Consider the following 144,179-nt stretch of genomic DNA (forward strand, 5'->3'; position numbering starts at 1 on the left):
GTCGCCTCTTTTGCCAATGATCTTGAAAGGACCCACGTATCTAGGGGCAAGCTTCCCTTTGATACTGAAGTGACGAGTGTCTTTCATTGGAGAGACGCGGAGGTAGACATGGTCTCCGATCTCGAAAGCCACATCACGGTGCTTACTATCATAGTAACTCTTCTGGCGCGATTGCGCGGCTTTGAGATTTTCACGGATGACTTTACACATTTCTTCAGCCTCTGTGATTAAGTCATTGCCAAGAAGTTGGCGTTCACCAGTCTCTGACCAATTGAGAGTAGTACGGCACTTTCTGCCATATAGAATCTCGAATGGGGCCTTGCCCGAACTCGCTTGGAAGCTGTTGTTGTAGGAGAATTCGGCATATGGAAGACAATCTTCCCATTACATGCCAAAGGAAATGACACAAGCCCTGAGCATATCTTCAAGGATTTTATTGACTCGCTCGACTTGGCCACTAGTTTGAGGATGGAAAGCTGTGCTGAAGCGAATGTTGGTGCCCGTGGCCTTCTGGAAGGAGTCCCAGAACTTAGAAGTGAAGATGCTTCCACGATCTGAAGAAATCAATTGTGGAATGCCATGCAAGGAGACAATCCTGGAGGTGTACAGCTCTGCCAACTGAGCTGCTGTCATAGATTCTTTGATTGGAAGGAAATGAGCCACTTTTGTAAGCTTGTCAATGACAATGAAGATAGCATCATTTCCGCGCTTGGACTTGGGAAATCCAGTCACGAAGTCCATTTCGATATGATCAAACTTCCATTCTGGTATAGCAAGAGGTTGGAGGAGACCAGCTGGTCGTTGATGTTCTGCTTTCACTCTTCGACAGACATCACATTCATTCACAAATTGAGCGATTTCTCGCTTCATTCGAGTCCACCAATACGACTGCTTGAGGTCATGGTACATTTTCGTACTTCCAGGATGAATGGAAAGAAGAGAATTGTGTGCCTCGTTCATAATGACTTTCCTTAGATCACCTTTAGGAACCACAATCCGGTCCTCAAAGAATAAAGTGTCTCTGTCATCAATGCGATAGCACTTATATTTGGAAAGACCCTTGTCGATACCACGTTTCACCTTCTTCACCATGGTATCCAGGAGTTGTGCCTCACGAATTTGATCTTCCAAAGTAGGAGAGACTATGAGGTTGGCAAGAAGGCCTTGAGAAACAACTTGGAGATTCAGCTTGCGGAAAGCTTCACAAAGATCCGGTTGGAATGGCTTGAGAATTAAGCTGTTGCAATAAGCCTTCCCGCTCAAAGCATCTGCAATGACATTGGCCTTGCCTGGAGTATATTCAATACTCGGATTGTACTCTTGAATCATTTCGACCCATCGAGTTTGCCTGAGGTTGAGGTTGGGCTGAGTGAAGATGTACTTGAGACTCTTGTGATCGGTGAAAATGTCCACTTTTCTTCCCAACAAGAGATGTCTCCATGTTATTAATGCATGGACAACTGCCACCAACTCAAGATCGTGAGTGGGGTAGTTCTTTTCGTTGGGCTTCAATTGACGAGAGGTATAGGCCACACCTTTCTTCTCTTGCATTAACACAGCACCGAGACCTTGAAGAGAAGCATCACAGAAAACTTCGAATGGCTTGGATTCGTCAGGTGGAGTTAAGACAGGAGTTGTGACGAGTTTCTCTTTGAGAGTGTTGAAAGCAACGTCACACTCAGGCGTCCAGACATACTTCACATGCTTCTGGAGGAGGTTGGAAAGAGGCTTTGCAATCTTAGAGAAATTCTCAATGAATCTTCGGCAATAGCTTGCAGGACCAAGAAAACTACGGAGCTGCTTGACATTCTAAGGAGGTTCCCAATTCACAATTGCAGACACCTTCTCGGGGTTAACCGCGATGCCCTTGGCAGAGATGATATGACCAAGGTAAAGAACTTCATCGAGCCAAAACTCACATTTGGAGAACTTCGCATAGAATTGATACTCTCTGAGCTTGTCGAGCACCAATCGCAAATGTTTGGCATGATCCTTCTTATTCTTGGAGAAGACCAAGATATCATTGAGATACACCAGGACGAATTCATTGGTATAAGGGTTGAAGATGAAATTCATCATCCGAGAGAATGTTGGAGGAGCATTGACAAGGCCGAAAGACATGAAAGTATATTCATAAGAACCAAAGCTTGTTCTGAATGCTGTCTTGGGAATATCTTCTTCACGAATGCGAATATGATGATAACCCATACAAAGGTAAAGCTTGGAGAATACTTTAGCACCTTTGAGTTGCTCGAATAGCTCATTGATGTTGGGAAGTGGATACTTGTTCTTGATTGTCTTCTTGTTCAATGGACGGTAGTCGACACAAAGTCGGTCCGTGCCATCCTTCTTCTGGACAAAAAGAACACCACAACCCCACGGAGATGAACTCGGTCTGATCAAACCCAGACGCTCTTGTTCATCAAGCTGTTTCTTCAATTCTTTCAGCTCCTTGGGTCCAAGCTTTTATGGATGCTTGCAAACGGGTTCAGTGCCAGGCTCAAGATCGATAACGAACTCAACTGGCCGGTGAGGAGGCATACCCGGAAGCTCTTCTGGAAAGACATCTTGGTACTCACAAACGACTGGAATTTGAGAAATAGCATCCAATTCGCCCTTCTCATTGAGAGAAAATAACCGAATGGTTTCATCACGAGCGGCATAGATGATAACATCCTCAGAAGAATGTGTCAATTGAATTTCCCTGGCAGCACAATTGAGTTGAGCCTTGTGCTTAGAAAGCCAGTCCATCCCGAGAATAAGATCAATATCCGAGTCAACAAGAACAATTGGTTTAGACAGAAATTTATAGTTTCCCATCTTGATGGAAACATCTGGGACACAATTATTAGATGACATTTGCTTACCCGGGGACACGATCTTCAACGGGATAGGAATCTTTTCCATCACAAACTCATGCTTGGCAACAAAAGGTCTTGAAATGAAAGAAAGAGATGCACCAGTATCAAATAAGACTTTTGCAGGAATATCATTAACTGAGAGATTACCCATTATCACATCAGTAGATTCCTCCGCTTGAGCTGCATTCATCATGTTCACCTTTGCAGACTTGGGATTATGCTTGACCACTGCATTGCTGGAAGATCTCACAGGAGGAGGAGGCGGAAGGCGCCTTTGGTTGAAGCACTTGTTAGCATAGTGACCTTTCTGCTGACACTTGTTGCAAGTCACCTCTGAGAGTGGACGATGATAAGGAGCATTCGACTTTGGAGCTTGATTCTGAGACTTGCTCTGATAGCCAGGGTTGGGTGGGTGGGAAGATCCATGGCCACCTTTGTTCTTCTGCTGGTAAGGCTGACAAAACGGAGGAGGAGGAGGCAACCAGAACTTCTGTTGCTTAGCAGCCACTAGTGAGGAAGAAGAAGACTGAACTGCGTCCCTGACTCTCTTCTTAGAAGCCTCACACTTGAGCTGAGCAGCCTCTTGTTTCAGTGCCATGTTGTAGAAATCATCATATTTGGTCGGCTCAAAACGCACGAGAGGTGATTGCAGATCTTCTCTGAGGCCACCTCTGAATTGATAGATCATGCTCTTTTCATCAGGAATGTCTTGCTTAGCGAAGTGAGCGAGTTTCTAAAACTGAGTATTGTATTGATACACGGACATGCTGCCTTGCTTGAGATTGCGGAACTCCTCACGCTTGCTCTCAACAACACTTTGTGGAATGTGGTGAGCTTTGAAGTCTCGACGGAAATCATCCCAGGTAATCACACGACCTCCTCTGGAATCTTTGTATTGCTGATACCACTCGGCAGCTTGATCCTTGAGTTGAGAAGAAGCGAACTTGACAAAGTCCTCAGGCCTGACATTGCTACATTCAAAATGCTTGTTGATGTCCACGAGCCAATCATCGGCATATGTTGCCTCGGCACAGCAGCTGATAGACTTGGGCTGATTTGCGAGGAACTGGTTGAGGGTAGCGAAGTGAGGCTGATTGTTGCCTTGGCCTTGATTTCCTTGATTGCCTTGCCCTTGGGTGCATTCTTGCAAGAGTTGCAAAATCATCTGAGCATTGGCGTTGGTGGCTGCCATGCTAGCTTGCCATGCCTCCGGAGGTGGAGGTGGTGGCGGAGGGTTCGCCTGACTCCCTTCATTGCGTTCCGGATTCTGACGCGTTGGCGGAGCCATCCTGAAGAGGGTGACATCCGTTAGCATCTTGATAGATAAATAGACAAGTTGAATCAACGGATAGAAATTGCAACATATAGTCTTCACAATAAACATTCGAACGAGGATGAACGAATGAATTCCATAGTAAATCATCACACTTCCATTAAGGTGAGAAGCCACTTGATAAGAGATTGATGAATAAAATAAAAGGTACGGGTGGAACAAATAAGTGGTAAGGATTACCCAATCACAAACCAAATATCTGCGGGAAGAAATGCTAAGAGCTACTTGAATCCCACCTATAAACTCCCGAAACTTTCTGGTTATGCAATCTAGTGTTGGGGATACAAGGGACACAAAATATATCACCCAAACTAGCAATCCCTAGATCCAGCTGTATCCATCCGTCAACACATAACCAAGAAACCTTCGGAAATCGTGTACCTCAACCTTCGAAAAGCATCCGTTATACGAGTTATGGCAATACTCCCGAACTCCCGCCCCAGTACTGCGTGGCGTCGAGGTGATCTCACCAACAACTGCATAAAAGAGATTTTCGATGTCGGCGAAACTCAGGTATTCCAGAATTACAACGATAAAATTGTGACGACAACCTTGGAGCTCAACTCCCTGGGACACTGCCACAACGCCTAAATGTCAGGAGGCACCAAGAACAATGTTCTCGTCACAAAACCATCGGAACGATTCCAAGATACCCGCGTGATAAAAAAAATTTAGTGAAATTTGAGGAGAGAAGAGTCAAAACTTCTACGTCAGGAGGCCTCACCAGAGCGACGAAGGGACTAAGGAGTAAAAACAATCCTACTCTCCGATATATATAATCCTAAGACTCAAAACATTTTTGTTCTAGACTCAACAACGCCAGTGATTTGATCAAGCAGGGGGCTCCTAAGTCGGGGATGGCTCTGATGACCAACTTGTAACGCCCACGATGCGGCTATATCTCCCACGTGTCGAGGCACGACTTAGAGGCATAACCGCATTGTGGTTTTGTCGCAAGAAGGGTCATCTTCACACAATCCCATGTAATGAACAAGAATGGGAGAACGATAGTTGGCTTACAATCGCCACTTCACACAATACATAAATTAATTCATACATCATCCAAAATCCACACATAGACCGACTACGGTCAAATCCAAATGAAAATAAGATAACCCCAAATGCTAGATCCCCGATCGTCCCAACTGGGCTCCACTACTGATCATCAGGAAAAGAAACATAGTAACGACCACATTCCTCGTCGAACTCCCACTTGACCTCGGTTGCGTCATCTGCACTGGTATCGTCGGCACCTGCAATTGTTTTGGTAGAATCTGCGAGTCACGAGGACTCAGCAATCTCACACCCGCGAGATCAAGACTATTTAAGCTTATAGGAAAGGATGGTGTAATGAGGTGGAGCTGCAGCAAGCACTAAGCATATATGATGGCTAACATACGCAAATGAGAGCGAGAAGAGAAGCAGCACAACGGTCGCGAAGCTAGAAATGATCAAGAAGTGATCCTGAAACTACTTACGTTCATGCGTAACTCAAACCGTGTTCACTTCCCGGACTCCGCCGAGAAGAGACCATCACGGCTACACACACGGTTGATGTATTTTAATTAAGTCAAGTGACAAGTTCTCTACAACCAGACATTAACAAATTCCCATCTGCCTCATAACCGCGGGCACGGCTTTCGAAAGATAATACCCTACAGGGGTGTCCCAACTTCGCCCATTATAAGCTCTCACGGTCAACGAAGGATAAACCTTCTCCCGGGAAGACCCGATCAGTCTCGGAATCCCGGTTTATGAGACATTTCAACAATGGTAAAGCAAGACCAGCAAAGCCGCCCGATGTGCCAACAAATCCCGATAGGAGCTGCACATATCTCGTTCTCAGGGCACACCGGATGAACACGACGTACAACTAGAACCAGCCCTCGAGTTTCCCCAAGGTGGCGCTGCAAGTGGCTCTAGTTTAGACCAGCACTCAGAGGAACACTGGCTCGGGGGTTTAAATAAAGATGACCCTCGGGCTCTCGAAAACCCAAGGGAAAAGGCTTAGGTGGCAAATGGTAAAACCAAGGTTGGGCCTTGCTGGAGGAGTTTTATTCAAGGCGAACTGTCAAGGGGGTCCCATAAATCACCCAACCGCGTAAGGAACGCAAACTCAAGGAACATAATACCGGTATTGTTGAGGATATAACCATTAGAGTCACCCGCCCAAGAGGGGCCGGGTTACTCAAGATGGTACGTGAAGCCCAGTACCTAACTTGAAGACGGCGGGTCAATAGTGGGCTTAAGACCCGGAGATGGCTTGAGGCCCATAGTGTTAACCGCCGTAAGGGTGAAACTTGTAGTGTAAGGCAGGAATAGTTAAGAGTCCGAGCCGGACACTGTTATGAGCCGGCCGGGGCTCTGAGGGCCGCTGGGCGTCAACCTCTCTATATAAAGGGACGACCCGGCGGCGGTTTAAGGACGAGTAAGACAACCTCGATAACCAGGCAGGACGGCTTAGCTCCTGGTGGTCGAAACCCTAATCAATACAACCTCAACTAGACGTAGGCTTTCACCTTCACCGTAAGGGGCCGAACCAGTATAACCCTCGTGTTCCTTGTCCCGTTTAACCCCTTTAAGCTTCCTAGCTGCGATGGCTCCATGACTAAGTCCTTGCACGAGGACATCTGCCGTGACAATTCCTCGACACTTGGCGCCCACCGTGGGGCTAGCGCACGGTGGATTTGAGTTCTTGAAGGGCAGCTTCGAAGGGCTCAAGGGATACGCTGTGGGCCGGATGACCAAGAGTCGTCGCGGCAAGCTCTACATTGACGATGCAAACTGGGGCCCCGACGCCGGCTCAATCGAGTACGGGTACCGGGTCCCCTTCGGCGGAATTCATGTCTTCATTGGCAAGATTGGTGAGCCGGGCCCTGAGCCGGATCTTTGCGCCGATCTCATTGAGACGGCCCAGCGTGCACCACCTGCCCGAGCTCTACCTGCCTTGAAGCATGCTTTCGTGGGATGTGTCCATGGAGGACTCTCTGAAGGATCTGGATCTGGTGATGAGGCGGCCGCCGGTTCTGACGACGAGTCGTCTACGGATGAATCAAACTCGTTGTATCAACTTCAAGATGGCAGGCTCAGGGGCTGTTCCGATGGCGACAGTATTCCGGACCCCTTTGAGCCGCCAAGCCGGGTTGGAATCTTTATGGCCGGCGCACAACCTGTTCAAAGCCCCGCCGCCGGGTCAGGAAGCCCTGTGCCCTCGCCGGCTCAGGTGATGATGGATCTCACAGACAAGATGACGGCTTTGCTAACCGCTACGGTTGCCCCGGCGGATCAAGCTCAGCATGACACGGAGGTGGCGCAGTTAAAGTTGGATCTAGCAAAGGCCAAGGAGGATCTGGCGGCGGAAGGGATCAGGATGGCTGCGGAGAGGGCGGCTCTCGACGCCCAGACTCAGCTGATTCAGGCACAGTCTTTCTGGCTCACGATGGACCAAAACGCGTCCAATGAGGTCATGAGAACGAGGCATCAAAATGCTCAGTCTCGACTCCCTCCGGTTTATGTTCCACGAAACCTCTTCAACACGCCGGGTGCAGGTTCTAGTAACCCGCCAGAGATCATAGTGCCCGGGGCTGGGTCGCCAATTCAGCCCCAAGTGATGGGACCTCCCCGGGTGAACCCTGCCCCGCCTCGGTACGTGCCAATACCACCGGGTCATTATGCTAACCCGTTGGAAAACATGGTCGCCGCGGCGGCGCGGCTGGCGGCTCTCCCAATTGATGGTGACTCTCCAATGGCGGTTGAAACCCGCCGGGTCAGAGAACTCCTTCAGATGGCCCTGCCGCAGCAAGAGGCATATTCATATAGCCGGGACAGGATTCATTCAACCCCTCGCCCAGGCCGGAGCCCGAGTTATAGCAGACACATGGTCTCAGCGACCGGCTCAAGTAATGCCCGACGCCATGACTTGCCTCCTGGCCACGGCCCGGCTCATAACGGGGCCTTTCACGTGGTAGACCAAGACAGAGCACGGCAAGAGGCGGAGCAGGTGCCTCAGTTGACGGCTTACCAGCCACCCCCGGCTTATCCGACGGCTTCCATCGATGCGGGTATACCTACGAGGACTGGGGGCGTCCCTTGTCTGGTGCCGGCTCTCCGCAATGAACGTCTGTCCAAGGATTTCAAAGGGCCTAGGAAGGTGCCTAATTACACGGCTGACTTACAACCCGGAGCCTGGATCGAGAGTTACGAGATGGCCATGGAGTTGCTCGAGGTCAGCGAAGCAGCAATGGCCAAGTACTTCACCATGATGTTAGATGGGACTGCCCGCACATGGTTGAAAGGGCTGCCACCGAATTCTATCGGGTCTTAGGCTGAGCTGAAAGCCCGGTTCATCCAAAACTTCAAGGATACCTGTAGGCAGTCTACGTCAATTATGGATTTGACTAACTGTAAACAGCAGGAGGGTGAGTCCACAACCCATTGGGTTCGCCGTGTCAAAGAGATAATACATTCATCTGATCAGATGGATGCCGGCTCTGCAGTCCTAATGTTGGAGCTGAATTGTCGTTTCCTGCCCCTGAAGATGAAACTCGGGCGGCTCAAGCGCGATTGCAATGATATGGGTACACTGATGGCGGCTCTCGTCAAATACGCCGACTCTGATAGTACCAAGGACCCCGCGTCAGATGATGAAAGGACAGGAAAGGGAAAGAAGAACGGCAATGGCAAGGGTCCTCAGCATAACCCGGCGAACCAAGGAGGTAGCAAGCGTAAGGCTGATGGCAGCATAGAGTTTGTGGCCAATGCCAGCTCACAGGGTAACAACCAGCAACGTAAGGGGAGGCCACCTCCCCGAGCCGGCGGTTCAGGCCCAACGCTTGAGCAGTTGTTGAATGAGCCTTGTCCAAGGCATGGCTCTAGGGAGAAGCCAGCTACTCATCTATGGAAAGATTGCGCGATCATGAAGGCCTTTAAGACTTCCAATGCCTTTAATGGCAAAAACGGCTCGGGCGGCGGCTCAGGCGCTGGCGGCTTTCATGGCCCGGGCGGCGGCTCAAATCCTAATCCTCAGAATGTTCAAGGGGGCTTTAATTAGCAGTCCAGCCAGGTTCATCAACAGCAGCAGGGGGGATACCAGACCAATCCAAAGCAGCTCAATGGTGGATAGTATCATGTGTTTACCACCAGTCTGTGTAAGCGAGATCAGAAGCTTCATAAGAGGGCTGTGAATGCTGTTGAGCCGGCGGTTCCACGCTACTTAAGATGGTCTGAGCAGCCTATTGTGTGGAGTAGGGAGGATCACCGTCCTTGGGTTGATAATCCAGGTCACCTGGCCCTAGTAGTGGCTCCTCAGGTGGGAGGATATAAGTTCACTAAGGTGCTCATGGATGGAGGCAGCAGCATCAACATCCTTTGTTATGAGACCTTCCGTCGTATGGGGTTGATTGATAAGAACCTCAGCCAGTCCAATACTGTTTTCCATGGTGTGGTGCCTGGTAAGTTGGCTTATCCAGTTGGTAAGATCGAACTGGAAGTGGCCTTTGGAGAGGAGTACAACTACAGGGCGGAAAATTGACCTTTGAGGTGGTCAAGATAAGAAGTCCGTATCATGCCATATTTGGGCGGCCGGCTTACGCCAAGTTCATGGCACGGCCGTGTTAGGTATATTTACAGCTCAAGATGCCGGGTCATAATGGGACCATTACGGTTCATGGCAGCCGAAAGATAGCCTTGGAGTGTGAGGAAGGTGACGCGGCTTATGCAGAATCTGTTTGTGCAACAGAGGAGTTGAAGTTTTACAAGGACAATGTTGACCCGACAGATATGACATCTCTGAAAAATCCGACCATGGAGCATGAGCCAGCAATGAAATTTAAGTCCGTTGATGAGACTAAACTTGTTGATTTCGTTCCAGGTGACTTATCTCAGCAGTTTAGCATCAGTGCCAATCTGGATCCAAAATAGGAAAGCGCGCTCATCGAGTTTATCCGTGAGAATAGGGACACTTTTGCATGGAAACCTTCTGACATGCCAGGTGTACCTAGAGAACTCGCTGAGCACACTCTCAATATTGATCCGAAATTTAAGCCGGTCAGGCAATTCCTTCGGCGGTTTAATGAGGAGAGGCGGAAATCCATTGGTGAGGAGGTGGCCCGGCTCTTGGCGGCCGGGTTTATTGTCGAAGTCTTTCATACAGAATGGTTAGCTAACCCGGTGCTCGTGCTCAAGAAGAATGGCACCTGGCGGATGTGTGTGGACTACACGGACTTAAACAAGGCGTGTCCGGCTGATCCTTTTGCTCTCCCCCGTATTGATCAAATCATTGATGCTACGGCGGGTTGTGAACGCTTAAGTTTCTTGGATGCTTATTCTGGATACCATCAGATTAAAATGGCAGTTAAGGACCAGGAGAAGACGGTGTTCATCACTCCCTTTGGAGCCTTCTGTTATGTGTCTATGCCTTTTGGACTCAAGAGTGCACAAGCGACTTATCAGCGTTGTGTGCAGAATTGTCTTCATAACCAGAATGGGCGCAATGTGCATGCCTACGTGGATGATATCGTGGTCAAGTCCAGGGAGAAGGAGACCCTGGTAGATGACCTTAGAGAAACCTTTGATAATCTCTGGGTTTACAAGATGATGCTTAACCCGGCCAAGTGTGTTTTTGGTGTTCGTGCAGGCAAGCTCTTGGGTTTCCTGGTTTCTAACAGAGGCATTGAAGCTAACCCAGAAAAGATAAAGGCAATCACCTCTCTGGCTAAGCCGGCGTGCATCAAGGACGTCCAGCGTCTAGCAGGCCGCATCGCTGCTTTGAGCCGGTTTATAAGCCGTTTGGGTGAAAAGGCCATGCCACTGTACCAGTTGATGAAGAAAACTGATGATTTTGTCTGGAATGATGCTGCTAATACTGCTTTTGAGGATTTTAAGAGACAGCGGGCTAAGCCCCCAGTCCTTGCTACTCCGGTTGACAAGGAGCCCTTATTACTGTATGTAGCTGCTAACACACGAGCCGTCAGTGTGGCTGTGGTGGTGGAGCGCAAGGAAGATGGTAAGGAGTACCCGGTTCAGCGGCCGATTTACTACGTCAGTGAAGTGCTCATCGAGTCTAAACAGCGGTATCCCCATTGGCAGAAGCTTGTTTACGGTGTGTTCATGGCAAGCCGGAAGCTTAAGCATTATTTCCAGGGTCACCCCATCACTGTGGTTAGTTCTGCTCCCCTTGGAGATATCATCCAAAACAGAGAAGCCACGGGAAGAGTGGCTAAGTGGGCTATAGAGCTTGGGCCTCATGGTCTGAAATACGTACCACACACTGCTTTTAAATCTCAAGCTTTGGTGGATTTCATCAACGATTGGACAGAGCTACAGGTGCCTGAAGAAAAGCCGGATAATACCTATTGGACTATTCACTTTGATGGGTCTAGGCAATTGGAGGGCTCGGGGGCTGGAGTTGTGTTGACTTCCCCTAAAGGTGACAAGTTCCGTTATGTGCTACGGTTGATGTTTCCATGCACTAACAATGCGGCTGAGTACGAGGCTTTGCTCCATGGTCTTCGGATGGCTAAGGAGATGAGCTTGAGCAGAGTAAGGTGCTTTGGCGACTCAGATCTAGTGGCTCAACAAGTATCAGGCAAGTGGGATTCCAAGGACCCTCTCATGGCGGCTTATCACCGTGAAGTTGATGCCATTGCTGGACACTTTCAGAGTTACCAAGTAGAGCACATCGATCGTAGGAAGAACGAGGCGGCTGATGCACTAAGCCGGCTGGGCTCTCAGCGAAAGCCGGTGCCGCCTAATACTTTCTTGGACATCTTGCATAACCCTTCTGTTAAGTTACCTACAGAGGAAGACTTGGCTGTCCCTGACCCGGAAGCACAGTTGGTGGCGGCTCTTCACATCACCCCAGACTGGACAATACCATATTTGGCTTACATGACCCGGGGTGAGTTGCCTGAGGATGAAACTTTGGCCAGACAAATAACCCGGCGGTCTAAGTCAATGATAATTATCAATGGTGAGCTACATCGCCGCAGTGTCACTGGAACTTTCCAGCGTTGTGTTTCCCCTGAGGAAGGCCAAGATATTTTGCGTGAGATTCACGAGGGGGATTGTGGCCATCATGCCGGCTCAAAATCCCTTGTGGCCAAGGCTTTTCTTCATGGTTTTTATTGGCTGACGGCTCATGCTGATGCGGAAGACTTGGTCAGTAAATGTGATGGTTGCCAGAGGTTCTCGCGACGGGCTCATGTGCCGGCTCAGGAGCTGAGGATAATTCCAATTACTTGGCCATTTGCGGTCTGGGGGCTTGATATGGTTGGGCCTTTTAAAAGGTCCAAGGATAAGAAGACCCACCTCTTGGTGGCAATTGACAAGTTCACAAAGTGGGTTGAGGCGGAGCCAGTTAGCAAGTGTGACGCGGCCACTGCAGTTCAGTTCATGAAAAGGGTGATATTTCGCTTTGGTTTTCCACACAGCATTATAACTGACAATGGTACCAATCTGTCTAAGAGCGCCATGGAGGAGTTTTGTCAACGAGAGCATATTCGACTTGATGTTTCATCAGTCGCTCACCCTCAATCCAATGGTTAAGCTGAGAGAGCTAATCAGGAGATCTTGAAGGGCATCAAGCCCCGGCTTTTGGTCCCTTTGCAACGGACGCCGGGTTGTTGGGTGGAGGAGCTACCCTCCGTGTTATGGAGCATCAATACTACTCCTAACAGGTCTACGGGTTACACGCCTTTCCTCATGGTTTATGGAGCGGATGCAGTCCTCCCCAGTGACATCCGTCATGACTCGCCTCGAGTGGCGGCTTATGTGACGCGGATAATGAGTGGGCGCGCCAAGATGCTCTTGACTTGTTAGACGAACAGCGTGATCTGGCAGCAGCTCGCTCGGCGATTTACCAACAAGACCTGCGCCGTTATCACAGCCGCCGGGTTAAGTCCCGGGTCTTCCAGGAAGGTGATCTGGTGCTCCGCCTCATCCAAGACCAGGCAGATGCACATAAGTTATCCCCGCCATGGGAAGGGCCCTTTGTGGTCAGCAAGAACTTGCACAACGGGTCATACTACCTTATCGACGTTCGGGAGCACAAGGATTCACGTAAGTCGGAGGAAGAGACCCGTCGGCCGTGGAACATAGCTCAGCTTCGGCCTTATTACACTTGAGCCACCGGCTCTCATAATGTACATATTTCCATAGCCATGTATATATTATGATAAATAATAAAGCAGGACCTCTGTCCTTTTCTCCTCCAAAGGTAAAACGTGTTATTTCCATTACAACATCACATGGTCACGTGGAGGTGGATCCGGCTTATGATCGTATTCGAATCTAGCCGTAAACAATATGATCACTTAGGGGCTTCCTGTTCAAACTTAGGTCGTATTCGAACCAAAGAGAACATAGCTGTCGATACCCTTTTGATCGGCACACTGCCGAGCTCATTGGGGAGTTTTCTTTGATAATATTTGAATCATAGCTTAACCCCTTTGGGAACCGACGTGGATCGTATTCGAATCAGCGTCGTTAAACAACTCTTAAGGTCATTTGGGGGCTTCCTGTTCAAACATGGGTCATATTCAAACCAAAGAGAACATAGCTGTCGGTACCCTCTTGATTGGCAACGCCACACCCACTGGGGGCTATATGATCGCATTCGAATCTTAGCTTAACCCCTTTGGGACGGTTCTCTGGTCGTATTCGAATCAGAAAGCCCTTAAGTTTGGATTTTTTGGTTTCCAACAAGTTATTTTGATCATGTCAACCACGGGCAAGGGCGGTTTTGGCTCCGCCGGCTTAATTTTGGTAACACGCAATAAGCCTTACCGATACTGGTGAACCGGAGTTGAGATCTTAACCTCATTATTCGGGTTACAGGAACCGGAAGTATACTTGAAGGCTTGTAAGTATGCTATTATGGTTACATCAAAGATATAATTGAGGGCCAGTCTTTGGTGACTTTTGTTCATATTCCGGGTTATATATATAAGGTTTATGATTCTCAGTGCGGTAAGCCGCCTAGAGACTTGTGACTTGTTTTCTATGCAGGATGGTTCAATACAGCTATTCGAGCTTAAGGAAACTAACTGATCAATTATAACCGGGAGGAATAAGAAGAAGCAGTTTCAATGGAGTTAAGCATTCAACACGTGCACGATGGCACGACAAAATTAAGTATTTTTCCTACTCTTTTACGAGATTCCCCGATTCCAAAAGGTGAGGCATTGTTTTAAGGTGTGGCCATGAGCCCGCCTAAAGGTCAAGATGCTTGTTGAGTTGAAGCCTCCCGCTCATCCCTCTCCGCTCCTCCGGCTGATTCCATGACCTGGAAGGTTGATGATTTCCAATCAATGCCGCTCAAAGCCTCAAATTGAGCCTCGTCATCAATTAAACCGGCCGGGTCAATTTCTGGGTCAAAGGTGTGCTTACGAGTCGGTGGGATCAAGCTGAGGGCTTCACAATGTGGAGTGGGGATCCTCTGATTTTCCGCGTCGTAGCCCGGCTGGTACTTGGTCAGGTCGGTGTCATTTCCAATCAAGGTGGCCACCGGGCATACGCTCTTCACACAGGCAGCAAAGTCTTTTTGGTCGAAGGGGGTGCCGTCTTCCTTCAAGCTGGGGTATCCAAGAGCGATGTCGGCTGGGTCTAGCTCCGGAAGAAAAGCCTTGGCCCGGCTCAAAGCAGCTATCGCTCCGGCTCTTGCAGAGGCCTGTCTTAGCTTTTGGAAGCGCTGAGGAAGAACGGCAAGCCGCCTGAGTACATCCGCCAGGTGAGTCGGAACCTCGTTGGACAGGGCCACAACGGCTAACGCACGCTGTGACCCGGTATAGAGTTGCTCCACCAAGGTGTACACGGCCTTCAGCTTAGTCAGAACATTCTGGTTAAGGTTGGAGCTTCTGGGACCTGTTTAAACAAAGTCAGGTAAGCCGGAGACAGTAGGGGGACTTATGAGATATAAAGAATGAAAACTTGGTAAAAGCTTGCAGAATGACTTACCGAAGATTGCGGAGACCATCTGTGACACATGGCGCTTTAAGCCGAAGAGTTCAGCGGTTCTCTCAGTTAGAGCAGCCTCTGCTTTTTCGGCCCGGCTCAGCAAGGCGGCTCTCTCTTCAGCCCAAGTCTTCCTCTCTGTCTCAAATTTCTTCTTCAGCTTTTCTTGTGTAGCAACACTGAACTCAAATTTGGCGTTGGCCTTCCGGGTCTCAGTTTCCTGAGTCTTCAGGCGGTTCTTCAGCTCAGAGATTTCAGCTTCAAATTTTTTGCAGACAACCTATACAAATTCCGGGTTACAGTTTGAGTAATTATTATGAAACATTAAAGTCCCAAGCACCTTGCAAGCAAAGACACTTGGCACTTGGGGGCTAATGTATGCTGAAAGATTCTGTTTCTAATTGCTGGTTAATGAAGGTAAGCCGGAAGTTAAGTCTACAACATATTCTATCATAAGTAATAGACTTGGGGGCTAGCATGGTAAGGATGGCTATGGAGTAAGCAAGAAAGTTGTCCCTCAGATTTTTGCTGTATCTGCTTTACCATGTCATTCTCCAGGTCCCGGCTGTTGTGCACCTGATTAACATAGCCGGAGACGATATCTCCAATACTCAAGTTAGCATAGTTGGTGATATCCAGCTTGGCCCTGTGGCGCTCTAGCAACTATTCCTTGGAAGAGCATTTAGCCAGCACAGTGGGTCTCCCCGGCTCGACGAATTCCGTCCGGGTGATTACAACGTCCGGGTCATCGGCCGGCTGAGCTGGGCTGGGGATCTCCGGGTTAGTTGAAGTCTCTATGACTGGCTCGTCAGTTGGAGCGGTGGCTTCAGGAGCTGAGGCAGATGGCGGCTCTTGAGCAGAAGCCTCCGGTTCAGTCAGGACCGTCTCTTCGACCGATTTGTTCTTCTTCGCCCTCTTGCTGAGCTTTGCTTGAGCACTGAAAGGACAAAAGGTTAGTACAAAAGCATGAGTAAAGATAAGCACAGCATAAGATGATCATCACTACCCGGGGGCGGTCTTGAAAGCCGGCAGGTTGGATTGCATAGAGTCACCAGAGGAAGGTGAAGTTTCCTGATAATTTGAATCAGACAAATTGAGCGGTTGACGGGTAACGCCCGCTAAAGGATGGAAAGGGTATAAGTTGGAGATAACCTCGGTCCGGCGTTTCCTCGATGCTTCAGGTAAGCCGGAGGAGAGGTCTGCATCTTTGTTGGCCCGGGTTTGTCTCCGGCTCTCATGAATCTGTTGCTTCAAAAGAAATTGAGGATCTTGATAAGCTAAAGGATGTGAAAATCTTACTTTCCGGGTTACTCTTCGGACTTTCGGCCTTGGCAAGGGCTCCGAGTCGGAGGGAAGTATAGTTACCTCTTCAGTCACCGGGTTACTCGCTCCGGTATCATCCTGCGGATAATCAAGTCAGTGAGATAGTTAAAAAAACAGACGAAAAGCAGAATAAGAGCCTGACGAAACAAGGGTTACCTCTGACTCGGAGCTGTCACTTAGCTGAAGCAGCTCTGAGGCAGTAGGCCTGCTTCCCTTCTTGCGGGGAGCGGTTCTCCTAGCGGCTTCCTTAGCCTTCCTGGCTTTTTTAGCCGCCTCATGGTCATATTTGACCTTCCAGAACTTGTCATTAGCCTGAAAAGTACAACAAAGATTTCTTAAAGTTCAGATGAAAACTATTAAAAGGAAAACCAAGGTGTTCAGGTAAGTGGCTTACCGCCGGAGCCAGGTTAGCTTGGCAGAAGGGGTTTAAGCCAGTCCTCCCACAATCGGCTAAGCTCTCATTCAGGAGAGACTTGGTCATGTCGTCCACGATGTCCTCAAGAAGATCGTTGGGGCTGTGCCGCAGAGGGTCATCCTTCCGGCCCGTGTAATCACACATTAAGCCGGGGCGGCGGCTCAAGGGGATCACCCGCCAAGAGATCCAGACTCGGACCAGATCAATGCCGTTGAGGCCATTTCCCAGGAGAGCCTTGATCTTATTGATGGTGGGGATCAGAGTTTGACGCTCAGCTTGAGATAGTTTGTCTGGCAGGGGGTGATTTGGCTCCAGACGCAGGGCACGAAAGCTGGGCAGAGGGCTCTCGTCAGCCGGAGAAGTATCCTGGCAGTAGAACCATGTCTGGTTCCAGTCCTTTGGATGGCTTGGGGGCTCAGCATAAGGAAAGAGGCAATCTCTCCGTCGTTGAATGGAGATTCCACCAAGTTCCAAGCTCGGCCCGTTGGCACACTCGTTCTGGCGGTTCAGATAAAACAGCTCCCTAAAGAGTAGTAGGCTGGGCTCTTCTCCAAGATAGACTTCGCAGAATACTTGAAAATTGCAAATATTCGACACGGAATTGGGTCCTATGTCTTGCGGCCACAGATCGAAGAAGTTCAGAACATCTCTAAAGAATTTTGAGCCGGGCGGTGCGAAGCCGCGGCTCATGTGATCAGCAAATATCACCACCTCGCCATCTCTAGATTGAGGTCTTTACTCTAACGGGTTAGGGGCACGGTAAGACATGACCTCCTTCTTGGGCAGGTAACCCGTCTTCACGAAATCAGCTAAAGTGTCATCAGTAACATTGGATCTCATCTAGTTGCACGTGATGGGTGCCTTGGGAGCCTTAGGTGGCATTGTGACAAACGAAAGCCTATGACAAAAGGAAATGTCCGGTTCAATTATAAGCCGGAGGAGGTTTACAGTTCAGTATTCAAGATGGCGGCTTATGAAGGGGCCTAATGATATATGGCAAATTCTTTCGGGTTATCTAAACCGCTGTGGGCATCGTGAGTAATTCAAGTTGTCTAAAGCTTTATCATAAATGAGCCGGAAATTTTACAGCGCGTGGCCTCTTTTAAGCCAGAAATGTGAGCCGCCATAGCTAAACAGAAGCAATTTTTGACTAAGTGTGGCGCAAACAAGTTTCACAGATCACAGAAATTATTTTGGATCAAACGGTCGGCTAAAAAGAAAAATTTCTAGACCTAGAACTGACACAGAGGAAGTTCATAGGCTCAAACGGGGCTTCTGTGCAGTAGAAAGGATCTATTTGCATTTGGGACGGGTGCGAAACAGCTACCGCAGCAGTTCTATATTGTCTAAAGATCAAGAAGGGGTGTTAACAGTGGAATCTATCAAGTATTCGTGACGAACGGCGACGAACAACGATGAACTCGAAGGTTACTAATGCGGATCTGAGGAACGGGGAGGAGAAAGCTTACAGATGCGGAGTTACTGCGGAGGTTCGTCGCGTTTTTCTGGTCACATCTGGTTGATGCAGTGGCCTGAGTTGGTGAAGACGAGGAGACCCGCGGCGGCGGCGGCGGAGCTCGAGCGGCAGCACAGTAGCGAGAGGAGGAAGAAGATGGAGGCGACAAGTGACGGAAGACTCATGGGCCGGGCTTATTTATAAGGTGCGGCTCATAAGTGGGCGCGAGAAATGAGGAGGCCACGGCGTGATTATCTCGCCACAGAAGCGCCTCGATTTTCGGGATGGCCATTAAAGATAAGATCCATTGGGGTATGACAGAATAAAAAAATGAACTTAATGGAAGATGACGTCATGGCGGGTTATCAGGAATCCAGAAGATGATGTCACGGCGGGTTAAAGCCTTCGCACAGATATAAGCCGGAAGATTTTCTCTCAAGGGGATTGAAGATTGACATGAACCGGTTCAAATCAATCTGGGGCCTAATGTTGAGGATATAACCATTAGAGTCACCCGCCCAGGAGGGGCCGGGTTACTCAAGATGGTCATCACGTGAAGCCCAGTACCAAACTTGAAGACGGCGGTTCAATAGTGGGCTTAAGACCCGGAGATGGCTTAAGGCCCATAGTGTTAACCGCCGTAAGGGTGAAACTTGTAGTGTAAGCCAAGAATAGTTAAGAGTCCGAGCCGGACACTGTTATGAGCCGGCCGGGGCTCTGAGGGCCGCTGGGCGTCAACCTCTATATATAAAGGGACGACCCGGCGGCGGTTTAGGGACAAGAAAGACAACTCGATAACCAGGCAGGACGGTTTAGCTCCTGGTCGATCGAAACCCTAATCAATACCACCTCAACTGGACGTAGGCTTTTACCTTCACCGTAAGGGGCCGAACCAGTATAACCCTCGTGTTCCTTGTCCTGTTTAACCCCTTTAAGCTTCCTAGCTGCGATGGCTCCACGACTAAGTCCTTGCACGAGGACATCTGCCGTGACAATTCCTCGACAAGTATGACGGAAACTGGGGCGGCAAGAGTGGAACAAAACACCAGGCATAAGGCCGAGCCTTCCACCCTTTACCAAATATATAGATGCATTAATTAAATAAGAGATATTGTAATATTCCAAAAATATCCATGTTCCAACATGGAACCAACTTCATCTTCACCTGCAACTAGCAACGCTATAAGAAGGGCTGAGCAAAAGCGGTAACTTAGCCAAACAACGGTTTGCTAGGAAAGGATGGTTAGAGGCTTGACATGGCAATGTGGGAGGCATGATATAGCAAGTGATAGGTAGGGCAGCATAGCAATAGAACGAACAACTAGCAAAGCAAAGATAGAAGTGATTTCGAGGGTATGGTCATCTTGCCTGCAAGGTTCTCAGGGTTGTCGAAAGCTTGATCCTCGTAAGCGTACTCAACAGGTTCCTCGTTCACGAACTCGTCTCCCGGCTCTACCCACAACATGAACACAAGCAACGGAACCACAATCAATCACGGGAAATGCACAAGCAACATGATGCAAAAACATGCATGATATGCGAGATATGATATGCTATGCGTATGCGTGCTCCAGAAGAAAAAAGGATGAACAAGCCAGTAACTTGGCAAACCAAGTATGCCACTGGAAATATGAGATGATTTTCGTCGAAATCGATATAAAGATCACCGGAAACGGATGCACGGTTTGCAAATGGCAAGCAAAACAAGAATGCCACGATTCTGCGATTAACAGCATGATAGCACTTAGAATACAACAAGTAACTATGCTACAGCACCCCAACATAGCAATGTTCAGAGCAAGAAAAACACATGCTACAGGAACCTAACATAGCAAAACAAGGCATGGCATGAATATACTAAATGCATAGAACAAAAGTCCCTTACTGACCATGAGCCAAAAAAAGGACCAGAAGATATGATGGCAACCATGTAAACATAGCAAGTTTCGTTACCAGGTTTCAGACTTAGCAGAAAACAGAGCATGGCAGAAATAGTATTATGAAGGCATCTTTGTGAGCTTGATTCACTCATCACAAAGCAATGCATGACAAAACAAGCATACCTACAGCAATATGGCATGTTTATGAAACTAACCATGGAAAGATCAAGTTCATAGCATGTATGGATCAACTACAACAACCTTGGCAAAATTGAATATCATGTTAACATTCTGCCAGGAACATTTTATAGCAAAAGTAGAGCAAGACTAAGACATGCTATGGCACTCCATAATTGCAAACGGGGATATGGAGGGATAGAGCACAACTATATCTACAAAATATCCTTACTGAACTTCATCAAAAGGAGCATGGATCTCTATGTAGCCACATGGATACATGGCAACAAAATAACAGCAGTCACAGACTTTGCAAAATTCAAAGTCCCTGAAAACAGAAACATCACGAAGCCTAGTTTGCATGCTTGTATTAGTCACCACATAGATCACAAAAATACATGACTTACACCTCTGTAAAGATGGCATGGCCTAGATCAAAACACATGTAGAGCTCCTTCTCATAAGATACACACATTAAATGCAACAAAAATAACAAAACACTAAGTTCTGATAAGTAACAGCAGAAAACATCATATAGCATTCTTGCACCAGAGATTTGGGCGTCAAGATGGACTCAAATGAGCATGTCACAATGGAACAAAATGAAGAGCATCTTGTAATGAACATTTCGATATATCAAGCATGCAAAACGGAGCAGTATGCACGGAGTTATGATGCAATAAAGTGAGCAACAGAGTGCAAAATTATCGGGACTTAGAGAATTTCGGAGGGAGGAGAAAGTCAACCTTCTCAGATCTGGATCGGGCCGGCTCGCCGGAGATCGGGGCTGGCCGGAGCTGGAGCTGCTCGAGGGAGGTCGGAGAGGGAGAGGCTCGGGGGAGGCGCGGAGCTCGCCGGAGGGAGGAGCTCGGGGCCGCGGTGGAGGAGCACGGGGCCCTGCGGTCGCCGGTGGAGGCGGACGACGGCGACGAGGCGGGCAGCGCCGGCGAGATCAGCGGCGGGCGGACGCGACGTCGGGGCACCGGCAGAGGGAGACGGCGCGGGGCGCGGGGCTCGGGCGCCCGAGAGGCGGCGGCGGCGTCCCGTGCCGCAGTGGCCGGCCCCGGGCCTGGCGGGCTTCGGCGGCGGACGGCGGCGGCTTGCCTCGTGTCAGCGCGGGAGAGGCCGGGCGGCGGCGGGATGTGTCCGGTGGCGGCGGAGGGCGAAGGGTTAGGGTTTGATCTGCGAAAATTTCGCACGGGGAGGTGTTTTTATAGGTAGAGAGAGCCAGGAGACTCCAAATGGAGTGCGGTTTTCGCCCACACGATCGTGATCGAACGACCGAGAGCATGGAGGTGACTTAGATGGGTTATTGGGCTGTTAGGAGGGGGGTTTTACTGCAACACACAAAAGGACTTTGCGGTTACCCGGTTAACCGTTGAAGCATCAAACGACCTCCAAATGGAACGAAACTTACAGGTGGTCTACCGGTGGTGTACCAAGGCCACTTGACAAACATCGGTCCATTCCGAGAATGTTTAACACCCGCTCACGAAAAGAAACAAGAGGGGTGCGCCGGTGCACGTGGGAGTGTCGGATTGCAAAACGGACAACGGGGAAAATGCTCGGACGCATGAGACGAACACGTATGCAAATGAGATGCACATGATGACATGATATGAGATGCATGACATGAACAAAATGCAAAACGAAAGACAAAACCCAACCACGGGGGGAATATCATAACACATAGCCGAAAATGGCAAGAGTTGGAGTTACAAAATATGGAAAGTTACATCCGGGGTGTTACAATGCAGAGGCTGCGGCTCTGGTCGGCCAAGGCCAAGGCAAAGGCTCGCAGATGCAGAAGAAGGATTGGAAAGGGAAGAAGCAAGTCACGCGGAAGAGTGACATCCTCGATCAGCCCTGCCAAATCCACACGAAGAAAGACGAGGAGGGCAATTTGATTTTGCCCAAGCATACCACTCGGGAGTGCCGGCTCCTAAAGCAAGAGATGCGGCAAGATCCCTATGGGGACGAGGACGAGGACGATCACGACAATGGAGGCAAGGGTACTTTCGGGTATCCCAATGTCGAAAAAGTCATGATGATCTTCACCAACATCGAAAGCTAAAGCCGCCTCCAGGTTATAAACCAAGAGGTCAACATGGCAGCTCCGATTGTCACAAAATACCTCGACTGGGCCAAGACGCCCATGACCTTTGGTCATTCGGACCACCTAGCCCACATACCGACCCCTGGGCTGCATGCTTGGTGGTTGCTCCGGCTGTTGGAGGGGTCCTACTACGCAAAGTCCTCATGGACGGCGACAGCGGGCTCAACATCATCTACGCCGACACTTTGGAGGTGATGGGCATTCCGATGTCCCAAATCAGCAAGAGCAACATCTAGTTCCACGGGGTAATCCTCGGGAAGAAGGCCAAGTCACTCAGGCAAATTACCCTCGACGTCGTATTCGGCGAAGAGAGAAACTTCAGGAAAGAACGACTGACTTTCGAGGTGGTAGACTTCCGGAGTGCTTACCCTGCCATCCTGGGTAGGCCAGCCTATGCAGGTTTCTTGGCCCGCCCATGTTACATGTATCTTAAACTTAAGATGCTAGGGCTGAATGGTGTGATCACCATCACATGCAATCGGAAGTTAGCCAAGTAGTGTTTCCATAAGGGCTCCCAAATCGTTGATAAACAGATGGCGATGGCCGAGTTAGATGAGTACAAAAAAGCGGAGGATTCGAGTGATCTGCTGAAGTCCAAGAAGCCGACTGTGGAATATGCTTTCGAATCGGCCTGAGAGACGAAGCCAGTGAATCTTCACCCATAGGATCTGAATGCTGCTCCAACCAACAACTCCATCATCCTTGACAACAAATAGGAAGGTGAGCTCATCCACTTCCTCCGTGAGAACTGGGACATCTTCGCATGGAAGCCTTCTGACATGCCGGGTGTGCCCAGGGGACTGGCTGAGCATAGACTCCATGTCGACCCGAAGAGGAAGCCTGTCAAACAGCACCTTCGATGATCTTCCACCGAGAAGCACAAGGCGATCGGCGAGGAAATTGAGCGGCTCTTAGCCGCCGAGTTCATCCGAGTGGTGTACCACTCTGAGTGGCTCACCAACGTGGTTGTGGTGCCGAAGAAGAATAACTTTATCTAGATGTGCATCGACTTAAAGCACATCAATCGGGCCTGCCCGATGGATCATTTCCCTCTCCCTCGCATAGATTAGATAGTAGATTCTGTTGGGTAATGTTGCATGGAAAACAAAAAATTTCTAGCCACACGCAATGATCTATCCATGGAGATGCATAGCAACGAGGGGGAGAGTGTGTCTACGTACCTTTGTAGACCGGAAGCGGAAGCGTTTCACAACGCGGTTGATGTAGTCGAACTTCTTCGCGCTTCAACCGATCAAGTACCGAATACACGACACCTCCACGTTCTGCACACGTTCAGCTCGGTGACGTCCCTCGCCTTCTTGATCCAGCAAGACATCGAGGTAGTAGATGAGTTCCATCAGCAAGACGGCGTGGTGATAGTGATGGTGAAGTGATCTCCGCAGGGCTTCGCCTAAGCACTACGAAAATATGACCAGGGTTATAAACGGGGGAGGGGGCGCCGCACACGGCTAGGAAATTGTTTGTGGTGTGCTAGGCGCCCCCTCCCATATATATATATAGGTGGGAGGGAGGGAGGAGTAGCCAAAGGAGGCGCCCAAGTAGGAGGAATCCTACTTGGAGTCCCTCCTAAGCCGCGCCCCTCCCTGCCTTATATAGGTGCGGGGGAAAGGCAGGGGAGGGTGGCGCCCCCCCTTTTCCTTTCTCCCATGAGAGGGAATGGCAGGAGGGGCTAGCCCTCCCCCTTTTCCTTCCCTTAGGGCCTGCTGTCCAAAGAAGGGGCACACCAGGGGCTTGTATGTTCTCCCTTTGGCCCATTAGGCCCATATCTTTGCCGGGGGTGCCCGAAACTCTTTTCGGTGACCCAATAAGTACCCGGTACCCTCCGAAACACTTCCGGTGTCCGAATACCATCATCCTATATATCAATCTTTACCTCTCAACCATTTCGAGACTCCTTGTCTTGTCCGTGATCTCATCCGGGACTCCGACAACATTCGGCACCAAATCCCATAACTCATATAATAGTATATCGTCATGAACGTTAAGCGTGCGGACCCTACGGGTTCGAGAACTATGTAGACATGACAGAGACACCTCTCCGGTCAATAACCAATAGCGGAACCTAGATGCCCATATTGGATCCTACATATTGTACGAAGATCTTTATCGGTCGAACCGTTATGACAACATACATAATTCCCTTTGTCAATTGGTATGTTACTTGCCCGAGATTCGATCGTCGGTATCTTCATACCTAGTTCAATCTTGTTACCGGCAAGTCTCTTTACTCGTTCTGTAATACATCACCTCGCGACTAACTCCTTAGTCATTTGCTTGCGAGCTTATGATGTGTATTACCAAGAGGGCCCAGAGATACCTCTCCGATACTCGGAGTGACAAATCCTAATCTCGATCTATGCCAACTCAACAAATACCTTTGGAGATACCTGTAGAGAACCTTTATGATCAACCAGTTATGTTGTGACGTTTGATAGCACACAAGGTATTCCTCCAGTATCCGGGAGTTGCATAATCTCATAGTCGAAGGAATAAGTATTTGACATGAAGAAAGCAATAGCAATAAACTGAACAGTCATTATGCTAAGCTAACAGGTGGGTCTTGTCCATCACATCATTCTCCTAATGATGTGATCCTGTTATCAAATGACAACACATGTCCATGGTTAGGAAACCTTAACCATCTTTGATCAACAAGCTAGTCTAGTAGAGGCTTACTAGGGACACGGTATTTGTTTATGTATTCACACATGTATTTAAGTTTCCGATCAATACAATTCGAGCATGAATAATAAACCTTTATCATTAATAACGAAATATAAAATAACAACTTTATTATTGCCTCTAGGGCATATTTCCTTCAGTCTCCCACTTGCACTAGAGTCAATAATCTAGTTCACATCGCCAAGTGATTTAACACCAATAGTTCACATCGTCATGTGATTAACACCCATATAGTTCACATCGCCATTTCACCAACACCCAAAGGGTTTAATAGAGTCAATAATCTAGTTCACATCGCCATGTGATTAACACCCAAAGAGTACTATGGTGTGATAATGTTTTGCTTGTGAGAGAAGTTTAGTCAACGGGTCTGTCATATTCAGATCCGTATATTTGCAAATTTCTATGTCAACAATGCTCTGCATGGTGCTACTCTAGATAATTGCTCCCACTATCAATATGTATTCAGATTGAGACTTTGAGTCATCCGAATTGGTGTCAAAGCTTGCATCGGCGTAACCCTTTACAACGAACTCTTTATCACCTCCAGAACTGAGAAATATTTCCTTAGTCCTCTTAGGTAACTATGGATAAATTTTGACCGCTGTCCAGTGATCTACTCCTGGATCACTATTGTACCCCCTTGCCAAACTCATGGCAAGGTACACAATAGGTCTGGTACACAACATGGCATACTTTATAGATCCTATGGTTGAGGCATAGGGAATGACTTTCATTCTCTCTCTATCTTCTGCTGTGGTCGGGCTTTGAGTCTTACTCAACTTCCACCTTTCAACACAGGCAAGAACTCTTTCTTTGACTGATCTATTTTGAACTTCTTCAAAACTTTGCCAAACTATGTACTTTTTGAAAGTCCTATTAAGTGTCTTGATCTATCCCTATAGATCTTGATGCCTCATATGTAAGCAGCTTCACCGAGGTCTTTCATTGAAAAATTCTTATTCAAGTATCCTTTTTATGCTATCGAAAAATTCTATATCATTTCCAATCAACAATATGTCATCCACATATATATCGGAAATGCTACAGAGCTCCCACTCACTTTCTTGTAAATAAAGGCTTCACTGTAAGTCTGTATAAAACCATATACTTTGATCACCTCATCAAAGTGCATATTCCAACGCCGAGATGCTTGCACCAGTCCATAGATGGGCTGGAGCTTGCACACTTTGTTAGAAACTTTAGGATCGACAAAAACTTCTGGTTGCATCATATACAACTGTTCTTTAACAAATCCATGAAGGAATGCAATTTTGACGTCCATTTGCCAGATTTCATAATTATAAATGTGGCAATTGCTAACATGATTTGGACGGACTTAAGCATCGCTACGGGTGAGAAAGTTTCACCGTAGTCAACTACTTGAACTTGTCGAAAACCTTTTGCGACAAATCGAGCTTTGTAGACAGGAACATTACCATCAGCGTCAGTCTTCTTCTTGAAGATCCATTTATTCTCTATGGCTTGCCAATCATCGGGCAAGTCCACCAAAGTCCACACTCTGTTCTTGTACACGGATCCTATCTCAGATTTCATGGCCTCAAGCCATCTGTGGGAGTCTGGGCTCATCATAGCTTCTTCATAGTTCGTAGGTTCGCCATGGTCTAGTAACATGACTACCAAGATAGGATTTCTGTACCACTCTAGTGTGGATCGTGCTCTGGTCGACCAACGAAGTTCAGTAGCAACTTGATCTGAAGTTTCATGATCATTATCATTAGCTTCCTCTCTAGTTGGTGTAGGCATCACGGGAACGATTTTCTCTGATGTGCTACTTTCCAATTCTAGAGGAGGTACAATTATCTCATCAAGTTCTACTTTCCTCCAACTAACTTCTTTCGAGAGAAACTCCTTCTCTAGAAAGGATCCATTCTTAGCAACAAAGATCTTCCCTTCGGATCTGTGGTAGAAGGTGTACCCAAATGTTTCTTTAGGGTATCCTATGAAGACACACTTCTCTACTTTGGGTTTGAGCTTATCAGACTGAAGCCTTTTGACATAAGTGTCGCATCCCCAAACTTTTAAGAAACAACAACTTAGGTTTCTTTCCAAACCATAGTTCATACGGTGTCATCTCAACAGATTTAAACGGTGCCCTATTTAACGTGAATGCGTCTGTCTCTGATGCATAACCCCAAAACGATAGTGCTAAATCGGTAAGAGACATCATAGAATGCACCATGTCCAATAAAGTATGGTTACGACGTCCGGACACCATTACGCTGTAGTGTTCCAGGTGGCGTGAGTTGTGAAACAATTCCACATTATTTTAAATGAAGGCCAAACTCGTAACTCAAATATTTGCCTCCGTGATGAGATCGTAGAAACTTTATTTTCTTGTTATGATGATTCTCCACTTCACTCTGAAATTCTTTGAACTTTTCAAATGTTTCGGACTTGTGTTTCATCAAGTAGATACATCCATACCTACTCAAATCATCTGTGAAGGTCAGAAAATAATGATACCCACCGCGTGCCTCAACACCCATCGGACCGCATACATCGGTATGTATTATTTCCAATAAGTCATTAGCTCGCTCCATTGTTCCGGAGAACGGAGTTTTAGTCATCTTGTGCATGACGCATGGTTCTCAAGTATCAAATGATTCATAATCAAGTGATTCCAAAATCCCATCTGCATGGAGTTTCTTCATGCGCTTTACACCAATATGACCTAAATAGCAGTGCCACAAGTATGTTGCACTATCATTATCAACTTTGCATCTATTGGCATCAATATTATGAATATGTGTAACACTACGATCGAGATTCAATAAACCATCCACATTGGGTGTATGGCCATTGAAGGTTTTATTCATGTAAATAGAACAACAATTATTCTTTGACTTAAATGAATAACCGTATTGCATTAAACATGATCAAATCATATTCATGCTCAACGCAAACACCAAATAACGTTTATTTAGGTTCAACACTAATCCTGAAGGTAGAGGGACTGTGTGATGGTGATCGTATCAACCTTGGGAATCGCTTCCAACACACATCGTCACCTCGCCCTTAACTAGTCTCTATTTATTCTACAACTCCTGTTTCGAGTTACAAATATTAGCAACTGAACCGGTATCAAATACCCAGGGGGCTACTATTAATACTAGTAAGGTACACATCAATAACATGTATATCAAATATACCTTTGTTCACTTTGCCATCCTTCTTATCCGCCAAGTATTTGGGCAGTTCTGTTTCCAGTGACCATTTCCTTTGCCGTAGAGGCACTCAGTTTCAGGCTTGGGTCCAGCTTTGGGCTTCTACATGGGAGCGACTACTTGCTTGCCTTGCTTCTTGAAGTTCCCTCGCTTTCCCTTGCCCTTTTCTTGAAACTAGTGGACCTGTTAACCATCAACACTTGATGCTCTTTCTTGATTTCTACCTTCGCCGATTTCAGCATCGCGAAGAGCTCGGGAATCATTTTCGTCATCCATTGCATATTATAGTTCATCACGAAGTTCTAGTAGCTTCTTGATAGTGACTAGAGAACTTTGTCAATCACTATCTTATCTGGAAGATTAACTCCCACTTGATTCAAGCGATTGTAGTACCCAGACATTCTGAGCACATGCTCACTGGTTGAGCTATTCTCCACCATCTTGTAGGCAAAGTACTTGTCAGAGGTCTCATGCCTCTCGACACGGGCATGAGTCTGAAATACCAATTTCAGCTCTTGGAACATCTCCATGCTCCGTGGCGTTCAAAACGTTTTTGAAGTCCCGGTTCTAAGCTGTAAAGCATGGCGCACTAAACTATTAAGTAGTCATCATATCGAGCTTGCCAAATGTTCATAACGTCTGCATCTGCTCCTGCAATTAGTCTGTCACGGACCCAGTCCGTATTATTGCTACTATCATCTTTCAACTTATTTTTCTCTAGGAACATATCAAAAATAGGGGAGCTATATTGCGAGATATTAATCTACAACATAGATATGCAAAAACTATTAAGACTAAGTTCATGATAAATTTAAGTTCAATTAATCAAATTACTAATGAACTCCCACTTAAATTAACATCCCTCAAGTTATTTAAGTGATACATGATCCAAATCAACTAACCCATGTACGATCATCACGTGAGATTGGGTATTCATCAATGGTGAACATATCTATGTTGATCATATCTACTATATGACTCATGTTCGACCTTTCGGTCTCCAGTGTTCCGAGACCATGTCTGTACATGCTAGGCTCGTCAAGTTTAACCCAAGTATTCTGCATGTGTAAAACTGTCTTACACCCATTGTATGTGAACGTAGAGTCTATCACACCCGATCATCACGTGGTGTCTCGAAACGACGAACTGTAGCAACGGTGCATACTCAGGGAGAACACTTTTATCTTGAAATTAAGTGAAGTGATCATCTTACAATGCTACCGACATTCTAAGCAAAATAAGATGTATAAAGGATAAACATCACATGCAATGAAAATATGTGACATGATATGGCCATCATCATCTCGTGCTTTTGATCTGCATCTCCAAAGCATCGTCATGATCTCCATCGTCACCAGCTCGACACCTTGATCTCCATTGTTGTGTCGTGGTCATCTCGCCCACTATTGCTTCTACAACTATCGCTAGCGCATGGTGATAAAGTAAAGTAATTACATGGCGTTTACATTTCATACAATAAAGGAACAACCATAAGGCTGCTGCCGGTTGCCGACAAATTTACAAAACATGATTATCTCATACAACAACGTATATCACATCATGTCTTGACCATATCCCATCACAACATGCCCTGCAAAACAAGTTAGATGTCCACTACTTTGTTGTTGCAAGTTTTACGTGGCTGCTACGAGCTTCTAGCAAGAACCGTTCTTACCTACGGCAAAAACCACAACAATGATTCGTCAAGTTTGATGTTTTAACCTTCTTCAAGGATCGGTCGTAGTCAAATTTGATTCAACTAAAGTAGGAGAAACAGACACCCGCTAGCCACCTTTATGCAAAAGTAGTTGCATGTCTGTCGGTGGAACCGGTCTCATGTGCGCGGACATGTAAGGTTGGTCCGGGCCGCTTCATCCCGCAATACCGCCGAATCAAAATAAGACATTGGTGGTAAGCAGTATGACTATCACCGCCCAGAACTCTTTGTGTTCTACTCGTGCATATCATCTACGCATAGAGATAGCTCATGACGCCACTGTTGGGTAACATTGCATGGAAAACAAAAAACATTCTACGCACACGCAATGATCTATCCATGGAGATGCATAGCAATGAGGGGGAGAGTGTGTCTACGTACCCTTGTACACCATAAGCGGAAGCGTTTCACAATGCGGTTGATGTAGTCGAACTTCTTCGCACTTCAACCGATCAAGTACCAAACGCACGGCACCTCCGCGTTGTGCACACGTTCAGCTCGGTGACGTCCCTCGCCTTCTTGATGCAGCAATATGTCAAGGTAATACATGAGTTCCGTCAGCACGATGGCATGGTGACGGTGCTGGTGAAGTGATCTCCGCAGGGCTTCGCCTAAGCACTACGAAAATATGACCGGGGTGTAAACGGTGGAGGGGGGCACTGCACACGGCTAGGCAATTTTCTGTGGTGTGCTAGGCGCCCCCTCCCATATATATATAGGTGGGAGGGAGGGAGGAGTAGCCAAAGGGGGCGCCCAAGTAGGAGGAATCCTACTTGGAGTCCCTCCCAAGCCGTGCCCCTCTGTGCCTTATATAGGTGCGTGGGAAAGGTAGGGGAGGGTGGCGCCCCCCCTTTTCCTTTCTCCCATGAGAGTGAAAGGCAGGAGGGGCTAGCCCTCCCCCTTTTCCTTCCCTTAGGGCCTGCTGTCCAAAGAAAGGGGCGCACCAGGGGCTGGTCTGTTCCCCCTTTGGCCCATTAGGCCCATATCTTTTTCGGGGGTGCCTGAAACTCCTTTCCGGTGACCCGATCAGTACCCGGTACGCTCCAAAACACTTCCAGTGTCCGAATACCATTGTCCTATATATCAATATTTACCTCTCAACCATTTCGAGACTCCTCGTCATGTCAGTGATCTCATCCGGGACTTCGAACAACATTCGGCACCAAATCACGTAACTCATACAATACTATATCGTCATCGAACGTTAAGCGTGCGGACCCTACAGGTTCGAGAACTATGTATACATGACCGAGACGCCTCTTCGGTCAATAACCAATAGCGGAACCTAGATGCCCATATTGGCTCCTACATATCTTACGAAGATCTTTATCGGTCGAAACGTTATGACAACATATGTAGTTCCCTTTGTCTATCGGTATGTTACCTGGCCGAGATTCGATCGTCGGTATCTTCATACCTAGTTCAATCTTTTTACCGGCAAGTCTCTTTACTCGTTCCATAATACATCACCTTGCGAATAACTCCTTAGTCATTTGCTTGCAAGCTTATGATGTGTATTACCGAGAGGGCCCAGAGATACCTCTCCGAGACTCGGAGTGGCAAATCCTAATTTTGATCTATGCCAACTCAACAAACTCCTTCGGAGATACCTGTAGAGCATCTTTATGATCACCCACTTACATTGTGACGTTTGATAGCACACAAGGTATTCCTCCGGTATCTGGGAGTTGCATAATCTCATAGTTGAAGGAATAAGTATTTGACATGAAGAAAGCAATAGCAATAAACTGAACGATCATTATGCTAAGCTACTAGGTGGGCTTGTCCATCACATCATTCTCCTAATGATGTGATCCCGTTATAAAATGACAACACATGTCCATGGTTAGGAAACCTTAACCATCTTTGATCAACGAGCTAGTCTAGTAGAGGCTTACTAGGGACATAGTATTTGTTTATGTATTCACACATGTATTTTAGTTTCCAATCAATACAATTCTAGCATGAATAATAAACCTTTATCATGAATAAGGAAATATAAATTAACAACTTTATTATTGCCTCTAGGGCATATTTCCTTCAGATTCTACATTCGGGTGTGAGCGGCTATCATTTCTGGATGCGTACTGCGCGTACCACTAGATCCGAATGTATGGTCCTGATGAAACTGAAACAACATTCATCACCCCATTCGGGTGTTTTTGCTATATCACTATGCCATTCAGATTAAAAAATGTTGGGCCTACATTCCAGCGAATGATTCGGAAATGCTTGCAAAAGCAAATCAGTCGGAATGTGGAGGCCTACATGGATGACATCGTGGTCAAGTCTAGGAAAGGTTTCAGCCTCCTGGTTGACCTCGCCGAGACCTTTGCAATCCTGCGCCTTTTCGGCATAAAACTCAATCCGGCTAAGTGTACCTTTGGGGTTCCTTCCAGCAAGTTACTCGGTTTCCTCGTTTGTGAACAGGGGATCGACACGAACCCTGAGAAGATCGAAGCGATTGTCTGAATGAAGCAACCAGAGCGTCTCCATGATGTGCAACGCCTCACGGGTTGTCTGGCAGCTCTGAGTAGGTTCATCTCGCGATTCCGTGAAAAAGCCCTACCGCTTTTACGGACTGATGAAGAAATCTGATAGGTTCGAGTGGACTCCCGAAGCGTAGGCCATGTTTCAGGAACTCAAGGCCTTGATCTCCACCCAGCCGGTGTTAGCTGCCCCGAGCAGCAAAGAGCCATTACTCTTATACATCGCAACCATGAGCCAAGTTGTTAGCTCTGTGCTGACTGTGGAGCATGAGGAACAAGGCAAAGCCTTCAAGCTCCAATGACCCGTCTACTACATCTCAGAAGTTCTGACTCCCTCCAAACAAAGGTACCCGCATTACCAAAAGTTGGTGTATGGGATTTACCAGACTGCAAAGAAGGTGGCCCATTACTTCCAAGAGCATTCATCGATGGTGATAAGTGATGCTCCTTTGTCCGAGATCACGAACAATAGAGATGCCACTGGCCGAGTGGCCAAGTGGGCCATTGAGCATCTTCCTGTGCATATCAAGTTTGAGGCCAAGAAATCAACCCCTAGTGGATTTTCCCTCCGAGTGGGTGGAGCAGGAGCAGCCTGTCCCAAGTCTCCCGGAGCATTGCACAATGTTCTTCGATGGATCCAAGATGCTCCATGGCTCTGGAGCTGGGGTAGTCTTGGTATCCCCCAAAGGCGACCGACTTAGTTATGTGATTCACATACACTTTGACTCCTCCAATAATGAGGCCGACTATGAAGCTCTCCTATACGGGTTGCGTATGGCAATCTCACTCGGGATTCGCCGACTGATGGTTTATGGTGACCCAGATCTCGTAGTTAATCAAGTCATGAAGGAGTTGGATATCCGGAGTCTAGCCATGGAAGGTGGCTATTGCAAGGCCATTAGGAAGCTGGAAAAGAACTTTGAAGGACTGGAGCTCCATCATATTCCATGGCTCAAGAATCAAGCGGCTGATGATTTGGACAAAATAGGCTCCACTCGGAGGTTGGTCCCAAAAAATGCGTTTCTAGAGCACTTACACTCACCAACGATCAAGGAAGATCCTTTCGGGGAGGAGCCCCCACAGCCAATCGGTCCATCCAATCCGACTAAGGTCAACATCCCCGCGGTGATCGACCTGGTCCAAGAGATGCTGATAATCACTCCCGGGTGGACCGAACTATACCTTGCTTCTTTGCTCAGGCAAGAGCTCCCAGAAGATGAGACCGAGGCTCGACAGATTGTCCGCTGATCAAAAGCCTGCACTGTCGTGGGTGACCAACTCTACAAGAAAAGCACCTCCGTAGTCACTCAGCGATGCATATCCCAGGAGGAATGGCAACAGATCCTGCAAGAGATTCATTCGGGAACTTGCGGACACCGCGCGTCCTCTCGGACATTGATTGCCAAGGCGTTCAGGGCTGGGTTCTATTGGCCCCAAGCCAATGAAGCTGCCCGGGACATAGTGGACCAATGCGTCACGTGCCAGTTTAACGCTAACCAGTTGCACAAGTCGGCTTTCGCATTTAAGACGACCCCCCTGATACGTCTCCGTCGTATCTACTTTTCCAAACACTTTTGCCCTTGTTTTGGACTCTAACTTGCATGATTTGAATGGAACTAACCCGGATTGACGCTGTTTTCAGCAGACTTTCCATGGTGTTATTTATGTGCAGAAACAAAAGTTCTCTGAATGACCTGAAACTCCACGGAACATCTTTTTGGAAAATATTAAAAATACTGGAAGAAAAATCCATGTCAGGGGGCCCACACCCTGTCCACGAGGGTGGGGGGCGCGGCTGCCCCCCTGGGCGCGCCCCCTGCCTCGTGGGCCCCCTGACGCTCCACCGACCTCAACTCCAACTCCATATATTCACTTTCGGGGAGAAAAAAAATTAGAGAGAAGAATTCATCGCGTTTCACGATACGGAGCCGCCGCCAAGCCCTAAAACCTCTCGGGAGGGCTGATCTGGAGTCCGTTTGGGGCTCCGGAGAGGGGAATCCGTTGCTGTCGTCATCATCAACCATCTTCCATCACCAATTTCATGATGCTCACCGCCGTGCGTGAGTAATTCCATCGTAGGCGTGCTGGACGGTGATGGGTTGGATGAGATCTATCATGTAATCGAGTTAGTTTTGTTAGGGTTTGATCCCTAGTATCCACTATGTTCTGAGATTGATGTTGCTATGACTTTGCTATGCTTAATGCTTGTGACTAGGGCCCGAGTGCCATGATTTCAGATCTGAACCTATTATGTTTTCATGAATATATGTGAGTTCTTGATCCTATCTTGCAAGTCTATAGTCACCTACTATGTGTTATGATTCGGCAACCCCGAAGTGACAATAATCAGGACCACTCCCGGTGATGACCGTACTTTGAGGAGTTCATGTAGTCAGTATGTGTTAATGCTTTGGTGCGGTACTCTATTAAAAGGAGGCCTTCATATCCCATAGTTTCCATTATGACCCCGCTGCCACGGGAGGGGAGAACAAAATATGTCATGCAAGTTCATTTCCATAAGCACGTATGACTATATTCGGAATACATGCCTACATTACATTGATGAATTGGAGCTAGTTCTGTGTCACCCTATGTTATGACTGTTACATGATGAACCGCATCGGGCATAATTCTCCATCACTGATCCAATGCCTACGAGTTTTTCGCATATTGTTCTTCGCTTATTTACTTTTCCATTGCTACTGTTACAATCACTACAAAACCCAAAAATATTACTTTTGCTACCATTACCGTTACTTCCATACTACTTTGCTACTAAATACTTTGCTGCAGATATTAAGTTATCCAGGTGTGGTTGAATTGACAACTCAACTGCTAATACTTGAGAATATTCTTTGGCTCCCCTTGTGTCGAATCAATAAATTTGGGTTGAATACTCTACCCTCGAAAACTGTTGCGATCCCCTATACTTGTGGGTTATCACCCCCTCACTTGACCATTCACCATCTGGGGACTCGACATGGTTGGTCCTCTCAGGACTGGAGCGAGTGGTTTCACACACCTGTTGGTAGCAGTCAACAAGTTCACTAAGTGGATTGAAGCGAAGCTCATAAAGAAGCTGGACACATCAACTGCCATATAGTTTATCAAGGAAATAATCTTCACATTTGGAGTTCCCTACAACATCATCACCGACAACGAATCCAACTTCGATTCGGATGAGTTCCGCGAGTTTTACTATTGCCAAGGCACTCGGGTTCATTCCGCCTCTGTGGCACACTCGCAGTCGAATGGACATGCAAAACGGAGAATGGACTCATACTTCAAGGACCGAAGCCTCGCCTTATGCGTGACCTGAAGCATGTGGCGGGAGCTTGGGTCACCGAGTTGCCATCAGTCCTCTAGGGCTTGCGGACGACCCCGGACTGGTCCACCAATCATACTCCATTCTTCATGGTGTACGGGTCGGAGGCGGTCCTACCGAGTGATCTACTTCACAACCCCCCCCCCCCCGAGTGGATTTGTACTCGGAAGCCGAAGCTAAAGAAGTAAGACAAGACGGCCTGGACCTCTTAGAGGAGGAGCGTGAGTTGGCACTCATAAGGTCAACGTTGTATCAACAAGACCCGCGCCGTTACCATGACAAACATGTCAGGGGACGAGCCTTCCAGGAAGGGGATCTGGTCCTACGAGTGGATCAGCAGAAGCCTCACAAAATCACACCCCCGTGGGAGGAGCCTTTCGCCATATCAAAGGTCCTACATAATAGAGCTTATCGGATCTACAACTTCAGCAAAGAGATACAAGAGCCCAGAGCTTGGAATGTGGACCTGCTCCGCAAGTTTTACACTTACAATAAAAATTCTCCATTGTAATAGTTTTCCGGATGAACTGAGATGAATAAAAGCCTAAATTTTTCTGTATATCTTCTAGTTCGGCCTAGAGCCGCATTTTCACTCAGGTGACTAACTGCATTCAGAAACTAACACACTGCCAACGGGTGAATTGGCTTTGCTGTGAACGAGTTTTCGCCTAAGTTCAAGAACAATCCGAGTGCGGACATGCTCCACACTCGGGCACTTAGCTGCAAACCAGTTTTCACCTAAGTTCAAACACAATCTGAGTACGGACACGCTCCACACTCGGGGGCTTAGCTGAACTAGTTTTCGCCTAAGTTTAAAAACAATCCGACTGAGGACATGCTCCACACTCGAGGACTGCTGCGAACCAGTTTTCGCCTGAGTTTAAAAGCAATCTGAGAGAGGACACGCTGCACACTCGGGGGCTTAGCCGCAGACCAGCCTTTGCCTAAGTCCAAAAACAATCCGAGTAAGGACATGCTCCACACTCGGGGGCTAGGTCGTGGACCAGTTTTCGCCTAAGTACAAAAATAATCTGAGTGAGGACATGCTCCACACCCGGGGGCTTAGCCGCGAACCATCTTTCGCCTAAGTTGAAAAACAATCCGAGTGAGGACATGCTCCGCACTCGGGGGCTTGGCCGCAGACTAGTTTTCTCCTAAGTACAAAAATAATCCGATTGAGGACATGCTCCACACTCGGGGGCTTAGCCGCGAACCAACTTTTGCCTAAGTTCAAAAACAATCTGGGTGAGGACACGCTCCACACTCGGGGGCTTAACGGCGGACCAGTTTTTGCCTAAGTCTGAAAAACATAGAAACAAATAAGGCCTCAAGGTTCTCAAATCAAAAGTTTTGGTTCCAAGCAAAAGCAAAATAACCGATCTCAATGCTCGTCGGAGTTTACAGTTACATTACACCCGACAATCCCGGGAAAATTCAAATCACGCAACTTTTTTAGGCATCCGGCTGAGGGCTATCCGGCTCAACGAAGGTCTCTAGATCGATCCCATCAGCAATGCGCGTGTGAAAGTGCAACTATCCCTGGGTGGTTCTGGTAATTCCTAACAACATATAGCTCATTGAGCTAATGCTATTTCAAGATAAACATTTCAGGAAAGCTCAATGATTGGCATGGCATGGATGAGAAAAGTGGACCCCTCAAAATGCTAAGGACAAGGGATTGGCTCAAGCTCAAAGCACAAGACTCTACATTTTCATTTTAGTGATCCAAGATCACATGGAGTCCATAGGAAAAGCCAATACTATCAAGAGGGGGTGAGGTGTTGCTTAATGAGTTTCTTGCTCAAAGTGCTTAGTGATATGCTCCAAAAACCCTCAACTACTTTCTCACATCCACATATGTCCCAAACCAAAAGTCAAACTCGGCCCCACCGAAACTTTCTATCCAGTGCCACCGAGTTCAATTGACATAGCCACTGCCAGAAACCCTAGTCTTTTCGATCTCACCGATAGGGATCTCGGTCTCACCGAGATGGGATTGTAATCTCTCTGTTTCCCTATGTAACGTTTCGGTCAAACCGAGATGAGCGATCTGTCCCATCGAGATTGCAATGCAAACACTCTATTTCCCTTTCGTAACGTTTCGGTCCAACCGAGATGAGCGAATCGGTCCCACCGAGTTTGCCTGACCAACTCTCTGTTTGACTATTACCAAAATCGGTCTCACCGAGTTTGTGTAATCGGTCTCACCGAGATTACGTTATGCCCTAACCCTAACGAAATCGGTCTCACGGAGTTGACGTGTCGGTCCCACCGAAAATCCTAACGGTCACATTATGAACTAAATCGGTCTGACCGAGTTTAATGATTCGGTCCCACCGAGTTTGGTAAATTGTGTGTAACAGTTAGATTTTGTGTGGAGGCTATATATACCCCTCCACCCACTCTTCATTCGTGGAGAGAGCCATCAGAACATGCCTACACTTCCAACATACATTTTCTGAGAGAGAACCACCTACACTTGTGTTGAGGTCAAGATATTCCATTCCAACCACATAAATCTTGATCTCTAGCCTTCCCCAAGTTGCTTTCCACTCAAATCATCTTTCCACCAAATCCAATCCTATGAGAGAGAGTTGAGTGTTGGGGAGACTATCATTTGAAGCACAAGAGCAAGGAGTTCATCATCAACACACCATTTGTTACTTCTTGGAGAGTGGTGTCTCCTAGATTGGCTAGGTGTCACTTGGGAGCCTCCGTCAAGATTGTGGAGTTGAACCAAGGAGTTTGTAAGGGCAAGGAGATCGCCTACTTCATGAAGATCTACCGGAGTGAGGCATGTCCTTCGTGGGCGATGGCCATGGTGGGATAGACAAGGTTGCTTCTTCGTGGACCCTTCATGGGTGGAGCCCTCCATGGACTCGTGCAACCGTTACCATTTGAGGGTTGAAGTCTCCATCAACGTGGATGTACGATAGCACCACCTATCGGAACCACAGATAAAAAATCTCTGTGTCAACATTGCGTTTGCTCCCTCAATCTCCTCCCTTTACCTTCATATGCAATTGTTTTACTTTCCGCTGCTACACTCTTAGAATTGCATGTGTAGGTTGATTGCCTGACTTGTGCTAAGTTGCTAAAATCTGCCAAGAACTAAAATTGGGAAAAGGCTAGATTTTTAATTGGTCAAGTAGTCTAATCACCCCCCTCTAGACATACTTTCGATCCTACAAGTGGTATCAGAGCTTTGGTCTCCATTTGCTTTGATTTCCATAGCTTTTGGTGGTCATAGCTTTGGTTTCACAACCTAGCAGAGTATGGCGTCTAGCGAGGGAAATTACCACCGTAGAGGCCCTTACTTTGATGGTAAAAATTTTGCTAGTTGGAAGCATAAGATGAAAATGCATATTCTTGGACATAACCCCGCAGTTTGGGCTATTGTGTGTATTGGCTTGCAAGGTGAATTCTTCGATGGGAGAGAACCAAACCGTGAAGCTACCGCGGAAGAGTTGAAGATGCTGCAATACAATGCTCAAGCTTGTGATATTCTCTTCAACGGATTGTGCCCCGAAGAATTCAACAAAATCAGCCGTCTTGAGAATGCAAAGGAAATTTGGGATAGTTTGATTGATATGCACGAAGGTACCGACTCCATCAAGGAATCCAAATTGGATGTGCTTCAAAGTCAACTTGACAAGTTCAAAATGAAGGATGGTGAAGGCGTCGCTGAAATGTACTCTAGGCTTGCTCTCATCACAAATGAGATTGCCGGCTTAGGAAGTGAAGAGATGACCGACAAATTCATCATCAAGAAGATCCTAAGAGCCTTGGATGGAAAATATTATACCGTGTGCACATTGATCCAAATGATGCCCAGTTACAAAGATCTCAAGCCAACGGAAGTCATTGGAAGAATTGTTGCTCATGAGATGTCACTCAAGGTTAAGGAAGAGCTCCATAACAAGTCAAGCGGTGCTTACAAAGCCTCATGTGAAGCTCCCACATTATCAAGTGAGAAACAAACCTTCAATGAAGAATTGAGCCTAATGGTGAAGAACTTCAACAAGTTCTACAAAAGTAGAAGCAAGGAAAGAAGTTCCAAGTCAAGGTCCTACAATGACAAAAGATCTTCTAGTCGTGAGCGTAATTGCTACAATTGTGGAAGACCCGGACACTATTCCAATGAGTGTACGGCTCCCTACAAAAGAAGAGAAGATTCTCCCAAAAGAAGGAGTAGAAGAGAAGAATCACCATCAAGAGAAAGAAGGAGTAGAGATGATCGTTATGAACGAAGACCCTCTTGGAGAAGCAAGGATTCGGAAAGAAAGGATAAGTCATCAAGGAGCTACACAAAAAGAAGACATCAAGCTCATGTTGGTGAATGGGTATCCGGCTCCGACTCCGACAATCACTCTGAAAGAAGTTATCACTCCGACTCTGAATATACTCAAGATGAAGGTGTTGCCGGACTAGCACTTGTGACAACCAACTCCTACGACATATTTGAATCACCAAATGAAGGAATTGGGAGATGCTTCATGGCCAAAGGTCCAAAGGTAACACAACCCGAGTTTGTTGATTTCAATAGTGATGAAGATGATTTGCTAGGAGATGATGATTTACTTGTTGACAACTCTAGTTATGAAAACTATGATGAATTTGCTATTAATCATGCTAATAAAGATAAAACGAATGGTGATGATAAGAAGGAGATTGAGCGCCTAACTAAAGAAATAAACACTCTTAAGTTACCTCTTGAAACTACCTTGGAAGATCATCGAGAACTTTTAAAGACTCATGAGAAGCTACGCTTTGAAAAGCTCAACCTTGAGGAAGAGCATGAGTTTTTAAAGGCAATCAACGATGATCTTTGCAAGAAAAGTTCTTCTTACATTGCCAAGTGTTTACTCTTGTCTACTTACATGCCACAAGTTAAATCTAACAATAAGAACAAGAAAGATTCTTCCTCTAGTAGTAACAACAATCATGCTAAATCCAATGTTGTTACTTCTAATTGTTCTCTTGATTCCACTAATGATTCTCTTAGCCAAGTTACACTTGGGAAAGAAAATAGCTTATTGAAGGGAATTATAGAGAAAGGTGTTGACAAGAGCCTTGCCGGAAGTAAGCAATTTGAAGAAATTGTACGCAAGCAAGGAAGGCACCGAAAGAATCAAGGTGTTGGTTTTGAACGAAAGTTCAATGCCAATGGAGTTGAGTGGGAAGAAGATCAATACCCCAAGACGAAGTTTGTTCCTCAACAAGAGAAGTATGATCCTACTTCTTTCCAAGGAACACAAGCTCAAGATGATCTTCCACCACAAGACCACAAGCAAAAAGGCAAGGACCAAGCTTCAAGAGGAAATTGATGCATTTGAAGAAGCACCTAAGGCCTTAGTCAAGTGGCTTCCCAAGACTACATCAAGTTCGACTTCATCAAGTACGACTACAACTCCAAGGATTCCCATCAAGATGGTGTGGATCCCGAAGAAGAAGAACTAGAGAGTTCTTGAGGGTGACTCCGCCAACATACTTCACTCTTATCTTTTTGGCAATGACAAGTGCAAACAACTTTCACATCCTGCACTAGTCCAAGGAGTCACAAACCCTCTTGTTGGTAATACAAGGGACAAGGTAACCTAATGCTTTCATGGACAACATCTTGTGTATACATCACTCTATGTCTATGGATATCCTTGTTTGTTCCTTGTGGGACTAACCCGTGTAGGTATTGAAAGTGCAACTCATTCCAATGGATCGCTCCGAATGATCTACATCAACCTTGAGCATCCACATCTTCAACACCTACATGAAGTCATCATCGACAAAACCCATGGTTAGTTCATCCCTCTTAGGGGGGATATCATATCTAGGGGGAGCTTCTCTCTAATCAATTGAGCTAAAGCAACTCTAATCATGTGAGCACAACAATGCTTTATGTAAAAGTGGTAACCCCACTTGTGCTTAAACGATGAGTATGACGTATGATCAAATGTTCTCATTTGACTCCTAAGTCAATATACTCATATATAGATGACCTAGTCATCGCAAATTGCTTGATAGATGCTAGAGTGTTTGCGCATGCTTTGTCACATATTTCATTTGCCATTTTAATTGTATGAGCATGTTCAATGCATATTTTTCTCATTCGAGGACATCCATTTGTTGCTTTGATTGTTTGGCTTTTTCTCTTTTGCTGAATGGATGGACAAGAATGCTTAAGAACTCCCTCTAGCTATCAATGCTTTCCTCGTCTCAAACTCTATTCATGCTACATCACAAAGTTTGATCAAGTCAGATTCGAACTACTCTGTGTGAGGAGCACTCAGAGTCCCCGATTCGCCATAGAATTAAACTTCCAAAACCTCTTTGTGCATTTCGGTCTGACCGATTCATCCTTTTCGGTCCTACCGAGATCACTAAGTTGATCTAGGTTTGCAATCTTGGTGCAACCGATTAGAACCTTTCGGTCACACCGAGTTGCAGTAACTGCCTGCAGTTTTGCATCTCGGTGCCACCGAGTTGTTCCACTTGGTCAAACCGACAGGGTCAGGTTATATATACCGAGGGGTCAAATTTTGGAAATTTTTCCAAAACCCTTCACCCGCCCGGAACCTACTCTGCCTCTTCGGGTCTCCGGATCGTCTTCTCGCCGCCAGCGACCTCTCGCCGCTGGTCTCCGCCACCGTCAACGGCAATCTGCTCTGCCGTTGCCGCCGTAGCGAACACTCGCCACTCTAGGGTAAGTGTTCGACCCCTTGTGCTGTCTTTTTCACTCCGATTCCTAGCACAAGGACAATGCCATGTTTCTTGCCACGATTGAGATTGAGCCATCCAGCAAAAACTTCCTTAGGTCTAGTTTGATTCGAAAATTTTAGGGTTAGCTCTCCGCAGAACTCATCTCGGACAGACCGAACTGCAGAAATCGGTCTCACCGATTTGGCCTTGGCCATTGCACATGCGCTTCTCAGTCTGACCGGAACGTGCAAATCGGTGTGACCGAGTTTAGGATTATGTGAAACCCTAGCAATCTTGGTGCCACCGAACGGTGACTCGGCTCTACCGAGTTCACTAGTTTAGGTTCCAAGTGTTGCTTCAGTATCACCGAGTCTGTCAATTCGGTAGCTCCGAGATCACTTCTGTAAAGAACTAAAACTAAGCTTTTTGACTCAATTATTTTGCAAAACCTCTGTACTTTGTGATGCTCATCTACTCTACCTCATCTACAACCTATTCACAGGGTCTGCTATCAGTGAGCTTGAAGAAATGTCTGATCAAAGTGACAATCAGAACAAGTCAGAAGAGCAGGTTCAGTTGAGTGAGGGCACTAGTCCCTCAGGCAGCTATGATGAGGGCAGCAGGAGCACACCTAGTAACTTGCCAAAGGCAGCTACCAGGACAAGGAAGAAGAAAACCTCAGATTCTGAAGATGAAGATTATGTGGCTGTTGAGGATGAGGCCACTTCAAGAAAGAAAGTGCTGAAGAAGGAATATAGCACTGCTACTGCAACAAAGCCTGGAATGAAAACAAAGGCTCCAGCAAGAAGAGTTCCAATGTCAAAAGCCAGAGCCTCAACTGCTGAACTTCCAAGCCAAAGAAAGTTGCCACAGGTGAAACTATGAAGTTCACCATTGAATCAGATGATGGTAAAAAGAAGAAGAGGGCAAGAACCACTACTGCCAGAGTTCTTGGCAAGCCCTTAATGAAGAAAGATTCTGAAGGAAAAGAGGAAGAGGAAGAGGATGCTGCACCAGCACCAAAAACTCAGAAGCTCATGGGAGATGCAATCAGATCAGGGGCTGCTCAATCTAAGCCCAAAGCTGCTCCCAAGGCTGCTGATCCATCTCAGAAACCCCCAAAACCAAAGAGAAGCACCAGGAACATCCCTGCTGAGGAGAAGAACAAGGCCCCAGTGCCTGAAGCTGCTGAAAAAGAAGAAGACTCATCTGTTTTGAGAAAGCTGAAGCCCAAGATCCCTGACCACAATGATGCACACCCTGTTGCAGAAAACATGAAAATCAGGAAGGATTCAGGACTGAGATTATGGAGACAGTCTGATCCATAAGCTGTCAGGAGGAGAACTGTTGTTGACTACAGGTTTCACACTAAGGAATGCTACCTCTTGAGCACTGCGTTGGTTTTCCCTTGAAGAGGAAAGGGTGATGCAGCAAAGTAGCATAAGTATTTCCCTCAGTTTTAGAGAACCAAGGTATCAATCCAGTAGGAGGCCACGCAAGAGTCCCTCGCACCTACACAAACAAATAAATCCTCGCAACCAACGCGATAAGGGGTTGTCAATCCCTACACGGTCACTTACGAGAGTGAGATCTGATAGATATGATAGGATAATATTTTTGGTATTTTTGTGATAGAGATGCAAAGTAAAATAAAAGCAAAATAAAAAAGGCAAAAGAAATAGCTTGTTGTCGGGAGATTGATATGATGGAAAATAGACCCCGGGCCATAGGTTTCACTAGTGGCTTCCCTTAAGAGCATAAGTATTTTACGGTGGGTGAACAAATTATTGTTGAGCAATTGACAGAATTGAGCATAGTTATGAGAATATCTAGGTATGATCATGTATATAGGAATCACGTCCGAGACAAGTAGACCGACTCCTGCCTGCATCTACTACTATTACTCCACACATCGACCGCTATCTAGCATGCATCTAGAGTATTAAGTTCATAAGAACAGAGTAACGCCTTAAGCAAAGATGACATGTAGCGACCAGACCTCAAACAGTCTAGTCTCTGTGCATCAGTGTCATCCCTGGATTGGTAATGCTGACACGCACAGTACTTTGAAGGATTTATAACAGAGTAGCAATCACACACTTATTACATCGAATAGTTCAAGAGAACTCAATACAATAAATATGGCTTAAGGCCATCTAAAATACGATAACAGCGGAAGGCTTGGAAGATAAAGTGAGTCCATCAACTCCAACGGCATCACTAAGTATAAGACCACGACCTAAGGCTCCTTACTCGTCGTCTGAAAAGTCTGCAACATGATACGTTGCAGCCCGAAAACGGGTCAGCACATGGAATATGCTGGCAAAGTAACACATAGAGAGTAATGAACAGAATAATGCTATCACTACATGCATATTTGGCTGGTGGAAAGTCTATGGTTACAGTTTTGCGAAAAGCCAATTTGTCCCTACCACAAAGGAATAAATTTTATTTAACTATCATGGTGGTTGTTAAACATTGAGAAGGTACCTCCAACTCAATCCCAATTAAGAACGTGATTAACCCAATCAAATTAAATTAAGTAACATGATGATGAGATTCACATGATAATCCAAGAACTAGATACTCAAGATGTCCATAACCGGGGACACGGCTAATCATGATTAGTTTGTACACTCTGTAGACGTTTGTGCACTTTTCCCCACAAGACTCGATCACCTCCGCTTGATTTCTCGCACTACATGGTGTTTGAGAAACGGATGACCGAGACACAGTGTTTCAGAAACACTACTCTTTACTCCGGGTGGACAGTTACACCTACTTTCCCCTACATCTGCTAGCCCACCTCTTCAAGAGGTCATGTAACCTACTCAACTATGCTAGAGCCCATAATAGCTTGTGGCTGCACACCGAAGTTTCTAGCATGAATAATCTTATGATCCCTTTGAGTCTGGGTGGCGGTCCATAGGATGATCACACGGGTACTCCGAGATATCAAAACATACAGGCAACACTGGTTTCTCCAGGTGCCTCAATCCACCCAGATATAAATTAAAGTAGCCACCTTATGTTGAACCATAAATTAATAATCTCACATCTGTCATGAAGAATTCACTCAAACCCAATCCACGTCTACGAGCATAGCATACCAATATAAGCAAACGTAGAAGTAACTCCCAAACGTAGAAGTAACTCCCAAAGAACTCCGGTTTGCAAAAAGAATCAATTCAAACGAAGCAACGAAGGTCAAACGGGGAAAGAAACAAGCTTCGTTTACTAATCTGGATCTAAGTCACAGTAGCAAAAACTTGTTTGAGTTGGTTAAACAGAAAGAGAATTTCGAGACGAAACACTAGGCGCTTGAATCGCCTGATTCCGATAAACGAGCGAAAAGTTATACTAAAACGAAAAACAGATCGGAAATCACGATCAGGAATAATCACGGAAAATCCGAGAAAAAGAAAAACTGACGAACAGGCTAACGAACGAACATTCACTATCTGTAAAAAAACGAAAACCGTTTGTTAAAACGAACGAATTAACGGGCGTTCGCTATTTAACGAAACCGGGAAAAAAATAAACCGATCTAGTATATAAAAAAACGCATCTCGGTTACGAAATAAAACCGAACGGTTTTTTGAAAAAAAACCGACGGCTACCTCGGTTCGCGTGACGGCGGCGGCGGCGAGCGGCTCCGGCGGGTGGCGGCATCGGGCGAGAGGCGGCGGACGGCGGCGGGGCTCCGGCGGGTGGCGGGTCGGGCGGCGGGCGGCGTGGGGCGGCGGCGGCGCGGGCGGCGGCGGCGGCTAGGGTTTCGGGGCGGCGTCGACTTGGGCTAAGGCGGGGCTCGGGCCGCGGCTTTAAAGTCCGGCCGAGCTGAGGTGTCCGGGTCGGACACGGCCCGTAAGGCGGTTGATTTTTTATTTTTAAAAATAATAATAATTCGGACGTGCAGAAAAAGTAAGAAAAGAAATACTAAACAGACTCGAAAAATCCCGAAATAAATTTTCTCCGTCCTCTAAAAATAAGCCGGACAAGATGAACATTTATTTTGGCCTAAGATACAATTTTGAAAAACGCGTATTTTTCCTAATTCGAATAAAATCAAATAAAATCCAAATAAAATCAAATATTTGTTTTTAAAATTTTTCCTCCAATATTTCATTACTTGTGGAGAAGTCATTTTATCCGCTCTCATATATTTTGATATGAAATATTTTCGGAGAGAAAAATAATTAAAACAAATGATCCTATTTTCAAAATTTGAGAAAACCCAAATATGAAAATAACGAAATCCCCAACTCTCTCCGTGGGTCCTTGAGTTGCGTGAAATTTCTAGGATCGCAAATCAAAGTGCAATAAAATATGATATGCATGATGATCTAATGTATAACATTCCAAATTGAAAATTTGGGATGTTACAAACCTACCCCCCTTAAGATGAATCTCGCCCTCGAGATTCTGGTTGGCTAGAAAATAGGTGAGAGTGGTCCTTCCGTAGATCTTCCTCTCGCTCCCAGGTGGCTTCATCCTTGGTATGGTGACTCCACTGAACTTTGCAAAACCTGATAACCTTGCTGCGGGTGACTCGGCTGGCATACTCAAGAATCTTAACTGGTTTCTCCTCATAGGTCAAGTCACTATCCAGCTGAATTGCTTCCAATGGCACTGTATCTCTCAGTGGTATCTCAGCCATCTCTGCGTGGCACTTCTTCAGCTGAGAAACATGGAATACATCTTGAACTCCCGACAATCCTTCGGGAAATTCCAACTTGTAAGCAACTTCCCCCATACGCTCCAAAACATTGTATGGTCCTACAAAACGTGGCGCTAACTTTCCCTTAACTCCAAAGCGCTTTACTACTCAAAGTGTTGATACTCGAAGATAAACTCTGTCTCCGACTTTGTAAACTGTCTCCTTGCATTTAGAATCCGCATAACTCTTCTGCCTGGACTGGGCTACCTTGAGCCTATCGCGAATCAACTTCACTTTCTGTTCAGACTCTTTAATCAAATCCGGTCCAAACAACTGGCGGTCTCCAACTCCATCCCACAACAACGGTGTCCTGCACCTCCTTCCGTACAGAGCTTCGAAAGGGGCCATCTTCAAACTGGATTGATAACTGTTGTTGTATGAGAACTCTGCATATGGCAAATTGTCATCCCAACTAGATCCATAATCTAGCGCACAAGCTCTCAGCATGTCCTCCAAAATCTGATTGACTCTCTCGGTCTGTCCGTCTGTCTGTGGATGAAAGGCTGTACTGAACTCTAGCTTGGTACCCAAAGTCTTGTGCAACTGATTCCAAAACTTTCAAGTAAACTGGGTTCCTCTATCTGATACAATGGTCCTCGGAACTCCATGCAGACATACGATCCTGGTCATGTATATGTTTGCCAACTTAGCACTTGTATAAGTGGTCTTTACTGGGATGAAATGAGCTAACTTCGTCAAACGATCGACTACAACCCATATCGAGTCATAGCCTGAACGAGTCCTGGGCAATCCCGTGATAAAATCCATGCCTAGCTTATCCCACTTCCATTCGGGTATCGGCAATGGTTGTAGCAATCCTGCTGGCTTCTGATGCTCTGCCTTTACTCTCTCACATACATCACAAACTGCTACATACTCCGCAATATCCTTCTTCATTCCGGTCCACCAGAAAGTATCCTTCTTCCTTCTGGGGTAGTAAGCAAAATCGTCTTATTGGCGCAATCGATGTTTCCTCCATACATCGATAGCCAATCCATTCCCAAAATCACATCCAAACCTTGTGACTCCAAAACTATTAGGTCTGAGGGGAAAACATGCCTACCTATGGCCAATGGCAACTGAAAACATCCTTGGCTTGCCATATACTCTGCTCCTAGCGAGGTTACTAACATAGGTGTTCTAAGAACTTTGGTGGGCAACTTAAACTTATCCACAAATCCCCTTGATATGTATGAATGTGCTGCACCAGTATCAAAAAGAACGATTGCAGTAAATGACATAACCAAGAACTTACCTATTACTGCATCAGGCTGTGCTTCAACCTCCTCCACATTAACATGGTTCACCTGTCCCCTGTTGAAAGGGTTCGGCTTCTTCCCCGAGCTTCCATTGCCATTTCCATTCTTTGCTTCTGGACAATCAGTCGCATAATGTCCAGTCTTCTGGCACTTGAAACAGGTAACGTGGCTTAGATCCCTCTTGGCTGGAGTTGATGGGTTGGTACGGTTCTGTCCGTTGCTTCCTCCGTTCCCATTGCCATTCTTGGGGCCACTATGATTGTGCGAACATCCTCCATTGTGATTGTGACCTCCATGGTTATGCTGAAGGTGTCCTCCCGAGTTCGGGGTAAAACGAGGCTTCTGGTGAGCTCCTGTACTGTACTTTCCTTGTCCATACTTCCTCTTACGACTCCCAATCTGCTGCTGCTTCCCTTCAATCATGAGAGCTCTATCTGCCAACTCCTGGTAGTTGTTAAAAGTTGCCACCATCAACTGCATGCTCAGCTCATCATTCAGTCCTTCCAGAAACTTCTCCTGCTTAGCTGCATCCGTAGCAACGTCATCTGGGGCATAACGTGCTAACTTACTAAAATCCTCCATGTACTAGCCAACGATACGTCCTCCTTCGCGTAAGTTGCAAAACTCACGCTTCTTCCTGGCCATAGCTCCTGCTGAAACATGGGCAGTACGGAAAGCTTGCTGAAACTGGTCCCATGTGACAGTGTCAATGGGGTGAGTGGCTGTGTAATTCTCCCACCATGATGCTGTGGGTCCATCAAGCTGATGTGCGGCAAAACGCACTCTCTCCGCATCTGTGCATCCTGCAGTGGTCACTCCCTTCCAACCTTGCGGAGCCAATCATCTGCCACAATCGGCTCGGTGCTACTGGAAAACACCGGCGGATTTAGCCTAAGAAATCGGGCTAAGTGATCAACAGGTGGTGGTGGTGGTGGGTTGTTGTTGTTGTTGTTGCCATGGTTTTGAACTAGCACTTGCATCAGGGCATTCTGCTACTGAATCAACTGAGTGATCTCCGGTGGGAAAACAAATCCGGTGTCGCGTCTCGGAGGCATCTGATGGTTTAGAAAAGATGAGAAAATAGAATAGAATGAGGTCTAGAGGGAAAACACTACCCATATGCACATGAGACAAACACAATCATATCACTCCAATCAATTCAAACAAGGCATACAATCGATCTAACTATCATTATAAAGTGCTTGGACTATAATATATACATGGTGGAATACTACTACTAATTTGGTGGTCTACTAGAAAAATTGCTCAGTCGAGACTCCATGATATCTGCTCCAGCTTCATCCTCCAAATCATCATCACTGGGGTCCGAGTCGGTGTCGTCAATGATGATGTAATTCTCCGGGCAAGTAGAATCGTCATCATCTCCTCCTGGTGCTGGGTCTCCCATGAAAACTCCTAGCTTCTTTGTCAGTTCGTCATTCTTCTCCACTAGTGCGACGATTTCCTCCATATAATCCTTGCGTGTAGCCTTGAGTTCATCCTCCAGTTCCATGATCCTAGTCTTTTCCTTCTTCAGTTCTATCATGTATGCGCACATCTGGTTCTCCTGGCGACGAATGTGCTGGTTTAACTCCTGGATGAAAGCTGCAATAGATCTATCCTTCCTGGTACTGATCATCTCCCATTGCTCGTCTCAGCGCCCACAAATCTGATAGATAGTATCCTTGAGATCATTGTGGTACACTTCTCTAATGCGTCCCATGGTGATGTGGGCTGCCATGCTCTTTCCTAGACTCTAGGTTGGTGCATCAAAGGAAAACTCTATGGGCTCAGTGATTGGCATAAACGTCCTTCCTGGAACTTGAACTTGAATCATCCAGCGCTCCTCATCTGGTAGTGTGGCGTTATAGGTTCCGGTGAAGCTTGGTATTCCGATGTTCAGGTACTTAGTAACTTCCTTCAAGTGTCGTCCAGAAGGTGTATCCTCATCTGGTTGCGCGAACTTGTTCCTTGCATCCGCCATCCTAAAAGAGTGGAAGAAAGGAGAGGAGTCAGAAATGAGAAGAGAGTAGTGATCTAGGGCTTTCGCTTAGTGGTCGTGTCCAACAGTCAGCGTGTGCTCTGATACCATCTCTGTAGCGACCAGACCTCAAACAGTCTAGTCTCTGTGCATGAGTGTCATCCCTGGATCGGTAATGCTGACACGCACAGTACTTTGAAGGATTTACAACAGAGTAGCAATCACACACTTATTACATCGAATAGTTCAAGAGAACTCAATACAATAAATATGGCTTAAGGCCATCTAAAATACGATAACAGCAGAAGGCTTGGAAGATAAAGTGAGTCCATCAACTCCAACGACATCACTGGGTATAAGACCACGACCTACAGCTCCTTACTCGTCATCTGAAAAGTTTGCAACATGATACGTTGCAGCCCGAAAACGGGTCAGCACATGGAATATGCTGGCAAAGTAACACATAGAGAGTAATGAACAGAATAATGCTATCACTACATGCATATTTGGCTGGTGGAAAGCTCTATGGTTACTGTTTTGCGAAAAGCCAATTTTTCCCTACCACAAAGGAATAAATTTTATTTAACTATCATGGTGGTTGTTAAACATTGAGAAGGTACCTCCAACTCAATCCCAATTAAGAACATGATTAACCCAATCAAATTAAATTAAGTAACATGATGATGAGATTCACATGATAATCTGAGAACTAGATACTCAAGATGTCCATAACCGGGGACACGGCTAATCATGATTAGTTTGTACACTCTGCAGAGGTTTGTGCACTTTTCCCCACAAGACTCGATCGCCTCCGGTTGATTTCTCGCACTACATGGTGTTTGAGAAACGGATGACCGAGACACAGTCTTTCAGAAACACTACTCTTTACTCCGGGTGGACAGTTACACCTACTTTCCCCTACATCTGCTAGCCCACCTCTTCAAGAGGTCATGTAACCTACTCAACTATGCTAGAGCCCATAATAGCTTGTGGCTGCACACGGAAGTTTCTAGCATGAATAATCTTATGATCCCTTTGAGTCTGGGTGGCGGTCCATAGGATGATCACACGGGTACTCCGAGATATCCAAAAATACAGGCAACACTGGTTTCTCCAGGTGCCTCAATCCGCCCAGATGTAAATTAAAGTAGCCACCTTAAGTTGAACCATAAATTAATAATCTCACATCTGTCATCAAGAATTCACTCAAACCCAATCCACGTCTACGAGCATAGCATAGCAATATAAGCAAACGTAGAAGTAACTCCCAAAGGTTTGATAGTAAACAGGACAATAGGTACTACCTCATCTACTTCCCGAAACCCACATATTAATCAGATCCTAATCATGTAACTGTTTGAGGATTGATCTAATGCAATAAAATTGGGTGACGAAAAGTATGATCAAAGTGTTACTTGCCTTGCTGATGATCCGTGAAACCTAGAGACTCGTAGTAGCACGCTTCACACTCCGGGTACTCTATCGCAAACAAACAATACATACATAAGCAATCAAGAAAGGGTGCACGAAATAAAACTCAAAATAAGAGATCTAACCAGAAAGTTCAACTTAAGAACTCCGGTTTGCAAAAAGAATCAATTCAAACGAAGCAACGAAGGTCAACCGGCGAAAGAAACAAGCTTCATTTACTAATCTGGATCTAAGTCAAATTTTACAGTAGCAAAAACTTGTTTGAGTTGGTTAAACGGAAAGAGAATTTCGAGACCAAACTCTAGGCGCTTGAATCGCCTGATTCCAATAAACGAGCGAAAAGTTATACTAAAGCGAAAAACAGATCGGAAATCGCGATCAGGAATAATCGCGGAAAATCCGAGAAAAAGAAAAACTGACGAACAGGTTAACGATCAAACGTTCGCTGTCTGTAAAAAAATCGAAAACCGTTCGTTAAAACGAACGAACGAATGGGCGTTCGCTATTTAACTAAACCGGGAAAAAATAAACCGATCTAATATATCAAAAAAACGTATCTCGGTTTCGAAATAAAACCGAATGGTTTTTCGAGAAAAACCGGCGGCTACCTCGGTTCACGTGACGGCGGCGGCGGCGAGCGGCTCCGGCGGGTGGCGGCGTCGGGCGAGAGGCGGCGGGGCTCCGGCGGGCGGCGGCGGGGCTCCGGCGGGTGGCGGGTCGGGCGGCGGGCGGCAGCGACTTCGGCTGAGGCGGGGCTCGGGCCGCGGCTTTAGAGGCCGACCGGGCTGAGGTGTCCGGGTCGGACACGGCCCGTAAGGCGGTTGACTTAAAAAAAAATTTCGAACGTGCAGATAAAGTAAGAAAAGAAATACTAAACGGACTCCAAAAATCCCCAAATAAATTTTTCCGGTCCTCTAAAACTAAGCCGGACAAGATGAACATTTATTTGGGCCTAAAATGCAATTTTGAAAAACGCGTATTTTTCCTAATTCGGATAAAATCAAATATTTGTTTTTAATATTTTTCCTCCAATATTTCGTTATTTGTGGGGAAGTCATTTTATCAAATGATCCTATTTTCGGAGAGAAAAATAATTAAAACAAATGATCCTATTTTGATATGAAATATTTTTGGAGAGAAAAATAATTAAAACAAATGATCGTATTTTCAAAATTTGAGAAAACCCAAAATAATAATAACTAAGCAATTATGTCCTCTAAAAATAACATGGCCAAAGAAAGTTCATCCCTACAAAATCATATAGTTTAGTCATGCTCCATTTTCGTCACACAAGAATGCTCTCATCATGCACAACCCCGATGACAAGCCAAGCAATTGTTTCATACTTTAGTAATCTCAAACTTTTTCAATCTTCACGCAATACATGAGCGTGAGCCATGGACATATCACTTTGGGTGGAATAGAATATGATGATGGGGGTTATGTGGAGAAGACAAAAAGGAGAAGGTCTCACATCAACGAGGCTAATCAATGAGCTATGGAGATGCCCATCGATTGATGTTAATGCAAGGAGTAGGGATTGCCATGCAACGGATGCACTAGAGCTATAAATATATGAAAGCTCAACAAAAGAAACTAAGTGGGTGTGCATCCAACTTGCTTGCTCACGAAGACCTAGGGCACTTGAGGAGGCCCATTGTTGGAATATACAAGCCAAGTTCTATAAATGAAAAATTCCCACTAGTATATGAAAGTGACAAAACAAAAGACTATCTATTATGAAGATCATGGTGCTACTTTGAAGCACAAGTGTGGTAAAAGGATAGTAACATTCTCCCTTCTCTCTTTTCCTCTCATTTTTTTATTCCTCACTTGGGACAATGCTCTAGAAAATGATGATCATCACACTTCTATTTACTTACAACTCAATGATTACAACTCGATACTAGAACAAAGTATGACTCTATATGAATGCCTCCGGCGGTGTACCGGGATATGCAATGAACCAAGAGTGACATGTATGAAGGAATTATGAATGGTGGCTTTGCCACAAATACTATGTCAACTACATGATCATGCAACGCAATATGACAATGGTGAACGTGTCATGATAAACGGAATGGTGGAAAGTTGCATTGCAATATATCTCGAAATGGCTATGGAAATGCCATAATAGGTAGGTATGGTGGCTGTTTTGAGGAAGATATAAGGAGGTTTATGTGTGAAAGAGCGTATCATATCACGGGGTTTGGATGCACCGGCGAAGTTTGCACCAACTCTCAATGTGAGAAAGGGCAATGCACGGTACCGAAGAGGCTAGCAATGGTGGAAAGGTGAGAGTGCGTATAATCCATGGACTCAACATTATCCATAAAGAACTCACATACTTATTGCAAAAATCTACAAGTCACCAAAAACCAAGCACTACGCGCATGCTCCTAGGGGGATAGATTGGTTGGAAAAGACCATCGCTCGTCCCCGACCTCCACTCATAAGGAGGACAATCAAAGAACACCTCATGTTTCAAATTTGTTACATAACGTTTACCATACGTGCATGCTACGGGACTTGCAAACTTCAACACAAGTATTTCTCAAATTCACAACTACTCAACTAGCACAACTTTAATATCACTACCTCCATGTCTCAGAACAATCATCAAGCATCAAACTTCTCTTAGTATTCAAAACACTCATAAGAAGGTTTTTACTATTCTTGAATACCTAGCATATTAGGATTTTTTAAGAAAATTACCATGCTATTTAAGACTCTCAAAATAATCTAAGTGAAGCATGAGAGATCAATAGTTTCTATAAAACAAATCCACCACCGTGCTCTAAAAGATATAAGTGAAGTACTAGAGCAAAAACTATATAACTCAAAAGATATAAGTGAAGCGCATAGAGTATTCTAATAATTTCCGAATCATGTGTGTCTCTCTCAAAAGGTGTGTACAGAAAAGATGATTGTGGTAAACTAAAAAGCAAAAACTCAAATCATACAAGACGCTCCAAGCAAAACACATATCATGTGGTGAATAAAAATATAGCTCCAAGTAAAGTTACCGATGGAAGTAGACGAAAGAGGGGATGCCTTCCGGGGCATCCCCAAGCTTTGGCTTTTAGGTGTCCTTAGATTATCTTGGGGGTGCCATGGGCATCCCAAGCTTAGGCTCTTGCCACTCCTTGTTCCATAATCCATCAAATCTTTCACCCAAAACTTGAAAACTTCACAACACAAAACTCAGCAGAAAATCTCGTGAGCTCCGTTAGCGAAATAAAACAAAAGACCACTTCAAGGTACTGTAATGAACTCATTCTTTATTTATATTGGTGTTAAACCTACTGTATTCCAACTTGTCTATGGTTTATAAACTATTTTACTAGCCATATATACATCAAAATGAGCAAACAACACACGAAAAACAGAATCTGTCAAAAACAGAACAGTCTGTAGTAATCTGTAACTAACGCAAACTTCTGGAACTCCAAAAAATCAGCCAAAATAGGACGACCTAGACAATTTTTTTATTGATCAGCAGCAATTCGAATCAATATTTATCACGTTCTTGTGATTTTTAACAATTATTTTCGTGAACAGAAAGTTTCTGGAATTTTCTGTAAGATCAAATAACTATCATCCAAGAAAATCCTATAGGTTTAACTTGGCACAAACACTAATTAAAACATAAAAACACATCTAACCAGAGGCTAGAACAAATATTTATTCCTAAACAGAAGCAAAAAGCAAAAAACTAAAAATAAAATTGGGTTGCCTCCCAACAAGCGCTATCGTTTAACGCCCCTAGCTAGGCATAATAGCAAGGATAGATCTAGGTATTGCCATCTTTGGTAGGCAATCCTTCGATGAGGCATCTATCATCCTTAAAAGTTTCTTTCTTTTTATTAATTGTCAAACTTTTAGTCACAAGATCGAAAAATTCATTTGTAGCAAATGGTTCCTTAATGGAAGCAAAAAGATTGGGATGTATACTTATAGATTTGAGATCCGCAATTTCCTTACTAGAGGATTCACCCTTGTTTTTAGGAACATACATAAGCTTGGCAATTTTAGTTGGAGGACTTGGAGTATTCTTTACGGAAGAAAAAGCGGTTCCCAAGTTAGTAATGATACCCTCAAGTTTATCGATTCTAGTGGAATCCTGATTTATTCTTTCATTAACTATGGGTTCCTTCTCCTTAATATTTTTCAAAGTGACTCCCACTTTAGATCCGTATTGGGTAATTTGATTATGGATCTTTTTATCCAAATTTTCAATTAACTCTACGGTAGCAACTTTATTTTCAATAATTTCAAGTCTTTGCATTACATGCTCCAAAGTTAACATAGTTCCATTAACCAAAAGAGGTGGTGAGCCAAACAAATCTATCAAAGCATTATAAGAATCAAAAGTATGGCTACCCAAGAAATTCCCTCCGGTAATGGTATCAAGGGGATATATCTGTACCAAGGAGTAGCGCCTACATAAAAATTGCGGAGAAGAACGGAAGTAGATTGCTTCCGGGTAAATCTATTTTGAGCATTGCAAATTCTATACCAAGCGTCTTTTAGATTTTCTCCCTCCCTTTGCTTAAAATTTAGAACTTCATTCTCGGGAGACAACGGAGAAGATAGAGGACTAGCCATAACGACAAGCAAACGAAAAAGAGGCAAACGAAAAAGAGAGGGCGAATAAAACGGCAAGGGTGAAGTGGGGGAGAGGAAAACGAGAGGCAAATGGCAAATAATGTAATGCGGGAGATAAGGGTTTGTGATGGTTACTTGGTATGTTGACTTTTGCGTAGACCTCCCCGGCAACGGCGCCAGAAATCCTTCTTGCTACCTCTTGAGCACTGCGTTGGTTTTCCCTTGAAGAGGAAAGGGTGATGCAGCAAAGTAGCGTAAGTATTTCCCTCAGTTTTTGAGAACCAAGGTATCAATCCAGTAGGAGGCTACGCGCGAGTCCCTCGCACCTACACAAACAAATAAATCCTCGCAACCAAGCGATAAGGGGTTGTCAATCCCTACACGGTCACTTACGAGAGTGAGATCTGATAGATATGATAGGTTAATATTTTTGGTATTTTTGTGATAGAGATGCAAAGTAAAATAAAAGCAAAATAAAAACGGCAAAAGAAATAGCTTGTTGTCGGGAGATTGATATGATGGAAAATAGACCCGGGGCCCATAGGTTTCACTAGTGGCTTCTCTCAAGAGCATAATATTTTACGGTGGGTGAACAAATTACTGTTAAGCAATTGACATAATTGAGCATAGTTATGAGAATATCAAGGTATGATCTTGTATATAGGCATCACGTCCGAGACAAGTAGACCGACTCTTTCCTGCATCTACTACTATTACTCCACACATCGACCGCTATCCAGCATGCATCTAGAGTATTAAGTTCATAAGAACAGAGTAACGCCTTAAGCAAGATGACATGATGTAGAGGGATAAACTCATGCAATATGATATAAACCCCATCTTGTTATCCTCGATGGCAACAATACTATACGTGCCTTGCTGCCCCTACTGTCACTGGGAAAGGACACCGCAAGATTGAACCCAAAGCTAAGCACTTCTCCCATTGCAAGAAAGATCTATCTAGTGGGCGAAACCAAACTGATAATTCGAAGAGACTTGCAAAGATAACCAATCATACATAAAAGAATTCAGAAGATTCAAATATTGTTCATAGATAAACTTGATCATAAACCCACAATTCATCGGTCTCAACAAACACACTAGAAAAGAAGATTACATCGAATAGATCTCCACAAGAGAGGGGGAGAACATTGTATTGAGATCCAAAAAGAGAGAAGAAGCCATCTAGCTAACAACTATGGACCCGAAGGTCTGAGGTAAACTACTCACACTTCATCGGAGAGGCTATGGTGTTGATGTAGAAGCCCTTCGTGATCGATGCCCCCTCCGGCGGAGCTCCGGAACAGGCCCCAAGATGGGATCTCACGGGTACAGAAGGTTGCGGCGGTGGAATTACATTTTTGGCTCCGTATCTGATCATTTGGGGGTACGTAAGTATATATAGGAGGAAGGAGTACGTCGGTGGAGCAACGTGGGGCCCACGAGGGTGGAGGGCGCGCCCCCTACCTCGTGGCTTCCTGGTAGCTTTCTTGACGTAGGGTCCATGTCCTCTGGATCACGTTCGTTCCGAAAATCACGTTCCCGAAGGTTTCATTCCGTTTGGACTCCGTTTGATATTCATTTTCTGCGAAATTCTGAAATACGGAAAAAACAACAATTCTGGGCTGGGCCTCCGGTTAATAGGTTAGTCCCAAAAATAATATAAAAGTGTATAATAAAGCCCAATAATGTCCAAAACAGAAGATAATATAGCATGGAGCAATCAAAAATTATAGATACGTTGGAGACGTATTAGGAACAACAAGATTTTTATGAGACAATTTTTCTTGACAAGAAGCCCATAGTGTGTGACATGAGATGGGTTGACTGGGAGTACATCAAGGAGAATGAAGATCACTATCCAGGTGTATATGACAGCTTCAAGGCATGTGGAGTTGATACATTTGTTGCCCAGAAGCTCACCAAGTGGAATGATGAGCTGACCATGCAGTTTTACTCCACTGCCCACTTCTACCCAGATGAAAAGATCATTTGGATGTCTGAAGATACAAGGTACCAATCTTCTATTGAAGAACGGGCTCAGTTGATCAATGCTCCAGAAGAAAGTGAGGATGACTTGGATGTTTATGCTGAAAAGAAGAAAGACCACAACACGATGGCCAACATCTACAGGGAGATCCCAGATGATGCTTTGGATACTCATAAGTTTGCATCTGTCCACTTCTGTTGTCTGGTCTGCCAACCATCAACTGGATCCTAAGGTACACACTGCTACCCAAGTCAGGTGACCACAAGATGATCAGAGGACATGCTATCAACTTGCTAGATTTGTTTGATGTGCCTCAAAAATTCAAAGTCATGAGTCTGATTGTGGAGACAATCAAGAGGACATCAGCTGATCAGAAGAGAAGTTGTGGGTATGCCCCACACATTCAGGAGCTCATCAACTCCAAGATGGGCAAAGGCAAATATCTACTGGACAAGGAGCACCTGCCCATTTACCCTGAATTTGAAGACAACACAGTTGTCATGAATGAGAATGAACCATCTTCAGCTCAAGCACATGAGAAGAGAGAGAAGGCAAGGGCAGAGAAAGCTACAAAGATGCCAACTGTTGAAGAGGCATCTCAAGTGTTCTTGAAATCCAAGCAAAATCAACTTGGATATCTGACCTAATCCACTTTGAGGATTGAGAAGGGCTTGGCCACCCTCACTCAAAACCAGGAGAGTTTGGAGAGGATCATTGAGCAGAAGTTCTATGATCTGGATGTCAAGGTAACTGAGATCCAAATTGCAGTTGAGCAGCTACGGGAGGAAGCAGAGGAGAAGAAGGGAAAGTCTACTACAGATGCTTTTGCTAGAGTGCCCAGAAGCCAGAGGTCTGCTGCAGTGTCGGTCACAGATACTAGAGCTCCAGCATCAGCTCCAGCAGCTATAGCCTCAGTGCCACCAGCTCCAGCAGCCACTCCACCAGCTCCAGCTACATCAACAGAAGCTTTCGTCCTTGGAGTCATCTCTACACCACCTACCGAAGAACAAGCTTGAGAGTCGTTTAGCACTATGCATTTTTGAACTTTTTGGTAACTTGTTGCCAAAGGGAGAGAAAAATGTATAGATCATAGGCTTCGAGAGAGAGTGTTGCTTTTTATCTCTCTTGCTATTTTGGTTGAAACTTTTTTATTGTGTGCTTGTGTGAGATACTTTGTGTGCTTGTGAGATACTTGTTTGATTATGTGTTTGATCATATGCTACCCTTAATGCCTGTTGGATGATATCATCTCTTATATCCTTATATGATCATTCACTTGCTTGGTGATGAGTGCATGCTTTTAACTTCTATCATTTTGAGTGCTCCACCAAGATGTATGTGACATGGAAGAGTAACCCATGATCCTAATCGATTGTGCATTTGCATTCAAAAGCAAATTTTTAAATAATGCACAAATTTAGGGGGAGCTCTTGCTTATCACATACTTCTCAAAGCGACGATGTTTTCAATCTTATTATCATTTGTCAAAGCTTTGATCTATATGTTGTCATCAATTACCAAAAAGGGGGAGATTGACAGTGCAACTATCCCTGGGTGGTTTTGGTAAATCCTAACAACATATAGCTCATTGAGCTAATGCTATTTCAAGATAAACATTTCAGGAAAGCTCAATGATTGGCATGGCATGGATGAGAAAAGTGGACCCCTCAAAATGCTAAGGACAAGGGATTGGCTCAAGCTGAAAGCACAAGACTCTGCATTTTCATTTTAGTGATTCAAGATCACATTGAGTCCATAGGAAAAGCCAATACTATCAAGAGGGGGTGAGGTGTTGCTTAATGAGTTTCTTGCTCAAAGTGCTTAGTGATATGCTCCAAAAACCCTCAACTACTTTCTCACATCCACATATGTCCCAAACCAAAAGTCAAACTCGGCCCCACCGAAACTTTGTATCCGGCGCCACCGAGTTCAATTGACATAGCCACTGTCAGAAACCCTAGTATTTTCGGTCTCACCGATAGGGATCTCGGTCTCACCGAGATGGGATTGTAATCTCTCTGTTTCCCTTCGTAACGTTTCGGTCAAACCGAGATGAGCGATCGGTCCCACCAAGATTGCAATGCAAACACTCTGTTTCCCTTTCGTAACGTTTCGGTCCAACCGAGATGAGCGAATGGTCCCATCGAGTTTGCCTGACCAACTCTCTGTTTGACTATTACCAAAATCGGTCTCACCGAGTTTGTGTAATCGGTCTCACCGAGATTACGTTATGCCCTAACCCTAACGAAATCGGTCTCACCGAGTTGACGTGTCGGTCCCACCGAAAATCCTAACGGTCACATTATGAACTAGGTCGGTCTGACCGAGTTTAACGATTCGGTCCCACCGAGTTTGGTAAATTGTGTGTAACGGTTAGATTTTGTGTGGAGGCTATATATACCCCTCCACCCACTCTTCATTCGTGGAGAGAGCCATCAGAACATGCCTACACTTCCAACATACATTTTCTGAGAGAGAACCACCTACACTTGTGTTGAGGTCAAGATATTCAATTCCAACCACATAAATCTTGATCTCTAGCCTTCCCAAAGTTGCTTTCCACTCAAATCATCTTTCCACCAAATCCAATCCTATGAGAGAGAGTTGAGTGTTGGGGAGACTATCATTTGAAGCACAAGAGCAAGGAGTTCATCATCAACACACCATTTGTTACTTCTTGGAGAGTGGTGTCTCCTAGATTTGCTAGGTGTCACTTGGGAGCCTCCGTCAAGATTGTGGAGTTGAACCAAGGAGTTTGTAAGGGCAAGGAGATTGCCTACTTCATGAAGATATACCCGAGTGAGGCAAGTCCTTTGTGGGCGACGGCCATGGTGGGATAGACAAGGTTGCTTCTTCGTGGACCCTTCGTGGGTGGAGCCCTCCGTGGACTCGCGCAACCGTTACCCTTCGTGGGTTGAAGTCTCCATCAACGTGGATGTACGATAGCACCACCTATCGAAACCACGGATAAAAAATCTCCATGTCAACATTGCGTTTGCTCCCTCAATCTCCTCCCTTTACCTTCATATGCAATTGTTTTACTTTCCGCAGCTACACTTTTACAATTGCATGTGTAGGTTGATTGCTTGACTTGTGCTAAGTTGCTAAAATCTGCCAAGAACTAAAATTGGGAAAAGGCTAGATTCTTAATTGGTCAAGTAGTCTAATCACCCCCCCTCTAGACATACTTTCGATCCTACAGCGTGGCGGTTTTGGAGAATGTCTCCATGAAGTCCTCGAATTTGAGCTTCTTCTTGTTGATCACTCGGAGATTCTTTAGTTTCTCCTCGTCCACATCCTTGCAATGGACACGAACGAGTGACAAGGCTACATCAGTGCCGTTGCGGGTGACCGACTTCTTTCACACTTACACTCGAGCATTGATTTCGTTTAGTCAAGTCATCATGGACTCCAGATCCATGTGGACGGACTCGCCGGGACACAACTCCTTATCGATTCTCCCCATGGCACCTCGCAGACAAGTGATGTAGCCTATGGCGTTCATCGAGTCGGAGTACGGCGAGGGCGGCCTTGTTGTTGATAAGTTGCCTTTTTGGGTCCAGGTCCTGCTCGATCCACCCGGTCTCTAGCTCCTCATCACGGCAGTATTCTATCAGAAGGAAACGGCACAAAAAGTCAATGATTGAGCAAATCCGGGAGCAAATGGACTACATTCATCCAAAAGACTTACCAGCAAGCTTCTCATTCATCTCCGTGCAGAAGTCATCGATATACCGCTCGAGCGCGTTCTTCTTCTCGAGGAGTTGCGCGACCTTCTCCTCCAAGGTTTTCTTCTCTTGTTTGCAGGCACCAGCTTGATCCTTGCACTTCTTCTCCCACTCGGAGGATTCGTCTTTCGCCGCGGCCGCGGCAGCTTTGTGCGTCTCAATCTCCTTCTCCAGCTTGTCGACTGATGCCAACTTATCCTCAGCATGATTGGTCTTCGTCCTGGCCTCCTTCTGGGCTAGTGCGAGTTCCTTGTCATTGTTCTCCATGTTTCTAAAGAAATGGAAGTCCTGAGCCTCTTTACGAGTTGGGCGTTCTCGCTACAAACATCTGTCGGAGCGGAGCGACTCGGATCAAAGGAGAAAACAATGCGGGATGACCAGCCAGAGGAAACGACTTACCTCCCAAGGCTTTCTTCTCCTTCTCCACCCGGGTGCTCTTGTCTTCCTCCACATCTAGGTCCACTCGGAGCGATGTCACCTCCTACTCCAGGGCGGCGTAGTGCGATCCCAGCTCGCAGGCTCTCAGCACCATACATAAGACAGTCAGTCAGAAAGCATGGAGATAAAATCAACACCATTACATTAAGTTTGAGACCACTGGGCTAACCACCGAGTTAGCGATAAAGAAGATCGAGGACAACCACACCCTTGAGCTGCTATCATTCGGCTGACCATTGAGTCGGCCATGAAGAAGATCGAAGACAACCACACCTTGATCGACTATCATTTGGCTGACCACCGAGTTGGCGATGAAGAAGATCGAAGACAACCACACCTTGATCTACTATCATTCGGCTGACCACCGAGTCAGCGATAAAGAAGATCGAGGACAACAACACCTTGATCTACTATCATTCGGCTGACCACCGAGTTGGCGATGAAGATCGAAGACGACCACACCTTGATCTACTATCATTCGGTTGACCATCGAGTTTGCGATGAAGATCGAAGACAACCACACCTTGATCTACTATCATTCGGCTGACCACCGAGTCAGCGATGAAGAAGATCGAGGACAACAACACCTTGATCTACTATCATTAATTTAAAGTCTTGGGCTCCAACTAAACCAGATAAAGCACGCACGAGGTTCAGGAGTGTGTGTGGATTTGTTGGAAGGGAAAGGCTCAACATTAATCTGCCGGGTTTTCGGAAGGCTGACATAGAAACACGGCAAAGGATAGTCTGGGAGATCATGGACCACTTGAAAGTTACAGAGCAGTGGAGAATGCAGGTGGAACATGCTGCACTAAAGAAGGCTAGGGATGCTTGGAGAAACTAGAAGCACGTGCTGTACACTAAGTACTTGAGTGAAGGCAACCCAATCCCAGCATACCCCCAAATTACAAAGGTAGACTGGGCAGAATTCAAAAGGGTCAGGGCAACTATAGAGTTTGCTACGAAGAGTGCCAAGCAATCGGAACTTTAGAAGAGGAACACACACCCCCACCGTATGGGTGTGGTAGGATACTACGGCATGAAACCGATATGGGACCAGGAGGACAAAGAAGCAATAGCTGCGGTGGGAAACCGGCCTTTAGTGAAATCAGGGGCGAACGCGCTAGAGACTACTTGAGGGCATGTGCAAGGAGGCGTGATGATGGAACTTATTACTTTGAAAACTCACATGACAAAAAACTATATCGTGTGATGTTAAAGGCTTCTGAGATCCCTAGAAGGTTCTATAGGAACTTAGGGCCATGTGACATTTTGTCCGATGATCTGGAAACAAGAGAGCCCCCTGGCCGTGCAAGGGGTGTAGGTGTTAATGTCCCGCACAAGAGGGCTTTCGCATTCGGCAAAGAAGAGAGGCTCAGCATGAAAAAATTGAGGAGTGAAATGAAGCAGAATGAATTGTATGAAAGGTTGAGGAAGGACATTTATCCGACTGTTCAAAAGGAAATTGAGGAGTCAATGATGATGCAGAAGACTCTAACACTGGCATATAGCCAGCAGATGGGAGGGGTGGAGGGCATGGAGGAAGCTGGTTATTGCACGACAACACCGCACAAGGGTAGTTGTGCATCAGCTGACCCTAGCGGCACTGAGACTGCAGTTGCTCATGATGATGCTATATCTGATCTATCTGGATTGAAAGACAGACTGAAGGGCATGCTTACACATTATGAAGGTAAATTAAAATGTGCAACAACCTGGGTTTGCCCACCATTCTGGGAAGAGGGCCTCTTGTTGGACAATGTACCATTGAAGCCGGGCTGTGTGGAGTGCTACGTGACTGAAGTAAAGCCAGGATTCAATGAATTTCTCCTGAAGAATGTCCCAGGGGACTTTGATGAGCATAGGACCTTGGGAGAAACACTGTTACATCACATCCAGTGGCCACGAAAGGAAATAGACTTCATGGATGAGATCCCTGAAGCCCCGCCAAGAGCAACCAATGTCGCCCCTCAACCGGTGATGCTCTCCTTGCCACAACAGCTCACACGTGCTTCCCCCAAGGAACTTAATACTCGTAATTCGACGGCTGATGCATCAACCTGTGATCAGCCCGCCCGACTTTGTGCCGTACAGGCCATGTCATCGTCCGCCCCAGAGCAGCCAGTGGCAAGGCTTACAACTACTGCAGACGCACCACCGATTCAGATGCCGGCCGCTGAAGCAGCGAGGGGAGACCCAGCTGCACCACATGCTCAGCAGCCCAACCTGGTGGAACGGACTACTAAGCAGTCTGATGCTTCGGAACCGCCTGCTAAGTAGTCTGTAGGTCCAGAACCGACTGCTCATCAGTCTGTCAGTCCGCAGCCACGTGATCAGCATACCAATGCGTCGGCACTGCCTGCTCTGCAAACCAACGCGTTGGCATGGCCTCCTAAGCACACCGACAAGTTGGCACCACCTGCGTAGAAGCCCGACATAGCTTCAACGCATGGTCAGTAGTCTGATGCCTCTGCTCCTATAGCCCAGCAGTCCGTCATAGCAGCACCGCCAGCTCAGCAGTCCGGCATAGCTAAACCGTCTGCTAAGCAGTCCATCAAAGCTTTATTGTCTTCTCAGCAGTCTGCCTTTCAGCCAACCAGACCTTGGACGAAAAGTGCTTCAAGTATCAAGAAGGAAGCGGGAAAAAAGGTTGCACCCATGAGGAAGCGTGCCCCGAGAACGAAGAGGAAAGAGAAAGATTGCCTCTTACTTATAGCACTCATTGCCCAAAACAAAATCAACAGCAAGTTGTTCAAATCGGAGAATAATATTATTTCTAACGGCATGGATGATGAAGAAATAGCTTTGCTTCTTGCTAAAAATAAAGCAGAAGTACTTGAAGCACACAATTACATCCATGGCTAGCCATTTCTTGTTGGCGAATACTTTAATGAGTGCAGCTCCAGTTGCCACTAGTTACATAAATATTGCATGGATCAAATGTTAGCAGGTCATCATGTTCTTCTAGTATGCTACAACAGAGATCATTTCCAACATGATGCTGGTTCCATCATTGTGAGTTTCGGGGACTTACGTCTCTTCTTCAACTTCAATGAGCTCGATGCCACTCTTGTTAGTTGCCTGATTTTGTAAGTACTTAACAAACTCTGATCAATTTCTCCATACAAGGCTGTAAATGATAAACAACTAACTGCATTTTATTCCTCTGAGGGGGTTGAACGCGCAGAGAAGAAAAAGGGAGAGTGTGTATTTCATAGATCCCGCATTAGCAAATGGCGCAACATTACATGGTAAGGATGAACGGAAGTGGGCCATTAACACAGTCGCCCGTATCTTCGAAAACATGTCCCATGCAGAATCATTTCTCTGGCCATATCTTGAACGGTAAGTCAAATAAACAACCATGCATACACTGATTGTCTTCCAGATTTCAACATAATTTGTAAGTTCATGGCTTTCTTAATATGTAGCAATCACTTGATCTTGGTATTCATTGTTCCAAACAAGAACACAATTTACTACATGGATTCTCTCTGAGAATCAACAAACGCTCAGGATCTGGTGCATCTTCAGCAATTCATGGATAGGTATTGAATTCTATGATGTTGCAATTTATTTGCATTCATATCTGGTTCAATAATTGATGTTGTCAAAATTCTTCTTCATTTGCAGTCTGCTCGCATTGTGGAAAACTAAACCAGGGAAAATGTTCAAGAAGGAACTACCTCTGCAGCACGAGATCGTTTCTCCGGTAACACACCAAAATCCGTTATTTTTGGAAAATGTATCCAATAGTTTGCAAATACCTTTTCTTATGCTAGTCAGATGTTCAAGCTAATTCTAAATAAACAGGACAAATACATGACTAATTATGTACAAAATATTTCATTGTCCTCAGCAACAACCAGGGACCAACCTTTGTGGATACTATGTTTGCAGACACATGATCTCCATCTGCAAATCTGCTAATAGTTGTGAAGATGCTCGCGAATTAGTACCAGTAAGTCTATCTTAATTAATATCTTCTACTCCACTCATATGGCACATTCTGATCTTAAAAATACTGCAGCTCATCTTAGAACCGAGGACCACTGAACTGCACCCCACTGGTGAATTGCTGATGGTTTGGAGATTTATCAGCGACTTCTTCCTGAATCACCACATCAATCCCACTGGTGATAATGAAGATTTCAGCATGCCTTCTCCTAAAACATTGAGTAAGAGTTAGTCGCTAAACATATACGCATGGATCCAATGTTCTCCATCTGATGAGGTCTTTTTATTTCATACACTATGATTAATTATGTAATATATATATATATATATATATATATGTCGACAAATCATTGGAATTTAGCTACCATTTGTTCAATTGCAATTGTTGTGAAATCTGATTAATGTTCTTCCTGCAGACACTATTTGTTCAATTGCATATTGTGGCGAATTTGCTTTTTGCATGCCGATTCAAATGGGATATTTTTTCTTTAACCGGGAAATTGCTCTGCACACGGCTCAACTAAATGAGTGTGTGCGATCCACATTGGAAAGCATACGTCAATCGTAGCAGAACAGTCGGTGATACACAACAGATCACAGACAATTTGCAGCACTACTACGTGTGCGTAGGGGCTCCGGAACCATTTTTGATACCACATTATCGCACATGAGAGCTCGGAGTAAACCGTGCCCAATAGAAAATACAATCCCAGTTGTAATTGTTTTAGGAAACGTGTGGGATCCCAAACGAAAAGCACACATCACTCTTACCGCAACCGTTGGTGATACACAACAAATCACAAATGATCTGCAACACTTTTATGTGTGCGAAGGGGCTCTTGAACCGTTTGTGATATAACATTATCACACACGGTTAATTGTTCGAAAACGTGTGTGATGGAGTCTTGCATGGCAAACGAGTCCCGCAGAAAACTCGTGTGCGATGGGGCACATATCGCATACAGTTCGTATGTTGGCCCGTGTGCCTTATATACTCTTTCCCAAAGAGTTCATTACGACACACCGTTTGGTTTCACTGCGTCATTAGAAACGTTTAATCACTAATCCCACATGTGTGAAAGAATTTAGTGTGTGCTGCATCGCATACGATTACATTTGGCAAGGCCTCTGCATCATGGCTCCCTATCCCCGACGGTTTCTGGGTCGTGTGGGAAGCACGCCCCTATAGCACACACTCACTCGACGACAGTTCAGAATGTCGTCGCGGAAAGGGGTTAAAAACCGTTTGTATAGCACCTCGCTGTAGCAGTGCTACTTTTAACCATCTCTCTTTATCCTTAGATGTCAATAAATGTGAGGAAATAGACAATATAGTAGGCATGCTACATGGACATATGTTCCAAACATGATTTTATTATGTACTTGGCACTACAATAAAATCTAATGTATTACAGTAGTTCACCAAAATAAGTTATGTATAAACGTGAAACCTATTTTGTTTGTTTTTTTCACATTAGTAACTTATCTGGTACACTAGTCTACAAATTCAAACTTTCAGCAAGCTATGGAACAAATGATTGAACAACCACAACCAGCTGAAGGTGACGAGGCTACAACAGGCACAATGTCACCTCTTGCTGCAGTGCCTTAGTATCTCTCCACTAATAGTGCAAAAAGCACCTTCCTCCGTAATTCTGGGTTGGTTGTCAAGGTAACCACGTCCAAATCGCCTACTGAACAAAATCTTCCGGCTAGACAGAGTGATATATCTGTGCTCTAGACAACAAGTTCAATCCCTAATGGAGGTCGTTTCTGAAACAAGAATAGTGGTTGACAAATGTCGTCAAGATATGAATGGTTTTGAAACGAGACTATCAGACATTTGCTTCGTTTTTCACGGGAAATGGCGGAAAAAGGGGAAGGTCATGCTGCTCCATCAGATTCCATGGCATGAAACACTAGCACTCAGGTCAAATGATCTCTCCTTCTACACATCTGATGTTGCATTTGTCTGCAAGGACTGTAAACTTTTATGCCAACAGGCCTTTTGTTGTATGGCTGTAATTTATTTTGTTGTGATACAACATTTATCGTGCTGCCAAAGGCCGTAGAAATTACGATGCTATATTTGTATAGTGTAGGTTTTAATGTATTCGGAATCATCGATCTCCTTTCGGACGAAAGCATCATAGGAGCCCAACGGGCCAATTCGTCGGGCACACAATGCCAATTTGGCTAGAAATGATTATGGGCCGTTATGGGCATCTAGCCCACTAAAAATGCCTGGGCCTAAGTCAGCATAAGCTTTCTTATTTTTGATAGGGCAGTGCCCACGGTGGGACTTTAATAGGCCTAAACATTTTTTGTGCCCGTAGTAACAACAGGCCGTTAATATGTGTAAATATCTCGCAGGCCAAATATGGCCCACAAATAACATGGGCTTTTAGTAGGCCGAAAGTCATATTGGGCCCAAGATTGGGCCCTAATTGGGCTGGATTATGCACATGGCTTTTAGGAGGCCGAAAGATGATTGGGCCTGAAATGTGCCAAATAACCCACTGGTCATTAGCGGGCCGAAATGTATTTCAGCTCATGGTGGCCCATTTACAATGCAGATCATTCACAGGCAGAAATTCAGACGGGCTGTAAATGCACCGACCTACTACACGAGCCTTTACCAGGCCAGAAATGCGGTCGGGCTTGATTTGTATCAGCGATTATATGGGCCGTTAATAGGCCCGATGTGACATTGGGCCAGATATGGCCCATGGATTTCGTCCGACGTTAACAGGCTGAAAACACAACAGGCTGGAAGTGGCCCAAATCTACAGTGGGCCGCTAACAGGCCGAATGTCAGACATGGCCGAATATGACCCAATTCCTTCACGGTCTATTATGGGCCAAAAGTTTCATTGGGCAATAAATGGGCCCAAATGTAGCAGGCCCTTTAACAGGCCGGAAAAACATCGGGCCGTAATTCGGTCCAAATGCTTAGCAGACTGTTAACAGGTCAGAAGTGACCATGGGCTGCAATGATGAGAAATCTAGAACGTGCCATTGACGGGCCAATTTGACACTATTCCTACGGGCTTAACTCCGAATGGGTCGTCTACAAGCAGGCCGTTAATGGGCCAGCCCGCTAATTTTGACTGGACCGGCCTTTTTAACCTAAATGGGCCGCTGTTGGGCCTTGCCACGTGTTGACGTATCATAGGATCCTCGTGTCCATTGGGTGGTTAACATCTATCTCAACATGGAGCTGACACGTGGTTGCTACGACCAATGAGAATTTTACACATGGAAAATCCCCATTGGTTCGAGCATTTAACGCGTTATCAGATCCAAACCGGAACCGGATAGTTTAACGGTGACCCGTTATGGTGGATGCCATGTGTCGGTTACCCTTGACGAAAGTACTTCTATGACGCGCCATTTATCGTCATGGAAGTGGACAGTTCCGTGATGATAATTTTGGTATTGTCATGGAACACTTCTACGACAACACATGTATGACTATCTTGATTCAGTCATTCAGTCATAAAATCGTCATGGATGTACATGCATGAAAGAAAACGTGACCTACTATAACAAACACGTATCATCACAGAGGTGTTTATTTTTTGTAGTGAGGGAGAATAAAATTGACTCTTAGGCAAGAGTTACTACTACCTTATTGTGATTACCTCTTTGGTTAAAGTTAGCTTAAGAGACATATTTATACCATTCAGCTAACCTACGTATATGATATTCTCTGTGGACGTGGTCGTGGTAACTCACTCGCACTACCAGAGTTCAAATGTGCACTTTCATACATTTATGGCTAACTTGCCACCAAGGAATGATACTGTATTAGGGCCTCTCACCCACAAACCTCCCGCATGCGTCTGGACTGTGTTGTATGGATCGCGGAAGCCATCCAACGCGGTCATGTATCGGTCCGCAACGCGGTCCGGACACGATTTCTCCCGCAAACCGGAGACAAACGTGGGGGGAGGGTGTAACACCCTGGATTTTGGTCCTTTCTTTTTTCCTTTGAATTTCATTGAGATTTTATTTGAAATGGCTTTTCTGTGGCTCTGTGGTCTGGAAACAGGAGAAGATTATCTCTTCTTTGTTTCCAGAGTGGCTTGTCATCCTCAAGTCCTTCCCAAGTCATGTCATTTCCCATCTTGGACCAATCCTAATATTCTTTTTATTGGGAATATCCCTTTTTCTATTAAAGGAATAATCCTTTTTGCCCTAGGTTGTGAACAACCTATATTTCTGTCACTCCTAAAATTCCCAAATAATTCACATAAATTGTTTCGGTCATATCTTCCACAAATATGTCCAAACCTTCCTTTCCATGTTCAAAAATAATTCACAAATATTCATTTTCCTATTCTGCCCTAAATGGAACGTTGTTAAGGAAGTGCTATTTACCTTCGCTTGTTTGCTCCTAAAATTTTTGGACACTCTCCCTTATCCATATCATTGCCTCATGCCAAAGTTCAACTCAATTTGCCTAGTAAATATTTATCAGCAATTTTTGAAATTTTCTGTCCAGAAAGGAACTTTGTGAAGGAGGTCCTAGTGAAGCATATTCAAATGAGTTCAAATTTTGTCACATCGTTCATATGCTCAAATCAAAGCTCTACTCCAAGTTTGAGCTCATGTCATCAATCCATGTGAGCTCAACATCAAATCTTTGTTTCTGGTCAAATTTTTTGTTTGTGAAGCAACTATATTTTAATTTTCTTAATTATTGCTGAAAATTTATCAGAACATGCTCCTACTTATAATACTTATATCCACCAAATTTGGGGACATTTCATTAAGCCAATCTCCCTCCATTATTTTCACAAGTTTCTGTCCAGAGAGAAGCTCTGTGAAGCAAGTACCATGGGTACTCATCCAAATGGCATGAAATTTTTGTCGCACCCTAATATGCCTAAATCACCATGTCATGCCAATTTTCATCCCAAGGAAACACATTATGTGAGTGCCACATCAACATTAAGTTTCTAGACCATTTTGTTGGTTGTAAAGCAACTATAACAAATATTGGTCCAAATCCTCTCCAAATGCACAGGACTATAGTCCATCCTATCCGAAACCCCTGTGACAACCTATTTTATCTGTAGGCCATTCCTGTTCTCTCCAGCTTGCAGCCCAAGTTTGTTGCAGTAAACTTCCAGTGATGACTCCTATAAGCTCAGAGCTTCTTTCTTCGATCTATCAACTCTAGTCTGTCAGTGGGAGTGAGGATAACACTCCAGACGTAGTTTGCCAGCCTCTCTTGTCCCCTCTTTGCTAGTCGACGCGGTGACCACGCATTTGCACGCCTGTGCACGCGCTCTGGTAGCGTTGGACACGCTCTGGGTGATGGAACGCGTCTGCCTCTCTATTTCCGGCGGTGCTCGCGTGTCCTCGAGTGCCGACCTGACTCCGCCAGCACTCACGTCGCCCTCTAGCCTATGTTCCCCTCCGGCAGCTTCCTCGTCGGCGCTAGCCGCCGCACGCCCATGGGTGCATAGTGGACGAAAGGCTCTGTTGCATGTCGCGGCTTGTTCCTCCCCTCCCTTGGCTTCACCTCTGCTCTGGCGTGATCCTCAGCCCTCTCCCGCCACCTCTGCGCCCTCCTGTGAACCCTATCATCGCCAGAGCTCCGGCCAGATTCTTGCGGCGGCATCCGGTCACGGGCACCATGCCCCAGCTATTTAAGCCGTGCCCACACCCTCCCGAGCTCGCCACCAGCCACACCACTCCTCTCTACGCCTCCCTGACCACTCCATGCTTCTCTAGAGCCCCTCCCTGCTCGACTCGGCCGCCATGGTCATCGCCGCCTGCCGCCCTAATTGGCGCAACCCCGAGCCCCATTCCCTCTCCTTCCACCTCCAGCAGAACCCCTATGCCCAGCAGAGCTTCCCCGTCCCTCTCTTTCCGCTCCGGTGCCTCGTAGCGCCGGGCCCCATTGCCGGCCGAACTCGCCTCTGCCACGGGTGTCCAAGCCACCATCGCTGCAGCTCTCCCAGGCGCGAGTACTACCCTAGGACGGATGCGCCTCCTCCTCCCGATTTCGTCGGTGGTCCGAGCTCCGTCGGGGATGGCCGGAGCTGCTGGGACGGCCGCTGGCGCCTGTACTGTCCTCTTTCCCATGCGCGTGAGCGACGGGATGAAGACGACGACCAAGCCAGGGGCCCCACCTCCCCACGTGCCCCGCATGTCAGCCTCTTAGCGCGTTGACCCGGCCCGGTGACGTGGATTAGTGATGCCGCCGGCCGAATCCTCTAGCTTTTGAATGTTCACCCGTTAGCAACAGAAAAGCATATACTTTTATTTGTTTTTCTGCTAACGAACGAACGGCCGTATCTCGGCAACAGTAACTCCGAATCAGCCCCCTTCGAGAGAGAAACATTTCGACGAATCTTTCCGCGACTTCATCGCACTTCCTCCCAGTAATCTCTTCGCCCCCAGGCAAACCACGACAACCACTTGCATGATGGCCTTGCAGTATCCATGGTTTTCAACTTGAATATTTAAGTACTTTGTGCTCATCCTTATTCTATGATCATTTGCATCTAGTGGGTTACATAATTTCTTGCTAATCTTATTGTCATGTTCGATTATGGTATTTACTTTCGATGCTAGTGATCATGCTATGCTCATATTAAGTGTTATGATGCATTTGTGTTGTTCATGAATATCAATATGCCCTGCTCATTTGCATCTAGTAGAATAAATATTGCTGAGGATAACATTCATATGGTTATGCTTCCCATCCTTGCCCATGTTGATGTCATGCTCATATGCATTGTTATTTCATTACCATTCAACTCATCATCATTCAAGTTAAACCAGACATTAATTGAACTTGAACATCTGTTGGCTGAGTCATAGTGCCATTGAATCGAGCTGACCAGTGCAGCCACACTTGTCTTATGGGAGGCCCTAGTGCGGTCTATTTTCATGCCTCTCGCTGGTGCATCCAACTAGGGAAGGTTATGTGCGTGCCCTACCCTGATTAGGTAGGGGGCCATAAGCCTTGTGTACCCAAGTTGTGTTCTACCCGGGTTGTCCCCATTTGGGACCGTTTTTGTTTTGCCACAACGGTGGCCGGCCACGATGGTGGCGGATGACACGCGTTGACATCGGGGCCACCCATGACTTAGCCCAAAGGAGACTTTGTCGGAGTGGCCGGGAGAGTGTCATGCAATAGATTAGTTTTGTCGGAATGCCGTTGGTCCGCCCAAATAGGAGCACGAGGCCTTGGGTTCCGCAGTGTGGGTACAGTGTACTAACCTCTGCAGAGTGTATAATCTATCGATAGCCGCACCCGCGGATATGGGCCCTGTTCATAGTAGGTCACACTATGGGTCAACAGTAATAATAACCTGACTAATAAACAACACCGGTTTGATGAGGAAAGAAGTTGGTTGATCTTTATGTGGTCACGGGAGGATCACGATGGTATCTTTGATGATGATGAGGTGATCTTGTGAGGATCACGATGGTATTCTTGATAATGATTGAAGTGATCCCGTGACCATGATGGTTCGTAAGAGTGGCATATTTAGGGTGGTTACGAGGTAACCCCCGAATATAGTATGTTGGTCCATTGTATTTTAAACATGTTGCTTGCTAGTACCCTCCTTGTTCATGTCTCGAGTAACATGTTCATGCTATTCTCATCTGATCTTGTTCTTGCTTATCTTGTTTACCCTGTACATGCCATGTTGCTCTAGCTGAAGTGATCCCATGCCTCGCTTTCCTGGTGTTTGGTGTTAGCTCCGTCCCAGCGAAGTGATGCTGAGGTACCAAGTGGTATCAAACACTTGCAGGATTTGTACTCAAGTATCGCACCAATATCTTTCCGTCAGCCACCCCTATTGTTTCGGTGATAGACATGTTTCTATCCCAGATCTTGCCGTCCCACTCACCTCCTTGGCAACCCTTACTGATCTTTGTTATCAAAAAAGGGCAATGCCAGCAAGCCTTGCTTTTCATCGCTATCCTACACTATCACCCATTCCCTGGACGACTACGGTTTCCTTCCATCCGCTTGATGATGATGTGGTCATGACCTCCGTGTTTCCCTACATGATAACCAAATTCGTCCTCACCTCCGTGACCATCCAGATGCAACCGGTGTTAAGCCAGTGCTTGGTGTAGCTCTGTTTACACCAACTCCTTCCACACGTGGATTCACTTTCATGCACACCGCCAATGCATGTTAGAGCGTAGTACCGGAGTTTGCGCGAGATTGGTGTACTTAAGTCTGCATGCATATTATTGTTGTAAGTAACAGTAATATGTGATGTTGCTTGAATATAATATTATTTGTATGCCTTGTGTGCCTTTGTTTCATTTGTTTCTTTTGCTTATTTCTTTAGGCCTTCGGTGTTACCTCATTTCCCTTATGAATGTTGCTCATCAACCGACACCGGACCCGAAGAATAAGGAGTTCAAATATTTGGAAGCTCAGCTAAGCATTATGGAATTCTCAGCTGAGTGCATTGTTTTTGGGGATATCTGGTCTGAATGCAAATGATATCCTGGCTTGATTATCAGCATCAAATCTACAACGGTGTACAACCTTCACATTAGCAATGATAAAACCAGCCGGAAGACAAATTTTGTGCCAGACTAACAGTACAGTCTTCGTCAAAGGTATGGTTCATATACAAGGTTTGGTTCTGTTATGAGTAAAGACTTGAAACATGATATACCCCGGTAGTAAGCTAAAATATGCTATGAACTCAGTACTCAGAAAGAAGGGTTGATATACCCCGGTTGTCCGGAAAATCCTTTTTCATACAAGTAATCAACAACAGGAATATTAAGATGGTATATATATGGCATTCAGTCCACATATCACTAAGAGAAGCTTCTGGTGTATGCAACCCAATCTTTCTCCGCAAGTTACCAGAGAAGCTTGCAATGCAAGATTCCTCAATCTATCCGAGTACAATATGTGGATGACTTCCAGCACAAGATACTCTGTCTTCTTCAGTAAGCTACCGCAAAAGCTTCTGGCATAAGGTACCGAATCTTCCCCAGCAAGTCTTTAAGGGGGGGAAGCTTCTGAAGTATGGTACCCAGTCTTTTTCAGCAAGCTACCTGATGAAAGCTTCACACACAAGCTATTCAGTCTTCTTTAGTACAATACTCTCGACAACCTCCAATATAAGCCATCCAATCTTCCTCAGTACGACATTGGTGCAAGACATTACACAGTGGCTTGGCAGCATATGGCAGTGCATCCCGAAAATCCGATCCGCAACAGTTTGGTCAGAAGCAAGAATCAGTCAGAACACAAGTCTGCCTTGGAAATCAGATACTCCTATATATACCGTGGGCATGCTGCCAAGTTCATGCAAGTCACTCATACAATGATGAAATCACGGTTAGAATCCGACAACCTCACCCATTATGCAAGAGGAAGAAAGCCAGTTATACAACTCAGTGGGTGATGCGAGGACCGACAAGTTTGCAGAAACTCCACCTAGGACCATAATTTTGGCAGTACTTATCAATGTCAGCATCTTCACACCTGACAAGGTGATGCCATTAACCTTTGTCACGATTTGTATGATTGATGACGACAATGAGTTCCTTAAAGCACATGTGGACCTGGCATAATTTCTAAGACACGAGTCATGAACGAGACAAAGGTTTGATTGCCGGAATATTGCCCCGATAGTACATATGGTCACAAAGAGAAGTGATCATATATATATATATATGTGTGTGTGTGTGTGTGTGTTTGTGGCCAAGCTCTTTTGGCAATAATGAAGACGGAAGACCGGCAATACAAGTATGATGATTGTTGCGTGACCAACATGGTGCAGACACTCAAGACAATTTTATTCCGTATCAATTATGAGGAACATACACCCAAGGACCTCATATCAAGGCAACCCGTTTGTCCAACTGTATATGCTCAGGATCGTCAGTATGGTATATCCAAGTCTGTCATGACGGACCAAAGGCCAGTCCAGCCGTTTGACTCTAGCGACCGTGGTAAAGCATCACACAGCCTACTATCCACATGGATATACCAACAAAACGAGTAAGCAGAATGCTGAACAACAATCTCGAAGCATGTGCCCTCACATATGGGAATCAGTTAAAGGATAGCCTGCTGTGAACAAGATTCTTCTGCTAGAACTACCGCCAGTCGCCAGAACGACCGCCAGTCAAGTCTGTGGATACTATCGTCATGAGGCCGTACACCTTTATATTGGTCACAACAGGCGACGGTCAAATTTTTGGTACGGATCCGATATTCAAGATAGTGGAGCCAACCAAGATGACTCAGAACTCTCTAAGGGAGTACTGGATTAAGGGGTCCTCGGGCATCCGGTCTATGTTGTCGGCGTTCTGGGAACGGGGTTCCCCAGACATGCCTGCCTGCGGCCCACGGCGTGGCTAAGCTAGCAGGCCGTACGACCCATCTTCATCAACAAGGCATCCAAGACCCTCATGAGGGGCCAAGCCTCGCGAGGCAGACGATGCAAGACCTCCTCAGGAGTGGCCTAGCCAAGCAGGCTCACGAGGAGCGGAGATATCAAGGCGGGGCAAACCTCACGAGGCTCTCGTGACGTGAGCCATGACGATCGACGCCAGGCGGGCGCCCGGCGGGCACCAGTGCAGGCAGCGTCCTTGTTTCCTCTTTGGTGCTAAGGAAGCCAGCGCAGGCGAGGAGTACCGATGGATCAGGCAAAGGTTGCCATATCGGTGCAACGAGACCAAGACCAGAAGGACGGCAAGACAGAGGTCATCGTGGAGCCCAAGACGGCGCCACCACCAGAGCCTTTTGCAGGCGAAGACCACTTTTGTCAGGATAGCTTGTACTAGCTTCCCCCCTTCAAATTTGGCCGCCGTTGTTGGCTCCCTTCCCGCTCAATATTTGGGAAGAGGACCAGGGCCTATATAAGTAGAGCTGGCCACCACAGTAGGAGGAGGAGCAGTTCATCCAGCTCTCACCCGCTAAATCACCAAGCACAAGAACACCTCAACCTCAGGAGGTTGTTCTTCCCTCTGTACTGTTTATAATCAGCCCAAGAGGCAATCCACCACCACCACACAGGAGTAGGGTATTACACCACAACGGTGGCCTGAACCAGTATAAATCTCGCGTCTTTCTGTGTTGTGAGTTCGTCGAGTTCGTCCGTGAGATCTCAGCGAGCTAGGGCGTAGATTGGTAGGAGGGAAAGACTTCGCGCGCACCCCAGTGTTCGAACCTTGAGGGTTTGCCGGAACCCCATATCCGACATTTGGTGCGCCAGGTAGGGGTGCGGCGGAACTCCTCTCCACCAACCTGCGCCCCGCGCCGCCGCACTTCGCCCCCATGGCAGGTGCCCCGCCATCCACCTCCGCGGCCGACATCAACAGCGGGGCGTATTGGTACCGAGCTCGGGCCCCCGCCCTACGGCGAGTGCAGTGGCCGCCTAAGTCCAAGCCAGAGATGCCGCCGCGTTACGACGGTGCGGCAGACCCGACGCCGTTCCTGCTGGCGTACGAGGAGGCTGTCCTCAAAGCCGGAGGCAACGACAAGATCATGGCCAACTGGTTCCCCATGGCCATCGCCGGCGAGCCGCGCGCCTGGCTGCTCAACCTCCAGGGATGCGCGGTGGCCTTCTGGGGGGAACTCCACGACCTCTTCACCGATCGCTACGGGTGCTGGCGCACCACGCAGTACCTGCCCTGCTGGGCAGCTCTCAAGCACCACCTTCAGACCGCCATGTTCAGTCGTTCCTCTGTCAGATCGGGGCTGCCTCCAAGCGCCCGGGGGCTCCGCCGGGTTGGGCTGCGCCAGAGGCCGACCTCACCTTCGGCTCAGAAGACCACCCTGACTCCACCGCCGGCTCCGTGATGCTCCCAATGCTCTACACGCCCACCATCTGGAACGTGGCCATTACCAAGACCCTCATCGACGGCAGTCCTGGCCTCAACTTGCTCTCCGTAGAAGCCTTCAGCCTTCTTCACGTGCCGCTCGAGCGGCTCGGCCTCAGCAATCCCTTCTCGGGAGTGGGTGGTGGAGCTGCCCACTCTCTGGGGCAGATCCGCCTCCCCGTCACCTTCGGCACACGCGACAACTACCGCACCGAGCTGGTGGACTTTAACATCGCCCGCATCGGTCTCCCGTACAACGCCGTCCTCGGGTACCCGGCTCTCGCTCAGTTCATGGCGGCGACTCACCCGGCCTACAACCTCATGAAGATGCCAGGGAGCAAGGGCGTCCTCACCATCAAGGGGGGACACTAAGGAGGCCGTGACGGCCTCAGGCTCGCCTTCAAGACCGCGGCAGCAGCACAGCCCGTCGGCGCCGGTACCCCCGAGGCTAAGGAGGCCGCACCTACCAAGAAGAAGCAGCTGTTCACCCAGGACAAGGCGGAGACCAAGCAAGTGCCGGTCAACGAGGATGGGTCTTCAGGAGCCACCTTTACCATAGGAGCTGGCCTCGACCCGGGACAAGAAGAAGCGTTGGTGAGGTTCTTGCGCGCGAACAAGGAGATATTCGCGTGGGAGCCCAATCAGCTGGTAGGGGTCCCGAGGGAGGTGATCCAGCATCATCTAAGGGTATGCCCCAACATACGCCCCATGAAGCAGCGAGCAGGATGGCAGTCCACTGAGAAGCAGGCCTTCATCGTCCAAGAGAAACGGAAGCTGGAGGCGGCAGGTGCCATCCGGAAAGTTCGATATCCCGAATGGCTGGCGAACCCCGTCGTGGTGCCGAAGAAAGGCGAGAAGGAACGGATGTGCGTCGACTTCACCAACCTTAACAAAGCCTGCCCCAAGATCCGTTCCCACTCCCACGCATCGACCAGATTGTCAACTCCACCGCCGAGTGTGACCTGTTGTGCTTCGTGGATGCGTTCTCAGGGTATCATCAGATCAAGATGGCGGTGGAAGATGTGGAGAAGACAACCTTCCTGACACCATGTGGGGTGTACTGCTACACCTGCATGCCCTTCGGGCTGTGCAACACGGGCGCGACCTTTCAGCGGTTGATGCACATCGCCGTAGGGCGGCAGCTCGGGAGAAACACAGAGGCCTACGTCGATGACATAGTGGTAAAGTCTCGTGAGGCGAGGACATTGATTCAAGACTTGTAGGAGACCTTCGAGAGCTTGCGCCAAGTGAACTTGAGGCTTAACCCAGAGAAGTGGGTGATCGGCGTCCCCTCTGGCAAGCTACTGGGATTCCTCGTATCCCACAGAGGGATCAAGGCGGACCCAGAGAAGATCAAGGCCATCGAGGACATGAGCCCACCACAGACCCTCAAAGAGATGCAGAAGCTAGCAGGGCGGGTGACCGCATTAGGGTGTTTCATCTCCAAACTAGGAGAGCACGCCTTACCCTTCTGCAAGCTCATGAAGAAGAAGGGCCCGTTCGAGTGGACCCTGGAGGCCGACCAGGCCTTCCAAGACCTCAAGAAATACCTTAGCAGCCCCCCGGTGATGGTGGCACCACGGCCTCTCGAGCCTCTGGTACTCTACCTTGCCGCCACCCCGTACTCCGCCAGCGCGGCGTTGGTGGCGGTTCGAGAGGAGCGCCAAGCCAAGGGCGCGCTGCGCCAAGCCGGAGCTGAAGTGGCGCAGGGTCAGGAAGGCACAACAAAGGCATCAGCGGCGGAAGACCAAGCTCAGCAGGGCAACATCGCAGAAGCTCCTGAGGACAGTCAGGTCTCAGGAACCCCTCCGCCTCAGGATATGCCCCGACCTCCGCAGGACCCGAGCCTCGACATTGAGCCAGCCCTCGTCGAACACCCGGTGTACTTCGTCAGCACCGTACTACAGGACGCAAGAGCACGCTACCCCATGCCCCAAAAACTCCTGCTCGCACTCCTGGTGGCCTCACGCAAGCTGCGACACTACTTCCAGGGCCACCCCATCAAGGTCGTCTCAGCCTACCCGTTGGAGAGGGTACTCAGGAGCCCTAACTCAGCCGGAAGAGTCACTGAGTGGAACATCGAGTTGCAAGCATTCCTGTTGGAGTTCAGCACTACCAGGGTCATCAAGGGGTCCGCGCTCTCTAACTTTGTGGCAGAATGGATGGATGCCCCGACACTTGAGGCAGGAGAAGACCGGTCCACCTCCCCAGGAAGTGAGGCTCTGGACGGCTAGGTCATGTATTTCGACGGCGCCTTCGCGCACCAGGGCGCAGCGGCTGGAGCAGTGCTCATCTCTCCCACTCAGGACAAGCTCTACTATGCCGTGCAACTCTGCTTTCAGCACGGCGAGAAGGTCTCCAACAATATCGCAGAATATGAAGGCCTCATAGCTGGCCTAAAGGCTGCGGCGGCTCTAGGGGTGAAGCGCCTCACCGTCAGAGGCGACTCGCAACTCCTCATCAACTTGCCAACAAGGTCTATGAGCTGAAGGACGAGCATATGGAGGCCTACCTCGCGGAGGTGCGCAAGATGGAGAAGCAGTTCTCAGGCCTGGAGCTGCAGCACGTGCCCTGGGGCACCAACAAGGAAGCCGACGACATCGCCAGGAGAGCATCCAAGCGGCAACCGCAAGAGCCCGGTGTCTTTGAGGAGCGGCTCTTCAAGCCATCAGCTACGCCACCTCTTTCAAGCACGACCCAGCCTCGGGAGGAGCTCCCATAGCCTCCAGCCACGGGAGCCCCAGCCTGTGGCCCGACCTCAGGAGCTCAGCTGCTCTTGGCGCTTGAGCCCCAGGAGGAATGCTGGACCAAGGAATTCAAGGAGTACCTGACGCACGGGACGCTGCCGGAGAAGGAAGAGGACGCGGAGCGCGTGGCCTGGCAAGCCACGACATACTGTATCCAAGACGGCGAGTTATACAGGAAACGACCGAACGATGTCACGCTGCGCTACATCTGCAGCGATCAAGGAAGGGAGTTGCTGATTGACATACACGACAGGGACTGCAGACACCACTCGTCGTCACGGACCCTCGTCGGCAAGGTGTTCCGCAGTGGATTCTACTGGCCTACAGCACTCAACGACGCAGCCGAGCTGGTGAAGTACTACGAAGCTTGCCAATTCCACGCCAAGCAAATCCATCAGCCTTCTCAGGGCCTCCAAACCATCCCGATCACATGGCCGTTCGCGGTCTGGGGGCTGGACATCTTAGGCCGTTCCAGCGGGCGCCAGGGGGCTACCGCTATCTCTATGTCGCCATCGACAAGTTCACCAAGTGGGCGGAAATGGAAGCAGTCTGTACCATCCAAGCAGGCTCTGCTGTCAAGTTCATCAAGGGCCTCGTGAGCCGCTTCGGGGTCCCCAACCGCATCATCACAGATAACGGTTCGCAGTTTACTAGCAACCTCTTCAAAACCTAATGTGCTAACCTGGGAACGCAGATCTGCTACGCTTCGGTGGCCCATCCCAGGAGTAATGGTCAGGCCGAACGTGCTAAGGCGGAGGTCCTGAGGGGCCTCAAGACCAGGACCTTCAAGAAGAAGCTGGAGGCCTACGGTAGGGGCTGGCACGAAGAGCTCCAGTCCGTGCTGTGGTCCATCCGAACCACCGCCACCAAGCCAACGGGCGAGACTCCATTCTTCCTCGTCTACGGAGCTCAAGCAGTCCTTCCTCACGAGGTCAAGCATCGCTCCGCACGGGTCCTGGCATTCGATGAAACGCAGCAGGACGCCACACGGGGGATCGATCTCGTGCTCGGGGAGGAACGTCGTCGCGAAGCTAGGCTGAGGGCGGCAAGGTACCAGCAAGCGCTGCGGCGATACCACTGCCGCAACATCCGCTCCAGGACACTTGAGGCGGGTGACCTAGTCCTGAGGCGGGTCCTCTCCAGGGAAGGGCTGCATAAGCTTTCACCAATGTGGGAGGGCCCGTTCAAGGTCGTCCACATCTCCAGGCCTGGCGTCGTGCGCCTGGAGACACAAGACGGGGCACCTATCAAAAACGCCTGGAACATCCAGCACCTCCGGAAGTTCTACCCATGAAGCAAGGCCCAGAGCCTGTGAAGAAAGGCCCAGAGCCTGTGAAGAAGGCCTGGTGCCTGTGAAGAATCGCCGCCTGTGACACTCTCACGTAATAATGAGTTGGGGCTGTACATGCCCCGGAGTCTCAGGAGCGCCGGCCTCAGGCCCTGGGGCTCCCGCCCACGCCTAGTGGCAGCACTTAGCTCCGCGCTGGTGAGAAGACTTGAAGACTAGATTAGGTGCCGGACGCGGCTTTTCATTTGCTTTCCGTAGTTGGCTCGCTTTTCCTTAATCGAAGTTTGCTTTTGGCATTCCTTGCTGATTTGATTCCCTCGCCTCTCACTGCATTTTTCCGGCTCGGGTTTGCCCGTGTTCTCTCTCTCGCATACCTCACGAGGAGGATAGGCAGGTGCCCTCGCGAGCATTTTTTCTCCTCTCTGCCTTCTCGCGAGCCACCCTTGTTCGAGCCCAAAAGCTGGCGCACCTCTCCTAATCCGTGCCCCTCGGGTACCGTGATACAAAGCGCCAGGTCAGGGCCAGGGTGAACGGCAAATCTTTTAACGCACTTCCTAACGACCTTTTGCAGCTCCTGAGCGAATGCAGGCCACCAAGGCAAGATGGACACGAGGAAATAAGCGCCGCGTGAGGAAGAGGGCGTCCTAAATATACCAGGTTAAGTTATCTTTGCGCAAAATAACGACACGGCACGGGAACAACACGCATAGTGCAATAACCGAGGAACCATAGTTCAGTAGACGCTCCCCTAGGCCCATACTAGTTTCATGCTTGATGCAAGAAAAAGAGTAAAACAAAAGTAGCATTGCAGCGATCCGCGAAGGCAGGCCCCTAGCGGCACCCCAAGCCTAGCTGGATCCTTCCTCGCGCTTCACGGAGGCGCGGCGACGAGATGACCCACTGCCGCCTTTAAAGCAGGCGCGGCGGCTGGTCGTAGCCGCCACTGCTGGAGCTGTCGCCGGAGGAAGAGCCGCCGTAGCTGGATGAGACATGGTCGCCGCCGAGGGCAGGTGCGCCCTCATCCTCGTCGCGACCGTCCCCAAGGCCGAGCACCTCCTCACCGTCGTTCGCCTCGGGGCAGCACCCAGCGCGGCGACCATGTTCCCCAAACACCCTCACATAGAGGGTCGATCCACCATCGTACTTGAAGTGGAGGGTGCACCGCCTGACCAGGCCGTGCGCGCGGGCGAACGTCTGCCAGCCGCGGGCCAGGGCTATGTTGCCCGCGGCAGAAGTCTCGACCGCAACCCGAGAGCCTTGCTGCAGTAACCATCTACCCGCAACCAGAGTCCGCCTGGACCAGAGGCCGGCAGTTCGCCGGTGAATAAGCGCGGAAGTTGGAGCCAGTTGCCGGCCGGGTTCTCCGACCAGACGACAAACTCCGGCGACACCTCCGCCGTGTGGAAGTGCGGACGGGGGGGGGGGGGGGGCGCCACCATAGCACGCCTCCCCTCGTCAACTGGACCGCCATGTCTGGGACGACCCCCTCCGCGTGCAGCGGCGCCGCCTCGACGGTGGGCCACGGCGGGGGTCGGCGTGCTTGCGCGAACGACCGCGTCTGCGCTTGGGCACCGGGGAGCCGGGTCCCTCGCGAGGGGCCTTTCCCTTCTCGGCGGCAGAGAACTTCCTTTCGTGGCGCCATTGGTGGCACTGCAAGCAATGGAGTGAGGAGGAAGAAGCAAGCAAGCGAGGAAGAGATGGGCGACGGGGGCTCCGCCCCCTCCCCATTTATAACGGAAGAAGGCCAATTGGCGCCTCCCACGATCGCAGGTAATGATGGTTTTCCTTGCATGTCGCAGGGACTTGTCAAGTCGTGCAGTTGCCGAGGCAGCGTGGGGAAGCAGAGACGCCCACGTCCAGTAAACCGCCACACGTCAACCGAGGCAGCAGGCCTTTGGGGCCCGCGGTGCTCCGTACTTGACCCTTGGCTTCGCCGCGAAGCCAAGCCCGAGCGCACCTTGGGCCCGGGGGCTACTATCGGCGTTCTGGGAATGGGGTCCCCAGACTTGCCTGCCTGCGGCCCACGACGTGGCTAAGCCAGCAGGTCGTACGACCCATCTTCATCAACAAGGCATCCAAGACCCTCACGAGGGGCCAAGCCTTGCTAGGCAGACGACGCAAGACCTCCTCAGGAGTGGCCTAGAAAGGCAGGCTCACGAGGAGCGGAGATATCAAGGTGGGGCAAACCTCATGAGGCTCTCGTGACGTGAGCCATGACGATCGACGCCAGGCGGGCACCAGTGCGCGCAGCGTCCTTGTTTCCTCTTTGGTGCTAAGGAAGCCAGCGCAGACGAGGAGTACCGATGGATCAGGCAAAGGTTGCCATATCGGTGCAAGGAGACCAAGACCAGAAGGATGGCAAGACAGAGGTCATCGTGGAGCCCAAGACGGCGTCACCACTTGAGCCTTTTGCACGCGAAGACCACTTTTGTCAGGATAGCTTATACTAGCTGTCCCCCTTCAAATTTGCCCGCCGTTGTTGGCTCCCTTCCCGCTCAATATTTGGGAAGAGGAGCAGTTCATCCAGCTCTCACCCGCTAAGTTACCAAGCACAAGAACACCTCAACCTCAGGAGGTTGTTCTTCCCTCTGTACTGTTTATCATCAGCCCAAGAGGCAATCCACGCCACCACACTAGAGTAGGGTATTACACCACAACGGTGGCCCGAACCAGTATAAATCTCGCGTCTTTCTGTGTTGTGAGTTCATCGAGTTCGTCCGCGAGATCGGTAGGAGGGAATGACTTCACGCGCACCCCAGTGTTCGAACCTTGAGGGTTTGCCGGAACCCCACATCCGACAAATGTGACGTTGGCCGGACTGATGGGCCGTGAAGATACAAGACAGAAGACTCTCTCCCGTGTCCGGATGGGACTCTCCTTGGCGTGGATGGCAAGCCTGGCTTTCGGATATGAAGATTCCTTTCTCTGTAACCAAATTTGTATAACACTAGTCGCCTCCGGTGTCTATATAAACCGGAGGGTTTAGTCCGTAGAGGCAATCACAATCATATAGACTAGACTTCTAGGGTTTTAGCCATTATGATCTCGTGGTAGATCAACTCTGGTAATACTCATATTCATCAAGATCAATCAAGCAGGAAGTATGGTATTACCTCCACAGAGAGGGCCCGAACCTTGGTAAACATCATGTCCCCCGTCTCCTGTTACCATCCACCTTAGACGCACAGTTCGGGGCCCCCTACCCGAGATCTGCCGGTTTTGACACCGACATTGGTGCTTTATTTGAGAGTTCCGCTGCGTCGTCACCAAAAGGTTCGATGGCTCCTTCAATCATCTACAACAACGCTGCCTTGGGGGAGGTTTTCCTCCCCGGCCAGATCTTTGTGTTCAGCGGCTTCGCGCTGTGGGCGACTCGCTTGGCCATCTAGAGCAGATCGACAGCTACGCCCCAGGTCACCAAATTTGTCTTGGAAATCTGGATTATGTTGCTGACATCCGAGGAGAATTGATCTTCCAAGGATTCGCGCCCTCAACCCCCGCTCTGGCCTTAGATCTGGAGCGTATCGCCAGGTCCGAAGACGGCTCCCTAAGCTCGCCGGATTATCTGCGGCTATTAGGCCCATTGCGGGGGAGCCGGAGGAAGTAGTGTCGTTGGCAGCCGTCATGGAGCCGCACCCTTCCCCGGACACTGGCTCCGAATCCTCGGAGTCAACATCGTGTGAGTTCGGCCAAGGAGTTTCCCTCTCACCGTACTCCACGGGCTCTCTTCCCTCGGGTCAAACCTCGCCTTTGAGTGAGGCTCTGGACTTAATGCGATCCCTTGTCATTACAAAGGAGCAACGTCCGAGCTATGCCTAGCCCGGACTAGGGCTGAGAGCAGGGAATTTTACGTCCCACCCACCACCTACTTTATAGCTACTGTCGAGGACTTAACTGACATGCTCGATTACGGCTCCGAAAACATCGACGATATGGACGACGATGCCGGAGAAGAAAAGGCCCAAAACCCGCCGTTTACCGGACGCTGGACGGCCACCTCTTCGTATGATGTATACATGGTGGATACACCCAAAGAGAATAGCGGCAATGACAAGGAAGATCCAGTCGAGGACAAGCCTCCTGAGATACAGCCAAAACGCCGACATCAGCGGCACCACTCTAAGCCACACCGCGGAAAAGACAGCAATACCGGCACAGGAGAAAACAATACTCTCAACGACGCCGAAGACAATGAAGACCCTGTTAAACCAACCTCCGAACAGGACAATGAAGACTCGGAGGACAGTAACTACCTTCCGCTCTCCGAGGATGAGGTGAGCCTCGGCAACGAGGATTTTATCGTGCCTGAGGAACCTCTCGAGCAGGAGCGCTTAAAGCGCCAACTAATAGCCACTGCAAGGAGCCTGAAAAAGAAGCAGGAGCAGCTTCAAGCTGATCAAGATCTACTCAACGATAGATGGACTAATGTCCTGGCAGCTAAGGAATACGGCCTCAAGCGTCCAACGAAAAGTTACCCGAAGCGGAAATTTCTACCTCAATTCGACGGCGAGGCACTTGGGCCCGTACAATCAGCGCGTAATGCGACTGATCGACCACTACGTGGCCGGGACAAAGCGGCAACTCAAGCCGAACACCAACCCGTACTACCTCGCTGTAAACGCAGAGATAAAGCAGCTTGGGGATATACATATGACTTGCGGCAGGACCTGGACAATAGAGCAGGACAGACCTGATCGATCTACGGATCGCGGGGGCGTGCCCCGACATGCGACGATGGCTATCTAGCTGGACACGACAAGCATAATCACGCCCGGGCCGAAAACCACAGACGAACTCCATTCGAGCTACGTCGCGACGTGGCCCGATATAGAGGCGTCGCACACCCCCTTTGCTTCACTAATGATGTAATGGAGCATGAATTCCCAGAAGGGTTTAAACCCGTAAGCATCGAATCATATGATGGGACAACAGACCCCGCGGTATGGATTGAAGTTTTTTGTCTCCATATTCATATGGCCCGCGGTGATGATATTCATGCCATCAAATACCTCCCACTAAAACTCAAGGGACCAGCTCAGCACTGGTTGAACAGCCTGCCAGAAAATTCCATTGGCAGCTGGGAGGACCTGGAAGACGCCTTCCGCGATAACTTCCAACGAACATACGTCCGACCTCCGGATGCCGACGACTTAAGTCACATAGTCCAGCAGCCCGGAGAGTCAGCCAGGAAATTCTGGACTAGGTTCTTAACTAAAAAGAACCAGATCATCGACTGTCCGGATGCCGAAGCCCTAGCAGCCTTTAAACATAGCATCCGCGACGAATGGCTCGCCCGACACCTCGGCCAAGAAAAGCCGAAGTCCATGGCAGCCCTCACGACGCTTATGACCCGCTTTTGCGCGGGCGAAGATAGCTGGCTAGCCCGTAGCAATAGCAGTACAAGCGAACCTGGCACTTCTGAAGCCAGAAATAGCAACAGCAAGCCCCGACGCAACAGACACAAGCATCGAAGCAACGGTGATAATACCGATGACACGGCAGTCAACGCCGGATTCAGTGGCTCCAAGTCCAGCCAGCGGAAGAAGCCATATAAAAGAAACAATCCGGGCTCATCCAGCTTGGACCGCATACTCGACCGTCCATTTCAGATCCACGGCACCCCAGATAAACCAGTCAATCATACCAACAGAGACTGTTGGGTTTTTAAACAGGCCAGCAAGTTAAATGCCAAGAACAAGGAGAAGGGGTCACAAAGCAAGGACGATGACGAGGAGTCCCGTCCGCTGAACACAGGGGGACAGAAGAAGTCCCCCCCCCCCAAGTTAAAATAGTGAACATGATATACGCTACCCATATCCCCAAGAGGGAGCGCAAGCGCGCGCTCAGGGACGTCTACACGATGGAGCCAGTCGCCCAAAGTTCAACCCATGATCTTCCTGCCCGATCACCTTCAATCGCAGGGACCATCCGACCAGTATCCGTCATGGTGGTTCAGCCGCACTACTCCTCGACCCAATCATTGATGGATTCCATCTCACGCGAGTCCTCATGGACGCCGGCAGCAGCCTGAACCTGCTCTATCAGGATACAGTGCACAAAATGGGCATCGATCCAAAAACTACCATTAAAGGAGTCATACCAGGTGTAGAGGCTCGCTGTACGGGCTCAATCACACTGGAGGTTGTCTTCGGATCCCCAAACAACTTCCGAAGCGAAGAGCTGATCTTTGATATCGTCCCCTTCCGCAGTAGCTATCACGCACTGCTCAGACGAACTGCATTTGCTCGATTCAATGTGGTGCCACACTATGCTTATCTCAAGCTCAAGATGCCCGGTCCACGTGGTGTCATAACAGTTAATGGAAACACGGAACGCTCCCTCCGTACCGAGGAGCACACCGCGGCCCTGGCAGCGGAAGTACAGAGCGGCCTTACCAAGCAGAACCTTAATTCATCGACCAAGCTCCCGGACAATGTCAAACGAATTCGGACTACTCCGCAGCATAACAGTCCGACTCGTCAGGAGTTAGACTAGCAATCCGGCCTCCGTCTCCGTCCCGGCCAAATACCGACATACGTACCATGCGTACATAACTACACACTTAAAATACCATGGGCATAGACTGAGGCATAACTAGATTGTGGTCCATAATACGGCTCGACCTCCCCTGCACACACATACTTTCACATTTTCTTTTTTATCCTTTTCAGGTTTCTTTTCCACAGGCCTTTCCAGACGGCCTGATCATCGGTCCTTTCGAAGGATAGATATACCAAGACGGCAAGAAGCATCGACGTATACGGGAATCTCTAGGCGGTCTTTTTAATGATCACCCTACCTGTTTTCAGGACCCGCACACAGCTCTCCCTTGGTCGTGGCATGTCAATAGCCCTGTTGCTTATCACGCTAATTGTACAAATACGCTTTGATGTATTAATCAAACTATAATGGAAACAGTTTGCGGCCCAACTTCTGCGGTACTAGCTTACTACTTCATTTTTTCTTGATAGTCTTATCAAATTGCACACGTACACTTTGGTACGCCTTAATTCGCCAGGGGCTTCATTGCGCCCCATAATACGGCAACAAAGTCCGAACACTTTTTTACAGTATAGTTCGGCACCCCGAATTTTAGCATTATATGCATCAGCTCCGAATCATGTCTTTGCTCAATAGTTGGGTTGCCCGGCTCCTGTGCTTACTACCTTACGTTCCGCTATATCGGCTAGGGTAGTAAAGGGAGAACTACTGCGATTGTGTCATGGTTTATCCGGATGAGCACCTTAGTAGAGAAAGTCGAAAACTGACTCTCATGATGCGGCGTGAGCCGGTCAGCTATTCGGAGGTTACAAATCTTTTGCGATTTTTCCGCATTATGCGACGAATCGGTCTTTACCCGATCAGGTGTTTTACAGCACCCTAGTTCGGGCTCACGAAAACTAGGGGTTGCGCCTAAAATTCTATTGTCAAACTCCTATGGCTAAGTGAGGGTGATAAAGCCACATAGTCCAATTGCCTGGTTCGTTGCGCTAAACACCTCCTTCAAGGACCAAACCTTTGGATCAAGAGTGTTTAGATTTCATCCCGAACACCCCCGTACTACCTATGTGGGGGCTGAAGCCGACGATTGGCCAACTCTCAGATTTAATAAAAACGGTCGCACAGGAGGTAAAATTTCAAATAACAAACAAGCATTATATTACATAAAACGGCTTTGTTTCATAATACAGGACAGGATAACATGAATGTATTCATTCAAAAATAATGTCCTTAGCACATTGCTCCACTACAATGCGGGATCCCTCCAGGACATCATCAAAATACCGCTCGGGCGTGCGGTGCTCCTTGCCAGCGGGCGGTCCCTCGGTCGCGAGCTTGACGGCGTTCATCTTTGCCCACTGCACCTCCACACGGGCGAAGGCCATCCACGCACCCTCGATGCAGACCGACCGCTTGGCGATGTCAAGCCGGGGGCAGGCACTGACCAGCCGCTTCACGAGTCCGAAGTAGCTGCTGGGTATGGCTTCGGCAGGCCATAGCCGGACTATTAAATCCTTTGTGGCTAGTTCGGCCACCCTATGCAGTTCGACCAGCTGTTTTAGCTGATCGCTAAAGGGCACCAGATGCTCTGGCGCAAGGTATTGCGACCATATCAGCTTCTCCGTTGAGCTCCCCTCTTCGGCTCGAAAGTACTCCGCAGCATCGGCAGAACTGCACGGTAAATCCGCAAATGCTCCTGGAGAACTCCAAATCCGGGTTAGTAAGAGATATCTCTTCTTCACATATTTGCTCTGCATAATGAAGGCCTTACCCACCGCGATTTTTCTGGCCTCTTGGATTTCCTAGAGGGCGCCTTGGGCTTCAACCCGGGCATCTTGTGCGCTTTGGTGGGCCTTAGTAAGTTCGGACTCTTGGTCCGTAATCTTGCGCTCCAAGGACTCACACTTCTTTACGGCATCCTGGACCTCCTCGACCCTCGCCTCGTGCTTCTCGCGGGCGGCTTGTTCCTCTGCCGCTCTCTTTTGGGCGACGGCCAGCGCGTCCTTGAGGGTCTCCACCTCGGTCGCAACCCCTACGAAATATCATGATAATATGATCAGCACAAACAATTGATATCTTTCTAAGATACGAATATGCCATTGCATACCTTGCTTGTCCTCTAACTGCTTTTTCACTCGGCCGAGCTCTTCGTCGGCCCGCTCCAGACTCTGCTTTAGTCCGGAGACTTCAGCAGAATGGGAGGTCGCAGCTAGCAGCGACGCCTGCTTATTCATATAGACTTGTATGGTTAGTCTCGTGCGGAAATTATTTGACCCTCTGTCCGGTTTTTTCTTTTCGAACACCGGACAGAGTCTCAGGAGCTACTGTCTATACTATGACATTCTTTTTATACAGTTGCGTCGCTTACCTCAAAGCCTGTCAGAAGGCTGGTGCAGGCTTCGGTCAGTCCGCTCTTGGCGGACTGTACCTTCTCAATCACCGTACCCATAAGGATACGATGTTCCTCCACAATGGAAGCACCTCGCAGCGCTTCCAGTAGAGTATCCAGTGCCTCTGGATAGACAGAGGTCACCGGCGGGATGGGCGCACCTCCTTCTTTCAAAGGAGGCTACTCACCTGATTTCGGAGACGTGCGAGTCTCCGGAATAGTATTCGGCTGGGGGCCGAATTCAAGGTGGCCCCCATCATCAGTTGCCAGGGGGGTAGCTCCCCCATGTGTCCGGCCGCCGAGGTATCACCCTCTGGCGCCACTCTGATGGCCTCCTGCATCTCTCCCTAGCCTGGGAAGGTCTTTCGGGATAGCACCTCGGCATCATCCGTGGCCTTGGGAGAAGAAGCCGCCGGCAGGGATCCAATGTCCATCACTTGTGGATCCAGCGAACCTCCTGAAGATGAGGATCGTTAAGGACTGCCGCGGGCTGAACTACAACGTGTGACTGGACACATTAAAAACACAAAGTGAAGTAGTTGGATATATGAGCGCATTAGTGCCTTCGAATACTTACGATTCGGCCAGGGGCTTATCCCAGGGCGCCACCCCGAGCTGTTGTCCGTGTCCAGCGCGGTGTTATCCGCGAGGAAGGCTCTCCCTTCTTGGACGCCTCAGCCTCCAGATGCATGGAGGCTGCCCTTTTCTTCCTTCCCTCCCCAAGGGGAGGATTGCTTTCCTCCTCCTCCTCGTCATCTTCGGCAGGGGGGGAGTAGGTTTTGGTTTCTTTGGACGACGCGTCCCAACTACCTTTACGACGGAGACCACTTCGGGTCTCCTTGGCCTTCTTCTTGGCCTTCTTCTCCGGTGCCTTGTAAGGCGCCGGAACCAGCATCTTCGTCAGAAGGGGGATCGCTGGATCCTCTGGCAACGGAGTCGGACACTGGATCCGCTCTGCCTTCTTTGTTCAGCCCTGAAAAAAACAGAAGGGGAAGCTTAGACTTCTTCCTCAAATATACCGATGGAGGAGACACCTTGAAATATGGAGAACTCACCGAACTGACTGGATGAGTCAGGGCATGACCGCGGTCCTCGGTCGTCACCGACCACGCCTGATTTGCTTTGAATAGCACCTTCCAGATATCTTCGTGCTTGGTGCCGAAGAACTGTTGCAGGATCTGGTGTTTGGGCGGATTGAACTCCCATAGATGGCAAGTCCGGCGTTGGCAAGGAAGGATCCGTCGAACGAGCATCACCTGGATCACATTGACAAGCTCGATGTTCTTGTCAACCATGCTCTTGATGCGCATATGCAGCGCTGTCAGCTCGTCTGACGAGGCCAAGTCTAGGCCCTTCTTAAGCCAGGAAGTGAGCCGCATTGGGGCCCCGGACCTAAATTCGGGAGCCGTGGCCCAGGTGGCGTCGCGGGGCTCTGTGACGTAGAACCACTTCTTTTGCCACCCTTTGACGGTCTCCACGAAGGTACCTTTGGGCCATGTAACGTTGGGCATCTTGCTCACCATGGCGCCTCCGCACTCTGCGTGTTGACCATCCACCACCTTCGGCTTCACATTGAAGATCTTTAACCACAATCCGACATGGGGTGGGATGCGGAGGAAGGCCTCGCACACGACAATAAATGCCGAGATATTGAGGAAGGAGTTGGGGGCCAGATCGTGGAAATCCAGCCCGTAGTAGAACATGAGTCCGCGGACGAATGGGTGGAGAGGAAATCCCAACCCGCGGACGACGTGGGGGGTGAACACAACCCTCTCATGGGGCTCCGGGGTGGGGATGATCTGTCCCTTGGCCGGAAGCCGGTGGGCGATTTTCTTGGCTAGATACCCGGCCTCCCGAAGCTTGGTGATGTCCTTCTCCTTGACGGAGGAAACCATCCACTTGCCCTGCGCTCCAGATCTGGACATGGCTGGAGTGCTTTTTTGAGGCGGAGAGGATGAGGACTTGGGTGCTGGAGCTCGACAATGGGTAGAGAGAGAGAGAGAGAGAGAAGGTATGGGTGAAAAGGGTGAATCCTTATCCCCTTATAAAGGCAGCAAATATCAAGCGCCTCCCCGCTCGCCTTAAAACTCGCCTATTCCCCAAGGGCCGTGCAGACAACGTGGTTGGGTTACCCACGCCTGTTGATGAGAATCCTGCAATAAGGGGACACGATCTCTGCTTCGACAAGACGTGCCAATAAAACCGCATCTTGAAACATGGAGCAAGAGGCTAAAAAATGGTTCGAAATAATGACCGGGCGCCGACGTGATGTCATGCTACAAAAAGTTGTCAGTAGATTGGACTCGTGACATATTGTACTCTCTGTGGTTGTGTGTGGTATTTGTTTTGCAGAGCCGGACACGTTTCCTGTGTTTGAAGGCTGCTTTGGAGTATTCGGAGGAGGAACTCGCCTTGCAATGCCGAAGACAATCTGCGCCGGACACACCGTCATTGAAGCCTGGTTCAGTGGCTATTGAGGGAGTCCTGGATTAAGGGGTCCTCGGGCGTCCGGCCTATGTGACGTTTGCCGGACTGATGGGCCGTCAAGATACAAGACAGAAGACTCTCTTCCATGTTCGGATGGGACTCTCCTTAGCGTGGATGGCAAGGCTGGCGTTCGGATATGAAGATTCCTTTCTCTGTAACCGACTTTGTATAACCCAAGTCCCCTCCGGTGTCTATATAAGTCGGAGGGCTTAGTCCGTAGAGGCAATCACAATCATATAGAATAGAATTCTAGGGTTTTAGCCATTACGCGTGGTAGATCAACTCTTGTAATACTCATATTCATCAAGAACAATCAAATAGGAAGTAGGGTATTACCTCCATAGAGAGGGCCCGAACCTGGGTAAACATCGTGTCCCCCATCTCCTTTTACCATCGACCTTAGACACACAGTTCGGGACTCCCTACCCGAGATCCGCCGGTTTTGACACCGACACTCTCCACAAGTAGTCAGATTCCGCCGAGAGAACGGTTATGATTCACAACACTGTTTTGAACTGGGAGGACGTGTATCTATTTGAGCAACCCCATGCAAGGATTAAAATATTTGGTGTCCACCGAGAAAATTTGTTTACAACTCCATGGAATGTTGTCAGTGATGGTTGACCCATCCATCGGAAATCACTCTCGGACTTGTGAGAAGGGCATGTGTTGCAGCCATGATAATCTATCGCACCCCAGCTAAGTCAGTGGGTATGAAAGAAGTGGATTCATGATAACGTATGAGGTAAGACCTATCAGGATGTGGAATACAGTGAAGCAAACCACCCTAGAGCGAAACAGTCAAATCATATTAAATTCAGTGGGAACAATGTCATATATGCAGGAAAAAGGATACCCGAGTTGGAAACGGTTTCCTTAAGTTAGTATATTCATACTTGTTCCCTGAGCAACCAAATCTAGATGACGGGATTTCTCTAAGGGGGGGAAGGTTTGTAACACCCTGGATTTTGGCCCTTTCTTTTTCCTTTGAATTTCTTTGAGATTTTTTAAGTTGCTTTTCTGTGGCTCTGTGGTGTGGAAACAGGAGAAGATTATCTCTTCTTCCTTTCCAGAGTGGCTTGTCATCCACAAATCCTTCCCAAGACCATGTCATTTCCCATCTGGGGCCAATCCTAATATTCTTTTTATTGGGAATATTCCTTTTTCTATTAAAGGAATAATCCTTTTTGCCCTAGGTAGTGAAGTAACCTATATTTATGTCACTCCTAAAATTCCCAAATAATTCTGATAATTTTTTGGGTCATATCTTCCACAAATATGTCAAAATCCTTCCATGCCATGTTAGAAAATAATTCACAAATATTCATTTTCCTATTCTGCCCTAAATGGCACTTTGTGAAGGAAGTGCTATTTACCTTTGCTTGTTTGCTCCCAAACTTTTTGGACACTCTCCCTTATCCATATCATTGTCTCATGCCAAAGTTCAACTCAATTTGCCAAGTAAATATTTATCAGCAATTTTCCAAAGTTTCTATCCAGAAAGGAACTTTGTGAAGGCACTCCAACCTAAGAATATTCAAATGAGTTGAAATTTTGTCACATCCTTCATATGCTCAAATCAAAGCACTACTCCAAGTTTGAGATCATGTCATCAATCCATGTGAGCTCAACATCAAATGTTTTTTTTCTGGTAAAAGTTTCAGTTTGTGAAGCAACTATATTTTATATTGTTGAAAATTTATCAGAACATGCTCCTACTTATATTACTTCTCTCCACCAAATATGGGGACATTTCATTAAGCCAATCTTCATCCATTATTTTCACAAGTTTCTGTCCAAAGAGAAGCTCTATGAAGCAAGTACCATGGGTACTCATCCAAATGGCATGAAATTTTTATGCACCCTCATATGCCTAAATCACCATGTCATGCCAATTTTCAGCCCAGGGACATACATTATGTGAGTGCCACAACAATATTAAGTTTGTAGACCATTTTGTTGGTTGTAAAGCAAAAATAACAAATATTGGTCCAAATCCTCTCCAAATGCACAAGACTGTAGTCCTTCCTACCCTAAATCCATGTGACAGCCTATTTTATCTATAGGCCATTCCAGTTCTCCCCGGCTTGCAGCCCAAGTTTGCTGCAGCAAACTTTCAGTAATGACTCCCATCAGCTCAAACCTTCTTTCTTCGATCTATCAACTCTAGTCTGTCAGCCGGAGTAAGGACAACACTCCAGACATAGTTTGACAGCCTCTCTTGGCCCATCTTTGCTACTCAACGCGGTGACCACGCGTTTGCATGCATGTGCACGCGCTCTGGCAGCGTTGGACGCGCTCTGGGTGACGGAACGCGTCGGCCTCTCTGCTTCTGGCGGTGCTGGCATGTCCTCGAGTGTCAACCTGACTCCCCCTGCGCTCACGTCACTCTCTAGCCTCAGTTTCCCTCCGATAGCTTCCTCGTCGGCGCCGCACGCCCACGGGTGCGCCGTGGCCAAAAGGCTCTGTTACACGCCGCGACTTCTTCCTCGCCTCCCTTGGCTTCACCTCTGCTCTGGCATGATCCTCTACCCTTTCGTGTCACCTCCACGCTCTCCCGTGAACCCTATCCTCGCCAGAGCTCCAGCCAGATTCTCGCGGTGGCATCCGATCACCGGCGCCATGCCCTGGCTATTTAAGATGTGCCCACGCCCTCCCGAGCTCGCCACCAGCCTCACCACTCCTCTCTACGCCTCCCCGACCTCTCCATGCTTCTCCAGAGCCCCTCCCTGCTCGTCTCGGCAAACATGGTCATCGTCGGCCGCAGCCCAAATTGGTGCAACCCCGAGCCCCATTCCCCCTCCTTCCACCTCAAGTAGAATCCCTATGCCCAGCGGAGCTTCCCCATCCCTGTCCTTCCCCTCTGGTGCCCTGTAGCGCCGGGCACCTTCGCCGGCTGAACTCACCTCCGTTACGGGTGTCCAAGCCGCCATCCCTGCAGCTCTCTCCGGCGCGAGTACTGATGTGGCTTGAACTACGTCGGTATTTCCCCAAAGAGGAAGGGATGATGCAGCACAACTACGGTAGGTGTTTCCCTCAGTGATGAGACCAAGGTTGTCGAACCAGTAGGAGAACCACGCAACACTACGTAAACGGTACCTGCACACAAAGAACAAATACTTGCAACCCGACGTGGTAAAGGGGTTGTCAATCCCTTTCGGGTAATGGTTCCAGAAATTGTCAAGTTGACGAGACAAAATTGTAGTAGATTGATAGATGCAAATAAAATCAAATAAAATTCAGCGAGGTATTTTTGGGTTTTTGGTAATATAGATCTGAAAATAAAAGTGGCAAATAAAAGAAAAGGAAAATAGAAAAATAGATCTGAAAATATATGATGAGAAAATAGACCCGGGGCCGTAGATTTCAATAGTGGAATCCATCTAGCTACTAACTACAGACCCGAAGGTCTACAATGAACTACTCACGCATCATCGGAGAGGCACCAATGAGGATGATGAACCCCTCCGTGATGGTGTCTAGATTGGATCTGCGGTTTCTGAAACTTGCGGCGGCTGGAATTGTTTTTCGTCGACTCCCCTAGGGTTTCTGGAATATTGGGGTATTTATAGAGCAAAGAAGGGGTGCGGGAGGCGGCCGAGGTGGGCACAACCCACCAGGGCGCGCCTGGGCCCCCAGGCGCGCCCAGCTGGGTTGTGCTCCCCTCGGAGACCTCCTCGGAGGCTTAGCCGCAAACCAGCTTTCACCTAAGTTAAAAAATAATCCGAGTGAGGACATGCTCCGCACGTAGGGGCTTAGCCGCAGACTAGTTGTCGCCTAAGTACAAAAATAATCCGAGTGAGGACATGCTCCACACTCGGGGGCTTAGCCGCGAACTGCTACTTCTTGAGCTTGTGTTGGTTTTTGCCTTGAAGAGGAAAGGGTGATGTAGCAAAGTAGAGATAAGTATTTCCCTCAGTTTGAGAACCAAGGTATCAATCCAGTAGGAGACAACGCACAAATCACCGAATACCTGCACAAACAATCAAACAAACTTGCACCCAACGCGATAAAGGGGTTGTCAATCCCTTCACGGTACTTGCAAAAGTGAGATCTGATAGAGATAGACGAACGATGAAGTGAATATTTTTGGTTTATTTTTGGTTTATAGATCGGAAAGTAAAAGATTGAAAAAAGAGTATATCGAAAACTAATATGATGGAAAGTAGAAGATTATATGATGGAAAGTAGACCCGGGGGCCATAGGTTTCACTAGAGGCTTCTCTCAAGATAGCAAATAATACGGGTGGGTGAACAAATTACTGCCGAGCAATTGATAGAAAAGCGCAAAGTTATGACGATATCTATGGCAATGATCATGAATATAGGCATCACATCTATGTCAAGTAGACCGACTCCTGCCTGCATCTACTACTATTACTCCACACATCGACCGACTCCTACCTGCATCTAGAGTATTAATTTCATGAAGAACAGATTAACGCATTAAGTAAGATGACATGATGTAGAGGAATAAACTCAAGTAATATGATGTAAACGCCATCTTTTTATCCTCGATGGCAACAATACAATACGTGCCTTGCTGCCACTACTGTCACTGGGAAAGGACACCGCAAGATTGAACCCAAAGCTAAGCACTTCTCCCATTGCAAGAAAAACCAATCTAGTTGGCCAAACCAAATCGATAGTTCGAAGAGACTTGCATAGATATCAAATCATGCTTATAAGAATTCTGAGAAGATTCAAATAATATTCATAAATAAGCTGATCATAAATCCATAATTCATCGGATCTCGGCAAACACACTGCAAAAAAGTATTACAGCGAATAGATCTCCAAGAACATCGAGGAGAACATGGTATTGAGTATCAAAGAGAGAGAAGAAGCCATCTAGCTACTAGGTATGGACCCGTAGGTCTGTGGTAAACTACTCACGCTTCATCGGAAGGGCAATGGTGTTGATGTAGAAGCCCTCCATGATCGAATCCCCCTCCAGCAAAATGCCAGAAAAGGCCCCTAGAAGGGATCTAACGGGTACAGAAGGTTGCGGCGGTGGAAAAGTATTTTCGTGGCCCCCTGATGGTTTTAAGGTATATGAGAATATATAGGCGGAAGAAATAGGCAGGTAGAGTCACGAGGGGCCCACAAGGGTGGGGGCGCGCCCTACCCTGATACCCCACAAGTATAGGGGATAGCAACAATTTTCGAGGGTAGACTATTCAACCCAAATTTATAGATTCGGCACGAGGGGAGCCAAAGAATATTTGTAAGTATTAGCAGTTGAGTTGTCAATTCAGCCACACCTAGAGATTAATTATCTGCAGCAAAGTGATCAGTAGCAAAGTAGTATGATAGTTTTGATAATGGTAGCAGTAGCAATAGTAATGGTAACCGTGATAGCAGTAGTTTTGTGACAAGTGCAACAGTAACGATAGGAGGAGTAACTTAGCAAGAACAATATAAGATAAATTCGTAGGCAATGGATCGGTAATTTGTTGGATGATATTCATCATGTGACAGTCATAACCTAGGGCGATACGGCACTAGCTCCAGTTCATAAATATAATGTAGGCATGTATTTCGTAAATAGTCATACGTGCTGATGGAAAGAACTTGCTTGACATCTTTTGTCCTACCCTCCCGTGGCAGTGGGGTCCTATTGGAAACTAAGGGATATTAAGGCCTCCTTTTAATAGAGAACCGGAACAAAGCATTCACACACGGTGAATACATGAACTCGTCAAACTACGGTCATCACCGGGAGTGGTCCCGACTATTGTCACTTCGGGGTTGCCGGATCATAACACGTAGTAGGTGACTATAACTTGCAAGATCAAATCTAGAACATGGATATAATGGTGATAACATAAACGGTTCAGATCTGAAATCATGGCACCCCGGCCCAAAGTGACAAGCATTAAGCATCGCAAAGTCATAGGAACATCAATTTCAGAACATAATGGATACTAGGGATCGAGCCCTAAAAAACTAACTTGATTACATGATGAATCTCATCCAACTCCTCACCGGCCAGCAAGCCTACGAAGGAATTACTCACTCCCGATGCGGAGCATCATGGAATTGGGGAAGGAGAAGGGTTGGTGATGACGAAGAACGAAGATCCCCCTCTCCGGAGCCCCAAACAGACTCCAGATCTGGCCTCCCGAAGAAGAACAAGAGGTGAAGGCGGCTCCGTCTGGTGGAACGCGATAATTCTTTCTCCCTGATTTTTTTCTGGAAAAATGTGATTTTATAGCATAGGTTTCAGGGTCTGCGGGGCCACCAGGTGGGGACGACCCACCTGAGCGCGCCTGGGGCGGGGGCAGGCGCGCCCTCGTGGGTTGTGCCCACCCAGGTGCCCCCCTCAGGTGACTCTTGGCTCCAGAAATTCTCTTTTATTGTATAAAAAATCGTCGCAAAGTTTTGTTCCATTACGAGAACTTTTATTTCTGCACAAAAACAACACCATGGTAGTTCTGCTGAAAACAGCGTCAGTCCGGGGTTAGTTTCATTCAAATCATGCAAATTAGAGCCAAAAACAAGAGGAAAAGCGTTAGGAAAAGTAGATACGTTGGAGATGTATCAACTCCCCCAAGCTTAAACCTTTGCTTGTCCTCAAGCAATTCAGTTGATAAACAGAAAGTGAAAAACAAAAACTTTTATGAACTCTTTTGCTCTTGTTTGCATAAATAAGCTTAAACAACACCCAGGTTTTCGGCCAATATTATAACTAACCATGTCGACAATAATTCTTAAAAATTATATTAACTCATATCAATGACATAATCAGCTAACGAGCAATAATAAGATATCTCAAACGGCAACACGTTATCAAAACAACCATGATATAATATGACAATAGTGGTATCTCGCTAGCCCTTTCTGAGACCGCAAAACATAAATGCAGAGCACCTCCAAATTTCAAGCAGCGACTAAACATTGTAATTCATGGTAGAAAAGATCCAGTCATGATGCACCCAACATTAGCTACACACAATGCATCAGCATGACAGCAGTGCTCTCAGGTTCTGGCGCTTATTTTAGAAGGTGATGACTCAACATAAAAGTAAATAGATAGTCCCTTCGTAGAGGGAAGCAGTGATTTGCAGAGGTGCCAGAGCTCAAGTTTTAAAACAGAGGTAAATGATATTTTAAGACATGCACCTTTCTCATTTACTTCACGACTATCAGTTATCAATATCTTCCATGCTAAACACGCTAGTGGCGGTTCCCAAGCGATAAAGTAAAGGTTTTGACTCCATTGGGAGTTTTGTTTGATTATTTGAGAGATCGATTCTTTTTGCAGTTTGGGACTGGGCATCCCTATTACCGCCCTTTTCTCGTGCGATGGCGAGTGAATAAACACTCGACCTGAGAATAACCCTCTTAGCATGGAAGATACCGACTACCTCCTGTCGTCCCATGAACGATCCAGGCACACAAAAAGGATATTTATTTGAAGTTTTTAGAGATGGCACATGCAAATTTACTTAGGATGGCAGGGTAACACCATATAGGTAGGTATGGTGGACTCATCTGGAATAACTTGGGTTCAAGGTTTTTGATGTACAAGCAGAATTCCCACTTAGTACAGGCGAAGGCTAGCAAATAGGTTGAGAAACGGCCACCTAGAGAGCAACAACGGTCATGTACATGCATTATGCATAAGTAACATTGGACACTAGCATGAGTAGGATATGAACACCATGAACATAAATATCATAGAGGCTATGTTGGTTTTGATTCAACTACATGCATGAACATGTGCCAAGTCAAGCCACTCGAACATTCAGAGGAGGACACCATATCATCATACTACATCACAATCATTTTAACGCAATGTTGATATCCAAGATAAATCATTATCCACTCGTAGCTACTTATGCATGGCATGAGAAACTATAATCTCTAATTGTCATTGCAAACATGTTTAATCATAATGAGCTGAATCATGGATACTAGGTTAAACATATTTACAAAAACAGAACAAGTCGAGTTCATACCCGTTTCTCTCTGCCACAGCCAGTTCATCGAATATCTTCATTATTGCCTTTCACTTGCACGACCGAACGATGTGAAAATAATAATGGTGCAAGAGTGCCGTGGACTAAGCTGGAATCTGAAAAAAAATTATTGAACAGGAGAAGACAAGGTAAAATGGGCTCTTTGTTAGATCAACAATTATGCATATGAGAGCCACTCAACATTTTCATCGTGGTCTTCTCCTTGGTACGACTCAATAAACAGAAAAGAAATTCAGAGAAACACACTGAAATATTTTTGGAATTTTTGATTTTCTTGAACGGGCAATTAAAAGGGAAAAGCTAAAACGAGAAAGCTATTTACACGGGAAAGCTCCCAACAAGCAAAAGAAGAACAAAGACTACAAAAAAAAATACACTTCCGTGATGATACGTGTTTGTCACAGTAGGTCATGTTTTTTGTCATGCATGTACATCCATGACGATTTTATGACAGAATCAAGATAGTCAAACATGTGCTGTCGTAGAAGTGTTCCATGACATTACCAAAATTATCATCACGAAAGTGTCCACTTCCATGACGATAAATCGCGCGTCATAGAAGTGCTTTCGTCAAGGGTGACCGACACGTGGCATCAACCGTAACGGCTCGCCGTTAGGCTATCAGGTCTGGTTTTGGATCCGATAACCCGTTAACAGCCCGGACCAATGGGGATTTTCCACGTGTAAAATTCTCATTGGCCGAAGAAAACATGTGTTGGCTAACCGTTGGGACAGATGTCATCCAATCATTGGACAGGAGGCGTCTATGATACGTCGACACGTGGCACGACCCAACAGAGGCCCATTCCGGTGAAAAGGCCAGCCCGTTTGACTGGGTCAAAAGGTAACGGGCCGGCCCATGGAAAGCCTGTGAACGGCCTGTTCGTATATCGTCCATTTACGGCCTGCTAAAACCTGGCCCGTTAGGGCCTATCGGAATTAAGCCCAGTAGCTTCATCTGGGCCGTCAAATATATTCCAGCCCGTTGTAACTTCCGGCCCATGTATGGCCCATGATGTCTTTCGGCCCATATGAGGCCCTTCGTAACTCTGGTCCCATTAAAGGCCTGAGATGAAACTGGCCCATAATGAATAGTGTATCGCTTTATACCCATTAACGGCCCATTATTCCGTCCGCTGTTTCCAGACCGTGTTAACTTTCGGCCTTCTAAGGGCCCATTTATTCTTGGGCTCATTTCTAGAATTCGGTTAGTTACGGTCCGTTACTGGCCTGTTCCGTTTGTGGGCCAAATTCAGCCCGTGGTTACATTCAGCCCGATTGTTGCCCGTTAACCCGTTGGGCTGTTTTCATAGAGTTATCAAATACGGCCTATTAACGGCCTGTTATGGTCCACGAACAGTACGGCCCATGATTGGCGAAATGATTATACGCCCCGTAGAAGGCCCATGGATCATACGGCCCGTAGAAAGTCCATGGATCCTACGACCTGTAGAAGGCCCATGGATCCGACGGCCCGTAGAAGGTCCATGGATCCTATGGACCGTATAGAAGACCAATGGATCCTACGGCCTGCTACCTCTTGAGCACTGCGTTGGTTTTCCCTTGAAGAGGAAAGGGTGATGTAGCAAAGTAGCGTAAGTATTTCCCTCAGTTTTTGAGAACCAAGGTATCAATCCAGTAGGAGGCCACTCACAAGTCCCTCGCACCTACACAAACAAATAAATCCTCGTAACCAACACAATAAAGGGGTTGTCAATCCCTTCACGGTCACTTACGAGAGTGAGATCTGATAGATATGATAAGATAATAGTTTTGGTATTTTTATGATAAAGATGCAAAGTAAAATAAAAGCAAAATAAAAGGCAATGGAAATAGCTTGTTGTTGGAAGATTAATATGATGGAAAATAGACCCGGGGGCCATAGGTTTCACTAGTGGCTTCTCTCATGAGCATAAGTATTACGGTGGGTGAACAAGTTACTGTTGAGCAATTGACAGAATTGAGCATAGTTATGAGAATATCTAGGTATGATCATGTATATAGGCATCACGTCCGAGACAAGTAGACCGACTCCTGCCTGCATCTACTACTATTACTCCACACATCAACCGCTATCCAGCATGCATCTAGAGTATTAAGTTCATAAGAAGAGAGTAACGCTTTAAGTAAGATGACATGATGTAGAGGGATAAACTCATGCAATATGATATAAACCCCATCTTGTTATCCTCGATGGCAACAATACAATACGTGCCTTGCTGCCCCTACTGTCACTGGGAAAGGACACCGCAAGATTGAAACCAAAGCTAAGCACTTCTCCCATTGCAAGAAAGATCATTCTAGTAGGCCAAACCAAACTGATAATTCGAAGAGACTTGCAAAGATAATCAATCATACATAAAAGAATTCAGAGAAGATTCAAATATTATTCATAGATAAACTTGATCATAAACCCACAATTCATCGGTCTCAACAAACACACCGCAATAGAAGACTACATCGAATAGATCTCCACGAGAGAGGGGGAGAACATTGTATTGAGATCCAAAAAGAGAGAAGAAGCCATCTTGCTAATAACTATGGACCCGAAGGTCTGAGGTAAACTACTCACAAATCACCGGAGAGGCTATGCTGTTGATGTAGAAGCCCTCCGTGATCGATGCCCCCTACGGCGGAGCTCCGCAAAGGCCCCAAGATGGGATCTCACGGGTACAGAAGGTTGCGGAGGTGGAATCAGGTTTTTGGCTCCGTATCTGGTAGTTTGGGGGTACGTAGGTATATATAGGAGGAAGAAGTACGTCGGTGGAGCAACGTGGGGCCCACGAGGGTGGAGGGTGCGCCCCCCTACCTCGTGCCTTCCTGGTTGATGTCTTAACGTAGGGTCCAAGTCCTCTGGATCACGTTCGTTCCGAAAATCACGTTCCCGAAGGTTTCATTCCGTTTGGACTCCGTTTGATATTCTTTTTCTGCGAAACTCTGAAATAGGCAAAAAATAGCAATTCTGGGCTGGGCCTCCGGTTAATAGGTTAGTCCCAAAAATAATATAAAAGCGTATAATAAAGCCCATTAATGTCCAAAACAGAATATAATATAGCATGGAACAATAAAAAATTATAAATACGTTGGAGACGTATCACGGCCCGTAGAAGGCCCATGGATCATACGGCCCGCAGGAGGCCCATGGTTACAACAGTCCGTGTGTTGCCATGATTATTGTGGCCTAGTTACCAAAAATAGGGATTCTCGATAAAAAGGTTTCCAAAAAAATGTTATTGTGGCCACTAGAAAAACGCAGAAAAAGAACTGTAGTGACTACAAGCAAATAACTAAACAAGACAATAAGGAAATAAATAAGCAAGCAACTAACGCTAGCCTATTACCACTATTACACATATTACATCCACTGGGCATCAAAGTTCACCACAAGTGCAAATATAGGGAACAAAGCAGCATATTACATACACTGGCCGTCAAAATTGGCCACTAGTGCAAATAAACGCGGCAGCAAAACAAGAGCATAACTGAAACAACTTCAGAAGAGCTCAAGAAACATTATCCTAGGTATCCACCATGCTGGCAATAAGCTTAGCAAGCTTATTAGCTTTGCCCTGTTTGGCGCTAAAATCCTCCAACGCTTGCTGTTGCACCAGAAAGTATGCATCTGAATGCTCTAGGGACTTCCGCAGTCCTTCCGCTTCTTGTCGCAGCACAGCTGATCGATGTCTTTCAGCATGTAGTTGAGACTCAAGAAACCAAACTGATTCAGACAGTGAGTTTGAATAGCTTGTGCAAGCGGTAGTGGCCAGTAACTCGAACACTAAACCAAGACAGGACTTTGGGGTTGTCTCACTGTCTTCAAGATAGTCTTCCTTAGCTGTTTTATCAGCTTTGTTGGAGACCAACAAGGATGTCTCACTATCCTGAACCTTATCTGCATTACTTCCTTTACCATTGCTTAATAAGGCACTCTTCCCCAATATTTTGTCAGCATTCTAAAAGAAGAAACAAGCAGATACATAACAGGTTTAGCATGTACTAGTATATGAAACTCATTTTGGTGAACTAGTTCATTAGTAAGGTGGACAGGATTAAACTACCAAGTCTTCTATTGCCAAGTACTAGTACATAATAAAAGTATCAAACAAACATATATCTATGTCCTATGGTCACTGCATTGTCTTGCCAAATCAAAATAGAGACACGGTTCAAATCATATCAGTTCAAGACAAAGCAGTAGTGAAAGAATACAAAGCATGGGAAACTACACGACACAACAAGATTTCAGATGGGTACCACGGGTCTACATGTACAACAACACTATTGGCTCTGTTGTGATGCTAGTAATGTGCATGATATGAGAAGTCAACTGTATACACAATTGAAATTGAAATCAACAGAGCTATTGATAAGAGCAAACCTCTTAGAGAAACATGCGTGAACATACCTGCTGTGCCATTGGAGTTTCGATTGGATCCTTCAATTTAAAAATAAGTTTGTATGAGTAAATACAGTGATACAAGAGCAAAGAAGTATGCACGATAGCAATGGAATCTTAAATTAGAACAGTTGTTCTTCAGGTTTAAGCATTTGTTCTACATGAACAGGGTATAGTAAGATGCAAGAATATAGTACTTAAAATAGAAAATGAGCTCATAGACCTTGCCACATTCTTGGTTCGGGACCAGTACAGAACAAGGCGTTCCCATTCATCGTCCAGTAAATGTGTCTCAGGAGAAAGGGATTTTGATGAGTTTCTTTGCCGGTGAAGTACGTTTTCTTCAGGTAATTCTGATACTGCCACCAAGCATTCTTGAAGATAGCAGAGGTATTAGCACAGGTTACCTCATCCTGAGTTTCCAAATCGGTCCTTCTCTATAGAGAAAATTGGGAAAATTTGCTGTATTATAACCATCATGGAGGTAGGATGTATGGGACAAAGCAAAGTAATTGCCATGAATAACATTACTTACACATAACTCCTGGACAAACACCTGCAACTGGCATTTTCCTTCATCTTCAGTATAATATTTCCAAGATGGGAAGATACGCACATAGGATTTAACAACATCAAATGCGATAGATGCTAAACTACGACTGGCTGGTTGTGCTTCCTCCACAGGAATAGGCGTACTAACTGGTGGAGTTGGGGTTCGCCGTGGTAGTACTGGCCCTTTGGGCACTTGAGCTGCCTTACTAACTACTCTTGTTTGGGAGCTCTGTGTAGGAGATGGTGTTGTGTCAACAGGAACTGGGTTACTATCTGCTGGGGTTGGGGTTAGATTGGGTGAAGCTGGTTCTCTGTCCATCGCAGTAGGAGTACAATCTTTGAGAGTCTGGGTTATGTGTGGTAGGGGTGGTTCTCGTGCATGTACAACCGGGTTGCTATCTCCACCAAGAGGTAGCACTGTTTTATTTGAAGACCGTGTTTTTACTCCGCTAGATACTGGCATCACCCGCTCCAATTCAAATGGCTGATAAACAGGAATCATAGTTGAATGTATAGACATTGTATGAGAGACAGATGCAATAGATAGTGTGGAACAAAGAGGGCATGAAATAGTTGACATGTATATTGTTTAACTAAAACGGATAGCATGACATAATTTCACATATATGATGTCTATCTAAACTGGATAGCATAGCATAACATAATTCAAAGATATGATGAATAACTAAACAGGATCACATGACATAATTCACATACATGTTATCTAATTAATTAGGATCACATGATTTAATTCACATATGTGATTTATATGCTAGACAGAGGGCATTCGATATGATGTCTAAACTAAGAACATGGTGTTGAATATTGTGTATATGATGTCCAAACTATGCAATGCAAGACACCATATGCATGATATGAGCAGTATAACCTTGCCAAGTTAGAGCATACACCTCGATGGGGGGATAGGACTTGTCATCTGTCTCTGAATCCATCTCTGAGGAGCTATCGGGACCCAACAAGAGATCTGCTTCGACAGGTAGCACTGTCTGCTCTGAAGGCCTTGTTTTCACTCCAGATTTTTCCGTCTCCCACCCAAATGGCTGATTCACATGAAGAGTAGTTTAATGTACAAATATTGTTGACAAATGGAAATGTAATGAAGAAAAGGATGGGCAAGATATCAATTCAAACATATGATGTCTGGTTAAACAGGATGGCATTGCACATTTCGCATATATTATGGCTGGCTAAAAGACATGAGACTGCATAATTCCCATATATGATATAGAAAATAAACAGGTGGCATTACAGAACATGTCTAAACTAAGAAGATGACATATATGATGTCAAAAGTAGGCACTGCAAGGCAACATATGCATGATATGACTAGCATCATCATGCCAACGTAGAGCAAACACCTTGGGGGGTAAGTAGGAGTGGTCAGCTACGTATGAATCTGCCTCAGAACAGATATCTTCCTATGGATTACAATCTGGAGAGGGGGCAGGGTTTGCCATTGAACCCACCATGGAGCGATGTCTGCATGACATTGTATTGCTGCGCAAAACTCTTCTCTTTTTCTCTACATGTTCAGCATGACTGTGTACAATATCTGACATGCATACGAAAAAAATATGGTGAGATTATGTCAGGAGAGCATGCAGAAATTTGGAGTGATGGTAACAACCAGTGGATGGATCCAAAAATAATGATAGCAGGCTGATGATTGCTTTAATTTAATAAAAAGACAGATGATGATTGCTTTACTATTTGTTTCCTACCCAAGATGAACAACATAGGCATACCCTAGGTGAACCAGATATTAGACAGAGATACTATTCATTGCTGCCTCGATATGTGCCCCACAACTAATTTAGAACACAAGTTTGAACATTAATTTGGACCTGACTTGGAGTCTAAGAGGTGAACATGACGATAAAGTAGCAGGTAATTTCAAGCAATGCATAACATAAGCAAAAACAAAAGAGTGCGACCTCTCTTGTGGACCCGTGTACTCCTTAGGTTCATCTACTGAGTCGATGATGGTGATGCTGTTGCGGTGGGTGCCGGTGGCAGGGAAGGAGATCTGAGGCGGCGAAAGACGGTTGGGAGTCGTGATTTCTGGTTTGGTGGATGCTTCTGTCGATGGAGAAGCTCAGGTGAGGTGGATGACGTCGCGGCAGGAGCAGGACAAACCACACAAAGTTTCCTTCGACACCTACCTGTAACTGAAGTAATTCTGTAAGGGATCATTTGGCTTGCATGATTCTAAAAATGCAGGGATAGGAAAAACACCGGAATAGGATAGGAATGCACATGGTAAACAGAGCATTTGTAAACACAGGATTTCTGTCAACTTGGGTGTTTGGTTCACAGGAATTGGAAGAGCAGAGGAATGCAAAGAAACATGTCCAAAATAAAGTGAAACCATATGAAAGCGTGTACACTTAGAATTTTATTCTGCCACTAATGCACTTGGTCTTGTTTTCATGGATAGGATTTTGAAAAGTAGGTCCAGGTGGATGTTTTGCTCCATTCCTTTCAGCAAAATGCATGAATAATTGAATAGTAGAGTGCCATAGGAAAATTTCCTATTGTTATGTTTTTCCGTTGAACCAAAATAGCCCTAATGGATCGACATGAATGTAGAGTAATAAGTGATGCAACAAGTGTACAACCTCTTTGCCGAAGCCATGCCGACCTCGGCATCATTGGGTTGGTCGCGGAAGAAGTTGAGGTAGAGGTGGCTGTCGGAGGTGTGGAGGAAGATCTGAGGAATCTATAGATGGTGTCCAGGGCACTGCTCTGTTGTGCTGGATCATTCTGTCGTTGGAGAAGCTCCGGTGAGCCATAAGACGTCGAGGCTGAAGTAGCACAAGACATACATCGTTATTCTCATGTAGGATTCTAATAGCATCTCCAATAGATGATGTAAAATAGCTGTAAAATTTACATCACCAAAAACCACCTGAGTACAACAGATGAGGTAAAAACTGTTGACTCTGAACTTAACTATCGAAACTGAAATTTACTGTGGAATCTGAATGTTACTGTCGAAACTGAACGCAATGGTAGCAGAGAGGCACTTGACATGTAGTTTAGGGAGGGTCTGCAGTTCATCTTCAACCTGCACCCCCCTGAGCCGCCAGCCACCACCGGCCGAACCGCCGGCCCCCACGCCGCCTAGAAACAACTCCCCACTGCCGGTCCGCTGCCGCCTGGCCGCCCCGGCCAGCCCTCTAGCCCCCCCCCCCCCCGCGCCGAGCTTTTTCTCCGGCGATCCCCATGCCACCGCCCCACCACCGCGCCCCCCCACCGATGGCGACCACCGCCCCCCACCCTGAACCCTAAGATAGATAGAGGACTACCTCTCCGGCGAGCCCCCCTCCCCGCTGCGGGTGGTTCTTCCTTAACTCCGGCGAGCCTCCCCACCCCTTGAAAATTGACTGACCCAAAAGTCGATTCAGTCTATTGAAGTGTAGCTAAATCGGAGCAGAGCAGCAGCACGAGCGAGGGGGAGAGTAGCAGCAGCAGCGCGAGCGAGCGAGCGAGAGCCGGAGCAGCAGCAGCAGCTGATCCGGCTGGTATGGACGCCGCCGCCGAAGGGGCCTCACACTGGGGGAGAGCCACCATGGAGATGTTGCCCGCGGCGCCGGCTTTGAGGTAGCCGCTCCATGAGGGTGCGGGATCGAGAACCGTCGGTGCCGGGAGGTCGAGTTAAGGAGAAGGTGCGATGCGATGAGTGTACAACCTCTTTGGTAGCACCAAGTAGGCCTCGGCTTCGTCCGAGGAGTCGGTGAGGATGCTGCGGTTCCGGTGGAGCAGGTTAAGGCGGCGTTGTGGGGATGGAGCAGCCGCGATAGACGACGTCGAGCTGTTGTGGTGGAGGACGTCGTCGGGGAAGAGGCTCCGGCTGGGTAGCGGTGAGGTGGTGGACGGAGGAGAGTGGGGTTTCGCGGCTTGAGCGGAGAGGTTATGGCGGCCTGGGATTTCGAATGGCGAAAAGGAGGCGATGGGAGGGGGAACCATGACTTAGGGACGCGCTTTTCCAAAATGTAAGGTGTGTTACTAAAGTACCCCCACCGATTTGAACTAGCGGCCCTTTCGGCTCAGGGTTAGAAGGGGGATTTCGCATGTCCGGATTTGGCAGCTGGAGGGAGTTTTGGCGCGCGTTGTAATTTCGGGATAGCAAGGCGCGGGTTGTGAAGGCGCCAGTTTTGGGAGCACGATATCTGAATTTTCGTGATATAACAAGGTGCGGGTTGAATTTTAGGGACATGCCTAATGTGTAATATTGTACTTGTACGTACCAAATCAATTCGCACTTCCCTCAACGAAAAACAATGAAAAAATAAAACTATTCACACCACACAAAGAGAGAGTCGTGTCCCGTTTTACTATACAAATGCTATTCAAAGCTACTCCCTCCTTCCATCTATATAGGGCCTAATGCGTTTTTTGAGCCTAACTTTGACCAAATATTAGAGCAATAATATATGACATGCAACTTACACAAAGCACACCGTTAAATTCCTGTGTGAAAGGAGCTTTCAATGATATAATTTTCACATTGTCCATGTCATGTACAATTAATCTTGTCAATAGTCAAAGGCGGTCTTAAAAAACGCATTAGGCCCTATATAGATGGAAGGAGCGAGTATGAATCCATGTTATGTACAATAATTTTTTTTCGCTGGCTGTATAATGCATGTAACCTACTCATACCAACATTTTCGTGCATTCCAAATGTCTATACTACCGCTGCAATTCGAACTGAATTTGAATTCTTTTCTCTATTTCAATAAGAATCTACAATCATGATTGTTGCCAACTTCAACCATCATTCGTGTATTACTTTAATAACACACCACATGATTACTATAGAGATAGATATGAACTATGTGTACTATATGAACTCGAATTCTATTTTTTGAATACACTTGATGTTGATTCCAAATAATAGTACATTTGATGTACTAACTATATATTCATAATCTAAACCATGTTGCATACGTACACCGTGTTTATCACACAAAGTATACTGCCCTGCCCCCTACATTATGACAAGTATTTAGCCCTGAGCTGCAAAAGCCACACATTAGCCCAAATTATAATCAATGTTCTACATTATGATATCTTCTTCAAGTATCCGTATCCACTTTTTTATAATGAATCATGATCTTTGTTCGTCTTTTACACCTTCACGATCCTCTTCTATTTGTAGCTGGCTAGCGCTAACTTCCTATCGTGCATGCACACGCCCGCCCCCCTCTCATCCTCCCTCAGCGTCCCCTCCATCGCGCACGTTCGTTATTTCTCTTTAGGTTGTTCACCCGCGGTGTGTGTAGGCCCCCCGACTCCTTGTTTCTGGCACACACCCGTCAATATACCTCTCTAGCCAAGTGTGCCTACCACAAACACATATATACTTCCCCTCTTCTCTTCTCACCATCCATGCCCCCCTATGTCCAATACGGTTCCACGCAGGTGCACACTCCCGCCCCTCTTTTCATTGATATCATACTCGCACACTCCTCCCCCCTCGACATGGTAGGCCTCTCGCACCACCTCCTAGCCGCACCACTCTCCCCCTGTCTGTCTCTCTAGACCTTATTTGCTTCTAACACATGCATGCATGTATACGTACCGATCTCCCTACATATAGCCAGGTCGACTATAATTCGTTTCCCCCACGCACCGATACACTTACCTCACTAGTTATGTCTCTCCCTTTCTCAGACACACGACGGTTGATCTTCCTATGTAGTTACGTATGCTTACCACAACCATATCGTCTCCCCTCATCATCCTCGCATACCTCCCGACCCGTCTCTCACAAGCGCGTGCATAGACAGACAAACATCCGCCGCCCTCTCTTATTGATATTGCACTCGTACCCTCCGTTTGTCTAGCAGGCCTCTCCCACCATTTGTGAGACGCCACTCCACCACCAACCCTCTGACACTCTACCTTTGTCTTTCTCCCAACCTTATTCCTCTGCTACACATATACATGGATGTCAATCGATCTCCCTCAATACATAGCTAGGTCTCTCTCCTTCCCCACACATATACTAGTCGATCGGTCTTTGCCTCCCCCCAAACACACACCGATAATCGAATGTTGTAGGTAGGTACCCATGCCATAGAGAAAAAATGCACCTCTGCCCTCTCAAATTCCAGTAGGCCAGCCGCCCTGTATCTTTGACGTGGGCAAACACAAATTCGATGGCACTCTTTATCGATCGCGCAGCCACACACTTCATCCCTTATTTCAATTCTATCGATATCTCACATCCATGACTCCGTTTCACACACATTGCATATGTTACTTTTTTTTTGTTTGAGACATCATCGACACATTGCCTCTGTTTCGCACAAACCATCTCTGTCTCACACCCACCCTCGTACGTACCTGCACCTAAAGAAGAGGTGCACGCAGGACGCACGTACTCACGTCTCGTTCCCGGCCACACCCGCGCGGGTACACGGTGGTGTTCGTTTATGTACGAAAAGGTAGCCCACTTGATAATTTGACGCATGTAGCGGTTGTTTACTCAAAGGAGGGTCGGGCACCATGCCTAGACGGAACAAAGTTCGACTTGATGCGTTAGTATTAAATAAAGTTATATATTCCTCAATGGCACGTACAGAATATAAAATGATTGCCATGGGGAAAATGGAAAAATCCGCTCCACTATATAGAACAGAGCCTGCCTGTCGGGGTTTGTCTCTTGTCAGACCATCTCACACAAGGCGGCGGTGGCCTCTCTCTCTCACCGTTGGTCAGTGATTCGGCCGCATCCCGTCCGCCGGTGGAAAGGGAGGATGTGCATCGTTTCTCCGTTCGACGGCGTTGAGGCAGCACGTCCCGATCTGCGGTACCCGCCGTTCTCTCTGACCAAGATCCGGCGCGGTAGGGCCTTCGCCACTTGCTCGCTGCTGCAGTATCGGCAGATCCCGGCCGCCGGCGCCCTCCTAGTAACATCCAGACGACCCTCAGGTACAGCTTCCTCCGGCCTTGCTCCACTGGCCATCTTCCCACGTTGCTGCATGTGGATCTTCTTTAGTTGTTTGCTTAAAACGTATCTCGGCCGGCGTACATTCCATCTTGCAATCTTGTTCTCAAACCATTTTTGAGAAACCACCATGTGCTATCTTTCCCTTATTACATGGAATATGCTTCTTTCTTTGTCGGCGTCTGTGTCTTCAACTCGTGTTATTGGGCAGTAATTGTTTCCTTTCTACCTCCTCTTACAAACATGGCTATCCATTTTCACCTCGTTGCTATTGCGACCTTTTGGTGAACTGTACCAATCAATTTTTTCTTAAGAGTGTTTTGTGCAGTTCCGCCAAAATGTCAAACAAGAAACGCTTTTACATTTCTGTGGGACTGCAGAAAGGGAGATTGGTTTTGCTATCCTCCTCATCCACTCCGTGCCTAATCTTCTCCAACAAGTAGTTATTCCTAAAGAGAGATCGTAGAGGTGATTGGCTTCTATTTCTGTGTGTTATTTTTCATCATCTAGTTCCACTATTATTGTAATCACACTGACTGGATATCTTTGCAAACAGGGATGGTCCGCTCGATTTTAGTGCAGCTGCACAAAATGATCGGATTGTGGTGTCCTCCATACACATCTTTTTTGGCTACAGAGCTGGGTGAAACTAGCTGCCAAGCAATGAACACTGTGCCCAGGAAATGGAGCCATGCCTACGAACAACATCGATCAATTATATATTTTTCTTTATTTGTGCACCTTCTCACAACTTTGTCTTCAGTTGTGATGTGAATATTGGCGCTGATCTGCGAACCATTGAGATGCATTAGCAGCCATGGTAGTTTCATTTGTATTTGATGGAATGTTGTAACGAGATAATCTTGAGGCAAGAGACATGAATCCTAAGTTGAAACCTTTTTTTCCTGCGGGAACCAAAGTTGAAACCTTCATAGCATCACAATACAATTTCATCAAAATTATGCGTACATATAAACAAATCCTGAAGGATTCATAGCAATGCCAGAAACAATTGAACTTCGTTTCGCCGACATGTGGGACATCCTTCATCCGGCTCCACCTGCCATGCAGCAATATTGAGTGCACAACTACAGGGAAAGATTCACCCCGGTCGTTGCGCCGCAGTAGTAATGAATAGTGAGCAGTCAAATCAAAGAGCCCCACCTTCGCCACAGTAAGTTGCTCGGACGAAGCAACCATCATTTCTCTGTTCCTTGAATCCGCTAGTACTCCCATATTCCCAGAGTAATAAGTTGCTCGGGCGAAGCAACCATCACTTCACCTTTCCCACAGTAAGTAGTAGTACCTCCTTTCTTTACTCTAGAAACAACCACACGCGAATCTTGGCGGTAGTAGCACAACAACTGAATCAAAAATCGAAACCAACCAATGAACTACTACTAATGGTGAGCGTTTGCTAGTACGTATCATGTACTCCATATGTCCATGTATATAGGGCTTAATGCGTTTTCCGAGACTAACTTTGGCCCTGTTTGGATCCATGGGTTAGAGTTAGTTCGAGCTAGTTGGGGCTCAAATAGCCCTAAAGTATCATGTTATAGCCAACAACGGGCTATATTATTAACCACGCTCTAAATTAGTACCACCCATTGTGACTAGTCTTACTTTTTCATCACTATCTCCTGCACATAGGCAAAAAATACCATGTAAGCGGGCTATAAGCCCACTATTATACTTGCGGGAGAGAGAGATGTGAAGAAGTAAGGGGAGTGGGCTCTCATGCAAGAGCCTAGCTATATACGCATTCCTAGGTAAATGCAATAAATGTGAAGAAAGAGATAGAGAGAAGGGAAAAAAGTACTAATGTACTAATAGCCAACCTTATAGCCCACACTATTGCATGAGTGCATATAGATGATGGCCATAGCTAGATGACATGGCGGTTCCTTGTAGCCATCAGTTGGCTATATTATTAACCATGCTAAGGGGAGTGGGCTCTCATGCAAGAGCCTAGCTATATGCGGATTCCTAGACAAATAGAATAAATGTGAAGAAAGAGAAAGAGAGAAAGTTGAAAAAAGTACTACATAGTAATGTTATAGCCAACCTTGTAGCCCACACTACTATATGAGTGACTATAAATGATGGCTATACATGACATGGCAGTTTCTTATAGCCATCAGCTGGCTATACTATTAACCATGCTCTTAGGTTGGTCATAGTGCAGAGTAACTTAGACTAGTGTTAGGCATATGACACTAGTCTAAGTTACTACCTCCATAATGCAAAGTAACATATTAGTAGTGTCATACTAGTTGGCTTCATTTATTACCTTGTAGACTCATCCTCTCTTGGAAAGCGCTATGTTATGATACTCCTACAACGTATCTATAATTTTTGATTGTTCCATGCTGTTTTATTATCAATCTTGGATGTTTTATAATCATTTTATAGTCATTTTATATCATTTTTTGGTACTAACCAATTGACATAGTGCCAAGTGCCAGTTGCTGTTTTCTGCATGTTTTTACATCACAGGAAATCAATATCAAACGGAGTCCAAATGCCCCGACACTATTTTTGTGATGTTTTATGGGCCAGAAGGAAGGCAATGGGCCCTGGTTGCACCTGGGAAATGCCCCGAGGGGAGCACAATACACCAGGGTGCGCCAGGAGGCCCAGGCGCGCACTGGTGGGTTGTGCCCACCTCGGGCATCCCCCGCAGCACCTCTTTGCTCTATAAATACCCCAATATTCCAGAAACCCTAGGGGAGGCAAAGAAATATTCATCCAGCCGCCGTAGAGTCCAGAACCACCAGATCCAATCTAGACACCATCACGGAGGGGTTCACCACTTCCATTGAAGCCTCTCCGATGATGCGTGAGTAGTTCTTTGTAGACCTTCGGGTCCGTAGTTAGTAGCTAGATGGCTTCCTCTCTCTCTTTTGATTCTCAATACAATGGTCTCTTGGAGATCCATATGATGTAAGTCCATTTTACGGTGTGTTTGTTGGGATCTGATGAACTTCGAGTTTCTGATCAGTTATATCTTTTTATATCCATGAAAGTTATTTTAATTTCTTTGATCTCTTATATGCATGATCTCTTATAGCCTCATATTTCTTCTCCGATATTTGGGTTTTGTTTGGCCAACTTGATCTATTTTTCTTGCAATGGGAAGGGGTGCCCGGTAGTGGGTTCGATCTTACGGTGCTTGATCCCAGTGACAGAAGGGGAACCAACACGTATGTATCGTTGCCACTAAGGATAAAAAGATGAGACTAATATCTACCCCCCATATAGATAAACGAATCTTGTCTACATCATGTCATTGTTCTTATTGCATTACTCCGTTTTTCCATGAACTTAATACACTAGATGCATGCTGGATAGCGCTCGATGTGTGGAGTAATAGTAGTAGATGCAGGCAGGAGTCGGTCTACTAATCTTGGACGTGATGCCTATGTAATGATCATTGCCTGGATATCGTCATGATTATTTGAAGTTCTATCAATTGCCCAACAGTAATTTTTTTACCCACCGTTTGCTATTTTTCCCGAGAGAAGCCACTAGTGAAACCTACGGCCCCCGGGTCTTATTTCTCATATATTTTCCTTGCAAATCTACTTTTCCTTTGCATTTTTATTCAGATCTATTAAACTAAAAAATACAAAAATATCTTGCTACACTTTTATTTATTTGCGATCTATTATTTCAATCTATTACAATTTACCTCACGTCCGTTTGCCTATCTTGAGGCGCCATACCCCGGAAGGGATTAACAACCCCTTTAACATGTCGGGTTGTGAGGCGTTGTTATTTATGTGCAGGTGCCGCTCACATTGTGATTGCTTGGTTCTCCTACTGGTTCGATACATTGGTTTCATAATTGAGGGAAATTCTTACTGTTGTTGTACTACATCATCATCTCCTCTTGGGGAAAACACCGACGTAGTTCCAGTGATCAATTACCAAAGGAATTTCTGGCACCATTGCCGGGGAGGATCTTCAACATAAACAGGTTCCTAATCACAAATCTCATCTCATCGCAATTTACATTATTTGCCATTTGCCTCTCGTTTTCCTCTCCCCCACTTCACAAAAATTTGCCGTTTTATTCGCCTCTCTTCGCTTGCCGTTTTTCCGTTGCCATGGCCGATTCTAAAAAGGCTAGGGGTTCAATCCCGAGTTTTAATGCTTTGGGTAGCCCCTCCGTCCTCTCCGAGCTCATAAACAATGATGATGTGGAAGGACTTACCGGGGTTGTTAAGGAAAATCTTGACAATTTTGATGAAGACGATCCCGGATTTTTTCGTTACTTACTTGATGAATCTTTGAAAGATGCTTGGGATAGGCTGTTAAGAATTCGAGCTAGCTACATGCCCCAATATCGGATAGAGATATACTTGAAAAGTTTTTATGCTGGTTTGCCTTCCTCCATTAAGATAGTTTTGGATTCTATATTTGAAAATGGTTTTCTTGAAGGGGATGCCATTGATACTTATGAAAACCATATTAGGGCACCCCAAGGGAAATCATGTTGAGCCAACTACCCTTCTATGCTTTTATCAGAATGAAACAATCAAAGAGATGAAGGCTAGTTTGGATACGAATTTTTGCAATATGCTTAATCTTTCTTCTGTTATCAATGGCCATGTGCTTTCGCAAAATAGAAGATTAAATACCATTGATAGAAAATTATCTATTTGTCTTCAAAAGGACAAGGATGACAAAACTTAGATCCTTGCCTTATGTAGCGCTTGTTGGGAGGCAACCCAATGAATAAAATTTATTTTTTTCTTTTTTCTTTTTGCTTTCTGTTTTTGTGTGTTAACACAATTATGCTACTGTTATGATTGTGTTTTTTGTGTTTTAATTAGTGTTTGTGCCAAGTAAAGCCTTTAGGATCTTCTTGTGTGATAGTTGTTTGATCTTGCTGAAAAAGACAGAAACTTTGTGCTCACACAAATAATTTTCATAAATCACAGAAAAGAGATTTTGCCCTGATTGTTTTTGCAGAAGATTAATATACAAATTAACCTGGTCGTCCTAATTTGGTAGAATTTTGGGAGTTCCAGAAGTTTTCGAAAGTTCTACAGACTGTTCTGTTTTGACAGATTCTATTTTCTTTTTGTTGTGTGCTTATTTTGATGGCACTATGGTTTTCTTTAATGAGTTTTTGCCATAGAAAAGTTGGAATACAGTAGATATAATAAAAAAACAAAATATTAATTGGCTTGACACAGCACTTATAGTAGTGGTTTGCTTTCTTTTACTAATGGATCTCACGAAGATTTTGTTGAGTTTTGTGTGATTGAAGTTTTCAAGTTTTGGTTTATCTAATGATGGATGGAAGAAGGATAGAAGAGCCTAAGCTTGGGGATGCCCCGGCATCCCAAGCTATTATCCAAGAATGAGCAACCAACTAAGCTTGGGGATGCCCCGAGTGGCATCCCCGCTTTCTTCCAACAACCATCGGTATTTTACTCGAGGCTATATTTTTATTCGTCACATGATATGTGTTTTGCTTGGAGCGTCTTGTATGATAGGTGTCTTTGATTGTTTTATTTTGTTTTTTAAGTCATCAATCCTTGCTGGACACACTTATTTGAGAGAGCCAAAATTATATCATGACTTGTTAGAATTGCTCTCTTTGCTTCACTTAAATCTTTTATGAGCTAGGACTTGCTCTAGTGCTTCACTTATATCTTTTTGAGCACGGTGTGCGTTATTATTTTTGAAGAAATGCTCTCTTGCTTCACTTAGATTTATTTGAGAGTTAGTAAAATTTTGAAGAAATTCTCTCTTGCTTCACTTAGATTATTTTGAGATAAAGAAAATTTGTATTGCTCATGATCTTCACTTATATTTGTTTGAGCTTAAAAAAAGCAACACATAAAAATTAGTCCCAAAGTGATAGATATCCAAGAAGGATAAAGAAAAGAAAATGTCATGAAGATCATTGGACAAAATAAACTTGATTCTTAGTAATAGTTTTGAGATATGATGATGTGATATGTGAGTTATGTTGATGAGTAATTGTGCTCTAGTAAGAATATTGGTGTTAGGTTTGTGACTCCCTATGCATGCACGAAAGTGAGTAATCATGCAGTGAAAATTATATCCTACTTGTGGTGCATTATTCGGTGTTATTTAAGCTTAATGCTTGCTTTCCGAAATTATTCGTTTCTTGGTTGGTCGCTTCTCAATCTTTTTGCTTGCCTTCATTTGCACCAAGTATGATCTCTACTTGTCCATCCAAAATCCTTTAAACCAGTTTTGCCGCATGAGTCCACTATACCTACCTATATGCGGTATTCTTTTGCTGTCCTAAGAAAATTTGCATGTGCCATCTCCAATTTTCAAAATAAACATCTCTTTTGTGTATTTGTTTCGCTCGGGGAACGGTAACGGGTGGCTAATATTTTCCATGTTAGATGTTTTATTCTCAAGATGAGTGTTTATTCACTTGTCATTGCATGAGAGTAAGGCAAAGGTTTTAGGGATGCCCAGTCCCGAAATGCAAAAAATATTTACTTTATGTTGTCAAATAATAAATTCCTTGGAAAGTGTTGGTATGGAGGGCACCCGTGGATACGGTTAGCCATGGAAAGTGAAAGAAATAGTGCAAAAAGGAATAACCTTTATTTTCTGTTTGGGAACCGCCTATGGAATATCTAGCATGGAAAGTGTTCGTAGCTCTACGTCGTTTTCGTTGGTGGGATGGATACACCTCCCAAAATGTTTTTATCTCAAATTTTTCGCTTTGAGCTCTGGCACCTCTACAAATCCCTACTTCCCTCTGCAAAGGGCCTTTCTTTTACTTTATGCAATTTTTACTTTTGAATTTGAAGTCTCCATCTTCTCTTATAAACGCACCAACTAGGAGGCAATATGACCGTGAGTAAGTATTGGGTGTAGCTAATATGCGAGTGTGTTTCATGAATGGATCAATGTTTGAGCATGATGGGCTAGGGATAACTTATTTTAGCGTTGACATTTTGAAAGACATGGTTGCTTGTTGATATGCTTGAGTATCTAAATTATTATGTCAAAACTAGACTATTGCTTTGAATTACATAAAAGTCCAAATGTCCATGCTATAAAGAAAAGAATATGATATGACTTGATGAACAACACTCCACATCAAAAATTCTGTTTTTATCACTTACCTACTCAAGGACGAGCAGCAGTTAAGCTTGGGGATGCTGATACATCTCCAACGTATCTATAATTTTTGATTGTTCCATGTTGTTTTACTATCAATCTTGGATGTTTTATAATCATTTTATAGTCATTTTATATCATTTTTTGGTACTAACCTATTGACATAGTGCCAAGTGTCAGTTGTTGTTTTCTGCATGTTTTTACATCGCAGGAAATCAATATCAAACGGAGTCCAAATGCCCCAAAACTATTTTTGTGATTTTTATGGGCCAGAAGGAAGGAAATGGGCCCTGGTTGCATCTGGGAAGTGCCCCGAGGGAAGCACAATACACCAGGGCGCGCCAGGAGGCCCAGGCACGCCCTGGTGGGTTGTGCCCACCTCGGGCACCCCCCCACCGCCTCTTTGCTCTATAAATACCCCAATATTCCAGAAACCCTAGGGGAGGCGAAGAAATATTCATCCATCCGCCGTAGAGTCCAGAACCACCAGATCCTTTCTAGACACCATCACAGAGGGGTTCACCACTTCCATTGGTGCCTCTCAGATGATGCATGAGTAGTTCTTTGCAGTCCTTCGGGTCCGTAGTTAGTAGCTAGATGGCTTCTGTCGGATCTCGGGTTCCGGCAAAACCCTTTAGGTTCGAACACTGGAGTGCGCACGAAGATCTCCCCCTCGCAGATCACGCCCTCTCACACGTCGCGATCTCTAGGCTAGCCCGACGAACTACCAACACAAGGGACACTAGATTTATACTGGTTCGGGCCACCGATGTGGTGTAATACCCTACTCCAATGTGGTGGTGGTGGATTGCCTCTTGGGCTGAGGATGAACAATACAAGGGGAAGAACACCCTCCTGAGGAGAGGTGTTCTTGTGCTTGGTGAACTTGTGTGGGTGAGGATGATCTGAATCCAAGATGATTTGATCCCCTCTCTACGGTGGGTGGCTAGTCCTATTTATGGAGGCCCCGGTCCTCTTCCCAAACATTGAGCGGGAAGGGATCCCACAACGGCCAAGTTTGAAGGGGAACAACTAGTACAGCTTATCCTGACAAAAGCAGTCTTCGCCTGCCAAAGGCTTTGGTGGTGACGCCGTCTTGGGCTCCACGGTGACCTCCGTCCTGCCGTCCTGCTGGTCTTGGTCTCGTTGCACCCATAGGGAAACCTTTGCTTGACGCCTTAGTACTCCTCGCCTGCGCTTGCCCCCTTAGCACCAAAGAGGAAACAAGGACACTCTGCGCGCTGGCGCCCGCCTGGCTCCCGCCTGGTCCCGATCTTGATGGCTCTTGTCACAAGAACCTCGCGAGGTTTGCCTTGCCTTGATCTCTCCGCTCCTCGCGAGCCAGCCTAGTGAGGTCGTTGCTGAGGAGGTCTTGTGTCGTCCGCCTCGCGAGGCTTGGCCCCTCGCAAGAGTGTTGAGTGCTTGCTGGTGAAGATGGGCCGTACGGGCCCGCTGGTGGAGCCACGCTGTGGGCCGCAGGAAGGCAAGTCTGGGGACCCCCGTTCCCAGGACGCTGACAGTAGCCCCCGGGCCCAAGGCGAGCTCGGGCTTGGCTTCAGGGTGAAGCCAAAGGTCAAGTGCGGAGCGCCGCGGGCCCCATAACCTGCGGCCTTGGTCGACGCATCGCGATTGATTGGACATGGGCGTCTCCGCTTCCCCACGCTGCCTTGGTACCCGCCTGGCTAGGTGGCCACTGCAGTCTACACGGTTTCCTTCCCCTTGTTTCGAAGCGCTCCCCTAATTCTTCCGCTTCCCCGAAGCTCACCTCCTTCCCCTAATCCGATCTGAGCTCATCTCTCCCATCGCCATGGCACCAGATCAGATGGAGAAAGGGAAGGAGCCCCTTTCCTCCGCCGAAATACATTCGGCCATTGAGCCCGCCGTTGGCAGGTCGCTGGTGCTCAACCAAGAAGCCATGGACAAGGTGTGCCCCATGCTCGCCTCCAGCTTCAATGAATGGGGGAAAACAGCGGCCTGGCCTGCATCTCGAGCTCGCGTCGATAGGACGGCCACCGAGGTCCCATTCTTCATCAACGCCCCCTGGCCGGCCTGGTTCCTCCTTTTCCTGCCTTCTTGAACGTAGTGCTTGCCCATTACCAGATCCACATGCTGCACCTCGATCCTCAATCCGTGACCCTTCTCTCCGTCTTCGCCTTTGTTTGCGAGGCCATGGTGGGCATTGCTCCTTCCGTGGCACTTCTCCGCCACTTCTTCTCGTTGCACCTGACTGATCCCCGACAGACCTCAGGATGCCTGAGATTCCATGCCGTGGCGGCGACGGCGGGCGCGGGGATTGACTTTGAGCTTCCGCCATCAACGAGCGAATTCCGGACGCGGTGGGTATTTGTTGATGTTGGGGTGCGCAGCCCCCTGCTCTCTTCTCCGTCGGCGCCCGCCATTCCCAACTCCGGTTGGTGCCACCAGAGGCTCGCCGATCCTTCCCTGGCCCCCGTCTGGCTCAGGTTGAAGAGGCTGAAGGACCGCGGCGTGACTGCACCTATGGTGGTGCGGGAGTTTGTCCAGCGCCGATTCGCTCCACTTCAGCGACACTCTCGACCGATGTGGGCCTTGCTCAGCAGCAACGACCACATGAGACTTCAGGAATCCGGGCTCCACCTTGCGGCACGGAGAACGGTTTTCGAGCTCCTAACAGGCGTCTCGCTGCCCGATGACTTGCCAGGGAAGAGTTGTCTTCTGTACCGCTGCTTGAACAAGCCGCAATTCGTGGAGCACATGCCTTCCTTCGATGAGTGGGGGTTGCGCCCAGTCGGCCATGTGGGGCCACGTCAGAACCCCATCATCGTGGTCCCTCTTGTCGGTGTCAAAACTGGTAGATCTCGGGTAGGGTGTCCCGAACTGTGCGTCTAAGGCGGATGGTAACAGGAGGCGGGGGACACAATGTTTACCCAGGTTCGGGCCCTCTCGATGGAGGTAATACCCTACTTCCTGCTTGATTGATCTTGATGATATGAGTATTACAAGAGTTGATCTACCACGAGATCGTAGAGGCTAAACCCTAGAAGCTAGCCTATGGTATGATTGTTGTTGTCCTACGGACTAAACCCTCCGGTTTATATAGACACCGGAGGGGGCTGGGGTTACACAGAGTCGGTTACAAGGGAGGAGATCTACATGTCCGTATTGCCAAGCTTGCCTTCCACGCCAAGGAAAGTCCCATCCGGACACGGGACGAAGTCCTCAATCTTGTATCTTCATGGTCCAACAGTCCGGCCAAAGGATATAGTCCGGCTGTCCGAGGACCCCCTAATCCAGGACTCCCTCAGTAGCCCCTGAACGAGGCTTCAATGACGATGAGTCCGGCGCGCAGATTGTCTTCGGCATTGCAAGGCGGGTTCCTTCTCCGAATACTCCATAGAAGATTTTGAACACATGGATAGTGTCCGGCTCTGCAAAACAAATTCCACATGCCACCGTAGAGAGAATAATATTTCCACAAATCTAATCTGCCGATAGCTTTTCATAATGCGACGTACTGCTGTGGACTGGTCATGACGAACCGTTTTTCTGAGCCTGCCAATGCACATGTTGCGAGGCGGTTTTTATTGGCACGTCCTGTCGAAGCAGAGATCGTGTCCCTTTTTTCACGGGATTCTCATCAATACGGGTGTGTGTAACCCCATCGAGCCTGTTGGTATGACTCCTCGATTTTAGGTAAGTCCCAAACGGCCACGCGGAGGACGCTTGATATTCATCCCCTTTATAAAGAGGCCTAGGCCTGTCCCCTTCTTCTCGCGCTCAATTGAATCCTCCCCCCACCTCGAGTTCCAACACCCAAGGCTCAGGTTAGGCGCTTCGGACCTACAATTATGTCCGGATCCAACCTTCAAGGTCGGTGGATGCCCTCCTCCGTTACAGAGGAGGACATCAAGAAGCTAAGAGAAGCTAGGTATTTGACCGGCGGATTCTCGCACAGGCTGCCTGCTCGAGGGCAGGTCATTCCCACTCCCGAACCTGGCGAGAGTGTCGTATTTGTCTCCCACTTCCTCTGAGGGCTAGGTTTCAGTCTAGATCCCTTTGTCAGAGGGCTCATGTTCTACTACGGGCTCGATTTCCATGATCTGGCTCCGGATTCCATCCTTCACATCTCGTCGTTCATCGTCGTGTGTGAAGGCTTCCTCCGCATTACCCCACACTTCGGCTTATGGCTCAGGACCTTCAATGTGAAGCCGAAGGTGATTGAGGGGCGACACGCAGAGTGCGGAGGTGCCGTAATAAGCAAAGGCGCTGATGTTCCATGGCCAAAGGGTTCCTTCCCGGAGGTGTCCAGTTTATGGCAACGGGAGTGGTTTTATATCACAGCTCCCCGGGGTACTAAGTGGGTAGCCGCCCCTGCCTTTCGCTCAGGCCCCACGCCACAACTGGCGTCATGGGTCAACAAGGGGCTGGACTGCTGGCCAGTAAATGATGTGCCGACATTGCAGAGACACATCCGAGATCTCCTCGAGAGAGATGTCGGCCTTGTTAAGGTAATGCAAGTTATGCTAGTTCGTCGAGCCCTGCCTTGCAAACATCGACCTCTCCGTATGTGGGAGTTCAACCCGGAAGGACCGCGAACTATTCAGCACTTCTTCGGCGTGACACTCGAAGAGATGTACAGATCGTTCTTCGGATCACAAATAGAGTGTCCGGACACCTCCGAGGATGCGGGTCTGAACTGCAATCGTCCAGACACTCAAGTAAGTAATTCCGCGGCCGAACATGTTGTCTTTTAATTTATCACAACATCATTATGAAAAGTCGCCTTTTAACCAGGACTGGATAAAAAAGGAGAAGATGATCAGGTGTCCGGCCCCCCTTCCCTAGGGCTCACCGGATCCTGTACTAGCCAGGATGCTTGAGCTCGCGCCTTATCAAGCACCATCAGGGGGAGGTAAAGGGAGGAACAAAGAAGCCGAGAGCGAGCCTCACTCACTATTCATCCAAACCGGGGGAATTAGTGCCTCCGCGAAGGAGGATAACCGGGGGGAAGAATCTAAAATTCCCTCTCCCCAGGGAAGGAAGAGGACCGCCTCTGAAGACTTGGAAGTAATGGTTTCCAAGCGAGGGAAGAATCCTTTGTCGGAGGGTCCTACCCCGGAGGGCATCCTTACTGCACAGTACCCGCAAGGGGACCATCCCTCTACCGAACTGTAAGTAAATGAAAGTACTTTATAGTAAATATATCCTGCTTTATTTCCGAGAACGATAACCGAGGCGTGTATCTTGTAGTTCGGATCGTAGCCCTTCTCGACAGAGTTCGTCTTCGGGGGATCTTCTTCCGGAGATGATGGAGAGCGAAACACCTCCCCGTGCCTCCCCGCCTCGTGAAGCGGGCGACCCTAAGGTGTCGTCACGGAGGATTTCTCCTAATCCGCCAAGGCCAGAAGGTAAACCTTCGGCCAAACGAAGTCCGGGTATTCGGCTCGTAAGGAGAGCAACAGAAAGAATCCGGAACCCTACGGTGTGCGATCAGACGCACTGATGAATCTTCTGGAGCAAACGGCTATCTCAGAAACGCATTGTGCGCTAATGGGCACGGTGGTTGAGAGGATTTCATCCGCCGAAAGCGGGTTGCATGAAGCATTTATGAGTCTGCTGAAAGGCTTTGAGGTACGTGAAGTAATATATATTTTTTGGACGATACCGCACACGCTAGGGGTGGCCTATGCAGATAGTAGCCCCTGAGACTCTGGTTGCTGTCAAAAAAGACGGCGAATAGAGGATCATAGTCCCAAGTACTAACCGTGCTGCTTTCATGTGCAGGTGGCTGCGGGTCCGGTGGCTAGCCGAACTGGTGAGTTTGCCGAACTGAAGCGGCAACTTGATGTGGCAGATGCCGACATCGTGCTTCTAAACAAGCGGCTTGACAAGGCACAGGGTACGTATTCTCCTAGGATCAATACGTATTAAGAGGATCATGATGCTAGTATCTGTAATGTGCTGTGACTGCAGATGGAGCTGTTGCCGTGGAGACCCTTCGGGCAGAACTTGCCCTAGCCAAGGAACAAGCCAGGAAGAGTGATGCGGCCGCCCTAAAGGCGGTCGAAGAGCTAAGAGCCGAACAGGCTGCCCATTGCCAGAGCAAAGAGAAAATAGCCAAGATGGCTATTGAGCTGAAAGATGCCGCCGGCCGGTATGAGCTTCTTGAAAAGGAAAGTCAAGCGAAGGCGGCGGAACTGAAGGAGGCCATGGAAACGGCCAAGGAAACCCGCTCGCAAATCAGAGCGGTGAAGGAAGAACTCCGTCAAGCCGGAGATATTGCGGCTGGGAAGCACTTTTTGTTGCGGACGAGGTTTGGAGACCCGAAGTATGCCCCTCTGGATAAATCATGGAGTTCTACAGACGCGTACTTGGATTTAGCAGCGAGTGCCGCTGATGCGACCAAGTTTTTCAATGATCAGAAGGATCATGTAGTGGAAAGGTTGTTCTGGTCACAGTTCCGCACTCTGACGCGTCCGCTGCTGTTAAATGAACAAATGACACGTCCGCACTTTGACGCTCCATAGGTTGTTCTGACTTGCTATGAGGTCCGTCGTGGATCACCTTTGGCCGGAGGGACCGAGGCCGAATAGTTATTTTGGCCTAGTGCAACAATTCCTTGGTGATGTGCCGCATATCGACGCTGTGAAGAGGTCGGCGTGCATAGAGGGTGCGCGGGTGGCTCTTGCCCATGTCAAGACATATTGGGCAGAGATGGAGGCCACCACTATTGCATCCGAGAGTTCGGCGGTAGGCCGGGTATCGACCGAGCACTATTTTGAGGAAGTCTTAGAAGGCGCTCGTGTAAGAGAGGCTCAGTGCTCGAAGTGTATCATGTTTTAGTGACATGTATCTCAATTGTAAGAACAATGCTTATTAAATTATAAAGGTTGTGTTTATACTTTTGCCTGAAAGTATTATGATGCCTCCTGTGCGCCCGTTTGTGTATATATGTATATAACCTGAAAGTTTGCAGTCGTCGGCTTCAGCCCCCACGCATATAATGCGGGGGTGTTTGCAAAAAAACGCGTATTCACACTTGATCCAACGTCTTGGTCCATTAAGGAGGTGATAGCGCAGCGAACGAGGCAATCGGACTATATTGCTTTAACACTTTCACTTAGCCATAGGAGTTTGACGGTGGGACTACTATATAGCCCCTGGTACCTCCGCGCTCATCCGAATACGGGGCACGTACATACATGACCGGGAAACAGCCCTTCGTTAATGCAGAGGAATCCCGAAGATTCCGCTAAGTCATCGAGTGGTTGACCTGTCTCGCGCTTTATCATGACAGTCAGTTTTCGGCTTTCTCTACTGAGGTGCTCATCCGGATGAACCAGGGCACAATCGCAGTAGTTCTCCCGGTGCCACCTTAGCCGATAGAGTGGAACGTAAGGTAGCAAAACACGGGAGCCGGGCAAACCCAACATTTTACCAAAGACATGATTCGGAGCTGGTGCATATAAGGCCAAACTTGCGACGCCGAACACTCCCTAAGGTATTCGGTCTTTACAACATATGCCGGGCTGAATAACGGCCTTGATGATGATCCCTGAGTGTGCAGGTACGTGCATCGTTCTGACGTGGCGAAATGCCAATAACGTCAGCATCGCTCTCGGTTATGCTGAGTATCCGGAGGATCTGAATCAACAAGAGACAGTAAAAAAGGTTTACGCAGGGTCTTAATCTAAAAAGAAGCCTTTGAGCGGGGCCCTGCTGCACGTCTGCGCCTGTGTCTCCGTTGTGCCGTATCCTGGAACGGTGTAGCACGATTACCATCTGTAAAAGAGAAGAACTTAGGTGAAAGTTGTCATGCGAAAAAGTTGGTTATTCTCAATAAATCGTTATAAATCAAGATAAGTAAGGTCGAGCCGAACTGTAGTCCTTTTACATGCGGGAAGCCTCTTGGTACCGCCTATGAGGGTAAATCCATCGAACCAATCTTAGGTATATCTAAGCTGTTACAGCTAGTGATGTGCCCGACTCGTCTAGCCGTGTCCGCGGTCTTGACGACCGATCATTTATTCTGATTGGAGAGGCCGTTTAGTGTTCGGCTGCTAAAGCCGCCGCACGTTCTTCCACGCATAAGAAACACTCGATATTTCCGCTAATTGTGATGATGCCACGTGGACCGGGCATCTTAAGCTTAAGAGAAGCGTAATGCGGTATTCCATTAAAATGAGCAAAAGCTGCTCTTCCGAGTAGTGCTTGAGAGCCACTTCGGAATGGAGCGATATCGAAGGTTAACTTTTCGCTTCGGAAGTTGTCGGGAGAACCGAATACAACCTCTAGTACTAGCGAGCCCGTGCAGCGGGCCTCTGGGCCTGGTATTACTCCCTTAAAGGTAGTATTACTGTGGTCGATTCTTGTCAGGTCTATCCCCATTTTGCGGACTGTGTCCTGATATATCAGATTTAGACTACTGCCGCCGTCCATAAGGACTCGTGTGAGATGGTGTCCGTTTATTATTGGGTCTAACATCAGGGCAGCCAATCCTCCGTGCCGGATACTTGTCAGGTGATCCCTGCGATCAAAAGTGATCGGGCAGGCCGACCAGGGGTTGAACTTAGGGGTGACGAGCTCTACGGCGCGTGTCTCGGAGTGCATGTTTGCTTCTCCTCTTCATCATGTGAATCATGTTCATTGTTTTCACCTCTGGTGGGAATTTTTTCTGTCCCCCAGTGCTTTGCTGGCGAGGCTCGTCCTCGTCTTCGCTTGGTGTCTCCCTCCCCTTGTGTTCTGCGTTTAGCTTACCGGCCTGCTTGAAGACCCAGCATTCTCTGTGGGTATGATTTGCAGGTTTATCGGGGGTGCCATGAATCTGACATAATTTGTCTAGAATCTTGTTTAGGCTGGACGGTCCATCTCTACTGCCTTTGAAAGGCTTTTTCCGCTGACCCGGTCGAGAGCCCCTGAATCCGGCGTTTACCGCCGTGTTGTCTGGGCTTTCTTCGTTATTTTGACGCTTGCTTTTATTGCGTCGTGGTTTTCCATTGCCATCCCTGACTTCGGATGTGCCTGGGTCGCTGGAGCTACTACGGGCTAGCCAGCTATCTTCGCCTGCGCAAAAGCGGGTCATGAGGCTTGTCAAAGCTGCCATTGTTCTTGGTTTTTCTTGGGTGAGGTGTCTGGCGAGCCATTCGTATCGGACGCTGTGTTTGAAAGCTGCTAAGGCTTCGTCGTCCGGGCAGTCGACGATTTGGTTCTTCTTAGTGAGAAATCTGTTCCAAAGCTTTCAGGCTGACTCTCCGGGTTGTTGTATTATGTGACTTAAATCGTCTGCATCCGGAGGTCGGACATAGGTCCCTTGAAAATTAGCCCTAAAAGCATCCTCAAGCTCCTCCCAACTTCCAATTGAGTTTTCGGGGAGGTTCTTCAGCCAGTGCCGAGCTGGTCCTTTCAGCTTGAGGGGCAAGTACTTGATGGCGTGGAGATCGTCTCTGTGAGCCATATGGATATGGAGGATAAAGTCCTCAATCCAGACCCCAGGGTCTGTGGTTCCGTCGTACGCCTCTATGTTCACGGGTTTGAATCCTTCCAGAAATTCGTGGTCCAGCACCTCATCGGTGAAACATAGGGGGTGTGCGGCACCCCTGTATTTGGATGTGTCATGGCGTTCTGACGGTTGTAGTGTTTGGTTTTGGTTGTGCGCTGGAGCGCGTTTCCTTGATCCGTAGATGGATTTGGTCACGCCGGTCTTCTGATGCAAGTCCTCACGTGAATTGTGTGCTGACTTATGTGCGGCCTTGTTAGCCGCTCTATCACGGCCACGAGGTGGTTGATCCGACCGGTCGGCCGTTTTGTTTTTCGGCTGTGTGGGCTCTATGGCCTCATCATCAAATTCAGGCAACAGCTTGCGCTTTGGATAGCTCTTTGTGTGGTAACTACCACCATACTTTTCTTCAGTGTCGAGCACTTTGTTCCATCTACTGTTGAGCGTATTCTGCACGGCCTTAAGCCTTTGCTTCTGCTTCTTCAGACTCCTCGCGGTGGCAATAAGCCTTCTGCGGAGGTTCTCTTGTTCCAAGTGCCTTTCCGGGATGATGTGTGCATCCTCGTCCGGACTGTTTTCCTCTCCAGAGGGAGGTTGATGAGCTTTATCCTCGGCGTCGCCGTGTTCGGACAGCGGATCCGTACTATGTTCGCCGTTTGCTTGTTCATCCTGCTCTATCGCTGGGTTAGTGTCGTCGTCGTTTCCTCTGGAGTCGACTGGGGTGTTATCTTCTCTTGCGCTATTATCGCTGTTTTTGCCGAGGCGGGATTTGGAGCGGCGCCTACGCCGACGCTTTGGTTGCTTCTCGAGGGAGCTATCCTTCGCTGCGTCCTTCCGTTCCTCGTCATTGTTTTCTTTGGGTGTATCCACCATGTATATGTCATGTGATGAAGTGGCTGTCCTGCGCGCTGTGGGCGATGGCTCCTGTTCCTCTCCTGCATCTTCGTCCATGCCGTCGATGTCTTCAGAGTCGAAATCAAGCATGTCGGTTAAATCGTCGACAGTGGCTACTAAGTGGGTGGTGGGTGGGGAGCGGATTTCTTCGTCGTCCGCATCCCATTCTAGTCGGATATAGTTCGGCCAAGGTTCTCCTGACAAGGAGAGAGACCTTAATGAATTTAGCACATCGCCAAAAGGCGAGTCCTAAAAGATATCCGCGGAGGTAAACTCCATGATCGGCGCCCAATCAGATTCGATAGGCTCGGACGCGGGCGGCTCGGAGCCCATGGCCGGGGACGAATCCAATGGTTCGGCAGCACGGGTCTCGTAGGAGGTGAAGTCGGTGTTCTGCGCTATCGCCACTGAGTGTGTGGCCTCCGTGGCGGGGTCCATCCACCTGTCCACAGATGGCGCAATTTGTTCCGGATTGAGGGCCGGAGTGGTTGCAGGTGTGATCTCCCGAACACTATCCGACGGCAGAGCTAAATCATGCTCGTCGTGATTGTGCGGCACACCTGACATGGGCTCGAATGCATCGAAGATCAAGCCCCCGCGGATGTCGGCAGTATAGTTCGAGTTTCCAAACCTGACCGGATGGCCAGGGGCGTAGCTATTGATCTGCTCCAGATGGCCAAGCGAGTTGGCTGCAGTACGAAGCCGCCGAATACGAAGATCTGTTCGGGGAGGAAAACCTCACCCTGGATCGCATCGTTGCCGATGATCGAAGGAGCCATCAAGCCTTATGGTGATGGCACAGTGGAACTCTCAATGAAAGCACCAATGTCGGTGTCAAAACCGACGGATCTCGGGTAGGGGGTCCCGAACTGTGCGTCTAAGGCGGATGGTAACAGGAGGCGTGGGACACAATGTTTACCCAGGTTCGGGCCCTCTCAATGGAGGTAATACCCTACTTCCTGCTTGATTGATCTTGATGATATGAGTATTACAAGAGTTGATCTACCACGAGATCGTAGAGGCTAAACCCTAGAAGCTAGCCTATGGTATGATTGTTGTTGTCCTACGGACTAAACCCTCGGGTTTGTATAGACACTAGAGGGGGCTGGGGTTACACAGAGTCGGTTACAAGGGAGGAGATCTACATATCCGTATTGCCAAGCTTGCCTTCAATCTTGTATCTTCATAGCCCAACAGTCCGACCAAAGGATATAGTCCAGCTGTCCGAGGATCCCCTAATCCAGGACTCCCTCACCTCTCCTTGCCACCAGCCTCGATCTCGCCCCAAGAGTGGACGCTGGGGGGATAGCACAGTCGGAGGCCGGGGGCGCTGGTGCAGATGCGTCGATGCTGCCTGAGGCTTCCGAGGCGTCATCCTCGGGAACCCGTGATCCCCACGCCGGGGCGGCAGCTGAAGGGGCGACGCAGCCCACTGCTCCTGAGGTCAGAGCTCCCGAGGCATCAGCAGGTCATCGCGAGGCAAAGCCCGACAGTTCTCCCCAGCTTGGCACTCATGAGGCCTCCTGGGGCGCTTCCCCAGTCGCGCCTTGGGATGGTCACCACATACAACGCTTTGGCCGGCTTCGTGTGGACTTTGAGGAGCTCCGTAAGAGGAAGGGATCCCCAAGCTGTAGCAGCGGCGTCTTCGGGCCTTGAAGTGGAGGAAGTATATCGCCATCGATGAGTAAGTACCTTATCTCTGTCATCCCTTGTGCGCCTCTTCCCTTTCTGACGGTTGGTTCCCCAGGATCCCTTCCGCCAAGGCTGCGGACTCTCCTGAGAAGCAACCTCCTCTCGCTTTGCTTGCTTCGCCAGGTTCAAGCGCTGCGAGCCCGCGCGCTGCCCCCGGAGGGGGACCAGCCCGGGTGGCCAGCCCGCCTGCCGGGTGCCTTGAGCTCATGCCAACGTTGCCTTCTCTTGGTGGCCTTGTTTGGGGTGTGACCAGTGTGCCAAGGGCCCCTTCCCTGATCGTGGACGGCGGCTGGTTGGCTTCGGTCCTAGGGTCCTCTTCAGATGGCGGGTCTTCGTTTGCTCGGGCCTCTCGTGAGGCCTGGCCAGCAACTAGGTGGGTGCCAGCCCCCTGCCCCCTGCTAAGAGGGGGTGAGCCTCTTCGGGCCTCCTCTGCGGCCCCCGTGGCGGAGGACGGAGTCAGCAGCGTGCTCAAGTCGGTGCAAGGAGGTAGCATCGTCCGCCACGATCTCTTTCGGGAGGCGTTGGGCGCGATGAACCGGCTTGGTGAAGAGCTCGTGAATGTGGATGCGCGCCTCATGGCCGAGGATCTTCGGTTAGAGGAGGAGTGGCATAAGTTGAAGGTGGCTATCAACCTTGGGCGCCACCAGCGCGAGCTTGATAACACGAAGGCCGAGGGTTCCCTCGCAGACTCGTGAGAGGCCTGCTCCCGAGCTTAGGAAGAGGCCCAGGAAGCAGACCGCCATCGCGAGGCCGCAGAGAAGTGCACGTGGGAGCTCCAAGCCTGGAGCGCCTCCTTGGAGCAGCAAGTGGAGGCACGCAGAGCTGCCCTCGCATCGTTGAGGGGGACGCCTACCGAAGAGGAAGAGATCCTGAAGCACGAGGAGGCATTGGCACTAGAAGCCGTGGAGCGTAGCCTTGAGCTTGAGCGACTGGAGACGAGGGAGCGTCAGGTTGCCCAGGCGGAGGACGCTATTGGCACGCGTCAGGCCAGGGCCCAGGAGGAGGTCGATCGCCGGGTGGCCGAGGCTTACGCGGACCTTGAGGGTAGGTATGACCTGAAGCTGACGAGGCTGCGGGCAAGACTATCGCCCTCAAGTCTAAGCTGGCTGAGGCGGAGCGGCGAGAGGAGGCCGCCGCAACCGCCCTAGTCTCGGTGCAGGCTGAACTAGCTTCCGCCTGCGCCGAGCTGCTCCCTCTTCAGTAGCGGGTTATCGATGCCGAGGCCATTGCACGGTAGAACAGGGAGGAAGTGCTTCAGCGACGAATATTGGAGCGCGTGCACGCCCCCATGCTCCAGGGCCTCAGGAATAGAGCCAACACCGCGTTGGGCCACATCTGTGACGAGAATGCCCCTCATCCCCACACGGACGACTACGCCAGTCACCTTCGCTTCTTCACCGAGGTGGTGACACACCTGGAGAACTGTTCCGAGAGGGCTCGCCAGCTTGTCGAAGAGAGGAGTCGCAGCTTGCTCTGGCGCGCGTTCTCCCGCGTCTTCAGCCATCTCCAGAACACATACCAGAACTTTGACTTTGACGCCGCCATCGCTCCTGTTTCGGAGGCCATCCGGGGCGACCTAGTGCGGTGGGTGGAGGACAATGTGGACGCACTGGTCAGGGCCTTCGCTTCCGAAGACGACGCGGTGGTGGTTGCGGCAGACGAGGGCGACGTGGTCGACGACGGCGACGGTGGCGCCGTCGAAGGTGATGATGATGCCGGCGGAGGTGACGACGACGCCAGCGACGCGTCCGAAGGCGATGCGGCGAGCGACATGTCCGACTGATTCCCGCGTTTCCCAGGTATTTGTCCTGCACGCAGAGGCTTGGGCGTAGCCCCAGAAGTTGTAAGAGCATTTTGGGAGGGGGAGCCCCTCATGTAAACAGATTACTTTCTCTATTCCTTAGACCAAGCTGAATATATGTCTCAGCGAGCCGGTGAACCTCGCGGTGAGTTTACTGTTGCGATTTACCTTAACCTGAACAGGTCCTGAACCGACCTGTGAGGTCGCGAGCTTCTGAGAAACTCCTCAGGAGCCCTTCTATTCGTTTGAGGGAGCCTCGCAAGAAGTGCGCGCAGTCATGGCAGGGTATGCGGGCAGCGCTTGTGTGCCATGCCTAGCCCCCGCTCATGAGGGGCCCGCTGGTGAGAGGCAGCAGGTGCGAACTCCAAGGTAAGGCAGGGAACCAAATCGCAAGATATCACTCGAGAGAATAAACCCCCCGCACATTCCAATGAAAACGCAACTTCAGCTTAAATTCAAGGCCCAAGAACGGGGCTACAGAAAAGATATCCAAAGCAAATGGCCGCGTCCGGCGCCTAGTCTAGTCTTCTGGTCTTCTTGTCTTCTCACCAGCACGGAGCTAAGTGCTGCCACTAGGACGTGGGAGGGAGCCCCCAAGGCCCGAGGGCAGCTCTCCGTAGACTCCGGGGCGTGTACAGCCCCACTCATCATTATGTGAGAGTGTCACGAGCGGAGACCTTCACAGGCGTGAGCCTTACTTCATATTGCCAGAAGAGGGCACCGCCTTGCGCCACCCTCGAGCACTCTTGAGACGACCGGAAACCAGGACGGTGCAAAAGGGGAAAAGGGGACGCCAGCGGCACCCTCGGCGACCACGGGTCCTCTGCCGGGGGGAAGGCTCGCCAGCGCCTCCCAGGTAGAGGGCCTACCTCCGGGCGGTGCCTTGCTTCGTGCGACGCGGCGAGGGGTCTTGCTCCTGGCCCCTTCTGCGCTGCCCCTAGTGTGCCTCCCCTGGTGGAAGGTGGGCGCCATGCCGGGGCCGTCGGCCGATGCTGTGACCTGATTCACCTGCGGCCTATGGTTAGTGTAAGCCTGCTCCTGAGAGATTAGTGATACCCTGTAGCTGTTGTCGCTGGCGTGGTTGTCGTGGTTCCCTGGCGGCTCCTGGAAGGCCTCGGCTTCTAGCACCTCCTCGTCCCAGCCTGGCTCGTGGAACGAGCCAGGGTCGTCTTCCAGCGTGTACTCCTGGTCCATCATGCGGGGCACATAGGCTTCCGGGGCCGTCACCCCAAAAACCTCGCCGTAGTGCCCCACACTCCACATTGCCCGGCCCATCACACCATCTTGAGGAGGGTAAGGTTGCGCCCCGTTGAGGCCATGCGGGGCAACGCTTGTGCCCACACCCACCGGAGGTGGTGCGGGCGCGAGCGGCCGCCCGGCGCTGCTGGCCATGCTGATGTCGACGAAGCCCCCTTGTGTGCCCGGGCGCACGCGGGCGTGGCGAGGCCTGCCGTGGGATCCGCTCGCACTTTGGGGCGTAAGCTAGTAGCAGAAGGGTGGTGCTCCCGTGGCCGCTGCATCCAGCAGCTCGGCGACGCGTTCCAGCAACGCATCCCGGCCGCTCTCCATCAGTCGACACCGCAGCAGCTCCCGTGCCACTATGAGCGCGGCCCTCATGTTCGCCTGTTCCCGCCGAGTGTGAGGCGCTATTGCTGCGGCGTGGCTTGAAGCTCTTGCGGCTGCCCGAGCTTGTCGTGGAGTAAGGGTGGATGCCACCTGGCCGTGCTGCCCACGCCCCGCAACGTTTGGCGGCGCGTGTGCCGCCTGGGGCGCGGGGTTGAGGTCTTCTTGGGCGGACGATGCCGCCCGGGCCGGCCAGGCTGCCCAGCGGTCAGTGTCGGTCCTCGGGTATCCGGACATTGAGATCGTGGAGTGCCGGATGGTGAACGGGAGGAAGAAAGGCTCCGACGCACCCCTACCTGGCTTGCCAAATGTCGGATCTCGGGTTCCGGCAAAACCCTTAAGGTTCGAACACTGGGGTGCGCACGAAGATCTCCCCCTCGCAGATCACGCCCTCTCACGCTTCACGATCTCTAGGCTAGTCCGACGAACTCACAACACAAGGGACACAAGATTTATACTGGTTTGGGCCACCGATGTGGTGTAATACCCTACTCCAGTGTGGTGGTGGTGGATTGCCTCTTGTGATGAGGATGAACAGTACAAGAGGAAGAGCAGCCTCCTAAGGAGAGGTGTTCTTGTGCTTGGTGAACTTGTGTGGGTGAGGATGATCTGAATCCAAGATGATCTGATCCCCTCTCTACGGTGGGTGGCTAGTCCTATTTATAGAGGCCCCGGTCCTCTTCCCAAATATTGAGCGGGAAGGGATCCCACAACGGCCAAGTTGCAAGGGGAACAACTAGTACAGCTTATCCTGACAAACGCGGTCTTCGCCTGCCAAAGGCTCTGGTGGTGACGCCGTCTTGGGCTCCACAGTGACCTCCATCCCGCCATCCTGCTAGTCTTGGTCTCGTTGCACCGATAGGGAAACCTTTGCTTGACGCCTCGGTACTCCTTGCCTGCGCTTTCCCCTTAGCACCAAAGAGGAAACAAGGACACTGTGCGTGCTGGCGCCCGCCTGGCGCCCGCCTGGTCTCAATCGTCATGACTCATGTCACGAGAACCCCGTGAGGTTTGCCTTGCCTTGATCTCTCAGCTCCTCGCGAGCCAGCCTAGTAAGGTCGCTCCTGAGGAGTTCTTGTGTCGCCCGCTTCGCGAGGCTTGGCCCCTCGCGAGGGTCTTGAGTGCTTGCTAGTGAAGATGGGCTGTACGGGCCCACTGGTGGAGCCACGCCGTGGGCCGCAGGCAGGCAAGTCTAGGGACCGCCGTTCCCATGACGCCGACAGCTTCCTCTCTCTCTTTTGATTCTTAATACAATGGTATCTTGGAGATCCAAATGATGTAAGTCCTTTTTGTGGTGTGTTTTGTTGGGATCTGATGAACTTCGAGTTTATGATCAGTTATATCTTTTTATATCCATGAAGGTTATTTGAGTTTCTTTGATCTCTCATATGCATGATCTCTTATAGTCTCGTATTTCTTCTCCGATATTTGGGTTTTGTTTGGCCAACTTGATCTATTTGTCTTGCAATGGGAAGAGGTGCCCGGTAGTGGGTTCGATCTTATGGTGCTTGATCCGAGTGACAGAAGGGGAACTGACACGTATGTATCGTTGCTACTAAGGATAAAAATACGAGACTAATATCTACCCCCATATAGATAAACGAATCGTGTCTACATCATGTCGTCGTTCTTATTGCATTACTCCGTTTTTCCATGAACTTAATACACTAGATGCATGCTGGATAGCGGTCAATGTGCGGAGTTATAGTAGTAGATGCAGGCGGGAGTCGGTCTACTAATCTTGGACGTGATGCCTATGTAATGATCATTGCCTGGATATCATCATGATTATTTGAAGTTCTATCAATTGCCCAACAATAATTTGTTTACCCACTAGTGAGAAGCCACTAGTGAAACCTACGACCCCCGGGTCTTATTTCTCATACATTTGCCTTGCGATCTACTTTTCCTTTGAATTTTTATTCAGATCTATTAAACTAAAAAATACAAAAAATATCTTGCTGCACTTTTATTTATTTGCGATCTATTATTTCAATCTATTACAATTTACCTCACGTCTGTTTGCCGATCTTGAGGCGCCGTACCCCGGAAGGGATTGACAACCCCTTTAACATGTCGGTTTGTGAGGTGTTGTTATTTGTGTGTAGGTGCCGCTTACGTTGTGATTGCTTCGTTCTCCTACTAGTTCGATACCTTGGTTTCATAACTGAGGGAAATTCTTACCGTTGCTGTACTACATCATTCTCTCCTCTTGGGGGAAACACCGACGTAGTTCCAGTGATAAATTACCATGTTACAGTTACATATTATGTTACTCTAAACACATCTCTCCTCATTAAATACATGCCACATAAGCAAACTTGTCTTGGACTGCGCTATGTTACTACCTATGTTACTCCTACTATGAACTACTGCACGTCCACCGCTTGTAAGCAAAAGTTTCTCCTCGTGCTGCAAGTCACCACGTACGCGTTGGCGAGGGAGAAGGCGTAGTAAGCAAGCTTCTCATCATTCTGCGAGTTGACGGGACACATCAAAGTTATTTAGTACGTACTCTCTCCAAAAAAGGGCTGACCATGTCATGGCTACCATCCCGTGCTCCGTCGTTGAGTACGTGCACTATTCATGTGCCATCGAGGAGAAAAAAGATTGCATAGTAGGTGTCGGTGTCAAAACCAGCGGATCTCGGGTAGGGGGTCCCGAACTATGCGTCTAAGACGGATGGTAACAGGAGGCGGGGGACACAATGTTTACCCAGGTTCGGGCCCTCTCGATGGAGGTAATACCCTACTTCCTGCTTGATTGATCTTGATGATATGAGTATTACTAGAGTTGATCTACCACGAGATCATAGAGGCTAAACCCTAGAAGCTAGCCTATGATTATGATTGTTGTTGTACTACGGACTAAACCCTCCGGTTTATATAGACACCGGAGGGGGCTAGGGTTACACAGAGTCGGTTACAAGGGAGGAGATCTACATATCCGAATTGCCAAGCTTGCCTTCCACGCAAAGGAGAGTCCCACCCGGACACGGGACGAAGTCTTCAATCTTGTATCTTCATAGTCCAACAGTCCGGCCAAAGTATATAGTCCGGCTGTCCGAGGACCCCCTAATCCAGGACTCCCTCAGTAGCCCCTGAACGAGGCTTCAATGACGATGAGTCCGGCACGCAGATTGTCTTCGGCATTGCAAGGCGGGTTCCACCTCCCAATACTCCATAGCAGATTATGAACACAAGGATTGTGTCCGGCTCTGCAAAAAAAATTCCACATACCACCGTAGAGAGTACAATATCCCACAAATCTAATCTGCTAACAAATTTCATAGCGTGACATCACGCCACGGCCCGGTCATTATTCGAACCGTTTTTCTCAACCAGCTATTGCACATATTGCGAGGCGGTTTTCTTGGCATGTCTTGTCGAAGCAGAGATCGTGTCCCCTTATCACGGGATTCTCTTCAATACGGGTGTGGGTAACCCAACCGCGCCGTCAATCACGGCGCTTGTGGAATAAGCGAGTTTACCAGGCAAGTGGGGAGGCGCAGAATCCCTGCTGCCTTTATAAGGCGATAAGGACTCCCTTTCGCACCCACGCTTTCTTCTTCCTGATCCATTCCCCTTCGCTCGACGTCCAGCGCCCGAGCGTTCGTCTTCTCCTCCAACAAAGGTCTTCCGAAAATTTCCGGATCCGGAGCAGGAGGCAAGTGGATGGCCTCTACCATCCGGGAGAAGGATATCAAAAAGCTTCGGGAGGCCGGGTGTCTGGCCAAGAAAATCAGCCACCGAATCCCGACGGCGGGACAGATCGTTCCTACTCCGGAACCCCACAAGAGGGTTGTATTCCTCCCTCATTTTGTCACCGGGCTAGGGTTTCCCCTCCACCCGTTCGTTCGCGGCATCATGTATTATTACGGGATCGATTTTCACGATCTATCCTCCAATTCCTTCCTCAACATCTCGACATTCATCGTTGTGGGCGAGGCTTTTCTCTGCATATCTCCACACTTCGACTTATGGCTGAAGATCTTTAATATGAAGCCCAAGGTAGTGAGCGGCGAGCACGCCGAGTGCGGGGGCGCTATGGTGAGCAAGATGCCCAACGTCACATGGCCAACAGGTACTTTTAATGATTCCGTCAAAGAGTGGCAACAGCAGTGGTTTTACATCACTGAGCCGCGCGGCACGGAATGGGCCGCTGCTCCTGAGTTCCGATCTGGAGCCCCTCTGTGGCTTACGTCCTGGCCCAAGAAGGGCCTGAACTGGTCTTCGTCCGACGAACTATCGGTGCCCTAGACGCGCGTTAAGGATATAGAAGACAAGAATATCGAACTTGTCAATGTAGTCCAGGTGATGTTAGTTCGCCGGATCCTGCCTTGTCAACACCGGACTTGCAATTTGTGGGAATTCGATCCGGCCAAGCACCAGACCCTGCGAGAGATCTTTGGCTCCTCGCACAAAGACATCTGGAAGGTGCTTTTCAAGTCCGGCAAATCAACGCCGGACTCAACCGAGGACCGCGGGTACCAACTGTCCCGCCCTGCAAGCTCGGTAAATCATTATACGTTTTATCCGCATAACCCAAGGGAAATGCTCAATGTGTTTTCCACAAGTCTCCTAGGGCTGCACAAAGAAGGCGGGCGGATCCACTCTCCGGCCCCGCTACCCGAAGAACCGGCCGGCCCACTTCTGACGAAGATGCTGATCCCGGCGCCTTACAAGGCGCCGAAGAAGGCCGAGAAGGAGGCCAAAAAGACCCGGGGCGGCCTTCGTCGCCGCGGCACTTCGGACACAATATCCGAAGGCTCCAACGCCCGTTCTGCCTCCGAAGAGAACGAGGAGGAGGAAGACGAATCCCCAGCGGGGGGAAGAAAGAAGAGGACGGCCTCCATACACTTGGAGGACGAGTCGCCTAAAAGGGAAAAAACTCCTCTTCCGGAGGAGTCCACTGCCGCCGCCGACAGCAGCCCGGACTGGGATCCCAGGGCCCAGCCCCTGGTGAACTCGTGAGTATATAAAATCCGAACACGTTTATGCGTCCAGACTCATCATGGCATAATATTTTAACTTGAGCCATACTTTTTGTAGTCCGGCGAGGTCCCGCACCGAACAATCCTCGTCAGAGGATTTGCTGAGCTTGGATGCTATGGAGAGCGGGACGCCCCCGAAGGCCCCTTCCCCCAAATATGTGAATAACACCGAGGTTTCGTCCCAGAAAGACCCCGGCCAAGGAGGGGGGAAAGGATCATGAAGGCGGCGCCTGGAGGTCAAACATCATGGGCCGGAGACATGGGGGAGAAGATTCCCATGGGAGTCGATGGTGGGGGATATCTTGAATTCGGCCCCCAGCCGGACGCAATTCCGGAGACCAATACGGCTCCAGAATCAAGAAGGCGGCCTCCCTCGGCTGGAGGGGGTGTGCCTGTTCCACCGGCAACCTCTGTCCAACCAGTGGTGCCGGATGCTTTGTTGTCGGTGCTGAAGAGCGCCTCCATCGTCGATGAACACCATGCCCTTATGGGTGCGGTGATTGAGAAGATTTAGTCTGCTGAGAGTGGACTAAATGAAGCCTATATCAGCCTTATAAGAGGCTTTGAGGTATGTTTTATGAGGTTTCGAAGAGTGTCATAGTATGGATAGTAGCCCCTGATACACTGTTCGGTGAAAGAAAGAACCGGACAGAGGATCAAATTTATGTTCGCAGGAAGACTCACTTGATGACATCTATCTCTCTTCTTTTATAAGCAGGCGTCTGTAGCGACTGCTGCCTCTCATACTGCGGAGGTCTCCGGACCGAATCAAAGTCTGGAGCAGGCCAAAGAAGAACTTGGCCAGTTCAAAAGGCAGTTGGAAGATAAACAAGGTATGCACAAGCCTTGTTCGCGTTCAGTGCGAACGAATTTCCAGTATGATAAAATATGTTTCATGATTTGCGCTAGGGATGATGACCGAAGTCGAGGCTCTTAAGAAGGCTGTGGCGAAGGCCGAGAAAAAGGCAGCCGTGGAGCAGGCCCTTCGTGAGAAGCACGATGCCAGGGTTATTGAAGCTGAGCAAGAGCTTCAAGAGGCCGTGAAGAAATGCGAGACCTTGGAGCAGAGTATAACGGAGAAAGAATCTGAACACACCAGGGCTCATCAGGCCGCGCACGATGCCCTGGGGGAAACCCAAGGCGCCCTGCAGGAGATCCAAGAGGCGAGGAAGATCGTGGTGGGTAAGGCTTTTTCCATGTAAAGCAAGTATTTGAGGAGAAAATCATGTTTCTAATTTTGAGTTCGGATTTCTCCAGGGGTATTTGCAGAGCTTCCCCGTAGCATATCGGATGCCGCCCAATTCTACCGAGCTGGAGAAAGGAACACTGTGAATAAGCTCTTCTGGTCACAGTATCTGGCACCGAATTATCCGGTGCCTTTTGCCGATCAAATGAAACAGCTAATCGAACTGCATAGGGCGGATTTGATTATCCGGCTATGGCCGGCCGAGCCGATTCCAAGCAGCTACTTCGGGCTCGTGAAGCGGCTTGTGTGTGCCTGCCCTCGACTTGACGTCATCAAGCGGTCGGTCTGTATAGAGGGTGCGCGAATGACCTTCACCCCCGCAAAGGTGCACTGGGGGAAGATGGATGCTGAAAAGCTGATGACCGAGGGACTGCCAGAGGGGAAGGAGCACCGCAAGCCCGAATTATATTATGAAAGTGTCCTGAAAGGATCCTGCCTTGCGGCGGAGCAATGCACCAAGGACATTATATTTCCATGAATACGATCATGTTGTCCTTTGTAATGTTGAACAAGATCATTTCTATTATTTATTGCCTGTTTTATCCTCCTGCGCGGCCGTTTTATATATTAATCTTGAGAGTTGGCCAGTCGTCGGCTTCTGCCCCCACGTAGGAAGTACGGGGGTGTTCGGGATAAACCTGATCACTCTTTATCCCAGTTTTGGGTCCTTCGAAGGAGGTGTTCAACACAACGAACCAGGCAATCGGACTATAGGGCTTTATCACTCTCACTTAGAAATAGGAGCTTTAGGAAAGGAAGGTAGGCGCAGCCCCTGGTGTTCGGAAGACCGCACGAGGGGCTCTATAAGCACCTGATCGGAAGAAAAATCGATCCATCGCACGCTGCATCGGTTATGGCATTATGCGGGAGAAATCCTTAAAGATTTTACAACCTCTCAAACGGCTGACCAACTCTCGCCGTATCTTGACAGTCAGTTTTCGACTTTCTCTACTGAGGTGCTCGTCCGGAAGAACCGGGACACAATCGCAGTAGTTCTCCCTGTGCTGCCTTAGCCGATATAGCGGAACGTAAGGCAGCAAAACATGGGAGCCGGGCAAACCCAACATTTGACCCAAGACATGATTCGGAGCTCATGCATATAATGCTATAAGTTCGGGGTGCCGAACTTCCATGAAGGTGTTCGGACTTTATTGCCATATTATGGGTAAAACGAAGCCCCTGGCATTTTTAAGGCATATCGCAGTGTACGGATGCCACTTGACAAAAGAATTTCAATAAGAAATAACAGCAAATAAGCTTCATATAAATCCACATGTTGTATTTGAATAGTACGTCGATGCGTATGAGTACAGGTAATGTGATAAAAAGAAATATGACTGTGGAACCTGCTGAGACCAGGGGAAGAAGCTGTGTGTGGATCCGGAGTATAGTTGGATGGTCATCGCGGGGAATATCTAAGGATTCCC

This window comes from Triticum aestivum, chromosome 5D (assembly GCF_018294505.1).
Source record: "Triticum aestivum cultivar Chinese Spring chromosome 5D, IWGSC CS RefSeq v2.1, whole genome shotgun sequence".
NCBI lineage: Eukaryota > Viridiplantae > Streptophyta > Magnoliopsida > Poales > Poaceae > Triticum > Triticum aestivum.